At 41.6% G+C, this 144,179-nt stretch overlaps 6 protein-coding genes across 7 annotated transcripts in view; 1 reads left to right on the top strand and 5 right to left on the bottom strand.

Moving 5' to 3' along the window:
• Positions 1 to 5,072, bottom strand: part of LOC136705226 (carcinoembryonic antigen-related cell adhesion molecule 1-like) — a 19,294-nt gene extending 14,222 nt beyond the window's left edge. The window contains exons 1-3 of the mRNA XM_066678602.1: positions 5,027 to 5,072; positions 681 to 1,043; positions 1 to 141 (exon numbers count right to left, since the gene is read on the bottom strand). The exon at positions 1 to 141 is cut by the window's left edge and continues 52 nt beyond it. Coding sequence (XP_066534699.1) covers positions 1 to 141; positions 681 to 1,043; positions 5,027 to 5,072 — 550 coding nt within the window. The remainder of the gene's footprint in view (positions 142 to 680; positions 1,044 to 5,026) is intronic.
• Positions 5,073 to 25,697: 20,625 nt separating this feature from the next.
• Positions 25,698 to 33,483, bottom strand: LOC136705089 (carcinoembryonic antigen-related cell adhesion molecule 2-like). Its single transcript, XM_066678315.1, has 10 exons — positions 33,429 to 33,483; positions 32,653 to 32,901; positions 31,931 to 32,041; positions 28,755 to 29,009; positions 28,415 to 28,511; positions 28,047 to 28,098; positions 27,674 to 27,807; positions 27,262 to 27,313; positions 26,860 to 26,933; positions 25,698 to 26,580 (listed from the first exon to the last, which is right to left on the bottom strand). The coding sequence occupies exons 1-10, from the start codon at positions 33,481 to 33,483 to the stop codon at positions 26,505 to 26,507; spliced, it is 1,155 nt and encodes a 384-aa protein (XP_066534412.1). The 3' UTR covers positions 25,698 to 26,504.
• A 12,830-nt stretch (positions 33,484 to 46,313) lies between these two features.
• On the bottom strand, positions 46,314 to 55,894 carry LOC136705062 (B-cell receptor CD22-like). The gene is made up of 6 exons (XM_066678283.1): positions 55,849 to 55,894; positions 50,562 to 50,930; positions 49,893 to 50,147; positions 48,149 to 48,232; positions 47,059 to 47,307; positions 46,314 to 46,447 (listed from the first exon to the last, which is right to left on the bottom strand). Exons 1-6 carry the CDS (start codon positions 55,892 to 55,894, stop codon positions 46,314 to 46,316), a joined length of 1,137 nt encoding a protein of 378 aa, XP_066534380.1.
• Positions 55,895 to 60,833: 4,939 nt separating this feature from the next.
• Positions 60,834 to 110,095, bottom strand: LOC136705014 (carcinoembryonic antigen-related cell adhesion molecule 2-like). Its single transcript, XM_066678228.1, has 8 exons — positions 109,789 to 110,095; positions 101,472 to 101,720; positions 100,546 to 100,794; positions 99,897 to 100,011; positions 62,613 to 62,959; positions 62,244 to 62,498; positions 61,924 to 62,000; positions 60,834 to 60,848 (listed from the first exon to the last, which is right to left on the bottom strand). Exons 1-8 carry the CDS (start codon positions 110,093 to 110,095, stop codon positions 60,834 to 60,836), a joined length of 1,614 nt encoding a protein of 537 aa, XP_066534325.1.
• Positions 110,096 to 119,327: 9,232 nt separating this feature from the next.
• On the top strand, positions 119,328 to 127,586 carry LOC136710656 (uncharacterized protein C1orf232). Its single transcript, XM_066686419.1, has 4 exons — positions 119,328 to 119,408; positions 125,290 to 125,367; positions 125,572 to 125,681; positions 126,371 to 127,586. The coding sequence occupies exons 1-4, from the start codon at positions 119,328 to 119,330 to the stop codon at positions 126,735 to 126,737; spliced, it is 636 nt and encodes a 211-aa protein (XP_066542516.1). The 3' UTR covers positions 126,738 to 127,586.
• Positions 127,587 to 141,131: 13,545 nt separating this feature from the next.
• fam110d (family with sequence similarity 110 member D) overlaps positions 141,132 to 144,179 on the bottom strand; it is a 16,671-nt gene continuing 13,623 nt past the window's right edge. For both annotated transcript variants that reach the window (XM_066662417.1, XM_066662416.1), the window contains exon 3: positions 141,132 to 143,712. In XM_066662417.1, coding sequence (XP_066518514.1) covers positions 142,776 to 143,712 — 937 coding nt within the window. In that variant the 3' untranslated portion in view covers positions 141,132 to 142,775. The remainder of the gene's footprint in view (positions 143,713 to 144,179) is intronic.

Here is a 144,179-nt window from a genome sequence, read left to right as displayed (position 1 = left end):
ACTCAGGTAAACGCTTTCCGTTCTTAAACCAGACGAACTGTGGAGAGCTGGGAGTGCAGTTCACAGCACAGGTCAGATTCACAGAGTCTCCCTCCTTTAGAGTCCGGTTTCCAGAAGAACTGGACATCCACAGCTCCAGAGCTTTCAGAGAGTGGACAGGATTCACATGAGGAAACGAAGGGTAAGAGTTCATTAACACATTACAGTATTCTGTCTTTCACACACACACTGCCTGACTACTTTATCAGAAACCCCTCTCTGATTAGTGACAGTGTGTCGTCCAGTCATTAGCCCTTCATCAGAGTCCAGCTCCTGACCACAGAGCCGCTCCTGACATACTTTTGGTTTATGAACCATTCTCAACTAAAAATTACACACACACACAATCACACTCTCTCTCTCTCTCTCTCTCTCTCTCTCTCTCTCTCTCTCTCTCACACACACACACACACACACACACACACAAAGCCATGTCAGTGTCAGTATGGAGCTGAGAACTACCAAAGTATTTGTAGAATGGTCCTGTGTTCAGAAACTGATCAGTGATGAAGGGGGGTCTGGTAAACAGAGGGGGTACAGTCAGGGGGTGTTTCTAATAAAGTGGCCACTGAGTGGAAGCACAAGGCAGGGTTTTATTTTAAATTAAAAATGTAGAGCTTTATTACAATATTAATATTTACCTGTTATGTAAAATGTCGCTCCAGGGAAAGCTGTATAGTTGTTGTCATCAGTTATAAATCTGAACCTATATCCTCCAGAGTGAGAGAACTGTACATTTTTGATTAATAAAGTACAGTTGGATTTTTTGTCTCCAACAAACTCAAAGTCTCCTGAAGCAGTGGAAGAGTCACTGTCATAAACGTATGGTGGGTCTGTACAGTGTGATTTAGTGTTTGTGTTGTTTGAGCACCAGAGAAGTCTCTGTACCTCATGTACTGAACCAGGATAGAAATAAGTACAGGAGATACTGACACTGGAGCCTCTCACAGCACAGATCGGCTCAGAGTAATTCACCCCCCATTCACTGGAGTCTGAGAAAACACCTGGAGAAGAATCAGAGAGGAGAGGAGGGTGAAGATTCACAGAAGTTCAGTTCCTGTGCTGATAGAGGTTCTAAGACATTCCCTTGGACTCTGCTGAACATTAACTGGATTGAGGTATTTAACATTAAACACAGATTGAGGTAGTGAGTGTATAACTGAAAGATGTTTTGATGTATGCTTTTCTGAACCTTTCTGAACTTCTGTCCCTGTGCTGTTCTGTTCTATTTCTGGATCATTCTGCGAGTTACAAAACTCAGAGTACACATCCGGGATACAAAGGATGAGCAATCGATTCATTTGGATTTTCTATTTTGTATCCCCACAAGTTCATGTTTCCACATTCTGTCTTATCACATGCTCTGTTCACAGGGCCGTTACAAAACATCTCCACAGCAAAATTTCTTCATCTTCAGGATATCAATAGCCTGTTATATCGTGTCTTTAGTGAGACTTTCCGATTTTTGAGATACTTTGAAAATAAAGAAATAATATCCGCCGAAGGAAGGATGAAAGTTGTGTTTGTATTTCGCCATCTAGCCGCAATCGATTGCTCATCCTTGGTGTCTCGGATGTGTTTTTTGTAACTCGTACTTTGGTATCTGAATTTCGTCTACCAAATTTGAACAACTTCGAAATATATTGTTTGAATTTATGTGAGCTTGAATTTCTGAATTCATTATCCTTGAATAATAACAGTGAAAACATACGGGGGCCCTAAAGGGACTGGGGAAAAAATAAAAAAGGACACTGCAGTTTCTAGGGAAATCCAGCCACTTGAAACAGATATTATATATGTATTTATTTATCTCTACTAACACACAGTTTCGTTGCCAGTGCGAATCGTTCATACATCTGTAAGGAACTGCCTAACAACAAGTTTATATATGTTTAGTAGCATTCTGAAACTGCAAGTCAGAACGCCGTAGTTCCACGTATCTCCATAGTAACAGGTGTGTGAGACGTAGGCGGCTTCATGAAAGAAAGTAAAAGTGTTGACGGCTGGGTTTTTTTTATTGTGATGGACTGGGGTAGGGGTCAAGCTAAGAATTTTAACGAAAAATCTTTACCAAGCAAAGTCTCTCGCAAAAACCCGGTCATTCAGTAACAAGATGGAAGGTGTAAGGCAGTGGCTCAACACACAGATCTCAGGGCACATTGTGGACTGATTTTTACAGAGACGTGGCTCAGTGCGCTGACTCCAGACACAGCTGTGGAGCTAGAGCCGGTCGCTACACCATGCATTTCATTTTATTTGGGAATTCTGTTTTTTTAAGCTGCAGTAAATTCTCTCCCACTGTTTGGAAACTGTGTTCATTGTCTGTATCTCTGTACTGTTCACGTAACCTTTGTCCATGCACTTGCACTTTAAATTCTCTCTTCCTCATTTCATAGCAATTAACATTCATTCATTCATTTCCGTTTCAGGGTCGCGATGGCAGCAGGGTGAGCAAAGAAGACCAGATGTCTCTGTCCCTCGCAACATCCACCAATTCCTCCTGGGATCCCCCATGCCCCAAGGCATTCTCAGGCCAGCCGGGATATATAATCCCTCCAGCGTGTCCTGGGTCTACCCCGGGGTCTCTTCCAGTTGGACGTGCCTGGTATACCTCCAGTGGGAGGCGTCCAGGGGGCATCCTTATCAGATGCCCAAACCACCTCAACTGACTTCTCTCAACACGAAGGAGCAGCGACTCTACTCCGAGCTCCTCCCTAGTCACCAAGCTCCTCACCCAATCACGGAGAGTACGCCCAGCAACCTGTCGGAGAAAGCTCATTTCGGCCGTTTGTATCCGTGATCTTGTTTTTTCGGTCACCCAGAGCTCATGACCATAGGTGAGAGTGGGGACATAGACTGATCGGTAAATTGAGAGCTTTGCTTTATGGCTCAGCTCTCTCTTCACCACAACGGTGTGGTACAGTGACCACATTACTGCAGATGCTGCACCTATCCTACGGTCAATCTCACTATCCCTCTTCCCATTACTCGTGAACATGAACCCGAGATACTTGAACTCCTTCACTTGGGGCAGGTTCTCACCTCTTACCTGAAGGGAGCATGCCATCTGTTTTCGGGAGATAACCATGGCCTCAGACTTGGAGGTGCTGATCCGCATACCGACTGCTTCACACTCGGCTGCAAACTGCTAAAGTGAACACTGGAGGCCTCCGTGCGAAGAAACCAGAAGAACAACATCGTCCGCAAAAAGCAGAGATGCCACCTCCTGAGCTCCTCGATGGAAGTTCTCCTGCCTCAGGCTACGCCTCACCACCCTGTCCATGAATATCAGGAACAGGAGTGGAGATAAGGCACAGCCCTGACGGAGTCCAATGCCCACACTGAACAAGCTGGACTTACTACCAAGGATGCGAACACAACTGAAACTCTGAGAGTACAAGGACCGTATGGCTCGCCGGAGCGACCCTGGCACCCCATACTCCCGGAGCACCTCCCACAGAATCTCTCGGGGAACACGGTCATATGCCTTCTCCAAATCCACAAAGCATGTGTAGAGTGGAATAGCAAATTCCCACGCCCCCTCAATCATCTGTGAAAAAGTAGAGTTGGTCCATAGTTCCACGGCCCGGACAAAATCCGCATTGTTCCTCCAAAATCCTAGGTTTGACTATCGGACGGATTCTCCTTTCCAGCACCTTGGCATAGACTTTCCCCGGGAGGCTGAGAAGTGTAATGCCACGATAATTGGCACACTTTCTCCGGTCCCCTTTTTTGAAAATAGGAACCACCACCCTGGTTTGCCAATCCAAAGTCACTGTTCCTGAGGTCCATGCAATATTGTATCCCCACACCCGCCCGGCACCTCTCACCTTGTGCAACTCCTGAGTAGGAGAGAGACCAACCCCTATCGAGGAGTTTGGTTCCAGAGCCCACACTGTGTGTAGAGGTGAGCCCAACTATATCTAGCTGATATCTTTCAACCTCACGCACCAGGTCTGGCTCTTTCTCCCCCAGTGAAGTTATGTTCCACGTACCAAGAACCAGTTTCCGCTGACAAGTTCCATGATGCCAGGGGCCCCTTCGCCCCCACTCTGTGCCAGATGGGCATTGCACCGCAGCCCTACTCTGGATCTTGTTGGTGGTGAGCCCACATGATCCTCCCACGTTGCCATTTCGGGCTTAGCCAGGCCGGGTTACGTGGGCTGCCCGGCCACTAGGCGCTCGCCGTCGGACACTACCCCCAGGCCTGGCTCCAGGGATAGGTCCCAGTAACCCTCTCCCGGGCAGGGTACACTGACTTTTAATGGGTGTACTCATAGGGATGCTTTTAGATCATGTTTGTCTGGATCTTCACTCCAGACCTGTTTGCCATGGGAGATCCTACTGGGAGCTAACAGCTCCCGACGACATATCCCTAGAGGTCATGAGACCACACAAGCCCTTCCGCCACGACAAGGCCCTGATCCAGGAAGGGAGCAATAAACAACACAGCAACAAACGTTTCAGTTGGCGCTCCCCAATAACATATCCACGTTTTCTGCTGAGAAGAGATGCTATGTCTTTATATTTCAGTCCAAGATCAAAGTAAAATTCAACAAGCTGCTCCATAGTTCACCTGACACGCACAGCAAGCACATAATCAACAGTAAGCACAGTACTACGGAGCCCACAAAATATTTGCGAGGGAACACAAAATCAATAGTCTTTTTTTAATTTTTCCCCAGTCCCTTTAGGGGCTCCGTAAAAATGTGTTCTTGAAAATTCACAAGTTCAAGTCAAGAGCAATTATATTCAGATGCATAATTTCAGTGTCAAAATATTAGTGCTACAAATTCAAAGGTGGTAATTTTTCAAAGTCTGATGAGACAGATTTTCTTCCATATGACTGCGTTATCAACTGATAAACTGTACCAAAGCCATCATTATTTGATTCTTCCACTAAATACATTGATTTTAATTGATGATCTTTAGGAGACTCTAGCGGTTCCTGAAAGGTATAAACTAATAGAGCAGTAATAATTCATACCGGTCAGTGTGAGCAGGGTCAGTGCTAAAAGGTGCAGAGTTTTCATCTCTCTCTCCTCTGAAGAACCAGACAAATGCAGCGTGTGTGTGTGTGTGTGTGTGTGTGAGAGAGAGAGATACCTCAGCTCTTTTTCTGTAAATACACTGAGGCTAAAGGAGCTGTTCTTTAAATATGTGTTGAAACTACTTCTAAAAGAAGACAGTGACCAGAAACACTCAGACACTGCTGATCATCACAGAAACGGTTGGAGGTGTGAGGTAGTGTGACATCTACATTTCCACAGTGACAACAACTGATGTAGAGATATTTAGATTTGATTAAAAAACTCACACCATTATAACTATTAAAATCAGCAAAAAGTGTTTAGGAAAGTTCATTTTATGTGTTTTCTATAAAGTAAAGCTCACATGAGACGAGGAATCACAGCTTTACTGTCCCTGAATGAACCCGTTCATACTCCATAGAGTGGGTCCCATACCTGGGGGGAATCCATGTTCAGATCAGGTTTGGTAAAGTTAAACTTAAATGAGGTTTAAAATGTATTCCTACATTAAACATAATGTTTGTTTCTAAAGCAGATTCTAAACTGAAATATTAAAGTCATTGCCAGGATTATAGTAACCTTTACACTGTAAGACGGTCCTGTGCAGGTGCAGTGTGGTTTACTAAAAGTACGGACAGGGTAAATGTACCGTCACACGTACAGCAGGGGTCTTAGAGTCAAGCTGTGATCCCTAAAGATACAGCACAATCTCTCCTACAGAGGGAAGTAAATATTTGTACCTTTTTAATAACAGAACTGTGTTAAATCTAAATAAAAATCTAAATAAAAATCCTAGACTAAAATCCTAGACTAAATTCTGTATTCATTGTAGATTTAAGTTAATGTTCCCAAACTACAGCCACTGAAATATACTTGAGGGGATCACAACAGTGACAGTTTTACTGAGAATAGATCAGTGTCTATTGAGACAAAGGGTTATTTTATTAATCCCTTTGTGGGAATGCATTCTCTGCATTTTACGAATCTTTAGTAGTAAACACTAGTGAGAAATTCTTTTAGACACACACACACAAACGGGCTGCAACCACCTCTGCAGAGTTTGCTGCCTTGCCCTGAATGGTATAAACAATACACTGAAGCTAAAGGAACTAAAAAACCCCTAGAGCTAAAGAAAGAATCCGAAACCACAAGAAGCCCAACAAACCCTACACTTCTGACGATGAGAGAGATCATTTCATGAGATTTTATATTTACACTATGACCTCACCTGATATTTGGATGCTGTGTAAGGCTCTGCTGGTTAAAATAAAGGTTAAAAATAGGTAAAGTCATTAGAGTTTGGAGAGTGAACGCTGGCGCATGTACCTGCCGCTGCTCTCTGGTTATTTATTTATTTGCCTGCTATCTCCTAACTCTGATTTTTCACCACGTGGATTAATGACTTGGCTGTAAGGTTTGTCTTCACTTGGGCTGTATTTTCCACAGTACTTCATCCATCTGCAACCTTACACCAGTATTCAGCTGCTGAACTTCTCAAGCTGCAGTTCCACCTGCCCCTTGTGCTGCCAGTACTTCACATTTACCCGGACATCGCCCGGCCTCCTCGACACAGATACATCCACCGCGGATCCCGACGGAACTTCCACATTGATGACTCCTTGGCCATAAATACCATCTGGTCCATCGCCCTTGGAGAAACCCTGACAGGAAAGTGGACCGTGCTGTCTTAGTCAGGATAGCTAGGTCGGTTAACATCACTGAATCCACGGACCATTGTGAAGTTAACGTCGGGCTTCTCAACACTCGGTCCCTCACGGGTAAAAGCCTTCTCCTCTGGGACATTCTCCTTGACCGTAAGCTCGACATTCTCTGTTTTACTGAGACATGACAACAACCAGGGGACTTCTGGCTGGGTTTGTTTACATCTCTCTGTTACTGGTCGAGGAGGAGGTATCGCAATACTTTACCGTGAGTAGTTGAAAGCCACCACTCTCATTTTACCTGTCTACATCACATTTGAAATAGTAGCCATACAGCTGCATGGACCAAAACCAACTGTTCTGGCTACTCTCTATCGTCCTTCCAAGCCTAATAAGGATTTCATAAATTACTTTTCAGCATTTCTTACATTCCTCTGTTCACATTTTTCCAATATTATTCTGCTTGGTGATTTCAACATACATATGGACAATGTAAACCATAACACTACTAAGGATTTTACATCTTGCCTGGACAGTTTTGGATTACAACAACATATCAACTTCCCAACTCACTCTAAAGGACATACCTTGGACCTGGTCTGCTGTGCTGGTGTAACTCCACACAACTGTACTGCCACCGACCTCCCTATTTCATTCAAAATCAATATGGCTTTATCTAAAAATAGACCACTATGTATCATTACTTGTAATGTCATAAATGTTAATCTAACTTCACTTTTATCAGGTATTTACAGTGTTCCTAATCCTAGTAATTCAGCCACTACTGATGATTTGGTTCATCCCTATAACACTGGACTTCACTCTCTACTGGACTCACTCGCTCCTTTAAAAACCCGGACTGTCTTTTTCACCCATTCAGCTCCTTGGTTCACATCTTACCTACGTCAGCTCAAAGCTACTGGACGCCAGCTGGAGCTCCTCTTCAGGAAAACTGGACTCACAATCCACAAGGATCTGTATCATAACCATCTTCTTCTATATAAAGACAACCTTTGAACAGCAAAATCCCAGTACTTCTCCCAACTACTTAGACCCGGTGATGGAAACACACGGGCCCTGTTTTCTTTGGTCACCTCCACTCTTCACCCTCCAGACTCTTTACCTTCACATTTCTACTCTGCTGACCATTGCAACTTACTAATGTCATTCTTTAATACCAAAATAGATCTGATACAGCAACAGTTGCTTCCTGACACTCTCTGTACATTATTTTCTCCAGTTCCAGCCCCTTATATTCACCCTTTTACTACATTTCAGCTTCCAACTATCTCCAATATCTCTGATCTCAACCATAAATCTAAACCTTCCACTTCTCAATTTGACCCTTTCCCAACACCCCTGGTTAAAGCATGTTTATCTTCATTATTGCCTCTGATAACTGCCATTATTCACTCCTCCCTCACTTCTGGATCTGTCCCTTTGTCTTTAAGGTCTGCTGCAGTCACCCCTATTCTAAAGAAACCCGGTCTAGATCCTAACAACTTCAATAACCTTCGTCCCATCTCTAACCTACCTTTTCTTTAAAAATCCTAGAGAAGACAGTTGCCTCTCAGGCTCATTCCCATCTCTCTAATAACCACCTCTATGAGCAGTTTCAATCTGGGTTTCGTCCCCATCACAGTACAGAAACAGCTCTCCTCAAAATAACAAATGACCTTCTGACTGCAGCAGACTCGGGTGTCTTATCTATACTCATTCTTCTTGACCTGAGTGCAGCATTTGACACCATCTCCCATTCTATCCTCCTCCATAGACTATCAGCCATTGGTTTTTCCAACACACCACTGGACTGGTTTGCCTCATATTTTTCTCACCGCACTCAGTTTATTCAGTTAAAGACATTCACATCCCAGCCAGTACTATGACGGTGCCGTGTAGGGTTTGCCCGATTGTTTGCAGGTGTTGTTGCTGCTTGTTTAATTGGGTTTTAATGTTTGGAATTTCAGCCTACAATTCCCCTACTTGACGTTTGACAATGGCTACGTTGACGGCAGACGTTCCGACGCTCAGTAGTGATCCCACAGTTGCAGCTGCCATTAGCAATCCCCCTATGAAACGTTTAGATCTTTTGTTAAAACCACTTAATTCTGATTGCGCTACGGTAAACTTTTGTAGCTGGTGGAGCATATGAGTTACGTCAGCTTCGGCATGGCTGATAGCTTCCTCAGTCCATTCCGGCCAGTTTGCAAGCCGGTTATCGGTAGGTTTTTCCTACATGCTTCGGCGGGATTCAACCATATGAATACTCTTTGGGTATGGAGGCGACAATTAGTGATTAGCAGTCCTGGCTGGTCTTTCAGTATTATTCCGGAGTCAGGACTTGGTTCAATAACTTCAGGGAGCACGGCAGTTTCTAGGAAGCCGACGATTCGGAGAATGAGCAGCGGGGCCATCCTACCGGGAGAAATGCTCTGTTAACCAACACCCTTCTTGCCTTTGGTTCTATTGTTTATGACCTAACACAAACGTTATCCCCTACAAGTCCCATGGGGGTTTTGTGTGGTCTGATTTGGTTGCGGTGGACCCACTTGAGCTCAGCACTGCCCCGAACTTTGTTGATTTTGATCTGGTACACAACGGGGGACAGTTTGTCGGTGATCTTCTAGGGACCGGACCATCGGGGTAGGAATTTGCGGGCCAGATTCCCCCCGGGTTTTCGCAACCTTCCAACAGGTTGGACAAAGATGTAGTACCACACCTTGTCCCCTATTTGGAGTTCGTCATGGGATGCCTTGTGATCATAGTACGCTTTGCGACCTTCTGCACTTTTTTCCAGTTTCTGCTGGGCAAATGCGAAAGTGGCTTTGAGGTGTTTCTGCAGATCCTCCATATACTGATGAGGGGTGTAGGCTACTGCTATGCTAGCTTCACCTGGCTGATATAACAGATGTAGAGGCAGAGTCATCTGTCTCCCTGTCATCAACTCAAAGGGTGAGACCCCAACCGCATCATGTGGTGTCACACATATGGCCATCAGTACAAGGGGTAGCTTAACATCCCAGTCTCGCTGGTTTGCTGCTACATACTTTTTCAGTATGCTAACAACATTTCTGTTGACTCGCTCTGCCTGACCTGAGCTTTGAGGATGGTAGCTAATGTGAAGGCTGCATGACCTATGCTGTGAAATGTGTCCCTCTGTCAGAGTCGACACGGCTGGGTAGGCCAAACCGTGAGAAGACAGGGTTCATTAGTAAGTAGGCCGTGGTTAGCACTGTGTCATTCGGTGTGGAGAGGCATTCTACCCATTTAGTGAATGCACACGTGACTGTGAGGAAGTACTTGTTACCTCTCACTGTTCGGGTGAGTGGTCCAACCCAGTCTATCTGGAAGTTTGACCAAGGGAAGGATAACCCTTTCTTTTGCAAGGGGGCTCTATGAAGAGGATTTGAGGGTTGAAATTGGCAACATACCAGACAGCCTTTAATGTAATCAGCCACATCTTTTACCATGTGGGGCCAATATGCCACCTGCCGGAGCGCATGGTGTGTTGCTTCTGGCTTATGTCTATACTGTGGAATCCATATGGGATCAGGTGTTGACATTTGAAACTGGTGTCTGTTTAACATGTCCTACGTCATCTGATTCTGCTGACCACAGTGTATTAGGTAAACTACTCAGAACCTTTCCTGTGTTGGGGTGATCAACATCTTCCCTCCCATGATGTCTAGCTAAGATGTCATGAGTCAATGTAATGGTGTCAGAGCAGCAGCCCTTAATATGATAAATTTTACTAGATGGCGAGTAGATCACGTTAGGCAGTTGAGTCTGAACCCAGTCCGTGGTCTCCGCAGCTCTCTTAATCATGGGGCCCAATTGCTTAGCTGTATGTTTGAGGTGTAATGGTAATGAGATGTGCGGTACAGATGTCTCAGACATTTTAAACCACTTATACTGATCCTGGGCATCATATTACTGACTGGTGTGGGAGACATAAGTGGGGGCAATGTATTCAAATAACTCACATTGTAGGGAGGAGGAATCTCTAGTTCTAGTGTAGGATCACATTTCCTGTCTGGAATGTGTGTGGGGGGAGTCCCTACCTCTAAGCCATGCTGAGTGTTCTGCACCTCCTGGCTCTGCTCACATATATCAGTGTCAGCAGCTGGTGAATCAGTATTAGGTGTGGTATGCGTAATCATAACAAACAAATTGCCATTGTAAGCACATTTCAATCTTTTCAATTTAATCAAATCCCCGTCTGCCTGGTCACTTTTACTTTTAGCCTTTTTATGTCTTAATAAACCTGCCTTTTCCAACTTCTCTTTAGCCTCCTCGACTGCCTTATTTCTGATTGTGGTAATTTCATTTAGCATTCACTGCCTCATTCAAATCCCTGTTCACCTCATTTTCTAAATTCTCCCTTTTCTTAATATTGGGTTCCAATCCTTTCATTTTTCATTTTAGCAAGTAATTCACATTGTTCTTTTACAGATTTCCATTGCCATTTCCCTTCCCCAAATCAGGAATTTAATTCCTTTTCTAAATACCTCTTATTTGAGTCTGCCATATTGATCAAAGACTGGACTTACCCTCGAATTCTTCCAGTGGGTCTTCACTCCTACTTTCTCCACTCAACCGTGCTTCATTATCACTGTTAGGTATCCACATGGGAGGAGGTTTCAGAGAACATGGTTCCTCTTTACCTTGGTCCCAGACTCAAGGACCTCAGTCCCTGACACGAGGCTTTTCCTAGCCTTACTAAACCTCAGGCTTTTTCCTGGTCCCAGAGGCAGGCCCCAGTCCCAGACTTGGGGTTTAGGGAAGGCCACTCCCAAGGAGACCCAGTCTCCTAGTCTTTAGTCTGAGTGCTCGTCAGAGGGGTCCACCACCACCCAGCCAAAACACAAAAACATAATATTATGATTCACTCAAAACTCATTCCTTCCTCTGACTAAGTTTAAATTGTTCAAACAAAATCTCCGTGTTAGGTTTACCTACTATATTCCACCATTCATCCTTTTGGTTATAGTCAATGTGCAGAATTTATAATAATAGGTTTCTGCTTACCTTTTAAGTTGGGGCCCTGGATGAATGGAAGATCAGTTCGGTTCGTCCTCCTCAATCAATTCCCCTACGTCACCAAATTGTGGACAAAAACTGTCTTGCGTATTCGTTGATGTAGATACTATATAACTGTAGATAATATAATGATTGTCCTTCCCTCTAGTGTGTGTGCTTCACCCTGATTGGCTCCCTGATGACTGACGTCAGTTGTTGCTATGCTGTTGCTAAGGCTTTCCAATTATCTAGTGACCTCTCTGCTGGGAGTCCCTGTTGTTTACACTAAGTTCAGCCAGTTAATCACACACCCCCTTCACACACACAGTCTATCCTTTGTCCTGTTGCACAGATTTTAAAGTTAATACTGTTTCTTAAAAATAATAAAAGTATCAAGCTAGCTGAAAAATATAATGATTACTGAATCATTTTCCCCACACTCCTTAGAGTTAAATTCCTTGCCTTTAAACTTGTCTTTGACATGATTTTCTATATTTTGATACCAGTATTTTTCCTTCTTTTCTTTATGAGAATTGGAAGGCTGGTTCTGAGCGGTTCGCTCATATCCCTTATGGGGATATGCTGCTTTTCCGCGGCCCACACCGTAGTTTTCTGCAGAGTAATAGTCACGATCATACCCAGCCCTGTCCCGAGGGTTCCAGAAATATTTGCCGCGATTTCTGTGTGGCCTGCGAGGAGGGTAGCGTTTGTAGTGGTGTGAGGGCGGAGGAGATTTAGAGCCCTCACTGGACCATGGAGTGGGTGAAGGGTCCCGGGCGGATCTTTGTGGATCGGCCTGGGTAGCACCCTCCAACTCTAAATGTGGAGAGTTGGAGTCAACATTTAAGACTTGGGGTATTTCGGACCATTTGTTTGTATTTTGTTGTGATTTTAGGAAACCTCTGAGTGCTAAGTCACACAGCTGTCTGCTAGACAGGGTGCGAGGGCAAGCTAAGACTCCCAGCTGATGACTAGTGTGGGGATGGAGGTTTTGGATAAATAATAAATAATTTGGACTCTTCCTCTTCCTCCGTTCCGGAGTCATTTCTAGGGCCGAAATATGCCTGTCTGAGTCTATTATAATACTGCTGAGGGGATTCCTGGCATTGCTGTTTTACTAGGTAAAAAAAAAACTAGGTGGCACATCAGGAGTGACCTGGGGCAGTGTGTTCCCTTCAGCCATTTCGCTCTGAAATTGACTTAATTCTGCCTCCACCTTTGCCCACTGTCGCCGTGATACATCAAGTTTACGTTCACTGGCCCTGAGCTGTACTAGAGCGAGGATGGCTATTTGACCTAATGTTAAGTAACCACTTAACAGACATACTCAAGGGCAGTCTATCCACTTGGCCACCATGTGGTCACGACTGGTCTGTGAGGCTTTCCGCACTGTTTATGCAAGTCCAGGCATCACATCACTGGTGAGGCTGGTAGGGACATAGAATGCCTCATCCCACAAGCTATCTCCATATTCTTCTGGGGGAGAAGTCCCTTCTGCCATGTTAGCTGTGCCTTACTGTGAGGTGTACCTTGAATTCTATTTAATTAGGATTAATCCCGTTAATCCCTTTTAAATTAACCTGAATTAAAATTCACCTGTACCGAGTACCCTAAGAATAAATGCTAGTCTGTATGGTTTTCGAGTTTCGAATGAATCTCTAAAGGAAGACTGTTAGTAGTAGAGTGTGGAGGGAATGTTGCTATATGCAAGTGAGCAGAAAAGGGTAAAAAAATATATTTTTTTCAATAATTAAAGAATTATTCAAAAAAAAAAATTCAAGTTAAAGAATAAAAAAAAATTCAAATTAAAGAATTATTAAACTAAATAAAAATTTCAAATCAAAGAATTATAAAAGCGAAAGAAATTTTCCAAATTAAAGAATTATTAAAAATAAACGACAAATAAAGAGACTTTCCCTTTTAACTGTGTTTATGAACTGGTATCAAGTTAAAACGACAATCTCTAATTACTGCACACTATGGATTATAGCTGTATCAGCTTACTGTGTTTCCAAACCTTTAATCGCAGTTATTCAGATATGTAGAGTTTAGAGACAGCCACTAAAACTGTAATACCAAGTTTTGTGAATGGGAAATAATCAAACAATTTCAATTGCGATAGCAAGTTTCTCCACTAGAGAGCACTGAAAGGAGATCTGAATGGCAACAGCAAGCTTCAGCATTGGAGTTGAACTTAAATTGCAATACCAGACCGGGACACCAGAGGGCAACGAGCAAGTTTATAATGCAATAGTAAACAATGAAAACCAGTTGGTGCTGGTGGGAATTAAAATAAACACAGCACGATCAGACACAATGTAACACGAATGGGAATTTCCACTGTAGCGGGAAGTTTTAACACTAGAGGGCGTTAACTAAAAAAATTTAAAATGGGAACACAGATTTCGAACACTAAGGTACATTAAAAGGATTTCATTTGTAATGACAGCTTTTAAGCACCAGAGGGCTGATAAACACTTCAGGTTGCCTCAGTGGACAACCTCCCAACCACTCCCAACCAAAGGGTGTATGGGAATGAAACATCAAGGGTAACACCACACTTGACCATAAGGAGGAGCACGGGAGAACACGCTTCAATAGGCGCTAGTTATGAAGTGGTTTCCCTGCAGTCACACACTTTAACCACGAGAGGGCATTAGGCTTTCTCTGTTTTGGGGGCGTTTTGAATTTCCCTCCTTAGTTTTAGCTCCGCCCCTTCAAAGGGGTCGTTCGTTTCCTGAATTTTGCATTCAGTCCGCCAGGAAGGAGCTGAAGAGCGCAGACCGCTTTACACACAGAACACACATACCGTATTTTTCACGGCTGTGTTCTCAGTAACCTCCATCACCTAGCGCGTGATTCGTTATTAACGCTGGGAGCGACCCAGTTTTAAAATGAGTGGAGGTTTGGTGGTCCTTCGTGCTGGATTTCGCGGCCGAGGGTCGAACCGTAGCAATAACCCACCGCGGAATACGTGCAATGGGAATGCTGAGGCCTTATACAGTTTATGCATGCAAAATGGCACAGAGCCGCACACTTCAAAAAGCAACCAAGCTTATTTTCGACGGTATATACCAGAACAGATTTTCAACAGTAACACACACACAACACGAAATTGCCCACCTCAAGCTTTGAATCTCAATCGTTATTCAGCAACATAAACTGCGGAAAGTATTTTTCTAACCCTAGCTGAGATTATTTCAGTGTGTATAGTCCGTTCATAAGAGTCTTTCTCCTGCCCCACGTTGGGCGCCAAAAATGTAATTAAATGTATATTTAACATAGTAACAGTATTTAAGTTGGTTATGTTTAATGGTGATTATCACTTATAATAATTATTATTATTATTACTGAATTAAATGACAAAAATATTAATAATTTATCAGAGATCGAAATACTTTCAACGCTAGGGATGAGTTCTCAGGATTTTCAGACTCTTAAGGAACAAACTCCACACTGTATTATTTCAAATAATGGAAATACTTTATTAAAAGGAATTATAATAGGTTGATAAACATAGCAATCATCAACATCTCATGGAATCAACGCAGGTGAAACCAGTTCGAATTTAATAATTGGCTAGGCTATATGACTTGTGAATAATGTGTTGCTAAATGATTTAATTAGTGTATAAATTTATCAAGAGACTTAATTCGGCATCAGCTTCTGAAAATGAGGAATTTACTTACCCTTTGGCGCAACTCAGAACTGAGTGGATGGGTCCAGCAGATTTTCAATCTGTTGTTCCAGTGCTTGACTTGTCACAGCTGGAGGTAGAGGCTGGTTAGTGAGGGAATTCCCTCCAGGATGGGTCAGCCACATTCGGCGTCCTTTAGACGGTGTGACGTCAGTCGGGGATTCCCTTCACAGAGAGCTGCTGGCCTGGCTGGTTTTCCCGGAGTGAGGAAGAGCGTTGCAAGGAAGTGTTCTGTTTCCTCCGATCTTCAGGAGATATATTTAATAATTTAAGTTAAAAAATACGTAAAAGGTTAAAATGTGGATTTAGAATAATTACAGGAAGTTACATAGTTGACCTTTAATCACGCAAGGTGCGCAGTGCACAGGAGACATTGTGGTTAGATTGACACGGGAGAAGGAAGGTTGGTGCCTCACAGTTTTCTGACCATACGGTGCCGTGCCATGCCGTGCTGTGCCGTGGCCGTAGTCATGCTGTGGAGTGACTATAATTTACATTAGTGGAAGCTTAAGAGGCACAGTTTCGTTTGTATTCATTTTTGTTATCCTTTTTGTTTTAAATAAAAATACAAAACATGACTTTGGTTGAGGATATCATTTTTTTTGTTTCTTTTTTCCTTTTTTGATCCTGAAACACGTGTCAGCCACAAAGCTCCAACCTAAAAAGATTTTGTTTAGAATACCCTACAACTTTAGTCAGAAAACCTTTCTGTTTCGTGTGGAGAAGGAATTGGAAAGGACAATGGACTCGTGGAAACTGTGGAAACATTGGACAACGTTTTATCAAGGCGAGAAGAGTAGCTGTGAACACTGGATGGACGGTAACTAATCACGAGACGAGTGGATGATCATGCTGGTAAGCTGCAACTAGTGTGCTATTTCGGAAGTTTGCCATTATGCATGAAGTTACTGAACAGTTAACTAGTGGAAAAAGAGAATCGAAAATGACAGAGAATTGAAGACAAGCTACACCACTTAACACAGTCAAGGAAAGCTAAGCTAGGCCATCTAACTAGCCAAATTAACCGGATTGAAACGCTAATGGAATTCGATGGTAACGTGGACACAGTTAAACAGAAATTGCGCGTGGACTTTCAAGATTCATTCGGTGAGTTGTGTAAGATAAACGATGGTCTGCAACAATTAATGAATGAGGAAGAGTTTGAGAGGGACCAAAATTCGTGGTTTGACCCAAATGCGAGCCGAATGCAGGGGTTCATTGAACATGCGGAAGTGTGGATTAAAGCAGCTGTGGCTCGCGCTGAACAAGCAAGACGCTGTGATGCCGAAATTCGTCCTTCAGACAGCGCGTCTGCTGTATTGGTTGCCTCGAGCAAGAGGAGTAAAGGGCGCAAGACAATAGCTGAAAGCAGAGTATCCACCACTTCTTCAAAACTTAAGCTTAAAGCAGAGATGGAGAAAACTACATTGCTCGCAGAGGCAACAACTTTGCAACAAAAACAAGATTTACAGTTGCAAGAAGCTGAATTAAAAGCAAAAAGGGAACAATTAGAAGCTGAATTAAAACGCCAAGAAGCTGAAATAAAAGTTTAAAAGGAACAATTAGATCTGCAAACACTTCTTGCAGCAACGGATGCAAAAATAGAAGTTTTAGAAAATTATGAAAATGAACGCTTTTCACAAGTGAGCCATGCATCACGCCATTCTTTATCAATTGAGTCTGGATATATTCAACTGCCCATAAGTCGAAATCCAGTCACTGACAATACAAGTGCACATGGTCAATTCATCCCACTGCAGCCTCAGCCTATTGCTGCACAGCATATTCAGTCCATTGGTGCACAGCAGCCACAGCTTATTGGCACACGGCGGCCTACAGCTACACCTGTAGCAGATGACCATGCAGTTGAAACACTCTGCAGTGTTATGACTCGTCAGAATACAATAACTGAGTTGATGGTGAAGCAACAGAAAATGATGACCCTGCCACCATTAGACATTCCCACCTTTAGTGGTGACCCCCTTGAGTACAACACATTTGTAAGGGCATTTGAGCATGGTGTAGAATCACGCACTGAAGGCCCTAAGGATCATCTCTATTTTCTAGAGCAGTTTACGTGTGGTCAACCTAAAAAGTTGATAAAGAGCTGCCTTCATATGAAGCCAGACGAAAGCTACCAGAAAGCAAAGAGGTTACTGAAGGAGCACTTCGGCAATGATTACAAGATTGCTGTAGCCTACATGAACAAGGTAGTAAACTGGACGCCTATCAAGCCGGAGGATGCTGACTCACTGAATGCCTTTTCACTCTTTCTGACAGCATGCCTCAACACCATGACTGAAGTGAGTTACATGGAGGAGCTTGATAATGTTGCAAATTTAAAGGCCATTGTTTTGAAGCTTCCTTATAAGCTACGTGAAAGGTGGAGGGGTGTTGTATTTGGTGTGCAAGAGCAAGCTGACAAGAGAATCAAGTTCAAGGATTTGGTGGAGTTTATTAACAAACAAGCCAAGATCGCATGAACAAGGTAGTAAACTGGATGCCTATCAAGCCGGAGGATGCTGACTCACTGAATGCCTTTTCACTCTTTCTGACAGCATGCCTCAACACCATGATTGAAGTGAGTTACATGGAGGAGCTTGATAATGTTGCAAATTTAAAGGCCATTGTTTTGAAGCTTCCTTATAAGCTACGTGAAAGGTGGAGGGGTGTTGTATTTGGTGTGCAAGAGCAAGCTGACAAGAGAATCAAGTTCAAGGATTTGGTGGAGTTTATTAACAAACAAGCCAAGATCGCACTGCACCCAGTCTTCGGAGACATAAGAGATAGCAAAACATCTAAAGCACCTACACCTAAGCAAAACAATAACAAAGAGCAGAAGAAAGGCATACTTAAGAAGTCATTCACTATAAGTGAATGTATACTTATACATTAGGAAAGTGATTGGGAGTGTGTGACATGCCGCCGCTTGCATGGGAAAGTTGGACACGAACTTATGGCTGATCTTCCACAAGAGCGAGTGATCCCTGATGACCCACCTTTCACTCGAGTTGGTGTGGATTATTTTGGACCACTGGAGGTCAAGCGTGGAAGAACCATCTTGAAGAAGTATGGAGTCATATTCACTTGTTTAGCCATTCGCGCAGTGCACATTGAGTTCGCCTCGTCATTGGACACTGATTCGTGCATTAATGCGATTCCCCACTTTATAGCGTGCAGAGGACAAGTGAAAGAGATTCGCTCGGATAACGGGACAAATTTTGTTGATCAAGTGGACGTTCAGCCCTCCCACCGCATCGCATCACGGTGGAGCATGGGAGAGGTTGATACGATCAATCCGAAAAGTGCTGAATTCAACTGTGAGAGAACAGATCCTTGATGAGGAAAGCCTTCGTACGGTCCTGTGTGAGGCAGAGTCGATCATCAACAGCCGTCCGATCAACAAGGCATCCAACGATCCGAATGATTTAGAGGCTTTGACGCCTAATCATTTGCTGTTGCTGAAGACGACACCCTCATTGCCTCCAGGATTGTTTGACCAGGACAACCTCTACTCTAGGCGCAGGTGGGAACAGGTGCAATATCTGTCCAACTTGTTTTGGAAGAGATGGACTCAACTACAGGAGTGCCAGCACTGGGCCACAGCATCCAAGAACTTTGCGGAAGGAGATGTTGTACTTCTTGTGAATGACTGTGCGCCTAGAAACTCCTGGATTATGGGCAAGATCATCGAGGCAGTTCTAGATAAGAATGTTACTTTGTTATTAGAACAATTAGGGGCCGGTAATGTAGGCGCCAGATGCCTATTTTGTGCCTAGTTTTTGAATTTGCCCATATTATGTGTATTTCATATTTCATAGTATAATATCATATTTATAAGATATTTGATTTAAATTCATGCTTGATGTTTGATATGTTAATATGTTAAAAGGTTAAAATGTGGATTTAGAATAATTACAGGAAGTTACATAGTTGACGTTTAATCAGCAGTGCACAGGAGACATTGTGGTTAGATTGACACGGGAGAAGGAAGGTTGGTGCCTCACGGTTTTCTGACCGTACCGTGCCGTGCCATGCCGTGCTGTGCCGTGGCCGTAGTCATGCTGTGGAGTGACTATAATTTACATTAGTGGAAGCTTAAGAGGCACAGTTTCGTTTGTATTCGTTTTTGTTATCCTTTTTGTTTTAAATAAAAATACAAAACTTTGGTTGAGGATATCATTTTTTTTTGTTTGTTTTTTGGATCCTGAAACACGCGTCAGCCACAAAGCTCCAACCTAGAAAGATTTCGTTTAGAATACCCTACAATGCTGCACACACACACACACACACAAACACACACACAAACACACACAACCACACAAAGAAAACACTTTAAAACCTCTAATACAAGACTAATCTGTATTTAACTGAAATACACCTACTGTAGAAGTACACCTACTACCCCAAGACCTTAATTGTTTCTACCACCACCCAAGTCATACCTGCTCTGTGGTGGGCCTGACCGTTGGAAAATAAGATAACGTAACAAAGTATGTAGAGCAATAGATGGACTACAACCTATGATTGTTGAAATACTACGTGCACTTGTGTGGTCAGTGGAGCTGATAAAATGGACACACAGTGTAGAAACAAGGATGTCATAATTTTATGGCTGGTACAGAAATAAATTGTTACACGTTTGTCCAGGTTTCTCCATCAAATATAAAGTAAAATCAGGGAAAGTGCACATCAGAGCCTCTGTGAACCTGCTGCAGATAAACTGCCAATAAGAAGCTCTAGAGCCCCCATACTCCAATAGCGGCCTCCGGGCCTTTTTAGGCCCATTGGGCATCTATTTCTGGCCCGCGAGCTGTTTTGAAAAGTTTTTATTTTTTTAATTATGATTTTTTTTTTCAATCGTGCTGTCCGCTCTTATTTTGAAATTGCGCACCGCAATCTCAAGACGAGGCTGGGGATTGCCTCCATGGCAACAATAAACAGATATCAGTAAAGCCCTCGGAAACGAGACAGTCACTCTCTCGCTCAGCAGCAACACGTTTACCGACCGTAGCAATAATGACATGCCCGAAATTTGTCCCAAAAACAAAACTGGACAGCGAAAACTGCCAGTTCCAGCCAGAATGGACAGAAAGATTTGCGTTCTTTCTACCACCGTCCAGTACTCGCCCTAGGTGCTTAATATGTCAAGAAACTGTTGCGGCAATAAAAATGTGCAATGTGAAACGAGACTATGAATCAAAACACAAGCATTTTGAAGAGACATTTCCGCATAACTCAGAGATCAGAACAATAAAATTAAATGCTCTTAAAACATCATATGAAACATCCATCCGAATCCTCCACACTTCTTTGACAAAACAACAAAAGGCAATACAATGCTCCCTTAGAGTAGCATGGGTTTTGGCGAAGCACATGAAGCCATTCACGGATTCAGAGATAATGAAAGAATGCATGATTGATGTGATGGACATGTTGCTTGAAGGCAAAGAAAAAGAGGAAATAAAAGCCAAAATTCACCAATTTCCAATGTCTGAATCCACAGCATGCAGATGTACCGAAATGTTGGCTGATGATGTTGCAAAGCAGTTGTGTGATCGAATAAAAAATGCAGAGTGCATTTCCCAGGCTGTGGATGAATCCACTGACACTACTGATAATGCTCAGTTGATGGTGTTTGTGAGATACTTTGATGAGTGAAAAATGGAGTTTATTGAAGATGTGCTGGGCATGGCAAACCTTTCTGGGCAGACGAGGGGTGAAGACATTTACAATGCAATAATGGGAGTGCTGAATGAAAAAGGAATTGATGTGAAGAAAATTGTGTCAGTGACTACTGATGGAGCGCCATCTATGATGGGCAGAGAGAAGGGACTAGTTCAGCGCCTGAAGCTTCTTCACCCTCAACTCATATCATACCACTGTATAATTCACCAGTCCATCCTTTGTGCAAGTCTTGGAGAAAACTATGCTGAAGTCATGAACACAATGATGAAGCTGGCGAATTTCTTGAGAGCATCATCTGCACTACAGCATTGCTTGCTGCGGTCATTCCTGACTGAAGTCAATGCTGTATTTGATGACTTTTTTTTTTTCACAATAACGTCAGATGGCTGAGCAAGGGCAAGGTCCTGGAGCGGTTTTGGGCCATAAGGAATGAACTACAACTATTTCTGTCACAATAAAAAAGTGCAAAAGCAAAACTGTTCATGGATTTCCTGCACAATCCAGAAAAGATGGAGGCTGTGGCATTTTTGACTGACATGACATCTCACATGAATGACCTTAATCTGAAGCTCCAAGGGAAGGGCAACACTGTGTGTGAGCTGATATCAGGTAGGCTGTTTAACCTCGTCTGCCACACACACCTTTATTATATTTTTATTTTTTAAAATGTCACGCCCTTTTAAAATAACAACAATAACACTACTACTAATTACTATCACTACTACCACTACTACTAATAATACAAACTGGATTCCAAAAAAGTTGGGACACTAAACAAATTGTGAATAAAAACTGAATGCAATGATGAGGAGGTGCCAACATCTAATATTTTATTCAGAATAGAACACAAATCACAGATCAAAAGTTTAAACTGAGATAATGTATCATTTTAAGGGAAAAAAATGTTGTTTCAAAATTTCATGGCATCAACAAATCCCCAAAAAGTTGGGACAAGGCCATTTTTTCCCACTGTGTGGCATCCCCCCTTCTTCTTACAACACTCAACAGACGTCTGGGGACACAGGAGACCAGTTTCTCAAGTTTAGAAATAGGAACGCTCTCCCATTCATGTCTAATACAGGCCTCTAACTGTTCAATCGTCTTGGGCCTTCTTTGTCACACCTTCCTCTTTATGATGCGCCAAATGTTCTCTATAGGTGAAAGATCTGGACCGCAGGCTTCCATTTCAGTACCCGGATCCTTCTCCTACGTAGCCATGATGTTGTGATTGCTGCAGAATGTGGTCTGGCATTATCTTGTTGAAAAATGCAGGGTCTTCCCTAACGGAGCGTTGATAACAACTTTGGTTATCCTTGTCCTCTCTGGTCCGGATGACATGGCATCCCAGTGTTCCATAAAGAACTTCAAATCGTGACTCATCTGACCACAGAACAGTCTTCCATTTTGCCACACTCCATTTTAAAAGACCCCTGGCCCAGTGCAAAGGTCTGAGCTTGTGGAGCTTGCTTAGAAATGGCTTCCTCTTTGCACTGTAGAGTTTCAGCTGGCAACGGCGGATGGCACAGTGGATTGTGTTCACTGACAATGCTTTCTGGAAGTATTCCTGAGCCCATTCTGTTATTTCCTTGACAGTGGCATTCCTGTTTGAGGTCCAGTGACATTTAAGGGCCCGGAGATAACTAGCATCCAGTAGAGTTTTACGGCCTTGACCCTTATGCACAGCAATTGTTCCAGATTCTCTGAATCTTTTGATGATGTTATGCACGGTTGATGATGATAACTTAAAAGTCTTTGCTATTTTACGCTGGGTAACACCATTCTGGTATCGCTGCACTATCTTTCTGCGCAACAATGGTGGAATTGGTGATCCTCTTACCATCTTGGCTTCAGAGAGACACTGACACTCTGAGAAGCTCTTTTTATACCCAATCATGTTGTCAATTGACCTAATTAGTGTTAATTGGTCTTCCAGCTGTTCGTTTTAAGCTCAATTTCCTTTTTCCAGCCACTTATTGCTACTTGTCCCAACCTTTTTTGGGATTTGTTGACACTGTGAAATTTTGAATAAACATTTTTTCCTTTAAAATGTTACATTTACTCAGATTTAAACTTTTGATCTCTCATCTATGTTCTATTACGAATAAAATATTGACATTTGCCATCTCCACATCATTGCATTTAGTTCTTATTCACAATTTGTTTAGTGTCCCAACTTTTTTGGAATCCGGTTTGTAATCATAATCATAGTCCTAATAACAATCATTTGAAATGCCAATAATAATGACTATTTTTTTTTGTTATTAATAATTTAACTATTATTGTTATGTACAAGAGGAATTGCTCCATTTCCCCAAACTTTTGGAGCAGACCAAAGAAAAAGAAGCCCATCTGCAACATATTCCATTTGTGGAGAAGATGATTTGAGAATTTCAAAACAAGATTTGATGACTTCAGTCTTGGAAAACAAATCCTTCTATGCATTGGAAACCCATTTCTGGTAAGAAATGTGAGCGAGTTCTCTTCAGAGGCAAACCAGATCTTCCCATGGATGCCAGCTGCTGCATTGCAAAGTCAGCTCAATGACGGCAAGAAAACGTTGCACTGAGAGAGACTCAGTGTGACGTCATCACCTTCTGGTCAAAAATGGTAACTGCAGCCAATTTTCCTCTGCTGCAGAAGATGGCATTTCACATCCTGACAATGTTCGGGTCAACCTACCGCTGTAAATCTGCGTTCTCAACCATGAACATTGTTAAAAATCAGTACCGAAGTCGACTCACAAATGAGCATGTGCATCAGTGTGTCTGCCTGGCCATCACACCATTTCAGTCAAGGTTCCAAACATTGGCCAAAGACACAAGAGGCCATTTCTCACATTAAGCTGAGAAATGTGAAATAGTTCTTGACACAGCGATGCATAGTTTGTTAAACAAAGCACAAGAAATGTGCTGCCTGAAGGCTATTTGCTTTGGCTCTTGAACATGATTATGTTTGGTTTTATTTAGTTATTAATTTTAATTAATGCCCAAATGCAAATTATATTTTTATTTTAGGTAATATTTTTGTTTTGAATAAAAAGGAAATGTTATAAATGTTATACGTTATATTGTTATGATACGTTATCATACATGGTCCCAATAAATGGCCCCTTGAGTCATTGAAAAATAAATTGTGGCCCCTCATCATTTCTATTTACCCTTGCTCTAGAGGGTGTTTGGACCAACAGAGGGCATCTGAACTCCAAAACGGAGTCCAGCTGGTTATACAGGTTGGAATCAATCTTTGAGAAAGATGCCACTGTTGCCATAGACCAGAACATAGTCCTTCAGAATCCAATAACATTGGATTTTTGTGTGTGTCTGTCTGTGTGTGTGTGTGTGTGTGTATGTGTGTGTGTGTGTGTGTGTGTATGTGTATGGGAATGGGATGGGGATTGGGGTAGAATTGGCCCTTTATTTTTACACCAGAGGGCATCTGAACTCCAAAACTGGGTCCAGCTGGTTCTACGAGTTGGAATCAATCTTTGAGAAAGATGCCACTGTTGCCATAGACCAAAACACAGCCCTTCAGAATCCGATTACATTGAATTAATGTGTGTGTGTCTGTGTGTACATGTGTGTATGTGTATGTGTGTGTGCGTGCGCGTGTGCGTGCATGTATGTGTGAGACTATGTCACGAAAAGCTATCTCCAATTAAGTGACTTTATCTCAAATAGGAGTGAGGCGGAGTTGAATATCCAAGAAATGAATGATACTTCAAAATGAAACACTGCCCTCCTGTGGCTGGAAATAAAAGCAGTCAATCGTTCCTCTCAAATGACTGACAGTTAAATGGGGGATATACATAATCAGCTGTTTTGTTTTTAAAATACTATTCCAAAAACAATCCAAAATCATCATCATGAAAAATGAAACTAGTGGCTAATTTGGCTACAAATGAAATAAATGAAGAGTGGTATCAGTTTGAAAACACTCCTCTGTATTGTAGGAGTTGACCCAGGTGTGCACTAACAATGTGCAGAAGATATCTGTGAATTATTACTATTAGAAAAAACATTACAAATTATTCTTATTATTAAAATTAATAATATTATGGTGTCGTCCAGGACGTTTATATTTTGGGGCTAAAGTCAGTGTAGTTTATGGTGTTTATATGTATGATCTGTGTGTATTTAGGCTGTGTTGTTTTGTGTGTGTGTGTGTGTGTGTGTGTGTGTGTGTGTGTGGTGAGATGTGTGTAAAACTGCACTTTTGGCACTTTTTCTGAGACACTAATGTTAATAAATGTGAAACAATTCCAACAGAATAAAATGGTCTCAGAATGACCAACAAAAACAATAATTATAATTTCTCACCTGAAGAGTGACACCAAAAGTGTTATAGAGGAGGAGTGTTTATAAATGTACACATAAATAAAATAAATCCATCCATAAATATGCTTTGGTCATGAAAACGTAATTAATATATCCACTATATGTTAATATAAATATAATATATAAATATAATAAATAATTCGTATTCATATTCAAATAAACTCATTTGTGTTGCCACATTTTTACATTTATTCATTTAAATGAGGTAGTTTTGAATGAAGGTGACTACAATTAATAAAAATTATCTTTACATTATGTGGAGCCTAAACCATTAAAAATGAGTAAATCACTCAACTTATTAACGCTGTTTTTAAAATTAACCACTTTTACTGCTGTGTGTTATTTTATTTATTTATTTTTTTATTTTTTGGATTCTGTGCCTGCGTTGTCGCCTCGCTGTTGCCATGGCGATGATTACAGCGTGAGTATTAAAAAACCTATAAAAACGACTGTTTGTCAAGTGTAGCTCATTCTATTCACTCAGAAACAGAACTCTCTGTTCCCCAAAATCATACACACAAACATACTCCTTTTGTTACTATGTGGTTGGCAGTCTCAATGCTATAGTGCCTTTTAAATATATATATATGAAGAATTGCTCACTAGTGTGTGTTTGTGTGTTCACTACTACACCTATGGGGCAAATCCGGAGAAGCTAAGGGGATCATTAAATGTGTTTCTTCTTCTTCTACATGAATGTTTTTGTGTAAAACCAAGAAGAAGTAAGAATAGCAGATAAGAACCCCTCAGAAACACTTCAAGGGGAAGAAGAATAGTTTAACGATTACAAATACAATATATTTTAAGGCTATTTCTTTCTCAATCACACCTCATAGTAAGTAGCAAGAAAGAGGAATATATCATAAAGTTAAAAATACAGAATTAGAAGTTGTACAGAAGTTATTTAGGAATAATTCTTTCAACAAAAAAGGTTTCTAAATATAAACACACAGCTCTTTTTTTCTAAGTGAAATAACAAGCACACAGCCAGTGAAATTAGGAAACCAGGCTAAACATAATAGACTCCATTTCTTTTCTATTTAACGGATCTTGTGACCACTGCACTGTAGATCACTGAATCATCCTCTTGTTGCTGCACTGGATGGGAAGGCCTGTAATCACATAGAAATTTAATATAAAGCATAATAGTAAGAATAATTTATTAGCGTGTGTTGCTAATAATGTCTGTTACCGTGTGCTGTGAGCTAATGTGTAAACACAGACAAATGTCTTGAATGTGGATCTAAAACATGTTTCTGACTGTGTTGACAATACAGAGATTAATTTAGAGAATGAACAGAGAATAATGAAGGAAAGTCAACACTCCGCTTTATCAAACCTGCTCATTTCTATAAATGAATTTTCCAAATGTATAAAGAAGTGGTGTTTACCCTTTTTTAGGCTTTTTGTGATCAATGGTAACGGAGGCGTAAGTCACATCCCCCTCCTGCAGCAGGGTGTCACTCTGTGGAGAAACTTGGTTGGTCAGATGTTCAGTTTGTCCACAACGTGTTTCCTCCAACTTACAAAACTAAAGTCTAATCACGGTCTGATTTAGTCTGCAGTTAATGCTAAGCACTAAGTTTCCTCAGGTTAAAAGTACCTCTTCTGATGTTAACAGATAAAACACTCCTGTTCATGTTAAATCATAATTATTATTATTTTAATTTCACATATAGGGAAAATAATGATATTTTCAAACTCAACAAATGAATAGAAATCATCCATTAAAATGTGTCTGATACAAACTGGAGTTGAGAATTTGAGCTTGGAAACACACAATTAGCTCAAACCTGGTTTATCTTGTCACTTCCTCTGTTTTCTTCTTGAGCTTCTGTTTTCTTCCTGTGAGATGCAGAGGAGTTCACGGTAAAATACACAGTGGAACTAACAGTCCCTAAAATAATCATGTTATCTCATTCGTTTCATTAAAAATACACATCTGCTTCATTCACTGAAATAAGAGATATTTAAAGCCGTATATCTACTATTAGAGGAGCATTTTTGTAGCTAGCTGGGTATTTTATTTATATTGCTATGTACAAGGCTAGGCTAGTCTTGCTAATTGTTATCAGATCAGGTTATTGCTAGCCCGATTCTGATTCTGATTCCCATAATATAGATTACATTTGAGATTAAACAGCGAGTCCAATCTGCTCTTTTTTACAACTGAAATTTCCAGATATATATAGAACTGGTGCTTACCCTTTTTTAGGCTTTTTGTGATCAATGTTAATAGAGGCATAAGTCTGGTCCCTCTCCTGCGGCAGGGTTTGAGTTGGTGGAGAAACTTGGTCAGTCAGATGTTCAGTTTGTTCACCACCTGTGCTTTCTTCACCCTGCAAAACCAAAGCTGGATTAACGGTCTGATTTAAACTGCAGTAAATGATACGTCTTTACACCTCTGATCAAAAGTTATTAACACATCCTCTACAGATAAAACACTCCTGCTCTTATTAATTCATAGTTACTCTCATTAAAGTTCACACACAGGAGGAAATGATATTAAACTGAATAGAAATAAATAGAAATCATCAGTTAAAATGTGTCTGATTCAGACTGGAGTTGAGGAGTTGACCTGAGTTTTCTTGCCACTTCCTTTGTTTTCTTCTTGAGATTTTGCCTTTTTCCTGTGAGACGCAGAAGAGTTTACCGTCAGAATCACAGCAGAAAGAGTGTTCCCATACAGCTCATTAAAAAATGACTTCATTTACATAAATATGACATTTAAACACATATCGTTTTGTAGATCCATTATTAGAGGAGCTAATCATCTCAAAAAATATATTTAAATTATTTAAATGCTTCATTAATTTCAGTACAACTCTATATTTATGAAAGTGTCTCTAATCAAATCCAGTGATTAAAGTGTAACCAAAATGTTTGTGATCATTTAGAGTTTTATACGGTACACACTGTAATTTATGTGAATATGTGTAACCCCACCTTCTTTTGTAAATCACAGCTAAGACAGTCAGGGTCAGTAAGAACAGCATCAGTCCAACGATGACCAGAGCAGTGAACATCAACAACAAAGAGGAACCTGATGGAGGAGAAACACCAGATCGACCCGAAATGAAAAAATCATCCAGTTAGAACAGGAGCTGGAGTAAATTTGTGGCTAAAGAAGAGGTGGAGCTTCCCGTGTCTCAGAGGAAACCTGTTTCTGAAGCTGTTTGATGAAGGGAGTGACACAGATCTACTGCTTGGTCGAGGTGTTCTAGTGATAAATCAGTGGGAAAGTCTGAGAACCCCGATTTACTTCATTCTGAGCTGTTTGACCCACCTCCGATGTTCAGCTGGACTGGTTCTGATCGTACGGACTCGTCTGTCTTCAGAGCACAGGAATATTTCCCAGAATCCCCCACAGTCAGAGTAAGGAGGTGAAGAATGGAGCCTGACTCAGGTAAACGCTCTCCGTTCTTAAACCAGACGAACTGTGGAGAGCTGGGAGTGCAGTTCACAGCACAGGTCAGATTCACAGAGTCTCCCTCCTTTAGAGTCCGGTCTCCAGAAGAACTGGACATCCACAGCTCCAGAGCTTTCAGAGAGTGGACAGGAGTCACATGAGGAAATGAAGGGTAAGAGTTCATTAACACATTACAGTATTCTGTCTTTCACACACACACTGCCTGGCCACTTTATCAGAAACCCCTCTCTTGTATTTACAGATACGTTTATAGTACAGCAATAACACTGAAGAAGTCAGAAAGTGACGAGTGGTGAATGGGTGTCTGTTAAACAGGTGGTCATCAGTCAAAGTGTGTATTTTTGATAAAGTAGGCACTGAGTGGAAGCAGAAGGCAGGGATTAAAATTTTTTTTTTGATTTTAATATTTACCTCCCACTTCAAGAGTCACTCCTGGCTCACCTGTCCATTTGCCATTGGTGTCATTAGTTATAAATCTGAACTTATATCCTCCAGAGTGAGAGAACTGTACATTTCTTATTAATAAAGTACAGTTGGATGTTTTGTTTCCAACAAACTGAAACTCTCCTGAAGCAGTGGGAGAGTATGTTCGGTCATGACAGTTGTTTGATTTCCCTGAGCACCAGAGAACTCTCTGTACCACATGTGATTGAGGATAGGAATAAGTACAGGAGATACTGACACTGGAGCCTCTCACAGCACAGATCGGCTCAGAGTAATTCACCCCCCATTCACTGGAGTCTGAGAAAACACCTGGAGAAGAATCAGAGAGGAGAGGAGGGTGAAGATTAACAGAAGTTCAGTTCCTGTGCTGATAGAGGTTCTAAGACATTCCCCTGGACTCTGCTGAACATTAACTGGATTGAGGTATTTAACATTAAACACAGATTGAGGTAGTGAGTGTATAACTGCGTGTGTGTGTGTGCGTGTGTGTGTGTGTGTGTGTGTGTTAACTCAGCTCTGTTTCTGTAAAATACACTGAGGCTAAAGAAGACGTCCTTTTAAAAATGATGAAACTTTTTCTAAAAGAAGAAGTTTGTGACCAGAAACATGAGAAAGAGTCTCCCACTGCTGACCATCACAGAATCACATTTACATTTCCACATTGACCTCAGCTGATGAAGAGATACTTAGAAATGCTTTAAAGCCTTTTACAACAAGTTCAAATATACATTAATATTAAAAGCAGCAACAGTTTATGAGAAAATATTTTTTGTGATTTCTACAGAGAAAGTCAGAGTTGCAGAATCAGAGTTTTAATTGTCCCTAAATAAACCGGTTTATGCTCCTTACAGTGGGTCTCATATTCTTATATTATATTATACTGTCTATTATAATAGAAATTATGATACCAGACCCTGTCTTTCATCCTACGTTCTGTTCATCTCTGTGCTGTGTTATTTCATTTCTCCAGTCCCCCTTCACTGAAACCCCAGCCTCGAAAACAAAAGCGGTTTGAACGTCCTGCACAAAACGATCATCTAATTCCTGTGTTGTTGACTAGGGAGCAGTTAGCGGTACAGACCTCGCTAAAATGAAAACAAAATTAGATTAGAACATGTTAGGAGCAGAGAGAGAGAGAGAGAGAGAGAGAGAGAGAGACCAAGAGAAAGTGGAGCTAACAATCTATATTTGTATCTATATAAAAGACAAGCTCTGACGCAAAATCACAAGTATAACAGACAGCATTTGTGCTTCATAACCCAATAAAGTTCACCTCCGCTCAGAAACTAACTCATAAAATGCACAGTGTTAGTTCCAGGAGCAGCCACAGTCCCTGAGAAAAGAAGAGCAGGCACTTCTTTCTTTTCTGATGCAGTGGAACCTGCGAGACAAGGTGAGATCTCCAAAGCAGGTGATTAAAAACCTCACAAGAAACCATTTGTTGAGAATTTCAGTAACAATTACATTTAATATTTTTAAATATAATGTTACTTACTCGTGTGATGGAATTTGTTTATTGAAATGATTCATAATAAATTAAAGGGATTGTTAGTTTCATCTATATCAGCAAAAGCCATATATGCTTGTGTGACTAACGTTGTTTTCCCTTCTTGAACACTCTGTGAAGGCAGCAGGCTTATGTGTGTATGTGTGTCAGATAACGGTGTGCTGGCACATCTTGACCTTCAGTTCACTTCCTCTCCGTACTGAGTTGAGAGAACTGAAGCTAGTTGAAACGGTCTGGAAGGGGACTCTGGGAGCGAAATGGGTCAGAACATCACAGATAGTTAGAAACAGAATGAGCACCTACATAATGTAACTTTGTTCATGGCCATATGAGACAATAGAATGATAGATGTTGTATAATTAGGGAGGGGCTAGGGGTATAAAGGCTTTTTGAGAAACTGTTGCAGGGAAGAAGGAGTATAGAAGGATCTATGCATTGCATGTTCTTACTCCAATAAATTTGTTACTCACTTTGATACCCACTCAGAGACTCAGTTTTTCATTTCTGTCACAATTTTCCACCACAGACGTTACAGTGTAATATCAGGATTAATAATTAATATCAGTTTGTCTATTTATGCTTGTTAGTAAAACCAGGGTGGGAGGGTGTGTGGGGCACGGGGCCTGGACAAACACCCCTGCTCATACCTGGGGGAATCCTTTTTTGGAACTGGTTTGGTAAAGAGACTCTGCTCCACCCAGGCCTCTAGGTGTCAGTGTGATTCATTTCAACTCCAGATATTCCAACCTACTTTGTAGATAACTTTAAATGGACTCACTACTGAGTGAAATGTACCTAAAAATGTGTGTGTTTTTAGACGGTAAACACTGTAATTTATGAAAATACGTTTAGCCACACCTCCTTTTGTAAATCACAGCTAAGATGGTAAGGGTTAATAAGACCAGCACTACTCCAATGACCAGAAAAATAAACAAGATCAACAAAGTGAAACCTGATGAAGAACAAACACCTGACGCATCTGTCATCGAAAGGCCTTGAGATAGAACAAGAGCTCATCAATTAAAGTGAAGTAAAGTACTGACAGCAGCAGTAAGACATTATTCTGAGCTGTTTGACCCACCTCCGATGTTCAGCTGGACTGGTTCTGATCGTACGGACTCGTCTGTCTTCAGAGCACAGGAATATTTCCCAGAATCCCCCACAGTCAGATTACGGAGGTGAAGAACGGAGGCTGTGTAAAAAAGCTCAGTGTCAGTGTCTAACCAATCAGGATGAACTATGGGCCATATACTGACCTGCCTGATCATGAAGGTAGTGCAGGGTCAGCACTCCATTATTGGGCTACAATCTGTGCATGTTCACACACAGCTAGAAGCAGCCAGAAGCACAGTACAGACTCCTATTTCTGTCCCTTTCTCCTTAAGATAGAGTAAGTTCTCTCCATAAACCTTTATAGAATATGAATGTTAGTTAATACTTAGTAAAATATCTCTTAGTTTAAAGCATGAATATCCTGCTGTGTGTGATAACGTGTTTAATCGATGTAAAGAGACGTATCCTGAACAGCAGGGTGTTAGTTAGTCAGAGTTTGTTTTGGTCATTTGTTTGACGCTAGTAGTTTAGTGTGTATTTTTACGTGTTTGTGTTAGCTATTATCTGTTGTACATGTCGTAGTTAGTAAATACTGACGTTAGCTTGTGAAGCTACAGCAGCTAATACTTTGGGCTATTGATACTGTATAGAAACTTATAATCCTGTTTCCTTTGTGTTTTCCTCAGAATCATATCCTCACCTGTCACCTGCCTTAAACTGCACCTGTGTTTATTGCTATTCCTTACTTACCTTTGTACGTGTGTTTTATAATACAGCGTGAAAGATATTCCTCTCTGTGTCCTGACAGACACCCAGTGACAACTAGCTTTTCTGAACCAGTCTTCCTCAGAGGGCCTGACTCAGGTAAACGCTCTCCGTTCTTAAACCAGACGAACTGTGGAGAGCTGGGAGTGCAGTTCACAGCACAGGTCAGATTCACAGAGTCTCCCTCCTTTAGAGTCCGGTCTCCAGAAGAACTGGACATCCACAGCTCCAGAGCTTTCAGAGAGTGGACAGGAGTCACATGAGGAAACGAAGGGTAAGAGTTCATTACCACATTACAGTATTCTGTCTTTCACACACACACTGCCTGGCCACTTTATCAGAAACCCCTCTCTGATTAATGACAGTGTCTCGTCCAGTCATTAGCCCTTCATCAGAGTCCAGCTCCTGACAACAGAGCCGCTCCTGACTGGATATTTTTGGTTTATGAACCATTCTCAACTCCGCAGTAAAAACCACACACACACACACACACACACACACACACACACACACACACACACACACACACACACACACACACACAAAGCCATGTCAGTGTCAGTGTGGAGCTGAGAACTACCAAAGTATTTGTAGAGAATGGTCCTGTGTTCAGAAACTGATCAGTGATGAAGGGGGGTCTGGTAAACAGAGGGGGTACAGTCAGGGGGTGTTTCTAATAAAGTGGCCACTGAGTGGAAGCACAAGGTAGGGTTTTATTTTAGATTAATAATGTAAAGCTTTATTACAATATTAATATTTACCTGTTACGTTAAGAGTCGCTCCAGGGAGACCTGTATAGTTGTTGTCTTTAGTCATGAATCTGAACTTATATCCTCCAGAGTGAGTGAACTGTACATTTCTGATTAATAAAGTACAGTTGGATGTTTTGTCTCCAACAAACTCAAAGCCTTCTGAAGCAGTGGAAGAGTCACTGTCATAAACATACGGTGGGTCTTTACAGTATGGTTCAGTGTTGTTCGTTGAGCACCAGAGAACTCTCTGTACCTCACGTACTGAACCAGGATAGGAATAAGTACAGGAGATACTGACACTGGAGCCTCTCACAGCACAGATCGGCTCAGAGTAATTCACCCCCCATCCACTGGAGTCTGAGAAAACACCTGGAGAAGAATCAGAGAGGAGAGGAGGGTGAAGATTAACAGAAGTTCAGTTCCTGTGCTGATAGAGGTTCTAAGACATTCCCCTGGACTCTGCTGAACATTAACTGGATTGAGGTATTTAACATTAAACACAGATGGAGGTAGTGAGTGTATAACTGAAAGATGTTTTGATGTATGCTTTTCAGAACCTTTCTGAACTTCTGTTCCTGTGCTGTTCTGTTCTATTTCTGGATCATTCTGCTCTACAGTAAAAAGCTGAAGCTCCAGAGTCAGTGGTGTGACCTGATCCCAAAGCAGCACGGTGTAAAGTGTGAGGCAGGTCGGCAGAATACATGTGCTGAGTAGTTTTAATGGAGTTAAGATCAGAAGCACAGTCAGGACCAGCAGGGGTCAGAAAACAGAGAGTCACAGGTAACACAGGCGTTTCCACAGTAAACAACTAGCAACAAAACCACAGCAACAAACACACTCTAGAAATCTGAAGCTGGGGTTACACTACACGACTTTTAGCTTGATTTCAGTCCCGTTTTCCAGTCGGTTTGAGTTGGCTCTAGTCTGCAGACTCTGGTGCAGTCAGGGGAGAAAGTCGTGTAGTGTGTGAGGGGCTCAGAGATAGATTTAATCATGTTTCAGACCAGTCACAGCAACATAAAACAGTTACTTAGCAGCACCAAACTTTTCTCAGTTACTACTGATCATAAGTGCTCTCTGCTGCTGAAACATTTAACCTGTAACTCCAACAGAAAGTAAAACAAAATACGTTAAGCTTTTTCTTCCCATTTAAACCCATTATAAGGAAACAGCTTCACGTAGCTTAATGAACTAAAACAATGACCCAGGAACACTACACTTTTCTAAATCACCACTGATCGTAAGTAAGCTGAAATGGTGCATGAATAAATAACAGTACACACACACGCCACATTAAGCTGTTTCCTCATAAAGGGTTTAAATGAGAAGGAAAAAAGCTTAACTTCTTTTTTTTTCACTTGCAGTTTGAGTTAGAGGTTGTTCTGCAGTAGAGGGCACTTATTATTATTAGCAATTGAGAAAAATGTGGTCGTTGCTTCAGTGCATTAAGCCACGTTCATCATTTTAGACTCTCCCCGTTATCCCCAGTTGTGTAGTGTGTGCCTGACTTTTTAATCTGAACGTAGTCTGTTTATAATCTGCCCCAATTTTAAAAGTTGTGTAGTGTTTCCAAGATGGCTGAAACAAAGGGATCTTAACATAGTTTAGGTTTGAGTAGCTGCAGGTGTGTGTAATTGACGAATGGTCGAGCCAGCCAGCTCCGAACTGTGAAACCATGACACACAGCAACAACAAACCACCACACGACAGACAGGAAAGAGGATTAGAGAGGGAATCTGAACAGAGGAGATAGAGCTGAGGAGAAAGGAGACACTCACTAATGTTCTGCAGCAGACAGAAAAGTGTTAACAACTGACTCTCAGTGTGAGGAACATTATTCAGTAACTACACGGAGAACAAGGCAAACTACAGCATTATTTTATCTTACAGTCACGTGAAATGGAGGCCTGAGGCAATTTAAAGTGTTAAATATATTCTTTGTACAGTTACATTGTTCTTTAGAGGAACCATCTTTGGAAATTATCTTTAAAGAAACACAAATGTAATATTCTTAAAACCCAACAGTGTTTAAATACATTGATTTTAATTGATGATCTTTAGGACACTCTACTCGTTCCTGAAAGGTATAAACTAATAGAGCAGTAATAATTCATACCGATCAGTGTGAGCAGGGTCAGTGCTGAAAGGTGCAGAGTTTTCATCTCTCTCTCCTCTGAAGAACCAGACTAATGCAGTGTCTCTGTGTGTGTTATACCTCAGTTCTGTTTCTGTAAATACACTGAGGCTAGGAGTTGTTCTTTAAATATGTGATGAAACTACTTCTAAAAGAAGAAGACAGTGACCTCTGAAGAACCAGACTAATGTAGCTACACGATCTACACTTTACTTAAAGAAGCTGTGCTTTGAAACATCAGGAAACTACTTCTAAAACAGGAAGTTTGAAACCAGAAACATCGTAAACTGTCTCCCACTGCTGATTATCAGAGAAACTTCTGGAGGTGTGAGATCACAGCACATTTAAACACTAACCTCAGTGAAAGATGGAATCTAATTCCAATGTTAAGTTTTGAGTCTCGAATTGAATCTATAAAAACAAATATTTTACCTTGAATACTATATTTATTCCAGACTCTTCCAGTTGAAATAAATGATAAACAATTTTATGACTGGGATAAATTAATATCACGGTATCTTTGGCAAGGCAAAAAAACTAAGAATAAAATTGCAAACTCTTCAATTAACAAAACACAAGGGAGGGGTGGCACTTCCCTGTCTCAAAGTCTATTACATATCTTCCCAACTGAGGTATTTATTCTGTTGGTGTAAACCAGACTATCAAGCAAGATGGAAAGAAATTGAAAAGAAAATATCAGAGGAAGTTCCAATTGAAGCACGATTAGGGGATAAAAGACTAATCAGTATATTAATGGATACAGGTAATAAGTGGATAAATGTAAATCTGAGAACTTTAAACTTTATCACCAGGATGTGATTAATCAAAGTGATAAAGATATTGAGATGGTGTGCCCACGACTTGGATTTTACCCCAAACCAATCTGATGTGACTTATAACGGGTGGGCCGAGAGAGGCTTAACTTCTTACTGTACTTTCTTTAATAAAGATACTGAATAATTTCCAGAATTTAAAAGATAATTTTGGGTCAAAAATAGTGATCTTTTCAGGTTTGTACAGGTACGTCACTATATAAACACATCCATGAAAGAGAATCAAAAAGCTTTCGACAATCATCTACTTAAAGTGTTTATAAGTGCCTACAGAGCAGATTCTGGGCTTAAAGTGATCTCTAGAATATATCAGGGCCTCCAAGAGGAAAAAAATACAAGTACCACATATATAAGACAAAAATGGGAAACTAATTCTAACAGTAATATTCAAGAGGAAATCTGGATAAAATATTGTGAATTTCAATGGAAAATAACAAGTTCAGCTTCATGGAGAGTATTTGGATGGAAGAGCCTTATTAGATATTTTATTACACCTGTTCAGGGATCTAGGTTTACCGGCTCTTCTAGTTGTTGGAGGTCATGTGTCTCACATGAAGCCAACCACTTCCACTTGTTTTGGTCTTGTCCAAACATAAATATTTTTTGGAGGGAGGTTTATTCAGAATTAGTGAACATATTCGGTACAGAGATTACATTTAATTGGGAAGAATTTTTTTGGGGGGCTTCTTCATTCAACATTAATAAACACTAAATCAAATCATTTATTTGGAATACTGAGTATAGCTGCTAGAAAAGCAGTTACAAGAAAATGGCTCAAGCCAAATACTCCCTCTATTGCAAATAGGTACGATATAATTTAGGACATTTTTTTAGAATAACTTTTTCAATTAGGCTTCAAGATAATACATTTGAGGAAATTTGGGAGAAGTGTAAAAAGTATATCTCTCTGAAACGGCCTTCCTTTATATGAAGATGCCTTAATGCATATTTATTTTCTTATTTTAATGCATTGTTTTTGTTTTAAAGAAGAAAGAAGAGAAATAAGAAAATAAGGAACTTAACAACACCCCAAATTCTGTTTGAGTTCTTTTGAAAAAAGAAAATTAATTAATTAATTGATTTGTAAAAGAATCTAAATGATTTTCTCATGTATAAACTGTTATATGTTTGGAGATGTGATTCTTAATAAAGAAAAAATGTTATTAAAAAAAAAAACTAACCTCAGTGGATGTAGAGATTCTTAGATGAGGTTAAACACCACACCACATCTTTTTCTATGAAGTAAAGCTCAGATGAGATGAAGAATTTAACAGTTGTTTTTGTCTCTGAATAAAGTTTATAGTCCATAGAGTGGGTGGTTTGGTAAAGAGCCTCTGCTACACCCAGGCCTCTAGGTGTCAGTGTGATTCATTTCAACCACAATCAGTTTGATTGCAGTAGGCCTTCACCCTCTTGTTCTTATTAAGTCCGTTTTCTCAAAACGTTGTCTATGAACTATTTTAAATTAAAATATAGGCTTTGAATGATTGCACATCATTGCATTTTTCCAACATTTTTGGAAATGTGGTTTTAGAAAAATAGATTGCAGCTCTTTCCAAATGTTCCCTCTGATTTGGCTCCTGCCTTTATCCAGCCTCTTGTTTTTGAAGTCTTCTATACCTCCGTCTTTCTTGGTTTAGCTGTGCAAGTGGGGGTATATTTCTCAGCCGTGTTTTGTCTGTGTTGATTCTCAGCACAAGTTTGACAGACAGGTAAGCCTATTATTTTATGCAGATTTTAATTGTAAACTCTGTTGCCTAAACAGAAAAGGAGTTTTAATGCATGTATTTATGTCATCAGAGAATTTAATCTGCTATCAGGATGTAAAGAGTACTTCAAAATATATAACAAATATAGATAAGACAGATCAACTTATTCAGCTTTAAAACAGTTACATTTTTAAAAACAAACAGTTTATCATTTGGTGCTAGGTAAAATTATGCAATTATTCTGTGCAAATCAATGATCTCACAAAGATGGCACTTAATGATCTCTTTAATGTGTGGCCCTTGAAGTCTCTTGTACTTTTAATTGATTTGGCTGCCTTTATTTGTGTTCATTTCCTATAACAGAAAAATCTTGATCCTGATTCATAATAAAAAAAAAAAAGTGTGACTATGTTAGAGAAAAGCTGTCTCCCATTAACGTGACTATATCACTAATAGGAATTGATCTGATAATCGCTTCACTGGAGTCTGAGAAAACATCTGGAAAACAAGAATGAAAATACAGAAAGCAAGAAATCTGTCACGGTATGCACTCGGGGAGGCAGAGGTAAACACAGGGAGGATACTTTATTATAATGAAAAGGACATAAAGGAAACAAAAAGAACACTACAACTAGAAAACAAGTAATCAACAGACAGAAAAACCTAAAGAAAAAACACTAGACATTAACCTGAACAGACCTCCACACAAAGACCCAGAAAACTAAACAGAAAGCTAAGGCTAAACCTAATCACAGAGCTAAGGCTAAACCTAATCACAGAGCTAAGGCTAAACCTGAACACAGAGCTACAAAGAAACAGCGGGACCTGGAATGCTAGCAATAACAATACACAGAGGAATACGTGGAAGGCAAATAGTCAATAAACACTGAGACTCAAGACAGGGCTTTTAACCTAGAGGACAATACAAAACACCTGGGAACAACAATCAAAAGAGGAGACACTGATGAGGGGGTGGAGCTAATGTGTAAGCACATTGTGGGAACAACAGACAGGACAGGGCCAGGACCTGACAACATCAAACAGAAAAGAGTGGAAAAGTGCATTTTTTACATATCACATAGTATCTTCTTAAGTTGTTCTCTTAATGGACATGTTTCAGACTTCTCCACCCTCCTCTATATGGAATGTGAGAAACTGAAACTGAATTCACACCGCTCTGTGTGTGTGTGTGTGTGTGTGTGTGTGTGTGTGTGAGAGAGAGAGAGAGAGGATGATGCCTCAGCTCTGTTTCTGTAAAATACACTGATGCTAATGGAGTTGTTCTTTAAATATCTCATGAAACTACTTCTAAACGAAGGAGACAGTGACCAGAAACACCTTGAACACTCTCTCACTGCTGATCATCACAGGAACGGCTGGAGGTGTGAGGTAGTGTGACATTTCCATTTCCACAGTGACCACAGCTGATGTAGAGATATTTAGATAAGATTAAAAAACTCACACCATTATAACTATTAAAATCAGCAAAAAGTCTTTAAGAAAGTGACTTTTATGTGTTTTCTATAAAGTAAGGCTCACATGAGACGAGGAATCACAGCTTTACTGTCCCTGAATGAACCCTAGACTTTAAATGAGATTTCTGAAATAGATTTACTAAATTCTGTATTCAGTGTAGAGTTAAGTTAATGTTCCCAAACTACAGGCACTGAAATGTACTTGAGGGGATCACACCAGTGACAGTTTGATCAGTGTCTATTGAGACAAAGGGTTATTTTATTAATCCCTTTGTGGAAATGCATTCTCTGCATTTTATAAATCTTTAGTAGTAAACACTAGTGAGACATTACTTTAGCCACACACACAAAAACACACACACAGACACACACGTACGCACACACACACACACACACACAACCTGAATAGCGGGCTGCAACCACCTCTGCGGCTGAGAAGCAAGTTTGCTGCATTGCCCTGAATGGTGTAAACAATACACTGAAGCTAAAAAAAGAATCGGAAACCACAAGAAGCCCAACAAACCCTACACTTCTGTCGATGAGAGAGATTATTTCATGAGATTTTATATTTACACTATGGCCTCAGCTGATATTTAGATGCTGTGTAAGGCTCTACCTATTTTTAACCTTTATTTTAACCAGGAAAGTCATTAAGAACAAGTTCTTATTTACGATGGCAGCCTGGTGAACAGCAGATGACACTCAAAGGCAACCTTCACAATCATAATAATATAAAAACACTGTGTATAAAACTCTGAGTGTGTCTCCTCTCCATGTGCTGCTCTGCAGTCGGTTTGCGCTGGAAAACGCAAACCCCAGTGCTTTTTACGAAGCCCCAGTGTCTGTAAATGGGTAAAAAAACAAAGTGTACTGTGTGCTAGGCTTTCTCTCTCTTTGCTCACAGCAGAGAAAAGGCAGTTTGGAAAATTTTAGACAATGAAGAGACCGACAAATGTTGAAAAGCATGAATTGAGATGAGAATGTTGTTCTAGTCCTGCTCTGTAGGTGGGTAATATTGATTTATTTTTGCTGTAGATGGAACTGACTCTAAATTCAGGAGAGTACTAACTGCATGAAAGTAAACACAGAGCAAAAGTGCTACAAAACTAAACAGCTCGAGTTACACATGAGTTTCTGTGGGAATTCAAACAGTGAATAAAACAATTTACCTTTCAGCCGCGTACAAACAACTGTTGTGTTTTTCTCTCAAACTCACCAATCCCCCTTAAAGGACACAGAGCGTTTGAATGTAAACAACCAGGATATTAGCATTTCCCCACAATCTTAGACGTCTCCTTTAAAGGAAAGGATCATTAAATAAATTACAAAAACGACTGTTCAAAGACAGAGAGTAGTTAATTGAACAAGTAAAATCAGGTGAACTTCTGCTTTATTGGAATGAAAACCTGTGACTACCCCTGTGTGGATAAGATTAGTGACCTCTGTTCTAAAGTCACTGTGTGTGTGGAGTCTGCTCATGTCCAAAGACATGTATAATATGAGCAGTGTGTGTGTGTGTGTGTGATGTGGACAGTATCCTGTAGGTAAACCATTCAATCATTTTGTTTGGTATCATTTAAATGATTGGGCAGAGTTTCACAGTCCTGTAGCTTTTATAAAAATGGAATATTTTAATTTATCGTCAGAGCTTTAATTTATTGACTACTATCAGGATGTAAAAAGTGCTTCAAGAAATATTACACAAATATAAAGACAATTCACCACCTCCAGCTTTAAAAATGAAATTATTAAGAATTAGCAAACAATATTTATGAAATTATCACATGGGATGAAGCTTTATGAACCAGACTGTGCTCCATAGAGAGGGTCCCTTCAGAATCTCTAATACATGCAGACCACTAGGTGTCAGTAGTCATTAACACAGTTGAATATTCATGTTCAATTTTCCTCAGAGGAACAAGGGATGAATGCAGACGGCAGGACTTGAATGAATGATACTTCAAAAAGAAACACTGCCCTCCTGTGGCTCGAAATAAAAGCAGTCAATCGTTCCTCTCAAATGACTGACAGTTGAATGGGGGATATACGTCATCAGCTGTTTTGTTTTTAAAATACTATTCAAAAACAATCCAAAATCATCATGAAAAATGAAACTAGTGGCTAATTTGGCTAAAAATAAAATAAATGAAGAGTGGTATCAGTTTGAAAACACTCCTCTGTATTGTAGGAGTTGACCCAGGTGTGCACTAACAATGTGCAGAAGATATCTGTGAATTATTACTATTAGAAAAAAACATTACAAATTATGCTTATTATTAAAATTAATAATATTATGGTGTTGTCCAGGACGTTTATATTTTGGGGCTAAAGTCAGTGTAGTTTATGGTGTTTATATGTATGATCTGTGTGTATTTAGGCTGTGTTGTGTGTGTGTGTGCGTGTGTGTGTGGTGAGATGTGTGTAAAACTGCACCCTTTAGCCCCTGTCTTTTGGCACTTTTTCTGAGACACTAATGTTAATAAATGTGAAACAATTCCAACAGAATAAAATGGTCTCAGAATGACCAACAAAAACAATAATTATAATTTCTCACCTGAAGAGTGACACCAAAAATTTTATAGAGGAGGAGTATTTATAAATGTACAAATAAATTAAATAAATCCATCCATAAATATGTTTTGGTCATGAAAGCATAATTAATATATCCACTATATGTTAATATAAATATAATATATAAATATAATAAATAATTCGTATTCATATTCAAATAAACGCATTTGTGTTGCCACATTTTTATATTTATTCATGTAAATGAGGTAGTTTTGAATGAAGGTGACTACAATTAATAAAAATTATCTTTACATTATGTGGAGCCTAAACCATTAAAAATGAGTAAATCACTCAAATTATTAACACTTTTTTTTTTAAATTAATCTCTTTTACTGCTGTGTGTTAATTATTTGTTTATTAATTTTTTATTATGCACCTGTGTTGTCACCTCGCTGTTGCCATGGTGACTGTTACAGCAAGAGTATTATAAAAGCTATGAAAACGACTGTTTGTCAAGTGTAGCTCATTCTATTCACTCAGAAGCAGAACTCTCTGGTCCCCAAAATCATACACACAAACATACTCCTTTTGTTACTATGTGGTTGGCAGTCTCAATGCTACAGTGGCTCTTAAATATATATATGAAGAACTGCTCACTAGTGTGTGTTTGTTTGTTCACTATGTGATGGGAAAAATTCAGATTAACACTAATGAGTAATGGTTAATGATTACTAATGGTTTATATTAATGATACAATATATTCAGGGAGTAATGGTATTGATTGATCTTGATTAATTCTTACTAAATTAAGTGTGCAGCTTAGTGTGCTTGTGACCTGAAAGGACTTGTTACATTGTGTTGTGTTACTGTGACCCAGGAGATAGAGGAGACTGAGGGAAAGTGCTGAAAAGAGCAATTCTGAGAGTAGTAGGGGAGACTAAATAGAGTGAATGAATGGAGTCAACAAACTGAAAGACACCCCTCACCTGCAACCATTTCTCCTGACAGTAATCAACTAAGATCCACCAATAAGGGAATGTTTGGGTTGATGTAATAACGCATGATGGTGTACGTGACTGGGGTCATATATATACTGCATGATTTTGTTCAATAAATGAGAGATAAGAGAGAATTCTTGACTGCGTGTTTTTATTCCTCTGGTCTCCCCCAAAGAATTATTTGAGCATCGATCTTCCTTCCTGGTGATACTTAGAGATTCATTTTAGATTTGCTACCACACACTACTACACCTATGGGGCAAATCCAGAGAAGCTAAGGGGATCATTAGATGTGTTTCTTCTTCTTCTACATGAATGTTTTTGTGTAAAACCAAGAAGAAATAAGAATAGCAGATAAGACCCCCTCAGAAATACTTCAAGTGGAAGAAGGATACTTTAATGATTACAAATGCAATATATTTTAAGGCTATTTCTTTCTCAATCACACCTCATAGTAAGTAGCAAGAAAGAGGAATATATCATAAAGTTAAAAATACAGAATTAGAAGTTGTACAGAAGTTGTTTAGGAATAATTCTTTCAACAAAACAGGTTTCTAAATATAAACACACAGCTCTTTTTTTCTAAGTGAAATAGCAAGCACACAGCCAGTGAAATTAGGAAACCAGGCTAAACATAACAGACTCCATTTCTTTTCTATTTAACGGGTCTTGTGACCACTGCACTGTAGATAACTGAATCATCCTCTTGTTGCTGCACTGGATGGGAAGGCCTGTAATCACATATAAGTTTAATATTCAGCAAAACAGTAAGTATAATTTATTAGTGTGTGTTGCTAATAATGTCTGTTACCGTGTGCTGTGAGCTAATGTGTAAACACAGACAAATGCCTTGAATGTGGAACTAAAACATGTTTCTGACTGTGTTGACAATACAGAGATTAATTTAGAGAATGAACAGAGAATAATGAAGGAAAGTCAACACTCCTCTTTATCAAACCTGCTCATTTCTATAAATGAATTTTCCAAATGTATAAAGAAGTGGTGTTTACCCTTTTTTAGGCTTTTTGTGATCAATGGTAACGGAGGCGTAAGTCACATCCCCCTCCTGCAGCAGGGTGTCACTCTGTGGAGAAACTTGGTTGGTCAGATGTTCAGTTTGTCCACAACGTGTTTCCTCCAACTTACAAAACTAAAGTCTAATCACGGTCTGATTTAGTCTGCAGTTAATGCTAAGCACTAAGTTTCCTCAGGTTAAAAGTACCTCTTCTGATGTTAACAGATAAAACACTCCTGTTCATGTTAAATCATAATTATTATTATTTTAATTTCACATATAGGGAAAATAATGATATTTTTAAACTCAACAAATGAATAGAAATCATCCATTAAAATGTGTCTGATACAAACTGGAGTTGAGAGTTTGGGTTTAGAAACACTTAATTAGCTCAAACCTGGTTAATCTTGGCACTTCCTCTGTTTTCTTCTTGAGCTTCTGTTTTCTTCCTGTGAGATGCAGAGGAGTTCATGGTAAAATACACAGTGGAACTAACAGTCCCTAAAATAATCATTTTATTTCATTCGTTTCGTTAAAAATACACATCTGCTCCATTCACTGAAATAAGAGATATTTAAAGCCATATATCTACTATTAGAGGAGCAGTTTTGTAGCTAGGAGGGCATTTTAGTTCTATTGCTATGTACAAGGCTAGGCTAGTCTTGCTAATTGTTATCAGGTCATGTTATAGCAATGTCTGAAGGGTATTTTAAGTCTTCTTCTTTTTTATTTGAGAACTAAAAAGAAAGCTGCATGTTCCTTCAAAACATGTAAGACCTTGAGAAACATTTCAGGGCGATGAAAAATAGTTTAGTGGTTATAATAGCACTTCAGTAAATGTTACGACTATTTTATTCTCAATAATATCTCACTGCAGAAAGTAAGGAATAGGAATATATCAAAGTTAAAAATTAAGAGTTAGGATTTGTAAACTAAGCATAATGTTTGTCATAAATAAGGTTTATAAATATAAATCCATAGCTCATATTTCTAAGTAAATTAGCGACCACATGAGGAAACAGATGCTAAATATAAAACAGTGCACTTCATTTCTATTTAATGCGTCTTGTGACCACTGCGCTGTAGAAAACGGAATCATCTTGTTGAGTCCAAGCTGCTCTTTTTTTACAACTGAAATTTCCAGATATATATAGAACTGGTGCTTACCCTTTTTTAGGCTTTTTGTGATCAATGTTAATAGAGGCATAAGTCAGGTCCCCCTCCTGCGGCAGGGTTTGAGTTGGTGGAGAAACTTGGTCAGTCAGATGTTCAGTTTGTTCACCACCTGTACTTTCTTCACCCTGTAAAACCAAAGCTGGATTAACGGTCTGATTTAAACTGCAGTAAATGATACGTCTTTACACCTCTGATCAAAAGTTATTAACACATCCTCTACAGATAAAACACTCCTGCTCTAATTAATTCATAATTACTCTCATTAAAGTTCACACACAGGGGGAAATGATATTAAACTAAATAGAAATAAATAGAAATCATCAGTTAAAATGTGTCTGATTCAAACTGGAGTTGAGGAGTTGACCTGAGTTTTCTTGCCACTTCCTTTGTTTTCTTCTTGAGATTTTGCCTTTTTCCTGTGAGACGCAGAAGAGTTTACCGTCAGAATCACAGCAGAAAGAGTGTTCCCATACAGCTCATTAAAAAATGACTTCATTTACATAAATATGACATTTGAACACATATCGTTTTGTAGATCCATTATTAGAGGAGCTAATCATCTCAAAAAATATATTTAAATTATTTAAATGCTTCATTAATTTCAGTACAACTCTATATTTATGAAAGTGTCTTTAATCAAATCCTGTGATTAAAGTGTAACCAAAATGTTTGTGATCATTTAGAGTTTTATACGGTACACACTGTAATTTATGTAAATATGTGTAACCCCACCTTCTTTTGTAAATCACAGCTAAGATAGTCAGGGTCAGTAAGAACAGCATCAGTCCAACGATGACCAGAGCAGTGAACATCATCAACGAAGAGGAACCTGATGGAGGAGAAACACCAGATCGACCTGAAATTAAAAAATCATCCAGTTAGAACAGGAGTAAATTTGTGGCTAAAGAAGAGTTGGAGCTTTCCGTGTCTCAGAGGAAACCTGTTTCTGCGGCTGTTTGATGAAGGGAGTGACACAGATCTACTGCTTGGTCGAGGTGTTCTAGTGATAAATCAGTGGGAAAGTCTGAGAACCCTGATTTACTTTATTCTGAGCTGTTTGACCCACCTCCGATGTTCAGCTGGACTGGTTCTGATCGTACGGACTCGTCTGTCTTCAGAGCACAGGAATATTTCCCAGAATCCCCCACAGTCAGATTACGGAGGTGAAGAACGGAGGCTGTGTAAAAAAGCTCAGTGTCAGTGTCTAACCAATCAGGATGAACTATGGGCCATATACTGACCTGCCTGATCATGAAGGTAGTGCAGGGTCAGCACTCCCTTATTGGGCTACAATCTGTGCATGTTCACACACAGCTAGAAGCAGCCAGAAGCACAGTACAGACTCCTATTTCTGTCCCTTTCTCCTTAAGATAGAGTAAGTTCTCTCCATAAACCTTTATAGAATATGAATGTTAGTTAAAACTTAGTAAAATATCTCTTAGTTTAAAGCATGAATATCCTGCTGCGTGTGATAACGTGTTTAATCGATGTAAAGAGACGTGTCCTGAACAGCAGGGTGTTAGTTAGTCAGAGTTTGTTTTGGTCATTTGTTTGACGCTAGTAGTTTAGTGTGTATTTTTACGTGTTTGTGTTAGCTATTATCTGTTGTACATGTCGTAGTTAGTAAATACTGACGTTAGCTTGTGAAGCTACAGCAGCTAATACTTTGGGCTATTGATACTGTATAGAAACTTATAATCCTGTTTCCTTTGTGTTTTCCTCAGAATCATATCCTCACCTGTCACCTGCCTTAAACTGCACCTGTGTTTATTGCTATTCCTTACTTACCTTTGTACGTGTGTTTTATAATACAGGATGAAAGATATTCCTCTCTGTGTCCTGACAGACACCCAGTGACAACTAGCTTTTCTGAACCAGTCTTCCTCAGAGGGTCTGACTCAGATAAACGCACTCCGTTCTTAAACCAGACGAACTGTGGAGAGCTGGGAGTGCAGTTCACAGCACAGGTCAGATTCACAGAGTCTCCCTCCTTTAGAGTCCGGTCTCCAGAAGAACTGGACATCCACAGCTCCAGAGCTTTCAGAGAGTGGACAGGAGTCACATGAGGAAACGAAGGGTAAGAGTTCATTACCACATTACAGTATTCTGTCTTTAACACACACAAACTGCCTGGCCACTTTATCAGAAACCCCTCTCTGATTAATGACAGTGTGTCGTCCAGTCATTAGCCCTTCATCAGAGTCCAGCTCCTGACCACAGAGCTGCTCCTGACTGGATATTTTTGGTTTATGAACCATTCTCAACTCCGCAGTAAAAACCATACACACACACACACACACACACACACACACACACACACACACACACACATCCACACACACAAAGCCATGTCAGTGTCAGTGTGGAGCTGAGAACTACCAAAGTATTTGTAGAGAATGGTCCTGTGTTCAGAAACTGATCAGTGATGAAGGGGGGTCTGGTAAACAGAGGGGGTGCAGTCAGGGGGTGTTTCTAATAAAGTGGCCACTGAGTGGAAGCACAAGGCAGGGTTTTATTTTAGATAAAAAATCTAGAGCTTTATTACAATATTAATATTTACCTCCCACTTCGAGAGTTGCACCATGGACACCTATCCCTCTGCCCTGATCAGTTATAAATCTGAACCTATATCCTCCAGAGTGAGAGAACTGTACATTTCTGATTAATAAAGTACAGTTGGATGTTTTGTCTCCAACAAACTCAAAGCCTCCTGAAGTAGTGTGACAGTTACTGTCATAAACGTACAGTGGGTCTGGACATTTTTTCTGAGTGTTATAGTCCTTTGGTGGGTCTCTACAGTGTGAGTCAGTGTTTGTGTTGTTTGAGCACCAGAGAGTTCTCTGTACCTCACGTACTGAACCAGGATAGAAATAAGTACAGGAGATACTGACACTGGAGCCTCTCACAGCACAGATCGGCTCAGAGTAATTCACCCTCCATTCACTGGAGTCTGAGAAAACACCTGGAGAAGAATCAGAGAGGAGAGGAGGGTGAAGATTAACAGAAGTTCAGTTCCTGTGCTGATAGAGGTTCTAAGACATTCCCCTGGACTCTGCTGAACATTAACTGGATTGAGGTATTTAACATTAAACACAGATGGAGGTAGTGAGTGTATAACTGAAAGATGTTTTGATGTATGCTTTTCTGAACCTTTCTGAACTTCTGTTCCTGTGCTGTTCTGTTCTATTTCTGGATCATTCTGCTCTACAGTAAAAAGCTGAAGCTCCAGAGTCAGTGGTGTGACCTGATCCCAAAGCAGCACAGTGTCGTGTGTGTGTGTGAGAGAGTTAACTCAGCTCTGTTTCTGTAAAATACACTGAGGCTAAAGGAGCCATTGTTTTAAAAATGATGAAATTACTTGTAAAAGAAGAAGTTTGTGACCAGAAACTTTAGAAACAGTCTCCCACTGCTGACCATCACAGAAACGTCTGGAGTTCTCATCACATTTACATTTCCACAGTGACCTCAGCTGATGAAGAGATACTTAGAAATGCTTTAAAGCCTTTTACAACAAGTTCAAATATAAATTAATATTAAAAGCAGCAACAGTTTGTAAGAAAATCATTTTTGTGATTTCTACAGAAAAAAGCCAGAGTTGCAGAATCAGAGTTTTAATTGACCCTAAATAAACCGGTTTACGCTCCTTACAGTGGGTCCCATATCCCAGGGCATCACACGGTGAGAGAGAGAGAGAGAGAGAGGGGGAGAGAGAGAGAGAGAGAGAGAGAGAGAAAGAGAGAAAGTGGAGCTAACAATCTATTTGTATCTATATAAAGGACAAGCTCTGACCCAAAATCACAAGTATAACAGACAGCATTTGTGCTTCATAACCCAATAAAGTTCACCTCCACTCAGAAACTAACTCATAAAATGCACAGTGTTAGTTCCAGGAGCAGCCACAGTCCCTGAGAAAGGAAGAGCAGGCACTTCTTTCTTTTCTGACGCAGTGGAACCTGCGAGACAAGGTGAGATCTCCAAAGCAGGTGATTAAAAACCTCACAAGAAACCATTTGTTGAGAATTTCAGTAACAATTACATTTAATATTTTTAAAAATAATGTTACTTACACGTTACAGTGTAATATCTGGATTAATAATTAATATCAGTTTGTCTATTTATGCTTGTTAGTAAAACCAGGGTGGGAGGGTGTGTGGGGCACGGTTCCTGGACAAACACCCCTGCTCATACCTGGGGGAATCTTTATTTGGAACTGGTTTGGTAAAGAGACTCTGCTACATCCAGGCCTCTAGGTGTCAGTGTGATTCATTTCAACTCCAGATATTCCAACCTACTTTGTAGATTACTTTAAATGGACTCACTACTGAGTGAAATGTACCTAAAAATTTGTGTGTTTTTCGGTGGTAAACACTGCAATTTATGAAAATACGTTTAGCCACACCTCCTTTTGTAAATCACAGCTAAGATGGTAAGGGTTAATAAGACCAGCACTACTCCAATGACCAGAAAAATAAACATGATCAACAAAGTGAAACCTGATGAAGAACAAACACCTGACTCATCTGTCATCGAAAGGCCTTGAGATAAAACAAGAGCTCATCAATTAAAGTGAAGTAAAGTACTGACAGCAGCAGTAAGACATTATTCTGAGCTGTTTGACCCACCTCTGATGTTCAGTTGGACTGGTTCTGATCGTACGGACTCGTCTGTCTTCAGAGCACAGGAATAATTCCCAGAATCCCCCACAGTCAGAGTAAGGAGGTGAAGAATGGAGCCTGACTCAGGTAAACGCTCTCTATTCTTAAACCAGATGAACTGTGGAGAGCTGGGAGTGCAGTTCACAGCACAGGTCAGATTCACAGAGTCTCCCTCCTTTAGAGTCCGGTTTCCAGAAGAACTGGACATCCACAGCTCCAGAGCTTTCAGAGAGTGGACAGGAGTCACATGAGGAAATAAAGGGTAAGAGTTCATTACCACATTACAGTATTCTGTCTTTCACACACACTGCCTGGCCACTTTATCAGAAACCCCTCTCTGATTAATGACAATGTGTGTCATTAATAATTTCACACACCATTGTACCTGTCTGTCACACACAGACACACACACACACACAAATCCATGTCAGTGTCAGTGTGGAGCTGAGAACTACCAAAGTATTTGTAGAGAATGGTCCTGTGTTCAGAAACTGATCAGTGATGAAGGGGGGTCTGGTAAACAGAGGGGGTACAGTCAGGGGGTGTTTCTAATAAAGTGGCCACTGAGTGGAAGCACAAGGCAGGGTTTTATTTTAGATTAATAATGTAGAGCTTTATTACAATATTAATATTTACCTCCCACTTCAAGGGTCACTCCAGGGAGACCCGTCCATTTACCAGTGGTGTCATCAGTTAAAAATCTGAACTTATATCCTCCAGAGTGAGAGAACTGTACATTTCTGATTAATAAAGTACAGTTGGAAGGTTTGTTTCCTACAAACTCAAAGCCTCCTGAAGCAGTGGATGAGTTACTGTCATAAACGTACGGTCGGTCTGCACAGTGTGAGTCAGTGTTTGTGTTGTTTGAGCACCAGAGAACTCTCTGTACCTCACGTACTGAACCAGGATAGAAATAAGTACAGGAGATACTGACACTGGAGCCTCTCACAGCACAGATCGGCTCAGAGTAAATCACCCCCCATTCACTGGAGGCTGAGAAAACACCTGGAGAAGAATCAGAGAGGAGAGGAGGGTGAAGATTAACAGAAGTTCAGTTCCTGTGCTGATAGAGGTTCTAAGACATTCCCCTGGACTCTGCTGAACATTAACTGGATTGAGGTATTTAACATTAAACACAGATTGAGGTAGTGAGTGTATAACTGAAAGATGTTTTGATGTATGCTTTTCTGAACCTTTCTGAACTTCTGTTCCTGTGCTGTTCTGTTCTATTTCTGGATCATTCTGCTCTACAGTAAAAAGCTGAAGCTCCAGAGTCAGAGGTGTGACCTGATCCCAAAGCAGCACGGTGTAAAGTGTGAGGCAGGTCGGCAGAATATATGTGCTGAGTAGTTTTAATGGGGTTAAGATCAGAAGCACAGTCAGGACCAGCAGGGTTCAGAAAACAGAGAGTCACAGGTAACACAGGCGTTTCCACAGTAAACAACTAACAACAAAACCACAGCAACAAACACACTCTAGAAATCCTAAGCTGGGGTTACACTACACGCGTTTTAGCTTGATTTCAGTCCTGTTTTCCAGTCGGTTTGAGTTGGCTCTAGTCTGTAGATTCTGGTGCAGTTGAGGACGAAAGTCGTGTAGTGTGTGAGGGGCTCAGAGATAGATTTAATCATGATTCAGACCAGTCACAGCAACATAAAACAGTTACTTAGCAGCACAAACTTTTCTCAGTTACTACTGATCATAAGTGCTCTCTGCTGCTGAAACATTTAACCTGTAACTCCAACAGAAAGTAAAACAAAATACGTTAAGCTTTTTCTTTCCATTTAAACCCATTATAAGGAAACAGCTTCACGTAGCTTAATGTACTAAAACAACGACCCAGGAACACTAAACCTTTCTAAATCACCACTGATCGTAAGTAAGCTGAAATGGTGCATGAATAAATAACAGTACACACACACGCCACATTAAGCTGTTTCCTCATAAAGGCTTTAAATGAGAAGGAAAAAAGCTTAACTTCTTTTTTTTTTCACTTGTAGTTTGAGTTAGAGGTTGTTCTGCAGTAGAGGGCACTTATGATTAGTAGCAATTGAGAAAAATGTGGTCGTTACTTCAGTGCATTAAGCCACGTTCATCATTTTAGACTCTCCCCGTTATCCCCAGTTGTGTAGTGTGTGTCTGACTTTTTAATCTGAATGTAGTCTGTTTATAATCGGCCCCAACTTTAAAAGTTGTGTAGTGTTTCCAAGATGGCTGAAACAAAGGGATCTTAACATAGTTTAGGTTTGAGTAGCTGCAGGTGTGTGTAATTGACGAATGGTCGAGCCAGCCAGCTCCGAACTGTGAAACCATGACACACAGCAACAACAAACCATCACACGACAGACAGGAAAGAGGATTAGAGAGGGAATCTGAACAGAGGAGATAGAGCTGAGGAGAAAGGAGACACTCACTAATGTCCTGCAGCAGACGGAAAAGTGTTAACAACTGACTAGGTGTGACCTAGTAGTGGCTTAACCCTAAGAACCCTATTTATATAGCTATTTTGCTATTCCATTTTTTTTCAGTGCCTCTTTCAGTTGCATTTAAACAGTAATTATGTTACATAGCCATATTCAATATGTTGTTTTATTTTCTAAAGACCCTTTGCTACTCAAATATGTAATAACTTGAGGTTTTTATGCTGACCAATAAATCAATTTTTCTATAAATTGGTCATGTTTTGACCAAAATTTTACCTAGCGCCTGCTTTTTTTTTTTTTCATATTTCTCAATGTACAGCCTTGAAATCATACTCCCACATCAAATATGTTGACACAGATTGTTAGTGTGAGGTGTCTGTTAGTTGAAAACATAAGCATTTTTTTATTGCTAATTTATTACATCTCATATTACTGTGACAAAATAAATTTGTAGCATCAGACGGACATGTTTTTCTTGATATTCTAAGCTCTGGGATGTATGACTGATAAAGCTCTGACAATCACAGCAGGCCCAGACTTTCAGGAATTTAGTTTCAGGGCAAATATGGACAACAATATCTCAACAAATAAAAAACAATTTGGTACTTTGGCAGTTTTCTCAATTTTCTCAAAAACAATTATTATTATTATAATATTTTAAAAATATGATGAAATAATACTTGTTTATTTAGAATACACACAATAAAGAATTATTTAAGCATTTTAGATTATATTTCTTGATCTAATGCAATATTATTTGATGTGAAACCTTCAAAAACCTTGAAAAATATAAATAAAAAAATCAGTTAATAAGTAAAAATTGCTCAAAAATAGTATTTTATCTTAATTTGAGCCATATTTACTTGTCAAGAAAAAAATGTTTGACTATATATTTTGACTTAAAACAAGACAAAATGTCCTGATAAGATTCTTTTACTTTGGGTTTTTAAAAAAGTAAAAAAAAAAAAAAAGTAAAAATGTCCTTTTTACAAGCAGCAGAGGGTTGTTTTTTTGTATAAATTTATGTAAAAATATCTTTACCTATTGGCAGTTTTTCAAAAGACAAAATTACTTAAATTAATGTTTAAAAAATCTGAACTTTAGCTATTTTGACCAATCATCAGTGAGAAAAATATCCAAAATTAGTACTAAGGAGGCAGACTTGAGATGTTTTGGAATTATAGTTCAAATAATGTCTTTGTGTCAGTTTTAGAATAAAGAGAAAGATGACTGCAGACATAGGAAAACTAGTTAATAAAGTGTATAAACTTTATATAATAAACTGCACCAAAGTAAATAGCCTATCGGGATTCATGCTGAGTGAAATAAATTAGAATAAACATTTCTCACTATAGTACAATATTACAAATATACACGATGGAGGTAACTGAGATGGGTTCTATATTTATTTTAAAAATGTTGTTGTTGCAGCCATTAGATGGAAATATGCCAGTACCAGGTAACAGTGAACAGGGACGGGTGTGATGGGTGATAGCGTGAACGATGATGATAACGATTATGTGTATATCCACCTCCATGTGGATAAAAAGCCACGTCACCACACATATTTCACTTACTCTGTTGACTGAGAAGCAAAGATGGCAAAGGTTTACAGTACAGAGCAGGCTTTGGACATGATACTCTACCATGTCAACCCTTGTGACTCATGGGTTGACTCATGGGCTCATTTACAAACTGGATTCCAAAAAAGTTGGGACACTAAACAAATTGTGAATAAAAACGGAATGCAATAATGTGGAGATGACAAATGTCAATATTTTATTCATAATAGAACATAGATGACAGATCAAAAGTTTAATCTGAGTAAATGTAACATTTTAAAGGAAAAATATATTGATTCATAATTTCACAGTGTCAACAAATCCCCAAAAAAGTTGGGACAAGTAGCAATAAGTGGCTGGAAAAAGGAAATTGAGCATATAACAAACAGCTGGAAGACCAATTAACACTAATTAGGTCAATTGACAACATGATTGGGTATAAAAAGAGCTTCTCAGAGTGTCAGTGTCTCTCTGAAGCCAAGATGGTAAGAGGATCACCAATTCCACCATTGTTGTGCAGAAAGATAGTGCAGCGATACCAGAATGGTGTTACCCAGCGTAAAATAGCAAAGACTTTTAAGTTATCATCATCAACCGTGCATAACATCATCAAAAGATTCAGAGAGTCTGGGACAATTGCTGTGCGTAAGGGTCAAGGCCGTAAAACTCTACTGGATGCTCGTGATCTCCGGGCCCTTAAACGTCACTGCACCTCAAACAGGAACGCCACTGTCAAGGAAATAACAGAATGGGCTCAGGAATCTTTCCTGAAAGCATTGTCAGTGAACACAATCCACCGTGCCATCCGCCGTTGCCAGCTGAAACTCTACAGTGCAAAGAGGAAGCCATTTCTAAGCAAGCTCCACAAGCTCAGACGTTGGCACTGGGCCAGGGGTCTTTTAAAATGGAGTGTGGCAAAATGGAAGACTGTTCTGTGGTCAGATGAGTCACGATTTGAAGTTCTTTATGGAACACTGGGACGCCATGTCATCCGGACCAGAGAGGACAAGGATAACCCAAGTTGTTATCAACGCTCCTTTCAGAAGCCTGCATCACTGATGGTATGGGGTTGCATGAGTGCTTGTGGCATGGGCAGCTTGCATGTCTGGAAAGGCACCATTAATGCAATGTTCAGGTTCTAGAACAACATATGCTCCCATTTAGACATCATCTCTTTCAGGAAAGACCCTGCATTTTTCAACAAGATAATGCCAGACCACATTCTGCAGCAATCACAACATCATGGCTACGTAGGAGAAGGATCCAGGTACTGAAATGGCAGCCTGCAGTCCAGATCTTTCACCTATAGAGAACATTTGGCGCATCATAAAGAGGAAGGTGCGACAAAGAAGGCCCAAGACGATTGAACAGTTAGAGGCCTGTATTAGACATGAATGGGAGAGCATTCCTATTTCTAAACTTGAGAAACTGGTCTCCTCTGTCCCCAGACGTCTGTTGAGTGTTGTAAGAAGGGGGGATGCCACACAGTGGTAAAAAATGGCCTTGTCCCAACTTTTTTGGGATTTGTTGACGCCATGAAATTTTGAAACAACATATTTTTCCTTTAAAATGTTACATTTACTCAGGTAAACTTTTGATTTGTGATCTATTATGAATAAAATACTGACATTTGCCACCTCCACATCATTGCATTCAGTTTGTATTCACAATTTGTTTAATGTCCCAACTTTTTTGGAATCCGGTTTGTACATAACAGTGGAGGCAAGAAGAACTATTCACACCTGCCAAATGGCAGTTCTTTGGGATTTAACGGTATAACTGCCAAATGGCAGCAGTTTGGTAGTTCTAGTGTTAAACTGTATCAAAACCATCATTATTTGATTCTTCCACTAAATACATTGATTTTAATTGATGATCTTTAGGACGCTCTACCCGTTCCTGAAAGGTATAAACTAATAGAGCAGTAATAATTCATACCGGTCAGTGTGAGCAGGGTCAGTGCTGAAAGCTGCAGAGTTTTCATCTCTCTCTCCTCTGAAGAACCAGACTAATGCAGCATCTCTCTCTCTCTCTCTCTCTCTGTGTGTGTGTGTGTGTAATACCTCGGCTCTGTTTCTGTAAAATACACTGAGGCTAAAGGAGCTGTTCTTTTAAAAATGATGAAACTTTATCTAAAAGAAGAAGTTGGTGACCAGAAACAGTCTCCCACTGCTGACCATCACAGAAACGTCTGGAGGTGTGAGTTCTCATCACATTTACACATCCACAGTGACCTCAGCTGATGAAGAGATACTTAGAAATGCTTTAAAGCCTTTTACAAGTGTTTTCTCCCACGCTCCAAAACACACGCTGGTAGGTGGATTGGAGACTCAGAATTGTCGGTGGGTGTGAGTGTATGAGTGAGTGTGTGAGTGTGTGTCACCCTGCGAAGGACTGGCGCCCCCTCCAGGGTGTGTTCCCACTGTGCACCCAATGATTCCAGGTAGGCTCTGGACCCACCGTGACCCTGACCCTGTTACAGACAATGAATGAAGGAATGAATGTCACATGAGTTCAAAAATCAAACTGGTTAATGCTCCTTACAGTGGGCCCCAGTGGGGCATCAGACAGAGGGCAATAGTGGCCCTAACTACCCAGGGTCCTCCAAAAGCCTTGGAAATAAATTTATTTTGGGTTCTAATTTTTATACTCCCTCTTTCAATAGAAATAAATGACACCAGACTGTGAAGAAAGTTATACAGCACAGTTCTGCCTCTGAGGTACCCTCCTGAGCCCCTGGTTTTTAAGTGCTGCCTCTGAAGAAGCTGCAGAATCACAATGTACAGCTGCCTCTAAGGCAGCAGAGTATTATTTTATAACATTCTGCAGCTTCCTCAGAGGCAGTAAGTCACATTATCCTCCGTTATAATAAAACAAATACTGACAGAAATCTACAGTGACAAATAAAAATTAGATTGTACTCTAATACCAGCCTTACACCAAATGAATAAGAAAATTGCTTAGATTTGGACAATCTACCAACGTGCACATATTGCTCTGCACTCTGGGTTAGACCTGTAATATTTCAGAGCGCCACATTCAGATACAACACTGAGGGGGCCCCACAGCGTCAGTAAATGCCACAGAGGGCTCCTGACCCAGCAGCTCTATTAAAGGGGAATGAGAATGTGGATGTAGCGGTCAGTAATAAGTGTCGATGGTGTGGAGGGTGAAGTGGTTCCCCCGTCACTCGGAGCATAGAGCTAACCCCTACTAAAGAATGCAGATTTTTGATTAGTGACGCTGCAAGATTCTGAGCTTTTGCACAATAGTTTGCTACTAAAACTCTGTAACATTGTCTTTAGATGTGACAGAGAGTCAGAGTTTAGTCTTTTCACAGTCTTCTAGTCTATGGTTAGCATTATTTGTTCCTAAGACATTTCTGTAAGTCAGAGCAGGCAAACCACAGGGGCCTAGACAGGGCTTTACTGGTTTAAGGTGCGGTATTTGAATATCCATGCTCAATGTGTGTTAACCAATCAGGTTCATCCCTGCCGGTAACCGATCAGATTATTAGGTTCTCCAAAGCAGCACTGCTTCAGAGTTGTTTTAAGTAGTGATTTTGCACAAAAGCGAAGATCAAAACCGTCTAAAAACACAGAGAGTCCCAGAAAACACAGGTGTTCGATACTGAAAATGAGCAAGAAATGAAGAGGTCTGCAACAAATGGTTAAGATTAGAGAGGGAATATGGAGCTGAGGAGAAAGGAGTATCTTTCACTCTCTGAAGTTCTGCAGCTGAAGGGAAAGTGTTTCCATTTGAAAACACTCAGGACATTACAGATCCATCAGTGTGTCACTGAAGGACATGGGACTATCAGCGTGAGGCTCATTATTCAATAACTACAGCAAAAGCAGTAAGCTCAGGTCTTTTCTTGAGCTTGTACATTCGACAGACATGAAACTATCAGCGTGAGGATTATTATTAATAACGACACTGAAAACAAGGCAATCAGCAGCATTACTTGGATTAGTTAATGTCATGTGAAAAGGAGGTCTGGGTAGTGTAAATGTTTAAAAGTGTTCTTTACACTCGCTGAATACAAAAAATTATTCTTTAAACAAGTATTCTTTAAAAAAATCTACACCGATTTATTTTTTCATGAAACCAACAGCTTTTTTTTTTAACAGATACTTCTTTATTTCTGCTCAGGAAAAGTTATTTCCTCAAAAGAGAGTTATACACAAGTCTTTATTGATGTTTTCCTGCTGATTTCAGACGTCTCCACCCTCCTCTATAAGGAACATGTGAGAAACTGAAAGAGCAGCAATAATTCACACTGCTCAGTGTGGACTTTACACTTTTACTCCAGTGGTCTTTTGATAAACTGCGTTATCAACTGATAAACTGTATCAAAGCCATCATTATTTGATTCTTCCACTAAATGCATTGATTTTAATTGATGATCTTTAGGACACTCTACCCGTTCCTGAATGGTATAAACTAATAGAGCAGTAATAATTCATACCGGTCAGTGTGAGCAGGGTCAGTGCTGAAAGGTTCAGAGTTTTCATCTCTCTCTCCTCTGAAGAACCAGACTAATGCAGCGTCTCTGTGTGTGATGCCGCAGTTCAGTTTCTGTAAATACACTGAGGCTAGGAGTTCTTCTTTAAATATGTGATGAAACTACTTCTAAAAGAAGAAGACAGTGACATCTCCTCTGAAAAACCAGACTATTGCGTGTGTGTGTGTGTGTGTGTGTGTGTGTGTGTGTGTGTGTGAGATGCCTCGGCTCTGTTTCTGTAAATACACTGAGGCTAAAAACCGTTCATTACAAATATGAATATGAACATTTTTCTGAAAGAAGCAGCAACCACACAAACCATTAAAAGTCTTGCGCTGCTGATCCTCACAGAAACGGCTGGAGGTTCAATTTCACATCATTTTACACTTACACTGTGAACACAGCTGATGTACTGATAACTAGAGAGACTTTAAAAGTCTCACATCAACATTACTGTTAATAAGCTGCAAACAATTTGAGAAGGGACTATTTTATGTGTTTTCTATGAAGTTTAAGTCAAATGAGAGGAAGAATCAAACAGCTTTTTTGTGCCTGAATAAACCACTTCATCCTCCATAGAGTGGGTCCCATACTTGGGGGAACACATTGTCCAGTATGAAGCCTTAGATTGATGCTTTGACCCTCTTTCAAATCCACATCCACAGGAAAAGTGAGAAAAAATATCCACAGAAACATTCTTAAACTTTTAAACTGTTCATCTCTCTCAAAAGCAAATTGTTACAAAGGAGAAACCCATTCCAAGGTTCTCCAGATTCTCAAACTCTTTTCATCAATGAAAACGATCCAAAAAGAGCCCAAGAGATCAAAATAATTCATTCATTCATTGTCTGTAACCCTTATCCAGTTCAGGGCGGCAATGGGTCCGGAGCCTACCTGGAATCATTGGGTGCAACGTGGGAATACAACCTGGAGGGGGCACCAGTCCTTCACAGGCGACACACACTCACACATTCACTCACACACTCACACCTACGTACACTTTTGAGTCACCAATCCACCTACCAACGTGTGTTTTTGGACTGTGGGTGGAAATCGGAGCACCTGGAGGAAACCCACGCAGACACAGGGAGAACACACCACACTCCTCACAGACAGTCACCCGGAGGAAACCTAAGCAGAAACAGGGACAACACACCTCACTCCTCAAAGACAGTCACCCGGAGGAAACCCATGCAGACACAGGGAGAACACACCAAACAGTCACCCGGAGCGGGACTCGAACCCACAACCTCCAGGACCCTGGAGCTGTGTGACTGCGACACCTACCTGCTATAACACAATGCTGTTCAAAATTACAAAAATAAAATAAATGATCTATTAACATCAATGTAAATTAACTGTTAATATTTTAAATTGTAAATAATTTATACTTCCACTTAAATAACAATGTTAAACCTATTGTAACACACAACAGAAATACCCATTTAATCAATGAACTGCATTTAGGCTCCTGTTCATGGGTCGCAGCTGTTGTCACAGTACAGAGTAGCAGCCATATTGGGGACCTACTCATTACAACACTTAGACCTCATGTTATAGATTCTGAAAGATTATGCTCCATAGAGTGTGTCCCATACCTGTGGGAATCCATGTTCAGAACTGGTTTTGGTAAAGAATCTTTGTTACATCCAGACCTCTAGGTGTCAGTGTGATTTATTTTAACACTAATTATTCTAATGAGTTTTATAGATGCAGTATAGTAAACAGTGTTTAATGGAAATACAGAAATAGTCAACATTAGATTTACTAAATATAAACATTCATATTTGAACTTAAATGACACATTTAATATAACTTTGGTGAAGATAAAATCTTTAAGAAACTGTTTTATTTACACTGCTATGTGCTATGCTAGGCTAGCCTTGCTAACACTTATCAGTCAGATGCTAGCATTGTTCACTGTAATATGGACTTTTTCCTTTTAAGGGCTTTGACAGAGCAGAAAATAGAGGGATTTCTTTAAAAACAATTGATTAGACTTGTGCAGTTAATTTAAAACGGATAAGATTTAATTTATCAACAAGTTTCTATGGTGCTTTAAAAATATCCTCAGGCATGGTATAGGGAGAATACACTTTAATGATTATGATATCAATGGAATAATGTTAATTTTCAAAGCAAAATTCAAGGAAATGTAATAAATATTTCCTACATTAAGTTAAAATTGCAGAGGTTTAGAATATTTTTATTTGCACATTATACAGTGTTTATTTCTAAAGCAATTTCTGAACAGAAATCATAGACAATTAATAATTAATAATAAAAAATTTTATTTAATAAAATTAATCAATAATAATAATAATAACAATAATAATAATAATAATAATAACAGTAATAATATTCATTAATTTATTTAGAGTCCACTACACTGTAGATCACTGTAACCATCTCTTGATCGTCACTTTGGGAAAGGCTGCAAACACAGAGAAATATAATAGTGAGTAAATATTATGTGCACATTCAGTAAAAACATAAAAAATTAACAGAGGAAATATAACAAATTCAACATTAATCCAGTCTTAATTTCTATAGTAAACTGACGTGTGACATTACAGGAAATGCCTTGTCACGCCCTTGTCCTGTCATGTCTGTTTTCCCCGCCATGTGCTCACTTAGCACATGGCTGTTTGTTGTTGTTCATGTCTCCGCCCTAGTTCCACCTTTGTTCCTCCTCCTCGACAGTGTCTCATTTGTAATCCTGCCCTTCGTTATCTGTTCCAGGTGTCTCTTGTCTGCGTTATGTATTTAAGTTTCCTTGTCTCAATTCCTTTTGTCGGTCATTTGTTTACTTTGTCATCGTTTCTCGTTTCCCATGTCATATTGCTCAGTCCAGTCTGTCTGTCACTTCAGTTTCATCATGTTGCCCAGGCTAGTCTGTCTCTACTGATCCTCGTTTAGGTTTGTTCTCTGTTTAGATCTCTCTGTTTAAGATTCTGTTTAGCTCTCTGTCCAGTGTTAGTCTATTTGGCTCTTTAGTCATTCTGTCCCTTTTGCTTTAGCTCTCCATGTTTAATTTTCACCTCTTTAACTCTGTCTGTCTGTTTAGCTCTTTCTGTCTAGCTCCCTGTCTGTCCAGTTCCCTATTGTTCCTAGTCTCTCTGACCGGTATCCTGTCTTGTTATCCAAGTCTCTCTGTTTTGTTATCTATTGTTTAAATAAAAAGTTCCTGTGTTTTAGCAAGTGTGTCCACCTCCGTCAGTCCGCCTCGCGATCCTGACATGCCTAGAAATGTGATGATGCCTAGAGAGTTAGTGGTTATTCACTCAGTGCTAAAACAGGCATCCATTAAAACAATAATTATATAAAACTGTCTCTTCAGATAAACACAGAAGTTTCTGAAGTGATGAGTGTCTCAGGACAAGGCTCTTTGTATCATCCAGTGCATTTATGAATGACAATTCTATTCTCAAACTTTGACATTGGTTATAATCCACTCTACACACTGTAATTTATGAAAAAAATATTTATCCCCACCTCCAGCAACTCACAGCTAAGATGATCAGTGTTAGTGACACCACCAGTCCAACGATGACCAGAGCAGTGAACATCAACAACGAAGAGGAACCTGATGGAGGAGAAACACATGATCGACCCGAAATAAAAAAATCATCCAGTTAGAACAGGAGCTGGAGTAAATTTGTGGCTAAAGCAGAGTTGGAGCTTCCCGTGTCTCAGAGGAAACCTGTTTCTGAGGCTGTTTGATGAAGGGAGTGACACAGATCTACCGCTTGGTCGAGGTGTTCTAGTGATAAATCAGTGGGAAAGTCTGAGAACCCTGATTTACTTTATTCTGAGCTGTTTGACCCACCTCCGATGTTCAGCTGGACTGGTTCTGATCGTACGGACTCGTCTGTCTTCAGAACACAGGAATAATTCCCAGAATCCCCCACAGTCAGAGTAAGGAGGTGAAGAATGGAGCCTGATTCAGGTAAACGCTCTTCGTTCTTAAACCAGACGAATTGTGGAGAGCTTAGAGTGCAGTTCACAGCACAGGTCAGATTCACAGAGTCTCCCTCCTTTAGAGTCCGGTCTCCAGAAGAACTGGACATCCACAGCTCCAGAGCTTTCAGAGAGTGGACAGGAGTCACATGAGGAAACGAAGGGTAAGAGTTCATTACCACATTACAGTATTCTGTCTTTCAAAAATTTGGAGCTTTATTACAATATTAATATTTACCTGTTACGTCAAGAGTCGCTCCAGGGAGACCTGTATATTTACCATTGGTGACATTAGTTATAAATCTGAACCTATATCCTCCAGAGTGAGAGAACTGTACATTTCTGATTAATAAAGTACAGTTGGATGTTTTGTCTCCAACAAACTGAAAGCCTCCTGAAGCAGTGGAAGAGTTACTGTCATAAACGTACGGCGGGACTGTACAGTGTGATTCAGTGTTTTTGTTTGAGCACCAGAGAACTCTCTGTACCTCACGTACTGAACCAGGATAGGAATAAGTACAGGAGATACTGACACTGGAGCCTCTCACAGCACAGATCGGCTCAGAATAATTCACCCCCCACTCACTGGAGTCTGAGAAAACACCTGGAGAAGAATCAGAGAGGAGAGGAGGGTGAAGATTAACAGAAGTTCAGTTCCTGTGCTGATAGAGGTTCTAAGACATTCCCCTGGACTCTGCTGAACATTAACTGGATTGAGGTATTTAACATTAAACACAGATTGAGGTAGTGAGTGTATAACTGAAAGAGGTTGTAGCATTGTAACAGTATTTGTATTATTTCTGCTTAATTGTGGTCATCAATTATAAATTATTATTATTATTGCTAATTTTAGATAATAATACTAATAATTTATCAGAAATTTGGATACTATTCACGCTAGTGTTTTCAGGATCTTCAGACTTTATGGACAAACTCTCTAAACAGTATTATTTCAAATTAAAGAACACTTTATTGGAAAGGAATAATAATCAGTTAATAAACATAGCACAATCATCAATCTCACAAACGGTATCAATGCAGATGAAACCCTTATGAGTCTAATAAGTGGCTAGGCTTTCAGGCTTGTGAATAATGTGTTGCTAAATGAAATATAACTAATGATTAATATGTAAATTTATCAAGAGACTTAGAGAATTAGACATCAGCTCTGAAAATTCTATTTTTTATTGAGCTTTACGGTGGCAGCAGAGTCTCCAAGCCCTGGCTCATCCGGGGGTCTTGGGTCTCCTCACGTGGTGAGATTTATGAGTCAGTTCTCAGGCTCTGGTGAGTTCTCTTTGTCTAATGGCGTTTCTGGTCATCATAAAGTTTGAAGAAAACATCTCAGTGTCATTATGAACCCTTCTGTGTTAATCTCAGGATCACTGGAAAGGGGGACTTGCGGCCTTCTAATCTCCAACAGACTATGTGTGTGTGTGTGTGTGTGTTTCATAGGTCCCCACAGCTCACTGCTGTGGAATGAGAGGTTTAAAAAAAAAAAAAAAAAAAAAAAAAAGGTCAAAGGCTGAATCTTAATTTCTCCATTTCTTGATCTAGATCCAGAGTTTTAAGAAAAAGGTTCAGCATACCCGAGCCTTCCTCCACTACAATGTTTTGATGTATGCTTTTCTGAACTTCTGTTCCTATGCTGTTCTGTTCTATTTCTGGATCATTCTGCTCTACAGTAAAAAGCTGAAGCTCCAGAGTCAGTGGTGTGACCTGATCCCAAAGCAGCACGGTGTAAAGTGTGAGGCAGGTCGGCAGAATACACGTGCTGAGTAGTTTTAATGGGGTTAAGATCAGAAGCACAGTCAGGACCAGCAGGGGTCAGAAAACAGAGAGTCACAGGTAACACAGGCGTTTCCACAGTAAACAACTAGCAACAAAACCACAGCAACAAACACACTCTAGAAATCTGAAGCTGAGGTTACACTACACGACTTTTAGCTTGATTTCAGTACTGTTTTCCAGTCAGTTTGAGTTGGCTCTAGTCTGTAGACTCTGGTGCAGTCGGGGGAGACAGTCGTGTAGTGTGTGAGGGGCTCAGAGTCAGGTTTATTTTGTCTCCAAATCATGTTTCAGACCAGTCACAGCAACAAAAAACATTACTTAGCAGCACCAAACTTTTCTCAGTTACTACTGATCATAAGTGCTCTCTGCTGCTGAAACATTTAACCTGTGACTCCAACAGAAAGTAAAACAAAATACGCTAAGCTTTTTCTTCCCATTTAAACCCATTATAAGGAAACAGCTTCACGTAGCTTAATGTACTAAAACAACGACCCAGGAACACTACACTTTTCTAAATCACCACTGATCGTAAGTAAGCTGAAATGGTGCATGAAAAAATTTACACATACACGCCACATTAAGCTGTTTCCTCATAAAGGGTTTAAATGAGAAGGAAAAAAGCTTAACTTCTTTTTTTTCACTTGCAGTTTGAGTTAGAGGTTGTTCTGCAGAAAAATGTAATCGTTGCTTCAGTGCATTAAGCCACGTTAATCATTTTAGACTCTCCCCGTTATCCCCAGTTGTGTAGTGTGTGCCTGACTTTTTAATCTGAATGTAGTCTGTTTATAATCGGCCCCCACTTTAAAAGTTGTGTAGTGTTTCCAAGATGGCTGAAACAAAGGGATCTTAAAATAGTTTAGGTTTGAGTAGCTGCAGGTGTGTGTAATTGATGAATGGTCGAGCCAGCCAGCTCCAAACTGTGAAACCATGACACACAGCAACAACAAACCACCACACGACAGACAGGAAAGAGGATTAGAGAGGGAATCTGAACAGAGGAGATAGAGCTGAGGAGAAAGGAGACACTCACTAATGTTCTGCAGCAGACGGAAAAGTGTTAACAACTGACTCTCAGTGTGAGGAACATTATTCAGTAACTACACGGAGAACAAGGCAAACTACAGCATTATTTTATCCTACAGTTGAGTGAAATGGAGGCCTGAGGCAATTTAAAGTGTTAAATATATTCTTTGTACAGTTACATTGTTCTTTAGAGGAACCATCTTTGGAAATTGTCTTTAAAGAAACACAAATGTGTTATTGTTAAAACCCAACAGTGTTTAAACACATTGATTTTAACTGATGATCTTTAGGACACTCTACCCGTTCCTGAAAGGTATAAACTAATAGAGCAGTAATAATTCATACCGGTCAGTGTGAGCAGGGTCAGTGCTGAAAGGTGCAGAGTTTTCATGTCTCTCTCCTCTGAAGAACCAGACTAATGCAGCGTTTCTCTCTCTCTCTCTCTCTGTGTGTGTGTGTGTGTGTGTGTGTGATGCCTCAGCTGTGTTTCTGTAAATACATTGAGGCTAAAGGAGCTGTTCTTTATATGTGTCATGAAACTACTTCTAAAAGAAGAAGACAGGGACCAGAAACACTCCGACACTGCTGACCATCACAGGAACAGCTGGAGGTGTGAGCTCTCATCATATTTACATTTCCACAGTGACCTCAGATGATGTATACATTTTTATATAAGATTAAATAACTCACACCATTATAACTATTAAAATCAGCAAACAGTGTTTAAGAAAGTGACTTTTATGTGTTTTCTATAATGTAAAGCTCACATGAGATGAGGAATCACATGTCCAGATCAAGTTTGGTAAAGTTTAATGAGACACAGGGTGGGTCTTTTTTCAGCCTTCGTTAAGGCCCCTGTTCAAATATAAAGCTGCTCCAATCATCAGCTTCACCTCCGCTTCACCGTCAGAGTCTGGTTTATAAAGTTAGTGTTGACCAGCTCTGGGCTGAGGTCAGTAACAAGAGCACAACAGATAACAGACAGATAATTACAGTTATGAAAGAGGCCTGTATTTAACTGTTAGGGAAACAGAGGACGATCTGAGAGTTAGTGAACGTTAATATTAGGTGTGTTCAGGTCGTGAGAAAGAGCTCTAAACATGCAGCAAGTTAACGTTAGTCTCTGGCCGTGTCCCAAACCACACACTGCTGCACTGAATAGTGTGATACTAATATATATATATAGTTCTTTTAGTTTGCGGATGACACGACTGTGTGTCGTCCGCTGTGCACGTCACAGAGGACCTCTCCTGGACCATCAACACAGCATTACTGGCCAAGAAGGCTCACCAGCGGCTCTATTTTCTCCGCAAGCTAAAAAGAGCAAGAGCTCCCACCCCCATCATGATCACCTTCTACAGTGGGGCCATCGAGAGTATCCTGACTAGCCGTTTCACTGCGTGGTACAGGGCCTGCACAGCATCCTGCCGCAGAACCCTCCAGCGTATTGTGAGAACTTCTGAGAAGATTATTGGTACCTCTCTCCCCTGCCTTCAGGACTTATACAGCTCCTGCCTCCTACGAAAAGCCCTCTGCTTGACAGGTGATCCCACCCACCTGCTACACAGCTTCTTCAGCATGCTGCCATCATAGCTCCATCCATCAGGCTGTGAGAATGCTGAACTCTCCCCCTGCTCTGAAAAGTGAGAAACTGAAGCACAGTTTAATTATTAGCCAGATTTCTGTGTTTTTGAATTTTTGAACATTTGTGTTAGTGTTGTATCTGGTGTTATAATGTTAAGCTACTGATTTAGAGATTGTAAATTTGCATGTGTATTTTATTACAAATTTTTATGCGGCAACATGGCACAGGTGGAGCTCGGAAATTTCCCTTCATCTGAGGTGAGGAATGATAGAAAAAGTTTGAGAACCACTGTCCTACATTAAACATAATGATTGTTTCTAAAGCAGATTCTAAAGTGAAATATTAAAGTCATTGCCAGGGTTATAGTCAGGGGTGCACATAACATTTTTGGTCTAGTTCTCAAAGGAGCACCTAAAGATGTTGCTTGGTGCTCACCTTTTACAATTCAGGAAATACTACAAGCATTCATCATCACTGCCCTCCTGACTGCTCTCATCACCCTCTTCCTCCCTTTCAAACATGGTGGATGATGATGAGGGCTGACTTCTTTCCCCCTGATTTAGCCTATGATGAGCTGTGTGCATCCATAAATCAACAGCTGCCTTTGGGTCAAATGTCTCTGTTGTGATCCTAGACAAGAGGATGTGCATCAGTGATGAGAGTCGCAAGTCTTATAGGCGGGATCTGTACTTATTTTTTATCATATGGAGATGTGAAAATCCCCTCTCACATGCCGCACTGCTCAAGGGCAGTGTAAGGGACAACAGAATTACTTTGTGAATGTTGGAGTAACAATCTAGATTGCTCATCGTCACTATGTTGACCAAGTCATACACAGAGGAGGCTGCCAAACGCTTCCCTGACTGCTTTAAACGCAGCCATTCTCTTAGTGGCATCTCTGTCAACAGACAAGCTGGCCTCATATTTCTGGAGCATGTTACTCAGTGTTCTGTTACCAAAACTATGGAGGTGCTGCATTTCTTGAGGCCAAGTTGAAGGATCAAATACTAAAAATTGATCGCATGATTTGAGTGATTCATATCTGCTTTCAAACTCTTGAATTAAACCTCTCAATACATCAGTCTTGTCCCTGTCAGCATCAGCATTTGAAACAGCTTCTTTCCTGTACTCACCTTCACTGTCAAGCAGTAGTGTCAGCTGTCCAATAGCTACCATGAGCTTATCTTTGCATTCACCAATAGTCAGCTTCTCTTGCTGGAACCTGAGAGATGTGAAGTGCAAAATCTTTCCAGTGTCAAGCATGTTGGCTAGAAAACACTGGACATGCTCTGTGCCTATATGTTTTAGGTCACTGTCATCACTTGTAGCCACATGAATTTGAATGGCAGGTAATAGCCTCCATATTTTCAACAAAGTCTCTTGTCTCCATGCAGACCATCTATGTTTTAATTCATATGTTCTTCAGTTTATCTGTCCTTTTTGCACCCCCTTTCTGCAAATAAAAGCTTAACAACTTTACAATGGACTGTGTAAATGTCTCACAGTATGGAACCGTGCGATCAGCTGACTTAGCGCAGTTTTCGAGTGTGTGGGCAGTACACAGGATATGTATAAGTGAATCCCCGATCGCAACCATTTGACGCAATTTGGGAAGGACCCCGTTGTAAACTCCAACGTTCACTGCAGCTCCATCTGTGCATACGGAAACCAGCTTCGTCTTCCACTCATCCCCTAAACCACAAGCATGGAAGAGCTGCATAAGTCCATTCACTATGTCCTGTGCTGTTCGGTTCACACCCAGATTAATTAATCCAAGGAAATCTGAGGTAATCTCTCCGTTGTTAGACACAGACACAATGTACACAATTTCCTGCTTCAGTATTGTTGTCTTCTGATCCATCAAAAAGCACACCCCAGAATTCGGCCGCTTTCAGTTTTTCATTCAGTTCTGAACTGATTGACTGTGCGATGCACTGAAGGATGTGGGCTCCCCCTTCTCGTGAATGATATGCGCTGCCGACATTCACTCCAAGCCTTTTAAAAAGCACAATATCCTCCTCATATGAACGCATGGGTCGTGCATGTGTAACAGGCCCCTAGTGAGTGGGCTGCCAACAGATTATATCCTGAAAAGAAACAGGAAAATCGTGAGACGGACGACAGTAGTGTGTTTCCTTCTCCAGCTTCTGCCGAGTCTTTATTTTTACACATTCATGTGTTTCAAATCCTTTACAACACATCCAGTCTTTCTGTATTACCAAAACCAAAATAGCATGGAATATAATTCATTATAAACTCAAATAATATAACCAAAATGTACACAGTCAAAACAAATGCTATCTTCAAATCAATTAAATATATGCTTGTTGCAATGCATACTTGGTTACAAAAAATAAGTGCAATATTATTTTCACATAGGCTTACAGGACAAACATTCCTGGGTTGTACCATAGTAAAGGCACATCAGTGTGGTGGTACACTTCAATGGACTCAACAGCGCAAAGACAAAAACATTCACTCTCATCATTAACAATCATTTAACCCAGAACAATCACAAAACAACTTTCCTCAACTTTGATATAGCCACAGGAGCCGTGCTATTTAATTATTACAAAAGGGAGACCTTAAGTCCAGAAAAATAACACAATCATGGCTACCACACACAGCTACAATGTGTGTGCGCGGCAAGCTAAGCTAAAATTCATTCACTCTCCAGAAGCTGGTGCCTAATCAATTCCCTTGATAAATTTATACATTAAGTAAAACCTCAGTTAGCAACACATTAGTCACAAGTCTTAGCACCTAGCTTATCTTTAAATTCGAATCGGCTTCACCTGCGTTGATGCCGTGAGATTTTGAGATTATGCTATGTTAAGTAAATATTCTTTTTGTTAATAAATATTTCCATTATTTGAAATCACAGTGTTTGGAGTCTGTTCATTAAAAGTCTGAAGATCCTGAAGAACTCACTTAGCTTGGCTATTTTTCATTCTCAAACTAATTGTTAACGTTTTAATTACTTAAGCCAATTATAAAATTTTAATTACTATGATAAGTCAAATATCAGTAATCATAAGAGTTTGAATAAGGTCAACGCTACAAACACAATATATAAATATATATAATATATATATTTATATATATATATATCAGTGTATATACAACATACACTACATATACCATTTATTATTTTTGGCGCCCACGTGGGGCCAGGAAAAAGTCTTTTAATGAACAAACTGTAAACACTGATAAATAATCTCAGCTTGGATTTATGAAATGCTTTCCGCTGTTTATGTTGCTGAATAACGATTGAGATTCAAAGCTTGATGTGGGCAATTTCGTGTTGTGTATGTTACTGTTGAAAATCTGTTCTGTGGTATATACCGTTGAAAAAAAATAAGCTTGGTTGTTTTTGAAGTGCGCGGCTCTGCGCCATTTTGCATGCATTAAATAGAGGCCTTGGCACGTCCATTGCGCGGATTCCGCTTTAGGACATTGCCGCGGTTCGACCCTCAGCCGCGAAATTCCGGCGAGAAGGACAACCGAACCGAATTCCTCCGTTCGTTTTAAAACTGGGTCGCTACCAGCGTTAATAACGAGATTGCGTGCTAGGCGATTGGGAGGTTATTAAAAGAAACTGCCGAAAATACGGCTTGTGTTAAGAGCGGTCTGCTCTCATCAGCTCTTCCTGTTAGACTGAACGCGAATTCAGAAAAGGGATGACCCCTTTGAAGGGGCGGAACTGAAACTAAGGAGGGAAATTCAAAACTCCCCCAAAACAGAGGAAGACTAATTCCCTCTTTTGGTTTAAGTGCGTAATTGCAGGGAAATCACTTCATAACTAGCGTCTATTGAAGCGTGTCCTCCCATGCTCCTCCTTGTGGTCAAGTGTGGTGCTACCCTTGACGTTTGATTCCCGTACACCCTTTAATGGTTGGGAGGTTGTCCGCCGAGGCAACCTTAAGTGTTTAGCAGCCCTCTGGTGCTTAAAAGCTGTCATTACAGATGAAATTCGTTTAAAGTACCTTAGTGTAAAAATCTCTGTTCTCTTTTAAATTTTAATTTTGATAAAGTACCTGAGCGTTTAAAATCTTTATCCCATTTTAGATTTCAATTTGATAACGCCCTCTAGAGTTAAAACTTCCCGCTACAGTGGAAATTCCCATTTGTGTTACATTGTGTCTGCTCGTGCCGTGTTTATTAGAATTTCCACCAGCGCCGACTGGTGTTCATTGCTGCTATTGCATTATAAACTTGCTTGTCAGCAAGTTACCCAGTCTGGTATTACAATTTAAGTTCAACTTTAATACTGAAGCTTGCTGTTGCCATTCAGATTTACCTTCAGTACCCTCTAGTGGAGAAACTTGCTATCGCAATTGAAATTGTTGACTAGCTCGCACTAACAAGACCTGGTATTACAGCTCTGGTGGCTGTCTCTAAACTCTGCACATCTGAATAATTACGATTAAAGGCGTGGAAGCATAGTAAGCTGATACAGCTATAGCAGACAGTGTGCAATAATTAGAGATTGACACTTTAACTTGTTACCAGATCATAAACGCAGTTAAAAGAGAAAGTCTTTTAATTTTGTTATTCTTAATAATTCTTCAATTTGGAAAATTCTTTCACTTTCATAATTCTTTAATCAGAAATTTTATTTAGTTTAATAAAATTTACTTTACATTTTTTTAAAATTCTTTAATCCGAATTTTTCTTTTTCAGCAATTCTTTAATTCAAATTTTTTTTTATAATTTTGATTATTGAAAATAAAAATTCTTTCTTCTTTTGCTCACTTGCGTATAGCAACTTTCACTACACCCTCTACTACTAACAGACTTCCTTTAGAGATTCACAAGTGAACTTCAACACCATACTGACTAGCACGGACTCTTAGAGCACTCGGTGCAGGTGAATTAAGTTCAGTTTAGTTAGAAAGGGATTTACGGAATTAATCCTAACTAAATAGAAGTAAGCTACACCTCGCAGCTAGACACAGCTAACATGGCAGAAGGGACTTCTCCCTCGGAAGTATATGTAGAAGGCTTGTGGGATGAGGCATTCTCTGTTCTGACCAGCATCACCAGTGATCATAACCTTTAGAGCTGCTGCAGCACCTCCTCTGGTATCAACAGGTATTTCACCTTACCCTGTGTCTCCTGTCAGCCGGCCCTTACAACGCCCTGCTAGACCCAGAGCACTGCAACCCAGTGCCTGGCCCCCTCAACCTGTACCCTCTCCCGCTCCCTCATACAAGGACCTAGATAAAATCGCACGTAATATAACCCGCTTTGATCCCAAACCTGACGGTTCTAATGATATCTTTTCTTACCTAAAAGATATTGATTTCTACCTCCAACGGTTCCCCGGAATCACAATAGATGACAGACTATATGTGATTAAACTGACCTCCAACCGAGACGTCAGTAACTTCATTGAACGTCAGCCAGACTATGTAAAAGCGCGATATGATGTGCTGTGCCAAGCATTGGAGGAAGAATTCTCCAATGACCTGTCACAGACAGGACTGGCCGCTGCTTTGAACGTAAAACAGCAACGCCAGGAATCCCCTCTGCAATATTATAACCGACTCAGACAGGCGTATTTCGGACCTAGAAATGACTACGGAATAGAGGAAGAGTTAAATTTCAAATCACTATTTATCCAAAACCTCCATCCCCACACCAGTCATCAGCTGGGAGTCTCAGCTTGCCCTCGCACCCTGTCTAGCAGACAGCTGCGTGATTTAGCACTCAGAGGTTTCCTAAAATCCCAACAAATTCCCAACAGATGGTCCGAAACACCCCAAGTCTTTAATGTCGACTCCAGCTCCCCACATTTAGAGTTGGAGGGTGCCACCCAGGCCGATCCACAAAGATCCGCCCGAGACCCTTCCCTCACTCCGTGGGCCAGTGAGGGCCCGAAACCTCCTCCGCCCTCACACCAATACAAGCGCCACCCTCCTCGCAGGCCAGTCAGAAATCGCGACAAAGATTTCTGGAACCCTCAGGACAGGGCTGGGTATGATCATGACTATTACCTTGCATAAAACCACGGTGCGGACCGCAGAAAACCAGCACATCCCCATAAGGGATATGAGCGAACAGCTCAGAACCAGCTTTCTGATTATAATAGAGAAAAGAAAGAGAAATACTGGTATCAAAATAAAGAAAATCACCCCAAAGACAAGCTTAAAGGCAAGGAATTCAGCTCTAAGGAGTTAGAGGACATCCGCCGAATGCTTGCAATGATTTGTAAAGAGAAAAAGAAAAAACCTGACGTTCTTTCTATCACCTCTGTGCGGTCTAACCCAGAGCCATCCTCTAACACCCCAGAAATGTTAGAGAGTTATGTAGGAGAAGTGACAAGCGAAGCTCCGTCTTCTAGCGCACCGTGCAATCTCCTCGTGACCCAAACAAACGCTGAAGACCAAATGATACAGGGGGGTGACTCACAAACACCCTCCAGTGCTGTTTTGGTTGTTCAGTTAGACGGTAAGGAAGGTTTAACGCCAAACAACCCTTCAGTCATTGAAGGCGACACACCCGTCCAACAATTCATGGGACACTTAACTGAGAAAGGGGTTGCACGCAAATTCTATTTGTCCACCATTGTGGAGAGAAGGCTAGTACATGAGGCCCTGCTGGACACTGCATCAGATGTCACCCTCATGTCTTCCACCTTGTTCCACCAGGTTCGAGCCATTGCGCGGCATGAAAATCACGAGATACAGCTCCAAAACTGTTCTCTTAAAATTCAGCCGTATTCACATGCAGGCCTCACGATCCAATCTATGGCACTAATACACTTAGCCATTGGACCAATGACTTTAGTGCATCCAGTTCATGTGTCTCCTCTTGAAACAATTCCCTTCCTCATCGGCGAAGATCTCCTTAATCGCTTCGAACCACTGATTGACTTCAAAAGGTCAAAAATCTGGGCACAAGTGCGTGAGCCTTTGCCCATCTGCACCCCACACCACCGGGAAGCTCAGTGTTGCCGCCTTGAAATCTGGCCTGAATCAATAGGAGATCCACCAAGGCAGATCCCTCACTTTCAGGAAGAGGAAACCGAGCCCATGGCGGCTACACCAGAGACTGCAGTCTCTTCCTGGCCCCCTAATGCCATGTTAGAACAGCGGAACACATTCCTGTGCACTTTCACTAAGCCGTCCACAACAGACACTCCCGGCCTTCCCATCATGAATGGTCTCATAATGCAGGACTATCATGTGGACAATGTAGTTCTGGCTCTGTGGACCGACAAGTCCGCCATAAGCCAAACCCTCTTTGACACCCTGCGCCTCACTCAACCAAATATTCCTTTGGTGAGCAGTCCTTGTCTCTTTCCTCTCGACCCGAAATCAAAGGTAATGTCACCCACTGATGGAATCTGTGCTCTAACCATCCAGTGGAACAAAAGTGTACTCACCCATTATTTCTTGGTCGTCCCTAACTTGCCGCATGACGCTTACATTGGAAGTGACTTCTTGGTGCGCCTTGATGTCCACGTAGACACCCTCAATAGTGTGCTGTGGTCCTTGATTGATGTTTCAATGGAAACCTGGTCCTCAGATCCCAGCAACCTAGGCTCAGGACAAACTATTCCCGAGGTATGTCAGGTCACTAACCAAGGTTCACTTGTGGTACCTGCGAACACCGCAAACGTACCCATCCGTTTAGTCATGCGACCTGGCCAACACTTAAGCCACGCACATGCACTTTTCCAACCATCACCTCATTTCTTTGAACTAGGCCTCACCGTCGAAGCCACCCCTTTGGTGGAAACACGAGCAAGATCCACCTAGGTGTTCGTACGAAACGAAACCACTCAACCCTTGACAATTCCTCATTCATCTCCTTTGGGTTGGTTGGTCAGTACAAAATTCCATGACTTCGAGTTGCGAGTCCCGATTATAGGACCAATGCCTGAATGAACGAGCTGTTGCTCTCTTCTCAGCTCTGGACATGGGTAAAGACGCCATTTGCAGAATAGATCTCGCTGATGATGATCAAATGAGGGTCAAGGTTCTTTCTTTAGATTCATCCCCGGAATCCTCCTGTGAACCATCTCTACTTCCCGAATCGGGAGAAGACACTTCAAATTCACGCAATTCGAAAGAACTATCTGACTCCGAATTTCGTATCCAAGCCGAACAAGTTCTAAAGGAGGCCGATGCCCTCCAAAGCGGAGAAGAACGTGAGAAACTCCGTGAAGTGCTTCTTAAATACCAAAAATCTTTTGCCAAAGATTCAACGGACTGTGGTCTCACTGACATTCATTCAGTGCGCATTCCCACTCGTCCAGGAGCACCACCCACATTTGTCCACCAATACAAAATTCCGTTGGCATCCTATGAACCGGTACAAGAAATCATTGATGATTTGCTGGAAAAGGGCATAATTCGACCCTGCAACAGCACGTACTCAGCACCATTATGGCCCGTCATAAAACCCAATGGTAAATGGCACCTGACCATCGACTACCGGAAACTAAAACAACAGGTTCCCTTATCTCGGTGGCCGATGACACAATTAGAGCAAGAACTCCCCTCGGTCCGAAACGCTAAATACTTTTCCACCATCAATGTAGCCTCTGGCTTCTGGACCATCCCGGTGCAAGCAGAAGACCAACACAAGCTCGCTTTCACCTTTGCAAACCGACAGTACACATTCACTCGGTGCCCCTTTGGATATGCCAGCTCACCCACGGAGTTCAACATTTTCTTAAACAAAGCATGCCCTGATGCCCGCGAGCGAGGCACCCTCATATATGTGGACGACATACTCATGCGTAACCACTCTCTACAGGCACATATTGATGAGATTGATCATGTTCTTGACCAGCTCACAACAGCAGGTGCTAAAATATCACTCTCCAAATGTCAGTGGTGCAGAACAAAGGTGAATTACATCGGTCTGCTCGTAAGTACTGATGGTGTTGAACCACAAGTGAGTCGAGTACAAGGAGTAACAAACCTCGCTGCACCCACCAATCTTAAGGAACTCCGCAGTTTCTTAGGAGTATGCAACTACTCACGCCAGTTCATAGAAATCTATGCGGACCTAGCTAGTCCACTTTACGACCTACTAAAAAAGGATACTCCATTCACCTGGGACGAAGCCCAGGAACAAGCCATGCAGGCACTGAAATCGAAACTGTGCACGGCCCCATGCCTCGCCTACCCTGACAGTAGCAAAGAATTCTACCTAGAAGTAGGGTTTTTGGACCACTGTCTCAGCTCTGGTCTGTATCAATTACATGACAGAGACAAACGTGTCATAGCCTACGCTAGTAAAACTATGCTGGCTGCTGAAAACAAATACAGTGACTGCGAAAAAGCACTACTAGCAACAGTGTGGGCAGTCAAACATTTCTCCAACTACCTAGGTGGTCAGAAGGTGATGGTTGAAACTCATCATCAGCCAGTCACTTTCATGAATAGCCAACGAATTCGAGAGGGTATAGTAACTAACGCTTGAGTAGCCTCCTGGCTAATGGCTCTCCAAAGCTTTGATTTGGAGGTACGTTACGCACAAAACTACAAGAGCCCCCTAGGCACAGGCCTTGCTTCCTGCAGGCGATGCGAAGGAGACATTCCTTCCCCAGTGCCACAAGCTCCAGAAACCCTCTTACCTACCGTGGCTAACCACCACTATTTCGATCCTAACACATGCAAAGACTTTGTCACTGCGTATGTAGATAGTTGTTCGTTCCGCCGAGAACACACCCTGATGGCAGGGGTGGGTATTATCGGAATAAATGGGTGGCCTCACGAACCCCTAAGTTTCAAATTGGGTGGTCAGTCCTCCCAATATGCTGAAATAGCAGGAATTCTCATCACAATTCAGTCTGCGGTCCAGGAAAGCGTAAAAACGTTGGTGATCTGCACAGACTCCAACTACGCGCGCCTAAGCTTCACATGCCACTTGAAACTGTGGAAAACCAACAACTACACCACGTCAAACAAAAAGCCAGTCAAACACAAAGAGCTTTTCGCGGCGTGTGAACACTTGGTAGACACACATGACCTGCAGATCTACTGGAAGAAAGTGAAGGGTCACTCCCGAGTCCCGGGAGATGACAAAGAATTCAATGACCGAGCAGATAGCTTAGCCAAACAAGGGGCCCGCGAAGGCACATCGTGGACATTCGATCCCTTCCTTTATCCAAACCCACCCGACATCGAAGTCCTAGCTATTACACGGTCTCGAACTGTAACGAAGGCATCGCCTGACAACTGATGGTGTTGAACCACAAGTGAGTCGAGTACAAGGAGTAACAAACTTTGCAGCACCCACCAATCTTAAGGAACTCCGCAGTTTCTTAGGAGTATGCAACTACTCACGCCAGTTCATAGAAATCTATGCGGACCTAGCTAGTCCACTTTACGACCTACTAAAAAAGGATACTCCATTCACCTGGGACGAAGCCCAGGAACAAGCCATGCAGGCACTGAAATCGAAACTGTGCACGGCCCCATGCCTCGCCTACCCTGACAGTAGCAAAGAATTCTACCTAGAAGTAGGGTTTTTGGACCACTGTCTCAGCTCTGGTCTGTATCAATTACATGACAGAGACAAACGTGTCATAGCCTACGCTAGTAAAACTATGCTGGCTGCTGAAAACAAATACAGTGACTGCGAAAAAGCACTACTAGCAACAGTGTGGGCAGTCAAACATTTCTCCAACTACCTAGGTGGTCAGAAGGTGATGGTTGAAACTCATCATCAGCCAGTCACTTTCATGAATAGCCAACGAATTCGAGAGGGTATAGTAACTAACGCTTGAGTAGCCTCCTGGCTAATGGCTCTCCAAAGCTTTGATTTGGAGGTACGTTACGCACAAAACTACAAGAGCCCCCTAGGCACAGGCCTTGCTTCCTGCAGGCGATGCGAAGGAGACATTCCTTCCCCAGTGCCACAAGCTCCAGAAACCCTCTTACCTACCATGGCTAACCACCACTATTTCGATCCTAACACATGCAAAGACTTTGTCACTGCGTATGTAGATAGTTGTTCGTTCCGCCGAGAACACACCCTGATGGCAGGGGTGGGTATTATCGGAATAAACGGGTGGCCTCACGAACCCCTAAGTTTCAAATTGGGTGGTCAGTCCTCCCAATATGCTGAAATAGCAGGAATTCTCATCACAATTCAGTCTGCGGTCCAGGAAAGCGTAAAAACGTTGGTGATCTGCACAGACTCCAACTACGCGCGCCTAAGCTTCACATGCCACTTGAAACTGTGGAAAACCAACAACTACACCACGTCAAACAAAAAGCCAGTCAAACACAAAGAGCTTTTCGCGGCGTGTGAACACTTGGTAGACACACATGACCTGCAGATCTACTGGAAGAAAGTGAAGGGTCACTCCCGAGTCCCGGGAGATGACAAAGAATTCAATGACCGAGCAGATAGCTTAGCCAAACAAGGGGCCCGCGAAGGCACATCGTGGACATTCGATCCCTCCCTTTATCCAAACCCACCCGACATCGAAGTCCTAGCTATTACACGGTCTCGAACTGTAACGAAGGCATCGCCTGACAATGCTAAAACTACTATTGTCTCCATTAACCCTGCTTTTTCTGACGCTGACTTAGTTACTCTCCAAGCTCGAGACCCATCTATTTCTAAAATGCTTAGCCATGTCTCTGACCCATCTACATGTCCCATCTCAGCCCAAGATCTTGACACCATACCAGGTTTTAAAGACCTATACGGCGCCAGAACATCCTTCCAAGTCGTCAAAGGCTTACTTGTTCATGCCACTGACTCGCACATTTCAACCCTCAAATCCTCTTCATAGAGCCCCCTTGCAAAAGAAAAGATTATCCTTCCCTTGGTCAAACCTCCAGATAGACTGGTTTGGACCACTCACTTGAACAGTAAGAGGTAACAAGTACTTCCTCACAGTCACGTGTGCATTCACTAAATGGTTAGAATGCCTCCCCGCACCGAATGACACAGCGCTAACCAATGCATACTTACTGATGAACCATGTCTTCTCGTGGTTTGGCCTACCCAGCCGTGTCGACTCTGACAGAGGAACACATTTCACAGCTGAGGTCATGCAGCAGCTCTGGCAACTCTTAGGAGTAAAAGCCAGCCTTCACATTAGCTACCATCCTCAAAGCTCAGGTCAGGTAGAGCGAGCCAACCGAACTGTTGTTAGCATACTGAAAAAGTACGTAGCAGCAAACCAACGAGACTGGGATGTCAAGCTACCCCTTGTACTGATGGCCATACGGGCGACCCCACACGATGCGGTCGGGTTCTCACCCTTTGAGTTGATGACAGGGAGACAGATGACTCTGCCTCTACATCTGTTATATCAGCCAGGTGAAGCTAGCATAGCAGTAGCCTACACCACTCATCAGTATATGGAGGATCTGCAGAAAAACCTCCAAGCCACTTTTGCCTTTGCCTAGCAGAAACTGGAAAAAAGTGCAGAAGGTCGCAAAGCATACTATGATCACAAGGCATCCCACGACGAACTCCAAATAGGGGACAAGGTATGGTACTACATCTTTGTCCAACCTGTTGGAAGGTCGTGAAAAACAGGGGAATCTGGCCCGCAAATTCCTACCCCGATGGTCCAGTCCCTATAAGATCACAGACAAACTGTCCCCCGTTGTTTACAGGATCAAGATAAACAAAGGTCGGGGCAGTACTGAACTCAAGTGGGTCCACCGCAACCAAATCAGACCACACACAACCCCCATGGGACTTGTAGGGGATACTAACACTTGTGTTAGGTCATAAACAACAGAACCAAAGGCAGGAAGGGTGCTGGTTAACAAACAACTACAACCTTCTACTCACACCTTAGTTATTCTATCCCTTTTTCCCCTTTTCCTCTCACTCTTTAGCAGGCAACAAGCTTCTAACCAGACTGAGGACACTCAGGGTGCAAGACCCTAGTCCCTCATCGTCAATTATTGTAGAGTGTTTACCCTAGGAATTTTTTTTTTCAAAAGGGGGGTATAGTGAAAAACTTTATAACTTATCTAAAACGACTTGCCGTAAATACCCTAAATCTAACCATGAGCATCTCTCCCGGTAGGATGGCCCCGCTACTCATTCTCCTGATCGTCGGCTCCCTAGGAACCGCCGTGCTCCCTAGGAACCGCCGTGCTCCCTGAAGTGATTGAACCGGGTCCTGACTCAGGAATAATACTGAAAGACCAGCCGGGACTGCTAATCACTAATTGCCGCCTCCATACCCAGAAAGTATTTGTACGGATGAATCCCGCCGAAGCATGTAGCAAAAACCTACCGATAACCACTTTGCAGACTGGCCGGAATGGAGTTAGATGGACTGAGGAAGCTATCAGCCATGCTGAAGCTGACGTAACTCATATGCTCCGCCAGCTACAAAAGTTTACCGTGACGCAATCAGAACTAAATGGTTTTAACAAATGGCCTAAACGCTTCATAGGCATAGATTCATAGATTGCTAATGGCAGCTGCAACTGTGGGATCACTACTGAGTCTCGGAACGTCCGCCATCAACGCCGTCAATGTAGCCACTGTCAAATGTCAAGTAGGGGAATTGCAAGCTGAAATTCCAAACATTAAAACCCAACTAGACAAACAGCAGCAGCACCTGCAAACAATTGGGCAAACCCTACGTGGCACCATTGTAGTGCTCAATGCTCACAGTGTCGCTTTGAACAAAACGCTCCAGACGGTTAACTCTATGCTTTCAGTAGTGCAACTTGACCTTGCCCACATCCAGCTTGTGAATATGCTATTGTCTGATATGCTACAAGAAATCAGCTCCTCTGTGGATAGCCTAGCCATGGGGAGAATTCCTCCCTACCTGGTGCCTCTATCCTTAGTACAGGAGATTTTGTCTACAGCAACTCGAGAAGTAGTTACTGATCTCCAGGCCCACCTAGCCTATACCTTAGGTAGCGTCATCCCAATTTATGTTAATCCTCAAGACCAAGAATTAGCATTCATCAATAACCTTCCCATAATGGCGCCTGAAAACATCTACCGTTTGAAAGATGTTGTCAACGTTGGCTTCTGGTAAGATAAAGCCTACTTTCGTGTAAAGACAACATCACTTGTAGCATATCAAGACAATAACCCTGACCCATATCTGGTACCCAACTTGCTTATGTGCACACTCACTAAAGACATCCACTACTTGTGCCCTAGCAAACCTTTTATTCGTGACAGCGCAAATGGGATCTGTGGTCTTAAGCCTATGATGAGTAATACTCAATGTCCGGTAGTAGTCACACCTTGACGTTTGGTAACTGGTACTCAAGCTGAGATTGTTGGAAACCGTTGGTTGGTTAACACCCCCTTCAGAGAGGCCCTACTAACCTATGATCAACATGACACCTCAGAAAGGGTACTCCTTCCTAGCCAATCTTTCTGGGTAGACGTCCCCGTAAACGCAATCCTACATGTAGGAGACCTGGCCCTGTATCACCTAAACCCTGACCAATATGAGAGCAACATAGAAATCTCAGAGTTCTTCTCCAAACACACCATCGAGCTAGATCCTAAAACACTAACTCGCCTAGAATATGAGGGAACCCAAGTCATTGATCTAACCCCCATAGATAACACTCTTAGACAGCTGTCGTCTCAACCCCTATGGCCAGTTCAGCCTGTCACCTATGCATGGTCCACTCCAGACACCTTACTAGTTACACTGGTAGGATTAGGATATCTTTTGACCTTTGGTATAGCTTGGTTCTATTTCAAACGCACTCGAGCCCTCCAGAGCAGGTTAGAAACTTGGTCTAATAAAATGGTCAAATTCGTTAGACATAAGAGAGCCCAGAGAGGCGAACCCCCAAGTTTTAGATATGAAGCCGAAGACCAGCTCTCGAGGTTGCGTTTGAACAAGACCTACGCCTAAATAATTAGAATCCCTTCAGCATGCAAACATCAACACCCCATATGCACCCATACACTGATAGGAAGACATCAGCTCTGGAAATGTGTTTGGATATGCTTGCTGATCTCACCTTCCTCCACAGCAAAAATTCTTTTCAGCTCCATGCTCCCTGCTGGACCATAAAACTGAAAAAAGGGGGGAATGTAGTGGAGTATGGATCAAATCGAGAAATGACAAAGTTCTGAGTGAGGAACTCTCCACTTTAACAAGGATTTTTGTTTGGAACAGAACCCACATTCCACAAAATTTTGTGTGTGCGTACAAACTCTCATCAAAGACTGAGCAGGACACTTTCCAGTGACCCCTCCCTCATCTCCACCATGGATGAAAGATAACAGGCCAGTTATTATGCTTTTAGGCAGAGGGGAGAACAAACAAAGTGGGGAATAACTGTGGGTGACAATTCGGCTTTATGGCCGTGGCGCCTAAAAGGCGAAACTTATCTCGTGTGAAAACTAAACAGATGGCCCCAGAATTGACCTTGCACTGAACTCCTGAAAACTCATCCACAAAGGAAAAACAGCATGGACTAACAGCGACCCCAAGTGGACGTTTGCAAAATCACGTCTCGCCTGAGGTCGCCTAGATACATAACGGAAATAATCAAATTCTAATAATTATGTGTATGCGATATGTATGAATGTCACTCTTTGTTGTCCTCAGATGAGAAACAAATTAATATCTTCTAACATAATATTGTAGTGGGACGTAATCATAACGTACCCAAGATATATACACGTAGATGTTTGATATTAATAATCCAGGACACATATTATGCTATACCATAAGTATGTATAAGTAATTTCTATGTTATTCAATTTTGTGTATACGTGTAACCTTTCTCTCTCTCTCTCTGAAACGTGAAACAAGTCACGTGAGCCTCAGACACAGGATCCAATCAAAGGAAGGATACCTCCCAGTTGGGCGTGACCGCGCCACCTCTGAAAAGAGTGCGCCCGGACCACGCCGCTCTCTCTTTCTTCTGAACGCTCTTACTCTTTCTCCGAACTCTACTTTTACGCGCTCTTACACGTTCTCTTTGTTTTACACTCTCTCTCTAATTTTCAACCTCTCCAAGCGAGACGTTTTTCTCTTCTTTACACCAACGAACAAAGACTTTAAAAGGACCTCACTCAGCTCCCCAGGAGACATCTTGCACTAGCTAGAGTGTGAAAGAAATTTTACCAGTCACGTCGCGTAATTCCGAATAATCCTTTGTTCTTTTCATTGTGTTTATGTTTTATCGCCCAACCTAAGTTAAATCTCACGAGTGATCAAAGCAGGTGAAACTTGTTCGTGGCCAGAATAAGATATCACCCCTGTAGATTAGTTGATAGTGGATATATTAGCGTTATAAGCCGACTTCTGAGGGCACTACTTCTGGAGACTCGAGTGACGAGCTAACTACTCTGAAGACGCCTCCCCTTTCTCAGTGGAAAGACCAGCCAGGCCTGCAATCCTCCGCGAAAAGGGAAACTCCCGACCGACGTCGCCCCATCTAAGGCCAAGAGTGTCTGACTCAACCTGGAAGGAATCCCCTTCCCAACGAGCCTACCTTTAACGACACAGGGAGGACAAGAAGCAACCCCTAGAGCATGGAGGTTAAAACAGCTGGGTGAAAACGGCAAAAAGAGTAAGCAAGCCAAAATTCATTCACTCTCCAGAAGCTGGTGCCTACTTAAGTCCCTTGATAAATTTATACATTAAGTAAAACATCAGTTAGCAACACATTAGTCACAAGTCGTAGCGCCTAGCTTATCTTTAAATTCGAATCGGCTTCACCTGCGTTGATGCCGTGAGATTTTGAGATTATGTTATGTTAAGTAAATATTCTTTTTGTTAATAAATATTTCCATTATTTGACATCACAGTGTGTGGAGTCTGTTCATTAAAAGTCTGAAGATCCTGAAAAACTCACTTAGCTTGGCCATTATTCATTCTCAAACTAATTGTTAACATTTTAATTACTTAAGCCAATTATAAAATTTTAATTACTACCATTAGTCAAATATCAGTAATAATAAGAGTTTGAATAAGGTCAACGCTACAAACAAATTATATAAATATATATAATATATATATTTATATATATATATATATATATATATATATATATCACGGTGTATACACAACATACACTACAGTGTCTATTGAGATAAAGGGTTATTTTATTAATCCCTTTGTGGAAATGCATTCTCTGCATTTTACACATCTTTAGTAGTAAACACTAGTGAGAAATTCTTTTACACACACACACACACACACACACTGTGTACACACTGTGTTAAATGCTGTTTACGGCTCTACCCATTTTTAACCTTTATTTTAACCAGCAAAGTCATCAAGAACAAGTTCTTATTTATGATGGCAGCCTGGTGAACAGCAGATGACACTTAAAGGCAACATTCACAATCATAATAATATAAAAACACTGTGTATAAAACTCTGTTGTGTGTCTCCTCCCCATGTGCTGCTCTGCAGTCGGTTTGCGCTGGAAAACACAGTAATGTGTTTACGAAACCCCAGTGTCTGTAAATGGGTAAAAAAACAAAGTGTCTCAGTACTGTATGCTAGGCTCTCTCTCTGCTCACAGCAGAGAAATTGCAGTTTGGAAAATTTTAAACAATGAATGCTCTATTCCTGCTCTGTAGGTGGATAATATTGATTTATTTTTGCTGTAGATGGCACTGATTCTAAATTCAGGAGAGCGCTAACTGCATGAAAGTAAACACAGAGCAAAAGTGCTACAAAACTAAACAGCTCGAGTTACATATGAGTTTCTGTGTGAATTCAAACAGTGAATAAAACAATTTACACTTCAGCTGTGTACAAACAACTGTTGTTTTTTTTTTTCTCTCAAACTCACCAATCCCCCTTAAAGGACACAGAGCTTTTGAATGTAAACAATCAGGATATTAGCATTTCCCCACAATCTTAGACATCTCCTTTAAAGGAAAGGATCAGTAAATAAATTACAAAAACAACTGTTCAAAGATGGAGAGTAGGTGATTGAACAAGTAAAATCAGGTAAACTTCTGCTTTATTGGAATGAAAACCTGTGACTACCCCTGCGTGGATAAGATGTGACCCCTGTTCTAAAGCCACTGTGTGTGTGGAGTCTGCTCATGTCAAAAGACATGTAGAATATGAGCAGTGTGTGTGTGTGTGTGTGTGATGTGGACAGTATCCTGTAGGTAAACCATTCAATCATTTTGTTTGGTATCATTTAAATGATTGGGCAGAGTTTCACAGTCCTGTAGCTTTTATAAAAATGGAATATTTTAATTTATGTCGTCAGAGCTTTATTTTATTGACTACTATCAGGATGTAAAAAGTGCTTCAAGAAATATTACAAAAATATAAAGACAATTCACCACCTCCAGCTTTAAAAATGAAATGATTAAGAATTAGCAAACAATATTTATGAAATTATCACATGGGATAAAGCTTTATGAACCAGACTGTGCTCCATAGAGAAGGTCCCTTCAGAATCTCTAATACATGCAGACCACTAGGTGTCAGTAGTCATTAACACAGTTGAATATTCATGTTGGAACAAAGGATGAATGCAGTCGGCAGAACTTGAATGAATGATACTTCAAAAAGAAACACTGCCCTCCTGTGGCTGGAAATAAAAGCAGTCAATCGTTCCTCTCAAATGACTGACAGTTGAATGGGGGATATACATCATCAGCCGTTTTGTTTTTAAAATACTATTCCAAAAACAATCCAAAATCATCATCATGAAAAATGAAACTAGTGGCTAATTTGGCTAAAAATGAAATGAATGAAGAGTGGTATCAGTTTGAAAACACTCCTCTGTATTGTAGGAGTTGACCCAGGTGTGCACTAACAATGTGCAGAAGATATCTGTGAATTATTACTATTAGAAAAAAACATTACAAATTATGCTTATTATTAAAATTAATAATATTATGGTGTCGTCCAGGACGTTTATATTTTGGGGCTAAAGTCAGTGTAGTTTATGGTGTTTATATGTATGATCTGTGTGTATTTAGGCTGTGTGTGTGAGTGTATTTAGGCTGAGGGTGTGTGTGTGTGTGTGCGTGTGTGTGTGCGTGTGTGTGTGTGTGGTGAGATGTGTGTAAAACTGCACCCTTTAGCCCCTGTCTTTTGGCACTTTTTCTGAGACACTAATGTTAATAAATGTGAAACAATTCCAACAGAATAAAATGGTCTCAGAATGACCAACAAAAACAATAATTATAATTTCTCACCTGAAGAGTGACACCAAAAATGTTATAGAGGAGGAGTATTTATAAATGTACAAATAAATTAAATAAATCCATCCATAAATATGTTTTGGTCATGAAAGCATAATTAATATATCCACTATATGTTAATATAAATATAATATATAAATATAATAAATAATTCGTATTCATATTCAAATAAACGCATTTGTGTTGCCACATTTTTATATTTATTCATTTAAATGAGGTAGTTTTGAATGAAGATGACTACAATTAATAAAAATTATCTTTACATTATGTGGAGCCTAAACCATTAAAAATGAGTAAATCACTCAAATTATTAACGCTGTTTTTAAAATTAACCACTTTTACTGCTGTGTGTTATTTATTTGTTTATTAATTTTTTATTATGCACCTGTGTTGTCACCTCGCTGTTGCCATGGTGACTGTTACAGCAAGAGTATTATAAAAGCTATGAAAACGGCTGTTTGTCAAGTGTAGCTCATTCTATTCACTCAGAAGCAGAACTCTCTGGTCCCCAAAATCATACACACAAACATACTCCTTTTGTTACTATGTGGTTGGCAGTCTCAATGCTACAGTGGCTCTTAAATATATATATGAAGAATTGCTGACTAGTGTGTGTTTGTTTGTTCACTATGTGATGGGAAAAATGCAGATTAACACTAATGAGTAATGGTTAATCATAAATAATGATTTATTTTAATGATACAATATATTCAGGGAGTAATGGTATTGATTAAACTTGATTAATTCTTACTAAATTAAGTGTGCAGCTTAGTGTGCTTGTGACCTGAAAGGACTTGTTACATTGTGTTGTGTTACTGTGACCCAGGAGATAGAGGAGACTGGGAAAGTGTTGAAAAGAGCAATTCTGAAAGTAGTAGGGGAGACTAAATAGAGTGGAAGAAGGGAGTCAACAAACTGAAAGACACCCCTCACCTGCAACCATTTCTCCTGACAGTAATCAACTAAGATCCACCAATAAGGTTGATGTAATAACGCATGATGGTGTACGTGACTGGGGTCATATATATACTGCATGATTTTGTTCAATAAATGAGAGATAAGAGAGAATTCTTGACTGCGTGTCTTTATTCCTCTGGTCTCCCCAAAGAATTCTTTGAGCATCGATCTTCCTTCCTGGTAATACTTAGAGATTAATTTTAGATTTGCCACAACACACTACTACACCTATGGGGCAAATCCAGAGAAGCTAAGGGAATCATTAGATGTGTTTCTTCTTCTTCTACATGAATGTTTTTGTGTAAAACCAAGAAGAAATAAGAATAGCAGATAAGACCCCCTCAGAAAAATTTCAAAGGGAAGAAGAATACTTTAATGATTACAAATGCAATATATTTTAAGGCTATTTCTGTCTCAATCACACCTCATAGTAAGTAGCAAGGAAGAGGAATATATCATAAAGTTAAAAATACAGAATTAGAAGTTGTACAGAAGTTGTTTAGGAATAATGCTTTCAACAGAAAAGGTTTCTAAATATAAACACACAGCTCTTTTTTTCTTAGTGAAATAACAAGCACACAGCCAGTGAAATTAGGAAACCAGGCTAAACATAATAGATTCCATTTCTTTTCTATTTAATGGGTCTTGTGACCACTGCACTGTAGATAACTGAATCATCCTCTTGTTGCTGCATTGGATGGGAAGGCCTGTAATCACATAGAAATTTAACATTCAGCAAAATAGTAAGCATAATTCATTAGTGTGTGTTTCTAATAATGTCTGTTACCGTGTGCTGTGAGCTAATGTGTAAACACAGACAAATGCCTTTAATGTGGAACCTAATCATGTTTCTGACTGTGTTGACAATACAGAGATTAATTTAGAGAATGAACAGAGAATAATGAAGGAAAGTCAACACTCCTCTTTATCAAACCTGCTCATTTCTTTAAATGAATGTTCCAAATGTATAAAGAAGTGGTGTTTACCCTTTTTCAGGCTTTTTGTGATCAATGGTAACGGAGGCGTAAGTCACATCCCCCTCCTGCAGCAGGGTGTCACTCTGTGGAGAAACTTGGTTGGTCAGATGTTCAGTTTGTCCCCAACGTGTTTCCTCCAACTTACAAAACTAAAGTCTAATCACGGTCTGATTTAGTCTGCAGTTAATGCTAAGCACTAAGTTTCCTCAGGTTAAAAGAACCTCTTCTGATTTTAACAGATAAAACACTCCTGTTCATGTTAAATCATAATAATTATTATTTTAATTTCACATATAGGGAAAATAATGATATTTTTAAACTCAACAAATGAATAGAAATCATCCATTAAAATGTGTCTGATACAAACTGGAGTTGAGAATTTGGGTTTGGAAACACTTAATTAGCTCAAACCTGGTTAATCTTGTCACTTCCTCTGTTTTCTTTTTGAGCTTCTGTTTTCTTCCTGTGAGATGCAGAGGAGTTCACGATAAAATACAGAGTGGAACTAACAGTCCCTAAAATAATCATGTTATTTCATTCGTTTCGTTAAAAATACACATCTGATTCATTCACTGAAATAAGAGATATTTAAAGCCGTATATCTACTATTAGAGGAGCATTTTTGTAGCTAGGAGGGTATTTTAGTTATATTGCTATGTACAAGGCTAGGCTAGTCTTGCTAATTGTTATCAGGTCATGTTATAGCAATGTCTGAAGGGTATTATAAGTCTTTTTTTAAATATTTGAGAACTAAAAAGAAAGTGACATGTTCCTTCAAAACATGTAAGAGAAACATTTCAGGGGGATGAAAAATATTTTAGTGGTTATAATAGCATTTCAGTAAATGTTACGACTATTTTATTCTCAATAATATCTCACAGCAGAAAGTAACGAATAGGAATATATCAAAGTTAAAAGTTAAGAGTTAGGATTTGTAAACTAAGCATAATGTTTGTCATGAATAAGGTTTATAAATATTAATCCATAGCTCATATTTCTAAGTGAATTAGCGACCACATGAGGAAACAGATGCTAAATATAAAACAGTGCACTTCATTTCTATTTAATGCGTTTTGTGACCACTGCGCTGTAGAAAACGGAATCATCTTGTTTTTGGACTCTGACGGAAACGATCTGCAATTACATCAAGCAAATATTGTGTGTACATTTTATTTGTGTGTAGTGCTAATATTATGTCGGTTACTGTGCAACAAGTGTAAATAAAGCCTGATTCTGATTCTGATGCCCATAATATAGATTACATTTGAGATTAAACAGGGAGTCCAATCTGCTCTTTTTTTACAACTGAAATTTCCAGATAAATATAGAACTGGTGCTTACCCTTTTTTAGGCTTTTTGTGATCAATGTTAATAGAGGCATATGTCAGGTCCCCCTCCTGCGGCAGGGTTTGAGTTGGTGGAGAAACTTGGTCAGTCAGATGTTCAGTTTGTTCACCACCTGTGCTTTCTTCACCCTGTAAAACCAAAGCTGGATTAACGGTCTGATTTAAACTGCAGTATATGATACGTCTTTACACCTCTGATCAAAAGTTATTAACACATCCTCTACAGATAAAACACTCCTGCTCTTATTAATTCATAATTACTCTCATTAAAGTTCACACCAGAGACTGCAAGGGAAGCTCAGTTTCCCCTAAAATGTCAAAAAATAAATCATCAAATATATACTGTTGTGTGTATATGTCATTGAATAAATATGCACTACAATGCACTCAACTTTTGTTCAGAATCAGCTTCTTATCACTGGTAAAGACGTTGCTTTCCTCTCAATCATTGCCGCAGTGCTTTAAAGAGTTCAATAGCGAAGCAGCAAAGTGCAGCGAAACAAGACGATTGGATAAATGCAGGGTTTTGTCCTGCCCATCGGACGCTCAGCGTCTCTGGGGGTCTATGGGGCAGTGGGCTGGCCTGGGCTGACCCAAACGCTCAGCTTCTGCATGGTGATTGGATGATCTGTCTGAGGCTGAATCCCTTTTTGATTGATAGCGAAATGAGCGAATCAGCGATCCTTTGGTTTAAAGATCCATGGGAGCATTACATTTTCATTCTGTTTTGAGTTGAACCGGAGACTTCCTAATTTTTTTAGCGGCATTTTCTTTGTTAAAAACAACTAGCGACAAATTGAGCTTCCATTTCTGGTCGTTTTTTTGTAGCTGCTTGTGTTTGGAGACTGTCTTCTATCACTCTTTCTGACTTCTATCGCAGTTTCTGTCCAGCGGGTGCAGCGGGTGCACTCACAGGCAGACACACATGGGCCAAGGCCGTTTAAGCAGCGTAGCTCTGTTGGCCATTGAGAGGACACTAGTCAAGTCCCTGGAAAAGACACTTTGTTGGTACGGGTCATAGATCATTTTCTTGAAAAGAAACAGAGGGTAGAATTTACGTATAAATAAACCGACACATTTTATGATGTAGGCCGAAATTGAGCTTCCCCTCCTTGAAAGACCTGCATCCACCACTGGTTCACACACAGGGGGAAATGATATTAAACTAAATAGAAATAAATAGATATCATCAGTTAAAATGTGCCTGATTTCAAACTGGAGTTGAGGAGTTAACCTGAGTTTTCTTGCCACTTCCTTTGCTTTCTTCTTGAGATTTTGCCTTTTTCCTGTGAGACGCAGAAGAGTTCACTGTCAGAATCACAGCGGAAAGAGTGTTCCCATGCAGCTCATTAAAAAATGACTGAATTTACATAAATATGACATTTTAACACATATCATTTTGTAGATCCATTATTAGAAGAGTTAAGCATCTCAAATAATATACTGAAATTATTTAAATGCTTCATTAATTTCAGTACAACCCTATATTTATGAAAGTGTCTCTAATCAAATCCAGTGATTAAACTGTAACCAAAATGTTTGTGATCATTTAGAGTTTTATTGTCACGCCCTCGTCCTGTCAGGTCTGTTTTCCCCGCCATGTGCTTTATCTGCACATGGCTTTGTCTGTTATTGTTCTTGTCTCCCGCCCTAGTCCCGCCTTTGTTCCGCCTCCTCGTCTGTGTCTCATTTGTTACCCTGGCCTCTCTTTAACTGTCTCAGGTGCGTCTTGTCTGTGTTTAGTATTTAAGTCCCCTTGTATTACTTCCTGTTATCGGTCATTTGTATTGTTTGTTTCCTAGTCAGGTCGTTTTGTGTCGTTCTCTCTCTCGTTTCACTCCCTAAGTCATGTCGTGTTGTTTTGCTTTATTCCAAGTCCAAGTCGTGTCATGACGTGTCGTGATCTTTTCAAGTCATGTTGTTTTGTTTCCTGTTCAAATCATGTTGTTTCTTTGTGTTGTAAACAAAAGTAAGTGTTTTAGCAAGTGCAAGTTTTTAGCTAATACGGACATTTTACCAGAGAAGAACATAAAAATGGCAGAGGATATACTGGCTGTAAGCGTGGGTGATCAACCTGCCATTTTACAATCTTTTCTGGGAGTTCCAGCGGAATATGAAAGAGGTCCAAACTGGAAAGGATTCATATTCCAATGTCAAAATTATTTTGAATATTTAACCTGTCCTCCTCCTCCTGCGTTAATACAAGTCATGTTCATGAAATCTCTCCTTACAGGAGAAGCGTTACGGTGGGTGGAGACCATAATTAAGTAGCTCGACTGTAAGCAGCAGCGCCATCTTGCAGCAGTATACAGATTAAGAAAGTGACTGTGTGGACGTGTTTGTTGGCTCCTGAAAGACTGAACTCTAAAAACATTGCTCTAGCTGGTCAGATTGTCTCCACAGGAATATTTATTACAGAGGCACTAAAACTGCCACCGGACCCTGGAGGAACGTATTTGGTGCAAGTTACTAAAATCAACTAAAAGCGGTAAGTACCTGCAATTCCATGCTACTACTGGCTGTTTTGCCTGCTCAGAGTGTGGCATGTTTAGTTTAACCCCCTTTTCCACCTCTAGCGACAATGACAGTGCTTGTGTTTGTGCTAAGTGTCAGGTAGTTAGCTCTCTGGTGGATAAAGTGGACCAGCTAGAAGTGCGCATCCGGAGCTTATTATTGTCAAGGGATAAACAGCAAGATTCAGTGCTAGCAACTCCGGGTGCCTTAGGGAGAGTTAGCACCCCCTTGACTCTGGCATTCACAGCGGGGTGAATGGGTGACGTCTTGGTGTCATAGCTGGAAAGCTAAGGCTGATGCTAACACTGAGGCCAAAGCTAGCCCACCGGGACACCACGCTCCTCCGATTTGCGTGTCAAACAGCTTTGCCCCGCTCAGCGAAGCACCCATTAAGGAGCCTGATAAGAGTGCTCTGGTTATAGGAGACACGTGAAATTAGCTACTCCTTTAGGGGCGCCAGCAGTAACAGTTAGCTGTTTATCGGGAGCCAGAGTGCCTGATATTAGTGGCAACTTTAGACTGTTAGCTAATAGGAGATATTCGAGGATAGTCATTCATGTAGGGGCCAATGATATTCATCTGCGGCAGTCTGAGGTAACTAAGGGTAATATTACAGAGGTGATTAAACTGGCCCAGATGATGTCCGATGCCGTAATCTGCTATGGTCCCATACCAATGCAGCATGGCGCTGAAGCCTACAGCAGACTTTCGGCGTTAAACTGCTGGATGTCCAAGTGGTGTTCCGAACATCAAGTGGGCTTTATAGACAATTGGTTACGTTTTGAGGGCAAGCCTGATCTTATAGGTAGGGATGGTATCCACCCCACGCGGGAGGGTGCTGCCTTACTTTCTTGCAGCATAGCACAGTCTTTTAATTAGTCAGCAGAGTAGTGTAGACAGCTGCTGACAATCCAGAAACGGGACCAGGCCACAGACAGACAGGCTAAACCAACCGTCTGCGAACTGCCTTGAGGCGTCACCTAGGTTCAACTGTATTGAGACTGAGTCTTTCCCCTGAACTAAATGTAAAAGTAGAAAAACAAAATCAGCCTGTTTCAGCAACCTAATCAATAATAAATCATACACAAAACCTAGCAGCAACACCTCAGAACTAAAATTTGGGTTACTCAACATAAGATCACTAAACTCAAAAGCAGTCATCGTAAATGATATCATAAGTGATCATAAATTCAATGTTTTCTGTCTCACGGAAACGTGGGTTAGACCAAATGAATATTCAGCACTAAATGAAGCCACCTCCATAGGCTATAATTATATACATAGCCAAAGATTATCAGGCAAAGGAGGTGGAGTATGTGTAATTTACCAAAATACCCTAGAAATTAGTCTTAAACAATGTGACACCTTCACTTCTTTTGAGGTTCTCTCCACCATTATTACAAATCCGGTCACAAAAAAGGACACATTTTTATTATGCAACATTTACAGACCACCAGGGCCTTACTTAGAACTTCTGAAAGAATTCAGCGATTTTGCTGCAAACCTAGCGGTTTGCAATCATAAAGTTATAATTGTAGGAGATTTCAATATCCATTTTGAGAAGGAAAGTGACCCACTAAAAAAGGCATTTACCTCAATCTTAGACTCTATTGGTATTACTCAAAATGTAACAGGACCTACACACTACTGCAGTCACACTTTAGACTTAGTTCTGACACTAGGTCTTAACATTGACAAAATTAATATCTTACCGCAATCCTCAGCAATCTCCGACCATTACCTAATTTCATATGAGCTACATATTAGCCATAATATATGTAAGACCCCTCGCTATTCTACAAAGTGTATAATAAAACCATCTACCGCCCTACAATTTATAGAAAACCTCCCAGAAATATCAACACCAGTTCCCACTCTGTCAGACCCAATGGACCTAGATATACTAACTGACTACTTAGAAAATACCTGTCGATCAACTTTAGAAAAGGAAGCACCACTTAAACATAAAAGTATAAGATAGAAAAAGCTCGCACCATGGTATAATGATAAAACCCGTACATTAAAACAAACATCACGGAAACTAGAGCGGAAATGGCGATCAACCAAGCTGGAAGTGTTCCATTCTGCCTGGAAGGGCAGCCTTATAGAGTATAGAAATGTCCTCACTAAAGCTCGCTCAGCATATCTGGCCTCAATGATCTCCAATGATAAAAATAATCCGAGAGCACTGTTTAGTGTTTCCAGAACTACAAAAAATCAAGCAGGTTCCGAACAACTAACTCCAGCAACTCTCACCAGTAAAGATTTTATGGACTTTTTTAATAATAAAATTGAGAATATTAGACAACAAACTCAAGCCACAGGATTAAATCCGACCTGGCTGCCACCCGATGTGACTGATATAAAACATAAAGTAATTGTAAAAGAAAGACTTGAAACCTTTTACCCACTCCCACAGTTAGAAGTAGAGAAGATTATCACCTCCGCAAACTGTAAAACTTGCACACTTGATGCAATTCCCAAAAAATTGCTCAAAGAAGTACTACCAGCTATTATCAATCCTCTTTTAACTATAGTAAACTCATCCCTTAGCCTGGGCCATGTACCCAAAGCTTTTAAACTAGCAGTTATTAAACCTATGATCAAGAAACCAAATCTTGATGCTAGTACACTGTCTAATTACAGGCCTGTTTCAAATCTGCCATTTCTGTCCAAGATCTTAGAAAGAGCCGTGGCCCAACAACTTAGTTCATATCTACATAAGAATCATATATATGAAAAATTCCAATCTGGATTCAGGCCACATCATAGTCTGAATGATCTAGTCTAGATAACAAATGATCTTCTTCTTGCCTCTGATCAAGGCCACATATCCCTGTTGGTGCGTCTTGACCTAAGCGCAGCCTTCGATACAATAGACCACAATATTCTCCTAGAAAGTTTAGAAAACATGGTTGGAATTACAGGGACAGCCCTATTATGGTTCAAATCTTACTTAACGGAACGTTACCAATTCATAAAAGTAAACAATCTAAATTCAAATTGTTCTAAAGTAAGATTTGGAATTCCACAAGGCTCTATTTTAGGACCATTATTATTTACATTATACATGTTACCGCTAGGCACAGTTATAAGAAACCATGACATTAACTTTCACTGTTACGCAGATGACATGCAATTGTATATTTCAGCCAAGCCCGATGACAAACACAGATTAAAGAAAATAGAGGACTGTGTAAAAGACGTGAAAGGCTGGATGTTGCGTAACTTCCTCCTTCTAAACAACAACAAAACAGAGGTCCTGCTTTTGCATCCGAAGGTGGCAGGAAATAAATTATCAGATTTAATTTTAAATCTCGCTGACTTTCCAGTTAAACCTGGTTCAGCAGCAAAAAATCTTGGTGTCATAATTGACCCGGATTTATCATTTGATCAACACATAGGCAGTACCACTAGGACAGCTTTTTTACATCTTCACAATATTGCTAAGATTAGAAATGCTTTATCCCTGCAGGACGCAGAAACATTAGTACATGCCTTTATTACTTCAAGGCTTGACTAGTGTAACGCACTACTGTCAGGATGCACCAGCAGTAATTTAAGAAAACTTCAACTAGTTCAAAATGCTGCAGCCAGGGTCCTCACTAAAACTAGAAAATTTGAACATATTAGCCCAGTTCTATCATCACTTCATTGGCTGCCTGTTAAATTCCGCATCGATTTCAAAATTCTGTTATTAACATATAAAGCTCTACATGGACTTGCTCCTGAATACCTTCAAGATACAGTTTCCTATTATGAGCCTCCATGTTTACTCTTATCACAGAATACTGGATTTTTAATCAGAATTCAGAAGAGCCTTTTCTTATAAAGCCCCCAAACTCTGGAATGATCTTCCAGAAAATGTTCGGGACTCAGACACAGTCGCAATCTTCAAATCTTGGCTAAAAACTAATTTGTTTAGTTTATCTTTTGGTAGCTAATGCTCCCCCATAGATAAAGGTGGCAGATCCGAGGGGTCCATGGACACAAGGAATTATAGTAAACTGAGACACTGGTGCTGTTGTCCCGCCGCTTCACGCGATCACTCAGGTTTGTTGATGGTGGAGCGGAGGGATGCCAGTGTTTCAGGATGCTCCCGTGTCTGTGTGTCCTTCTGGTTCTCTCCTTTTAGTTAAAGCTGTCGTAGTCAGATCTGCCGGAGTCACACTCTGGAAATGTTCACATTTTCTGCTGTACAAATACAAAACAGTTCAAAACTAATTGAATACCTTTACCTTTTTCCGAGAAAACGACTGCCCACCTGTCTGTCTGGACACTGATGGATGACTGTCGAGATCCTCCTCCATGCTTCAGACCAGCTGCTCACGCTCCAGCAACCACCAAGTGCCTTGAAGCTGCCCCTACACTGAAGTTCTCATGGACTACTAACTATTATTACCAGTAGATTGACCAGAAGAGGATGGGTCACCCCTTGTGAGCCTTGGTTCCTCCCAAGGTTTCTTCCTCAGCTGGGGGAGTTTTTCCTTGCCACTGTCGCCCCTGGCTTGCTCATTGAGGTTTTTTACATTTTTTTACATTTCGTGTCAAATCTTTCCCTTACTGGAATTCTGTGAAGCTGCTTTGTGACAACATCAGTTGTGAAAAGTGCTATACAAATAAAATTTGATTTGATTTGATTTAAGGAGAGATCTCATGATATTAATGTAGAGACATTTTTTTAACTCTTTACTAAGAGATTCTCCAGTTTTGCTCCTGAGGATTACCCCCTCAGGTCCGGGGAAATGTTTTTTTTTTGGGGGGGGAGTTGTGGGTTGGGGCTGTTAGCCTCAAATCACTGGATACGGGAGGTGAGGCTAACAGGGGCGCATCTACAGGGGAACCACGGTTGAAGAAGTCCCTCAAGAGTGCGCCCATCAGTCCCCCTAAACCCGAAAAAACACCAACACGTGCCCAGCGAGCAGCACAAACCCCTGCCTCTTCTGTCACCGTAAACGCGGCTTCCACTGTTGCTCCTGTCTCCGTGAACGCGCCATTTGCCGCTCCTGTCTCCGTGAATGCACTATTTGCCGCTCCTGTCTCCGTGAAGACGGCTCCTGTCTCCGTGAAAGCAGCACCCGCCGATCCTGTCTCCGTGAACGAGGCGCCCGCCACTCCTGTCTCCGTGAACGCGGCGCCCACCGCTCCTGTCTCCGTGAAGGCGGCGCCAGCTGCTCCTATCTCCGTGAAGGCGGCACCAGCCGATCCTGTCACCGTGAACGTGGCGCTCGCCGCTCCTGTCTCCGTGAAGGCGGCTTCCTCAGCCGCTCCTGTCCCTGCGAAGGCGGCTTCCTCAGCCACTCCTGTCCCTGCGAAGGCGGCTTCCTCAGCCGCTCCTGTCCCTGCGAAGGCGGCATCCCCCACTGCGTCTGTTCATGCGAAGGCGGCGTCCCCCGCCGCCTCTGCACCAGTGACTGTGGCCCCGGCCGCTTCTGCACCTGTGACTATGGCTCCGGCTGTTTCTGCTACAGTGACTGTGGCCCTGGCCACTTCTGCACCCGTGACTGTGGCTTTGGCCATTTCTGCACCTGTGACTGTGGCCCCAGCCGCTCCTGCACTGGTGACTGTGACTCCGGCCGCTCCTGTACCAGTGACTGCGGCTCCGGCTGCATCAGGTTGTGTCCATAGGTCGGCCCCTAGGACTTCAAGGCCGATCCCTAGAGCTGTGCCCAGGCTGGCTTCTTGGACAGCCCCACAGACTTTGACCAGTCCTGGGTACCCCCTGTTATTTTGGTTCCCCTGTCTATTCCTGTCCTGTTTCCTGTCTCTGTCCTCGTCCCTGTACCTGTGTCTGTCTTTATCTCAGTTCCCGTCCCTGTCACTGTGTTTGTGTCTGTCCCTGTAAATGTCCTGGTCCCTGTTCCCCTGCCTAGTCCTGTCCAGTCCCCTGTTAATAATCCAGTCCAGTCCCCGTTTCAGTCTAGTGTCATGTCACCTGTCTCTTCTCTTGTCTTGTCTCCAGTCCACTCCCTGTTTCATCCCTCTGACCAGTCTACAGTCCAGTCCCCTTTTCAACCCTCTGTCCAGTCTCCTATCCAGTTCCATTACCCAGTCCTGTCACCTGTCCTGTTGTCTGTCCAGTCACCGGAACCCAACCTCTGTCCAGTCTCATACCCCTGTCCAGTCTTCCATCTCGGGTCCTGTCCTGTTCTCAGTCTCGTCTCAGTTCCTGTCCAATGTGCAACCCCAGTCTCCTGTTAAGTCTTGTGTTTCCACTCCTGTCCTGTCTAGTCCATTCCAGTACCTAGTTCCATCTCCTGTTTCATTTTGTAAGTTACCTGTCCAGTCTCTTGTTTAGTCTCCTGTCCTGTCCTGAGTCCTGTCTCCTAATGTTCCTTTTCTTGTCTTCGTCTGTTTTGTTTTCTGCGCCAGCACCTGGGGGGTCTAGGTGTACGCGCCCCGAGAGTTTCGCGTTCAGGAGGGGGCATCTGTCACGCCCTCGTCCTGTCAGGTCTGTTTTCCCTGACATGTGCTTTATCTGCACATAACTTTGTCTATTATTGTCCTTTTCTCTGCCCTAGTGCCGCCTTTGTTCCGCCTCCTCGTCTGTGTCTCATTTGTTACCCTGCCCTCTCATTAACTGTCTCAGGTGCATCTTGTCTGTGTTAATATTTAAGTCCCCTTGTATTACTTCCTGTTATCGGTCATTTGTATTGTTTGTTTCCTAGTCAGGTTGTTTTGTGTTGTTCTCACACTTGTTTCACTCACTAAGTCATGTCGTGTTGTTTTGCTTTATTCCAAGTCCAAGTAGTGTCATGTCGTATCGTGATCTTTTCAAGTCATGTCGTTTTGTTTCCAGTTCAAATCGTGTTGTTTCTTTGTGTTGTAAATAAAAGTAAGTGTTTTAGCAAGTGTGTCCGCCTCCGTCAGTCCACCCCATGATTCCTGACATTTATACGGTACCCACTGTAATTTATGTAAATATGTGTAACCCCACCTTCTTTTGTAAATCACAGCTAAGATGGTCAGGGTCAGTAAGAACAGCATCAGTCCAACGATGATCAGAGCAGTGAACATTAACGAAGAGGAACCTGATGGAGGAGAAACACCAGATCGACCTGAAATAAAACAATCATCCAGTTAGAACAGGAGCTGGAGTAAATTTGTGGCTAAAGAAGAGTTGGAGCTTCCCGTGTCTCAGAGGAAACCTGTTTCTGAGGCTGTTGATGAAGGGAGTGACACAGATCTACTGCTTGGTCGAGGTGTTCTAGTGATAAATCAGTGGAAAAGTCAGAGAACCCTGGTTTACTTTATTAGTAAATTATTTTAATTTAATTAACTTAATTATTATATATTTACTTTATTTTTTTTTAAAGCTTTCAGAGAGTGGACAGGAATCACACGAGGAAACGAAGAGTTAAGAGTTCATTACCACATTACAGTATTCTGTCTTTCACACACACACACACACTGCCTGGCCACTTTATCAGAAACCCCTCTCTGATTAAGGACAGTGTGTCGTCCAGTCATTAGCCCTTCATCAGAGTCCAGCTCCTGACCACAGAGCCACTCCTGACTGGATATTTTTGGTTTATGAACCTGCGAGACGAGGTGAGATCTCCAAAGGTGATGATTAAAAAGCTCACAAGAAACCATTTGTTGAGAATTTCAGTAACAATTACATTTAATATTTTTAAATATAATGTTACTTACACGTTACAGTGTAATACCTGGATTAACAATTAATATCAGTTTGTCTATTTATGCTCGTTAGTAAAACCAGGGTGGGAGGGTGTGTGGGGCACGGGGCCTGGACAAACACCCCTGCTCATACCTGGGGGAATCTTTATTTGGAACTGGTTTGGTAAAGAAACTCTGCTACATCCAGGCCTCTAGGTGTCAGTGTGATTCATTCCAACTCCAGATATTCCAACCTACTTTGTAGATTACTTTAAATGGACTCACTACTGAGTGAAATGTACCTAAAAATTTGTGTGTTTTTAGATGGTAAACACTGTAATTTATGAAAATACGTTTAGCCACACGTCCTTTTGTAAATCACAGCTAAGATGGTAAGGGTTAATAAGACCAGCACTACTCCAATGACCAGAAAAATAAACATGATCAACAAAGTGAAACCTGATGAAGAAGAAACACCTGACTCATCTGTCATCGAAAGGCCTTGAGATAGAACAAGAGCTCATCAATTAAAGAGAAGTAAAGTACTGACAGCAGCAGTAAGACATTATTCTGAGCTGTTTGACCCACCTCTGATGTTCAGCTGGACTGGTTCTGATCGTACGGACTCGTCTGTCTTCAGAGCACAGGAATAATTCCCAGAATCCCCCACAGTCAGGTTACGGAGGTGAAAAACGGAGGCTGTGTAAAAAAGCTCAGTGTCAGTGTCTAACCAATCAGGATGAACTATGGGCCATATACTGACCTGCCTGATCATGAAGGTAGTGCAGGGTCAGCACTCCCTTATTGGGCTACAATCTGTGCATTTTCACACACAGCTAGAAGCAGCCAGAAGCACAGTACAGACTCCTATTTCTGTCCCTTTCTCCTTAAGATAGAGTAAGTTCTCTCCATAAACCTTTATAGAATATGAATGTTAGTTAATACTTAGTAAAATATCTCTTAGTTTAAAGCATGAATATCCTGCTGAGTGTGATAACGTGTTTAATCGGTGTAAAGAGACGTGTCCTGAACAGCAGGGTGTTAGTTAGTCAGAGTTTGTTTTGGTCATTTGTTTGACGCTAGTAGTTTAGTGTGTATTTTTACGTGTTTGTGTTAGCTATTATCTGTTGTATATGTCGTAGTTAGTAAATACTGACGTTAGCTTGTGAAGCTACAGCAGCTAATACTTTGGGCTATTGATACTGTATAGAAACTTACTTACTCCTTACTTACCTTTGTACGTGTGTTGTATAATACAGGGTGAAAGATATTCCTCTCTGTGTCCTGACAGACACCCAGTGACAACTAGCTTGTCTGAACCAGTCTTCCCCAAAGGTTCTGACTCAGGTAAACGCTCTCCGTTCTTAAACCAGACGAACTGTGGAGAGCTGGGAGTGCAGTTCACAGCACAGGTCAGATTCACAGAGTCTCCCTCCTTTAGAGTCCGGTCTCCAGAAGAACTGGACATCCACAGCTCCAGAGCTTTCAAAGAGTGGACAGGAGTCACATGAGGAAATAAAGGGTAAGAATTAATTACCACATTACAGTATTCTGTTTTCACACACACACTGCCTGGCCACTTTATCAGAAACCCCTCTCTGATTAATGACAGTGTGTCGTCCAATCTTTAGCCCTTCATCAGAGTCCAGCTCCTGACCATAGAGCCACTCTTGACTGGATAATTTTGGCTTAAGAACCATTCTCAACTCCGCAGTAAAAACCACACACACACACACACACTCTCTCTCTCTCTCTCTCTCTCTCTATCTCTCTCTCTCACACACACACACACACACACACGCACACACACACACACACGCACACAAAGCCATGTCAGTGTCACTGTGGAGCTGAGAACTACCAAAGTATTTGTAGAGAATGGTCCTGTGTTCAGAAACTGATCAGTGATGAAGGGGGGTCTGGTAAACAGAGGGGGTACAATTAGGGGTTTCTAATAAAGTGGCCACTGAGTGTAAGCACAAAGTAGGGTTTTATTTTAGATTAAAAATGTAGAGTTTTATTATGTTATTAATATTTACCTGTTACGTTAAGAGTCGCTCCAGGGAGACCTGTCCATTGACCATTGGTGACATTAGTTATAAATCTGAACCTATATCCTCCAGAGTGAGAGAACTGTACATTTCTGATTAATAAAGTACAGATGGATGTTTTGTCTCCAACAAACTCAAAGCCGTCTGAATCAGTGGAAGTGTTACTGTCATAAATGTACGGTGGGACTGTACAGTGTGAGTCAGTGTTTGTGTTGTTTGAGCACCAGCGAACTCTCTGTAGCTCACGTACTGGACCAGGATAGAAATAAGTACAGGAGATACTGACACTGGAGCCTCTCACAGCACAGATCGGCTCAGAGTAATTCACCCCCCATTCACTGGAGGCTGAGAAAACACCTGGAGAAGAATCAGAGAGGAGAGGAGGGTGAAGATTAACAGAAGTTCAGTTCCTGTGCTGATAGAGGTTTTAAGACATTCCCCTGGACTCTGCTGAACATTAACTGGATTGAGGTATTTAACATTAAACACAGATTGAGGTAGTGAGTGTATAACTGAAAGATGTTTTGATGTATGCTTTTCTGAACCTTTCTGAACTTCTGTTCCTGTGCTGTTCTGTTCTATTTCTGGATCATTCTGCTCTACAGTAAAAAGCTGAAGCTCCAGAGTCAGAGGTGTGGCCTGATCCCAAAGCAGCACGGTGTAAAGTGTAAGGCAGGTCGGCAGAATACATGTGCTGAGTAGTTTTAATGGGGTTAAGATCAGAAGCACAGTCAGGACCAGCAGGGGTCAGAAAACAGAGAGTCACAGGTAACACAGGCGTTTCCACAGTAAACAACTAGCAACAAAACCACAGCAACAAACACACTCTAGAAATCTCACACAAGTAGCATCACAACACAGCGCTGAACCAAAGGACCGTCAGTGAGAGTTTGAGTAGCTGCAGGTGTGTGTAATAGAATAGTAATTCATACCGGTCAGTGTGAGCAGAGTCAGTGCTGAAAGGTGCAGAGTTTTCATCTCCCTCTCCTCTGAAGAACCAGACTAATGCAGCGTCTGTGTGTGTGTGTGTGTGTGTGTGTGATACCTCAGCTCTGTTTTTGTAAAACACATTGAGGCTAAAAGAGCTACTTTAAAAATTATGAAATTACTTCTAAAAGAAGAAGTTTGTGACCAGAAACTCCCTGACACTGCTGACCATCACAGAAACGTCTGGAGGTGTGAGTTCTCATCATATTTACATATCCACAGTGACCACAGCTGATGAAGAGATACTTAGAAATGCTTTAAAACCTTTTTCAACAAGTTCAGATATACAGATGTTGGTCATAAAATTAGAATATCATGAAAAAGTTGATTTATTTCAGTAATTCCATTCAAAAAGTGAAACTTGTATATTATACTCATTCATTACACACCGACTGATATATTTCAAGTGTTTTGTTTCTTTTAATTTGATGATTATAACTGACAACTAATGAAACCCCAAATTCAGTTTCTCAGAAAATAGAATATTGTGAAAAGGTTCAATATTGAAGACACCTGGTGTCACAATATATTCAGCGAATTAACTCATAACACCAGCTAAGGCCTTTAAATGATCTCTCAGTCTAGTTCTGTAGGCTTCACAATCATGGGGAAGACTGCTGACTTGACAGTTGTCCAAAAGACGACCAATGACACCTTACACAAGCAGAGCAAGACACTAAAGGTCATTGCTAAAGAGGCTGGCTGTTCACAGAGCTCTGTGTCATTAAAAAAGAGGTGAAGGGAACGAAAAGATGTGGTAGATAAAAGTGTACAGGCAAATAGGGATAACCACACCCTGGAGAGGATTGTGAAACAAAACCCATTCAAAAATGTGGGGGAGATTCACAAAGACTGGACTGCAGCTGGAGTCAGTGCTTCAAGAAACACCACGCACAGACATATATAAGACATGGATTTCAGCGTCGCATTCCTTGTGTCAAGCCACTCTTGAACAAGAGACTGTGTCAGAAGTGTCTCGCTTCCAAAAAGGACTGGACTGCTGCTGAGGGGTCCACAGTTATGTTCTCTGAGGAAAGTAAATTTTGCATTTCCTTTGGAAATCAAGGTCCCAGAGTCTGGAGGAAGAGAGGAGAGACATCCATGTTAACTGAGGTCCAGTGTAAAGTTTACACAGTCAGTGATGGTTTCGGGTGCCATGTCATCTGCTGGTGTCGGACCACTGTGTTTTTTGAGGTCCAAGGTCAAAGCAGCCGTCTACCAGGAAGTTTTTGAGCACTTCATGCTTCCTGCTGCTGACCAACTTTATGGAGATGCAGATTTAATTTTCCAACAGGACATGGCACCTGCACACAGTGCCAAAGCTGACATTACCTGGTTTAAAGACCATGGTATCCCTCTTCTTAATTGGCCAGCAAACTCACCTGACCTTAACCCCATAGAAAATCATAGAAACTCTTCTCCAGAAGGCTCTCTGTGAACTTTCTTTATATTTGCTCTTTTTCACTGTGGGAAAGATTGAAAACACAGAGAAACATAACAGTGAATAATTTGTATATGCACATATGTGTGTGTGGGTGGGGGGGAGGGGGGTTATTAATAGGTGTAAATGAATTACCAAAGAAAATATTGCACCAGAAATTCAAAGCTCGTATTAATCTTGTTAGATTTATTAGTCCTTCATTAGCCCTTCATCAGAGTCCAGCTTCTGACCACAGAGACGCTCCTGATTATAACAAAGCATCTGGAGAACAGTTGTCCTGTGTTCAGAACCTGAGCGGTGATGACTCGAAGTCTCGTAAACAGATGGGGTACAGTCGAGGTGGGTGTTTCACTGACAGGAAAGTGGAAGCACATGTGAGATAAAGTTTGTAGCTTTATTTTAATATTTACCTCCCACTTTAAGCATCACTCCAGGGAAACCTGGTTAATATCCGCTATAGCTCTGAACTGATACTCTCCAGAGTGAGAGAACTGTACCTATCTGAGTAGTAAAATACAGTGGGAGAGTTACTGTCGTAAATGTACAGTGGGGCATAACATATATTCTTAGTATTTGAGTTATTTTAGCACCAAAGAACTCTCTGTACCTCACGCTCTGGACCAGTACATGATACTGACACTGGAGCCTCTCACAGCACAGATCGGCTCAGAGCAATTCACCCTTCATCCACTAGAGTCTGAGAAAACACCTGGAGAAGAATCAGAGAGGAGAGGAGGGTGAAGATTAAAAGAAGGTGAATAACTTTAGCTCCTGTGCAGATAGATGTTTTAAAAACACCTGAAAATAAGTGAGTCTTTACCCCTTTCACACGTGCACAGTGACCCTGAACTTTTCTGAATTTTATCCAGAGGAGCTGTGTGTGAACACAAATGTTTGTAACATCCTGCTGCATCCTGTCTGAGTGACCCCCTGTGTGAACAGAGCTGGGAATGTTCCGAAGGATCGCACTGTATCTCCTGCACGTGCTGCACAGGCTCCACCCCCTCCTCCTGGAACCATACAGGACCTTTCCAGCTGTGAGAACAGGTCTGACACAGAATATCTCCAGCTGTGTGCTACGTGAGAGGACAACTCTAACTAACTTTATTTGAAGTTGTATTTGACAGTGGCTTTGAGCAGCTGCAGATGTGTGTCGTTGCCTAGGGGCGGAGCCAGGAGGGATTTAGCCACTGTCCAGGAGGAATGCTTAAGTCCAGGCAGCTTAGAACTGTGACACCATGAACACACCACCACACTACAGACAGGAAAGAGGATTAGAGAGGGAGTATGAACGGAGGAGATGGAGCTGAGGAGAAAGGAGACTCCTTCACTCTCTGATGTTCTGCAGCAGAAGGAAAAGTACTAACAACTATTATATTATTAAAATATTATTCAGTAACTACACGGAGAACAAGGCAAACTTTTAAGTGACAGCTGTGTGAAACCACTCGTGCGTGTGAAAAGAGAACTGACCACAAAGAAAAACTCTTGTGTGCTCAGGCTGTGAGAACTTCCACTGAACGTTAAGCAACTGTTAAAGGTTAAAGTTTATATTTTTACCAATTCTTTATTTGGCTGTTATTAATGCAACAATTACTGTTTCTGAAAGTCAGGGGGAATGCCCCAGAGAGACTGAGTGACTGAACTAGATGGAGATGTGTTCATTTAATTGTCTCTGTTCAAAGACTGTGGGACTCTTCTAATCAAACCATGCACGTTTTTTGCAGCCCCTGTCTCACTCCAGACTCACCTTCTAATGTCTGCCCTGATTAAAACTGTCCTTCTCACTTGTATATTTACAAAACTGGTTCTTCAAGGGAACAATCTTTGGAAACTGTCCGTAAAGAAAAACAAACTGATTATTTGTTTTAACAGATACTCCATCAAATCTCTTCGAGTTATTTCCTGAAAAGACACTTTTACCCGAGTCTTTATTGATGTTTTCCTGCTGATTTGAGACTTCTCCACCCTCCTCTATAAGGAACATGTGAGAAACTGGAAGAGCAGGAATAATTCATACCGCTCAGTGTGGACTTTACACTTTTACTCCAGTGGTCTTTTGGTACAGTGTATGGAATCAGGGCGGCATGGTGGTGCAGCAGGTTAGTGTCGCAGTCACACAGCTCCAGGGGCCTGGAGGTTGTGGGTTCGATTCCCGCTCCGGGTGACTGTCTGTGAGGAGTTGGTGTGTTCTCCCTGTGTCCGCGTGGGTTTCCTCCCACAGTCCAAAAAAAACACACATTGCAGGTGGATTGGCAAGTCGAAAGTGTCCATATGTGTGAGTGTGTGTGTTGCCCTGTGAAGGACTGGCGTCCCCTCCAGGGTGTATTCCCGCCTTGCGCCCAATGATTCCAGGTAGGCTCTGGACCCCCCGCGACCCTAAATTGGATAAGTGGTTACAGATAATGGATGGATGTATGGAATCAAATCTGTCTCATCAGACTCAGATGAGAGTAAAATTTCTTCATCTTCAGGACATCAATAGTCTGTTATATTGTGTCTTTAGTGAGACTTTCAGATTTTTGGGACACTTTGAAAATAAAGAGATAATATCCGCGGAAAGAAGCTAAAAGTACAGTTTTTCCACGGTGTGGAAGTTGTGTTCGTATTTCTCCATCTAGCGGCGACAGAATGCAACTAGTGCAGAATTTAAGATGAAAGAGAAAATCCAAATGAATCGATTGCTTATCTATTGTATCCCGGATGTGTTCTCTGAATTTTGTAACTCGTATTTTGGCATCTGAAATTGGTCTATCGAATTTGAGCAACTTGGAAATATATTGTTTGAATTTTTAAAGCTTTATTTTTTTTATCTGAATTTATTAACCTTAAATAATAACTATGAAAACGTGTTCTTGAAAATTCACGAGTTCTATGGTCAGAATCGCGGATCGGACTGACGGAGGCGGACGCACTTGCTAAAACACAATAAACATTTATTTAAACAAAAGATAACAAAACAGAGACTTCAACAGAAAGGCAACACACCGGGAGCTAATAGAGACAGACAAAGGGAGCTAAGCAGACTAGACATACATACAGAGAGCTGGACAGACTAAACTTAAACACAGAGAGCTAAAGCAAACGGGACAGACAGACTAGAGCAATATGATAACAGTGGAAACAGTGACAGGGGAAATGAAACAAAACTACAACGGTGAAACATGGGAGAACTGTGGAGACAGACTAGACTGAGTAACAAGATAACTGAGAAACAGCAGAGACAGACAGACTTAATAACATGACATAGGAAACGACAGAGACAGACAGACAGACCGGACTGAGTAAATTGACATGGCAACAATGGAAGAGAAACAACATGACTAGGAAGTGAAACGAATGACCGACAAACATACAGAGATAAAGGGACTTATATTCACACAAGGACACCTGAGACTCATAACGAGGGGGCAGGACTACAAATGAGACACGGACGAGGAGGAGGAGCCAAGGCGGGACATGGACAATAACAAACAGAGCCATGTGCTAAGAAAGCACATGGCGGGGAAAACGGACACGACAAGACAAGGGCGTGACATCTATTCAAGAGCAATTATGTTCAGATGCATAATTGCGAAGCAAATTATTCAGAGGTGGAAGTCTGAAGATTTAAATTCAAAAGCAACAAAATTCAGATGTATAATTTCAGTGCAAAAAAAAATCAGTGCTATAAATTCAAAGGCGGTAATATTTCAAAGTCTGATGAGACAGATTTGCTTCCATAAAATTGCGTTATCAACTGATAAACTGTATCAAAGCCATCATTTTTTGATTCTTCCACTAAATACATTGATTTTAATTGATGATCTTTAGGACACTCTATCCGTTCCTGAAAGGTATAAACTAATAGAGCAGTAATAATTCATACCGGTCAGTGTGAGCAGGGTCAGTGCTGAAAGGTGCAGAGTTTTCATCTCTCTCTCCTCTGAAGAACCAAACTAATGCAGCGTTGTTTAATGACAATCCGGTCTCACAATTACTCGTGATATTGTCACATAGAGACTGCAATTCGTGATATAGTCGCATGTTTCTGATATTTTATGCGACAATATCACTATTATTAGTGTATGGGTAATTACCATAGAAACACTATGTGACAGTAACACGAAAACTCCTCCTCATTAAGGAGTCATTACCCATAACATAGAAAAAGGCATAATGCGAATTACACAACAAAGGTTCTTATTCCAACAAAGGCATAAAGTATTTTATTATAATATTTCTTCTAAGCAATGCTTATTATTGGTGTCCTACTTTAGCTTTAACTCTAACGAGAACATTTATTTCACTAAACGTTATTTTGACTAATTTTCAAAAGGTAAATACTGAAAAGGACATTTCTCTAGCCATTATTTGCTTCGATATTTTAACAAATAATGAATTAGTAACGTTATATTTTCCGTAAATAAAAATAAGACGGTGGTGTTAACGGATGGTAATGACTCCTTAATGAGGAGGAGATTTCGTGTTACTGTCACAGTGTTTTTATGGTAATTACCCATAAACTTACGATCGTGATATTGTTGCATAAAATGTCAAAAATATGCAACTATGTCACAAATTGTAGTCTCCTTTATATGTGACTTTATCATGAGTAGCTGTGAGACTGGGTTGTTACAGAAAATACAGAAATATTCAACATTAGATTTACTACATATAAACATTTATATTTGAACTTAAATTACACATTTAATAAAACTTTGTTGAAGAATTTAAGAAATTGTTTTATTTACACTGCTGTGAGCTATACTAGGCTAGCCTTGCTAACACTTATCAGTCAGATGCTAGCATTGTTGTTCACTGTAATATGGACTTTTTCCTTTTAAGGGCTTTGACAGAGCAGAAAATAGAGGGATTTCTTTAAAAACAATTGATTAGACTTGTGCAGTTTGTTTAAAATAGTGCTTTAAAAATATCCTCAGGCATGGTTTAGGGAGAATACACTTTAATGATTATGATATCAATGGAATAATGTTAATTTTCAAACATAAATCAAAGCAAAATTCAAGGAAATGTAATAAATATTTCCTACATTAAGTTAAAATTGCAGAGGTTTAGAATATTTTTATTTGCACATTATACAGTGTTTATTTCTAAAGCAGTTTCTGAACATAAATCATAGACAGGACACTTATAGACAGTTATAGATTAATAATAATAATAATAACAGTATTAATATTCATTAATTTATTTAGAGTCCACTACACTGTAGATCACTGTAACCATCTCTTGATCGTCACTTTGGGAAAGGCTGCAAACACAGAGAAATATAATAGTCAGTAAATATTATTTGCACATTCAGTAAAAACATAAAAAATGAACAGAGGAAATGCAGCACCGCAAATTCAACATTAATCCAGTCTTAATTTCTATAATAAACTGTCATGTGACATTTCAGGAAATGCCTAGAAATGTGATGATGCCTATAGAATTAGTGGTTATTCACTCAGTGCTAAAACAGGCATCCATTAAAACAATAATTATAAATAAAACTGTCTCTTCAGATAAACACAGAGGTTTCTGAAGTGATGAGTGTCTCAGGACAAGGCTCTTTGTATCATCCAGTGCATTTATGAATCACAATTCTATTCTCAAACTATGACATTGGTTATAATCCACTCTACACACTGTAATTTATGAAAAAATATTTATCCCCACCTCCAGCAGCTCACAGCTAAGATGATCAGTGTTAGTGACACCACCATCAGTCCAACGATGACCAGAGCAGTGAACATCAACAACGAAGAGGAACCTGATGGAGGAGAAACACCAGATCGACCCAAAATAAAAAAAAATCATCCAGTTAGAACAGGAGCTGGAGTAAATTTGTGGCTAAAGAAGAGTTGGAGCTTCCCGTGTCTCAGAGGAAACCTGTTTCTGAGGCTGTTTGATGAAGGGAGTGACACAGATCTACTGCTTGGTCGAGGTGTTCTAGTGATAAATCAGTGGGAAAGTCTGAGAACCCTGATTTACTTTATTCTGAGCTGTTTGACCCACCTCCGATGTTCAGCTGGACTGGTTCTGATCGTACGGACTCGTCTGTCTTCAGAGCACAGGAATAATTCCCAGAATCCCCCACAGTCAGAGTAAGGAGGTGAAGAATGGAGCCTGACTCAGGTAAACGCTCTCCGTTCTTAAACCAGACAAACTGTGGAGAGCTGGGTGTGCAGTTCACAGCACAGGTCAGATTCACAGAGTCTCCCTCCTTTAGAGTCCGGTCTCCAGAAGAACTGGACATCCACAGCTCCAGAGCTTTCAGAGAGTGGACAGGAGTCACATGAGGAAACGAAGGGTAAGAGTTCATTACCACATTACAGTATTCTGTCTTTCACACACACACTGCCTGTCCACTTTATCAGAAACCCCTCTCTGATTAATGACAGTGTGTCGTCCAGTCATTAACCCTTCATCAGAGTCCAGCTCCTGACCACAGAGCCACTCCTGACTGGATATTTTTGGTTTATGAACCATTCTCAGCTCCGCAGTAAGAACCACACACACACACACACACACACACACACAAAGCCATGTCAGTGTCAGTGTGGAGTTGAGAACTACCAAAGTATTTGTAGAGAATGGTCCTGTGTTCAGAAACTGATCAGTGATGAAGGGGGGTCTGGTAAACAGAGGGGGTACCGTCAGGGGGTGTTTCTAATAAAGTGGCCACTGAGTGGAAGCACAAGGCAGCGTTTTATTTTAGATTAACAATGTAGAGGTTTATTACAATTTTAATATTTACCTGTTACGTTAAGAGTCGCTCCAGGGAGACCTGTATAGTTGTTGTATTTAGTTATAAATCTGAACTTATATCCTCCAGAGTGAGAGAACTGTACATTTCTGATTAATAAAGTACAGTTGGATGTTTTGTCTCCAACAAACTCAAAGCCTCCTGAAGCAGTGGAAGAGTCACTGTCATAAACATACGGTGGGTCTGTACACCAGACTAAGCACCAGAGAACTCTTTGTACCACAAGTGATTGAGGATAGGAATAAGTACAGGAGATACTGACACTGGAGCCTCTCACAGCACAGATCGGCTCAGAGTAAATCACCCTCCATTTACTGGAGTCTGAGAAAACACCTGGAGAAGAATCAGAGAGGAGAGGAGGGTGAAGATTAACAGAAGTTCAGTTCCTGTGCTGATAGAGGTTCTAAGACATTCCCCTGGACTCTGCTGAACATTAACTGGATTGAGGTATTTAACATTAAACACAGATTGAGGTAGTGAGTGTATAACTGAAAGATGTTTTGATGTATGCTTTTCTGAACCTTTCTGAACTTCTGTTCCTGTGCTGTTCTGTTCTATTTCTGGAACATTCCGCTCTACAGTAAAAAGCTGAAGCTCCAGAGTCAGTGGTGGGACCTGATCCCAAAGCAGCACGGTGTAAAGTGTGAGGCAGGTCGGCAGAATACATGTGCTGAGTAGTTTTAATGGGGTTAAGATCAGAAGCACAGTGAGGACCAGCAGGGGTCAGAAAACAGAGAGTCACAGGTAACACAGGCGTTTCCACAGTAAACCACTAGCAACAAAACCACAGCAACAAACACATTCTAGAAATCACACACAAGTAGCATCACAACACAGCGCTGAACCAAAGGACCGTCAGTGAGAGTTTGAGTAGCTGCAGGTGTGTGTAATAGAATAGTAATTCATACCGGTCAGTGTGAGCAGGGTCAGTGCTGAAAGGTGCAGAGTTTTCATCTCTCTCTCCTCTGAAGAACCAGACTAAGGCAGCGTCTCTGCGTGTGTGTGTGTGTGTGTGTGTGTGAGTGTGTGAGTTAACTCATCTCTGTTTCCATAAAATACACTGAGGCTAAAGGAGCTTTTCTTTTAAAAAGGATGAAATTACTTCTAAAAGAAGAAATTTGTGACCAGAAACGCTCTGACACTGCTGACCATCACATAGAGATACTTAGAAATGCTTCAAAGCCTTTTACAACAAGTTGAAATATACATTACTAAGTTCTGTTTATCTGTGTGTTGTGCTCTTTCACTTCTCCAGTCGCCCTTCACCCAAGCCCTAGCCTCAAAAACTATCATCTAAGTTCTGTGTTGTTGATCAGGGAGCAGGTAGCGGTACAGACCTGGCCAAAATGAAAACAAAATTAAGCTTTTAAACATGTTAGGAACAGAGAGGGAGAGAGAGAGATAGACAGAGAGAGAGAGAGAGAGAGAGAGAGAGAAAGAGAAAGTGGAGCTAACCATCTATATTTGTATCTATATAAAGCACAAGCTCTGACCCAAAATCACAAGTATAACAGACAGCATTTGTGCTTCATAACCCAATAAAGTTCACCTCCGCTCAGAAACTAACTCATAAAATGCACAGTGTTAGTTCCAGGAGCAGCCACAGTCCCTGAGAAAGGAAGAGCAGGCACTTCTTTCTTTTCTGACGCAGTGGAACCTGCGAGACAAGGTGAGATCTCCAAAGCAGGTGATTAAAAACCTCACAAGAAACCATTTGTTGAGAATTTCAGTAACAATTACATTTAATATTTTTAAATATAATGTTACTTACACGTTACAGTGTAATACCTGGATTAATAATTAATATCAGTTTGTCTATTTATGCTTGTTAGTAAAACCAGGGTGGGAGGGTATGTGGGGCACGGGGCCTGGACAAACACCCCTGCTCATACCTGGGGGAATCTTTATTTGGAACTGGTTTGGTAAAGAGACTCTGCTACATCCAGGCCTCTAGGTGTCAGTGTGATTCATTTCAACTCCAGATATTCCAACCTACTTTGTAGCTTACTTTAATTGGACTCACTACTGAGTGAAATGTACCTAAAATGTGTGTGTTTTTAGACGGTAAACACTGTAACTTATGAAAATACTTTTAGCCACACCTCCTTTTGTAAATCACAGCTAAGATGGTAAGGGTTAATAAAACCAGCACTACTCCAATGACCAGAAAAATAAACATGATCAACAAAGTGAAACCTGATGAAGAACAAACACCTGACTCATCTGTCATCGAAAGGCCTTGAGATAGAACAAGAGCTCATCAATTAAAGAGAAGTAAATTACTGACAGCAGCAGTAAGACATTATTCTGAGCTGTTTGACCCACCTCCGATGTTCAGCTGGACTGGTTCTGATCGTACGGACTCGTCTGTCTTCAGAGCACAGGAATATCTCCCAGAATCCCCCACAGTCAGATTACGGAGGTGAAGAACGGAGGCTGTGTAAAAAAGCTCAGTGTCAGTGTCTAACCAATCAGGATGAACTATGGGCCATATACTGACCTGCCTGATCATGAAGGTAGTGCAGGGTCAGCACTCCCTTATTGGGCTACAATCTGTGCATGTTCACACACAGCTAGAAGCAGCCAGAAGCACAGTACAGACTCCTATTTCTGTCCCTTTCTCCTTAAGATAGAGTAAGTTCTCTCCATAAACCTTTATAGAATATGAATGTTAGTTAATACTTAGTAAAATATCTCTTAGTTTAAAGCATGAATATCCTGCTGCGTGTGATAACGTGTTTAATCGGTGTAAAGAGACGTGTCCTGAACAGCAGGGTGTTAGTTAGTCAGAGTTTGTTTTGGTCATTTGTTTGACGCTAGTAGTTTAGTGTGTATTTTTACGTGTTTGTGTTAGCTATTATCTGTTGTACATGTCGTAGTTAGTAAATACTGACGTTAGCTTGTGAAGCTACAGCAGCTAATACTTTGGGCTATTGATACTGTATAGAAACTAATAATCCTGTTTCCTTTGTGTTTTCCTCAGAATCATACCCTCACCTGTCACCTGCCTTAAACTGCACCTGTGTTTATTGCTATTCCTTACTTACCTTTGTACGTGTGTTTTATAATACAGGATGAAAGATATTCCTCTCTGTGTCCTGACAGACACCCAGTGACAACTAGCTTTTCTGAACCAGTCTTCCTCAGAGGGTCTGACTCAGGTAAACGCTCTCCGTTCTTAAACCAGACGAACTGTGGAGAGCTGGGAGTGCAGTTCACAGCACAGGTCAGATTCACAGTGTCTCCCTCCTTTAGAGTCCGGTCTCCAGAAGAACTGAACATCCACAGCTCCAGAGCTTTCAGAGAGTGGACAGGAGTCACATGAGGAAACGAAGGGTAAGAGTTCATTACCACATTACAGTATTCTGTCTTTCACACACACACACTGCCTGGCCACTTTATCAGAAACCCCTCTCTGATTAATGACAGTGTGTCGTCCAGTCATTGGCCCTTCATCAGAGTTCAGCTCCTGACCACAGAGCCACTCATGACTGGATATTTTTGGTTTATTAACCATTCTCAACTCCAAAGTAAAAATTGCACACACACAATCACACACACACACACAAAGCCATGTCAGTGTCAGTGTGGAGCTGAGAATTTCCAAAGTATTTGTAGAGAATGGTCCTGTGTTCAGAAACTGATCAGTGATGAAGGGGGCTCTGGTAAACAGAGGGGGTACAGTCAGGGGGTGTTTCTAATAAAGTGGAGTTTTTTTAGATTAAAAATGTAGAGGTTTATTACAATTTTAATATTTACCTGTTACGTCAAGACAAGGCAAGGTCTTAATTTTAGATAAAAAATGTAGAGCTTTATTATGTTATTAATATTTACCTGTTACACTAAGAGTTGCTCCATGGACACCTGTCCCTCTGCTGTGATCAGTTATAAATCTGAACCTATATCCTCCAGAGTGAGAGAACTGTACATTTCTGATTAATAAAGTACAGTTGGATGTTTTGTCTCCAACAAACTCAAAGCCTCCTGTAGCAGTGGGAGAGTTACTGTCATAAACGTACGGTGAGACTGTACAGAGTGATTCAGTGTTTGTGTTGTTTGAGCACCAGCGAACTCTCTGTACCTCACGTACTGAACCAGGATATGAATAAGTACAGGAGATACTGACACTGGAGCCTCTCACAGCACAGATCGGCTCAGAGTAAATCACCCCCCATTCACTGGAGTCTGAGAAAACACCTGGAGAAGAATCAGAGAGGAGAGGAGGGTGAAGATTAACAGAAATTTGAGATCAAATCCAGTGTTGATAGTGTAAGCGGCCGCCCACGCTGTGGTCCTCCCGGTTTTCGGTGCAGAATCCTGATTATTATTATTTCTGAAGTATTCCTATATTCTCCTATTCTTCCTATAGTCTTTAAATAAAGTGTGTGTGTGTGTGTGTGTGTGTGTGTGTGTGTGTGTGTGAGTGTGTGTGTGTAAATAAAATAATAATAATTTATTTTGTTTTGAGATATTGTTTCTTCATTTATTACTTATTTCTTTTGAGAATTTACTTCCACTTTCAGTGTTATATACCTTTATAGTCACAAGCTGTTACCTCTCACCACATCAGACCTGGTTCAAGCCCCACTACTTAAACATAGAACAAAAAGTAAGAAAATCTGTGTTTGGTAAATTATTTCTTTGTTGTAACAATGCTTCTTGGCAAATTGTTCAGGGGTGCAACCCACACACTCAGCTCTACTGCTCCTCCCACACACTCAGCTCTACTGCTCCTCCCACACACTCAGCTCTACTGCTCCTCCCACACACTCAGCTCCACTGCTCCTCCCACAAATGCATGTTCCTTACAAACGTGGCACCATTGAAAAGGGAAATTAACAGGTTTTCAACGGTATAAGATTTATTGCCAAGAAGCTCTGTTACAACAAAGAAATAATCTACTAAACACACATTTCCTTACATTTTGTGCTATGTTTATACGGTTAATCTATTTGTCTTTGGGTTTATTACCATCTGAGTTACAACTCTGTATCCGGATAGCTGACCCATTACAGATAGAAAATCTAAGAGGTTCCTTAAAAGTAGAAATAAACATGTGTCCTGAGCCCGTCCTCACATTGGTGTTCCTGTAAAATAACTACTGTAAAATTACTCCTGTAAACAACTGCTTAAGTTGAAGAACAAATATCACAATATTCAGCTTCTCTCAGCACGGGAACTGAAGCATGTACAGCTCTGTTCTGTTCTATTTCTGGATCATTCTGCTCTACAGTAAAAAGCTGAAGCTCCAGAGTCAGAGGTGTGACCTGATCCCAAAGCAGCACGGTGTAAAGTGTGAGGCAGGTCGGCAGAATACATGTGCTGAGTAGTTTTAATGGGTTAACCATCTTTGAAACTGTCTATAAAAAATATTAATTGGTTAAAAATCAACATTATTGATTTCCTGAAAAGAGACTTCTCCACCCTCCTCTATAAGGAACATGTGAGAAACTGAAAGAGCAGCAATAATTCACACCGCTCAGTGTGGACTTTACACTTTTACTCCAGTGGACTTTTGGTAAACTGCGTTATCAACTGATAAACTGTATCAAAGCCGTCATTATTTGATTCTTCCACTAAATACATTGATTTTAATTGATGACCTTTAGGACGCTCTACCTGTTCCTGAAAGCTATAAACTAATAGAGCAGTAATAATTCATACCGGTCAGTGTGAGCAGGGTCAGTGCTGAAAGGTGCAGAGTTTTCATCTCTCTCTCCTCTGAAGAACCAGACTAATGCAGCTACACGATCTACGCTTTACTTAAAGAAGCTGTGCTTTGAAACATCAGGAAACTGCTTCTGAAAGAAGAAGTTTGAAACCAGAAACATGGTAAACTGTCTCTCACTGCTGACCATCACAGAAACAGCTGGAGGTGTGAGTTCACATCACATTTACATTTTCACAGTGACCTCAGCTGATGTAGAGATATTTATTGAAGCTTAAACACAGAGCAACATAAGTATCATAAGTGAGCAACAAAGAACAGTTAAGAAAGTCATTTTTAAGTTTTCTATAAAGTAAAGCTCACATGAGATATAGAATCAAACAGCTGTATTGTCCCTGAATGAACCAGGTTATGCTCCATAGAGTGGGTCCCATACCTGGGAGAATCTATGTTCAGAACTGGTTTGGTAAAGAACCTCTGACACATCCAGGCCTCTAGGTGTCAGTGTGATTCACCTCAACCCTAGTGATCGTGACTGCTGTAAGTTTTCACTCTCTTGCGGCGCGTCTGAAACTGTGCCCTAAATTTCAGTGCACTCAAACAATCCCACAATGCACCACACTGACTAGTGTACAACTGATGTCCCCTAGCGGACAGTGGATACCCAAACCTAATTTCTCCTCCTTCTCTGTGATTGGCTGGATGTAAATAAGGGGTCAGATTTTAGGAGTCTGAACAGCGAGGCCAGGGCCGTGTGAATAATGCAGAGGGTTTGTTGAACCGAGACGAAACCTGACGCTCCACCCGTCAGAGCGAGGAATGCAGGAGTGGGCACTGTGTCCAGAGTCTGTTCAAAACGAACCCGGTCCAGATCTTACATTCCTACAACATGTTTACAAAGCTCAGGTCAAACCGATTACTCAGAGGACTGTTAACCCTTACACCTCGGTTATTAATCTGGAGCTGTGGATGTCTTGCTCTGATCAATCTTCCTGTAAAGATGATTAATATGTGACATCTTCAGTGGTAAAATATGCTCAGAGTGCATGAAGGGAAGGAGCAGAAAAAAAATAAGCAGAGCACTTAGTGCACCACAATGGGCCCCAGTAGTGCGCCAAAACCTATGATGTAATGATATAAGAACACATCTTAAAACACGTTATTGAATTTTCTTGCTCTAAAGGCACATCATCATAATTAATCGCAAGAAACAGCACCCAAGAGGGCACTCAGTTATTTATTTGCCTTATGAATGGCAGCCAATAGGGCACTTTGTCTTGTTTTTGCCACCCTAGAGGGCACTTTAGCTACGTTTTTTCAACCATGGGACCACAACCTCACCATGTACCCACTGTTATTATTTCTTCCTAATTACCATGAGTTCAGACCTGACAATGTGCTTTAAAATGCACATAGATGTGCGAGAAGAGCTTGGAATAGTTAAGAATTTAGCAAAAAGCTTATTGAAATTACATTAATCTGTGGAAATGAATATTAATCTTCATCTAGCAGGCCACAGCCCCTTATAATACGCAGTGTAACAGAGGGGAGACTATCAGTGCGGTTGCTAACGCCCTCTGGGTAAAAGAATCCCTACAGGTTTCTGCATTTTTAATGAGCTCTATTTTCCATCGTCAGGAGACGGCTTGTCCCTGATCAGGTGACTCCTCACAAGCTGCAGGAAACTAATGTGTTGGAAAATATTGAATTACTAATATTTGTAGATAACTTTGCAGTTTTTGAATGATATTTTACAACCAGGTGTTAGCTGATGCTAACGCTAATGCTAACACTGATGCTAACACTAATCCTAATCCCAAAGCTAACCCTAACCCTAAAACTTAACCTAAATCTTAAACTTGACACTAATCTCACTCTGTGACGACAGAAGTGATCCAGGTTACAGATAATGGATGAATTAATGAATGAAGTAAGTACGCAAATAGTACGCACACCCCCCCACACCATCACATCAGTGGCTAAATAGCACCAAAATGGTCTTGTTAATGCTGTGTTTGTGCAAATAAAAGAAATATTTGTGCTCTTATACTTATCAACAAGCAACATTTATTTGAGTCAGTGAAGTCACCCAGCCCGACATCAAGCTACAATTCACACCTATTCATTAGTGCTGTGTTAAACGTGAACCGTGGTTTGTTCTTTCACTGAAGCACAAATGCAGCACTAAATATTGAAACCACTTTGGTGTGATTTGGCCACTGGGTCAAACTTTGAGGCTGGGTGATGTCACTGACTCATGAATTTTGCTGACCCTATATTCTCATGAATTAAAAAATATTTCTTTCTATTCCTGTATATAACAAATATTTCTTTACAAAGTACAAATGAGCACAAACGCAGCACTAATGAAAGGTTTTTATTCAACTCCTGAGCATATGAAGAGGCCAGCTGTAACAGCATTTAATCCCAGGGGGGTTTATCCACTCTAGCCTGGGTTTGGCCTCAGTTATGGTGACATTAGAATGTGTAGATCTTCCAAAGACACAGAGTGTCTGTGTGTGTGTGTGTGTGTGTGTGTGTGTGTGTGTGTGTAAACGTTAAAGAAGCAAGATTCATGAAATAAAGGGGTGTCTGTAAACCCCTCAAAATCCTGACAGAACTGAGGGCCACACCAGGGTTGAGTTGCACGAGTCGTTCTCCCGCGTCCGAACAATAACGCCAGCTCCGCTCTCCACTGCGGCTGCTTAAGTATTCATGAGGTAATCCACACCTATTTCCAGGTAACCGATGCTGAGGTCCTGAACCATGACTGTGTGTGTGTGTGTGTGTGTGTTTGTGTGGGGGTGGGTGTTTGTGATCAGCAGTGTAACTGTTGCTCTCTTTCTCCAGTTCAGTTACCAGGCAGCGTTTTCTGAACACATATGATGCCATGAAGTAGCTCTAAGCTGCAGCTGGACTTTAAACACCAATATTTCCCAGAATTTACCATTGAGTGATGTTTGGACACTTTTACACATGGACCTCTGACACTTCTGAGACCCTCAGAGTCTTAAACTAGAGCAGGATCCTGTTGATGGTGGCTTGAGGAAACTCCTATTTTTTTTTTTAACAGGACTCTTACCACTTCTCTTTTTGGCGCAGACTTCAGAAGGAATCATCATGAATCCACTGTTTAAGGTGTACAAGAGCAAGGTCATGAAAACCTTTAACCCAGACGCAGAGGAAGACCCAGTTGAAGAGGTAAGTTGGCCTTAAATGTGATGTTCACAACTGTAATTAAAAAAAAAAAAACCTGTGTATAAAGCTCTGAGTGTGTGTCCTCTCCATGTGCTGCTCTGGAAACCGCTCTAATGTGTTTACGAAGCCCCAGTGTCTGTAAATGGGTAAAAAAACAAAGTGTCTGGGTCCGGTGCTAGGCTTTATCTCTCTCTGCTGGTTTTTAGACAACGGAGAGACTCCAAACACTGAAAAGCACCAACCGAGATGAGGATGTTGCTCTATTCCTGCTCCATAGAGGGATAACACTGACTTATTTTTGGTGTTTTGGATCATTTAAGGTTTAAATGTCTTTGAATTCAGGAGAACACTAACTGCATGAAAGCAACACAGAGCAAAACTGCTTCAAAACAAAACAACTAAAGTTACAAATGAGTTTCTATGGTAATTCAAACATTGAATAAAAGACTGAACTTCTGAACATAAACAAACCAGAGAGAACTGCAGTTCCACACAATCGTAGATGTACTTTTAAGCATCAGGAGTCGCTGGTTAAGCCTGTGTGATCAAACAGCGAGACAGCGAGAAAATGAAGTCATGTTCAGCATTGCTTCAGTACTCTGCTCTGTGTTTGTTTTGTTTTATGAGAACAGACAAAGTAGAAAAGGAGATACCATTATTTAAATGTGATTTGAAAAATCCGGCTCCCGAGAGTGAACGTGGATGTAAAAAGAGGATGTATGGTCATCCTTTAAGAAGTGCCCAGTGTTGTGGTCAGACAGATTGCTGCTGGTTTGAGTCGCAACTGTTTGAGGGCATAGTTCTTCAAGGCCTCTTGGAACTTGATGCCAAACTGTATCCTCAGTACCATCCCAAATTTTATCCAGGACAACGGAGAGTGGACAGTGCAGTTCATTTCACGCAGACACTGGAGCAGTCGGCCTCGTCTCTGAAACCGAGACAGCTGCAGATTAGCAGGCAGCGAAGTTTCCACAAACTGTCCATATGTTTATGGATGTCAACGTGTAGAAGACGAGAACAGGGTTTAGGGCCTGATTTGTAAATATACATCTATTATAAGTTACATGCAGCTATTTTATTCCGTTATTAATCTAAATATATTTAGTTATGATTATTAATTACTGAGAAGTAACTAAGGATTGGGAAAGTGAAGATATCGAGGGTGAACTACGGGTTATTGTGTTCTCTCTGTGGTGTAAAAATAAAAACACTGCTTCTGTAGAGGCCGACATAAATTATTAATAATGTTAGTGTTAGCCACTGACAACCTTATGTCACCTTACCTTTCTAAAACCTTCATTGTCTTCTCTGTGGCTGCTGTTCTTTTGGGTTGTGTTTGTTGGTTTGACTTTAAAACACTCTGGACATTTACGTTTTTATTTCACTTTGTCTGCCCGGGCTCGATGTAGTTCAGTTTTTGTTGGTCACAAACAGAGGAGGGAAGAGTAGACAAAAATTGTACTCAGGTAAGAATACTGTTACTTTAGAACAATATAACTCAAGTTAAAATAAAAAGTAGCCACCCAATTAATTACTTGAGTAAGAGTAAAAACTACTAAATGAAAAAAAAAAATACTCAAGTACTGAGTAACTGCTGAGTAACCTCTTTGTTTAATAATCAGGACGTCAAATAATACACACGAGTGCACACAAATATTAAACAGCAACAAACAAATTCAGAGCCAGAGAATAGCTCTTAAACGATTAACAATGATAAATTAAATCTTTACAAACTAACAAATAAAATTCAGCCAAAATAACTTTGTTAACAAAACAACTGGCTCAATAGTTACAGGTTACAAGGAATGAGAACAAGAGGGAAAAAGGCCGTCTGTACTAGTGATGTGTCGGTCGCGAACGAACCGGTTCAAAGAGCCGGCTCTTGTAAGTGAATCTTGTAAGGCCAATCTGCCTTCCAAAAAATAGTTGAAGAAAATGTTAAATCAGTTAAATGTTTGTTGACAGTTGTGGTTGTTTTAATCACTACCGTTGAATGCTGCTGTTTTGCACTTTGCATAGTATTTGTTTATTTTATTTCCCAGAAATGGATGAATATTTAATTTAATAAGCTGTAATATCTACCTTCTGGGTTCCATTGGCTGTATTTCAGATTTTACAAGTGATTTTTTATTAAGGTGTTTAAATAAAAATACAGTTATTTATACAATTGAATGTGTGAGTGCAATCAGTGAGTTATTACAAGACAGCCATAAAAACAATTGGCCGTTGCAACACTATTTATCCATCCATCCATCCATCCATTATCTGTAACCGCTTATCCAATTTAGGGTCGCGGGGGGTCCAGAGCCTACCTGGAATCATCGGGCGCAAGGCGGGAATACACCCTGGAGGGGACGCCAGTCCTTCACAGGGCAACACATTCACTCACACCTACGGACACTTTCGAATCGCCAATCCACCTGCAACGTGTGTTTTTGGACTGTGGGAGGAAACCGGAGCACCCGGAGGAAACCCACGCGGACACGGGGAGAACACACCAACTCCTCACAGACAGTCACCCGGAGCGGGAATCGAACCCACAACCTCCAGGTTCCTGGAGCTGTGTGACTGCGACACTACCTGCTGCACCACCGTGTCGCCCCAACACTATTTATTATTTTTAATATTGAAAAATAATATTGTGTCCATATCGTCATGTAAAATGTAGGTAATATTGTTCTGTACCAGTGGAAATAAGTGGTAAAACAAAGAGCCATTTAGGAGCCGAAAGAGCCGGCTCCCCAAAAAGAGCCGAAATTCCCATCACGAGAATGTACATATGTTCATATAAACCATTTTAAACCTGTGTGTTTGCAGCGGGGATTTTGTGTGCGGTCACGTGACGGCTCGGCTCTGTTTGATTAGTGAAACCGAGTCAAACGGCGATAGTGGCTACCAAGCAAAACAATGAGTTGGTGCATAGGACAGATATCTAGATAAATATAAGTAGAGAGTAGCGAGAAGAATGTACCTCAATGTAACGGAGTAAAAGTACCGCTTCTCCTTCACAAATTTACTCAAGTAAAAAATATCTTGCCTGAAAACTACTCTCATAAGCACAAATTACTCAAGTAAATGTAACAGAGTAAATGTAGTGCGTTACTGCTCACCTCTGGTCACCAGTTACCAGTGTAAAAAAGCCTTAAGCCTGGCCTCAACTCAAACCCTAGCTTTAACTCTAGCTCTGTGAGTTATTAAAGGTCAGAAATAGGATATTTTTCACATGGGACAAGTGGATTTACTGGAACAATGCCACAGCGTCTTCTAACAACTATTATGAAATTTAGTCCGTGCACAACATTTCAAGTGTTGCAAATATCTGTGGTGCCAATTTCCTTCCTCTGGGCACTGGTTTTCTTAGACTTTTTAATCCTTGGATCTATTTTGCGAAGACTATCTTGACGTGGAAGTGGAAAGAATTTGATTTGACTTCAGCAGCAAGTTTTAAAAAACTACTACTAAACTCTAAACCGAACCTAAACTACACTCTTAACGACAGAAAATAAGGAAAAGTGTGGTTTAGCTTCTGGTGCTAATGATGTAGAGAGCCAGGCGATGCCATATGCCACCAGTAGGGGGCAATTGCCAGCTCTCAGAACTCCATTTCCCAGACTCCCCTGCACCAATCAGTACCGACTGGGGACACCTGCTTGATTCCTGTATAAAAGACCATCCAATACAGAGGGCTGCAGTGTTTAACCTTATTTAGTTGTTTGTTTGTTTGTTTGTTTTTTTTAGGGGTTGTTGGTGTGGTGCTTTGTAAAAGAAAAAGTGATCAGAAGTAAATGAAAGAGATAAATATAAAAAATCAAGAGAGCCAAAAGAGATGGCTGTAAAGGATTAAATATCTTTCAAAACAGGAGCCGATTTATGTTTGCTCTGTTCAACAGTGTGACATATCACACAAAAAAAATAAAAATAAAATAATACCTTCAACAAATATTTATTCCATCCCCACACTGTATCCATGATTATAAATATTTAATGTATGTATAATGTATATAATTGGGCACTTCTGCTCTTTTCTCACTTGTAATGGGTTCGCTCTGCACTTTGACCTGCCAACAATTACTGTAAAAAAACACGCTTCTAGTTTAAATGGTTTAAATTTAATTTACTGAGACTTTTATTTTGTCGTGACCTAGCATGGGCTCTTAGCGCATTTCACAATCAGGGAAAAGTGGCCCAAATCCTGTGTGAACTGCACAAATTGCTTTGAATCTGACTTTTTAAAATCATATTTGGGTCACTTTCATGTGTGGTACATCCTAACAATATCAGAGGTGTAAAATGGTGGTTCTGGTTGGGGTTTGTTACTGTGGCTGTTTCAGTCTGAATGGCTGATATATGCCGATTACATAAAAGAGCCACTAGATGGAGACATAGTATCAGGAGATTAGCGGCCGAACTTCTCCTCAGCCTTCCATTTCAGGGGGTAGAAATCCCAAGGGGGATGGGGTGAACGTATCCCCGCATCCTGGGAAAAACAGAGATTTGTCCCTCCAGTAATCATTGTATATTTAAGTATATAGAATTATATAATAATTAGCAATATAAATTAAAATATTAGTGCTAATTATAGACATAATTTTCATTTTTAGGTTTTGAAGGACTTCGTTACCCCTTCATCGGCCTCACAGTGGTTTGCTCCACTGCCTCCACTACCATCAAGATGGTTGCCAGTTGCGCGTGTTTTAAGTAATATGGGCTTTTGTCCTCGAGTTGTTTTGACACTTTGAATTGTTGGCCTCCTACACGCTGAACGATTCGATTCTTAGGAGTCGACTCCTCATGGAAAATAAGTTTAAACATTTATTTAAGACTTTACAGTAATAAAAAAAAAAAAATAGCTTTTCTAGTTGAAGATGACAAACAGAGAGTCTGTCTGTAACCATTATCCAGTTCAGGGCGGTGGAGGCTACTCAGAATCACCGGGTGCAAGGCAGGAACACATCCAGGAGGGGGCAGAGTTGACTCCATTATAGATAAAAAATCTCCTCACACTTCTAAAAGAAAACACTTTTTTTCTAGAATCAAGTGACAGCGGCAGATATTTTAATTTGCTTTTGTTTTATGTCTCTGTCGTTCTTCATTTTTCTTTTGCAGGATTAGAAACACACAAACAAAACATAACCAATGACACACCAATATATCTCATCCCCCTCAGGAATTGCTCTTGAGAAATGTTACTGTTTATTGCCAGTGTTGAAATGAAACGTGTGACTTGATCTGGGACTAAACTAACAAAAGTAAGTTCCCATCAGTTAAAGGGAACATCTATAATTGTTCCCACAACCAGACGCTGTTCTCTGGTTTGTTTACGTTCAGAAAAGTTATATTTCAGGGGGAAACGACTGTCTGTACGCGGCTGAAGTGTAAATTGTCTCTAAGTGTTTATTCACTGTTTGAATTCCCACAGAAACTCATTTGTGACTTGAGTTGTAGCCTTTCTCTCTGCGTTTACTTTCATGCAGTTAGCGCTCTCCTGAATTTAGAGTCAGTTCCACCTTAAGTAATGTAACTGTAACAGCAAAAATAAGTCAGTGTTACCCCCCATGGAGCAGGAATAGAGCAACATCCTCATCTCGGTTGGTGCTTTTCAGCGTTTGGAGTCTCTCCGTTGTCTAAAAACCTCCAGATGGTGTTTCTCTGCCGTGAGCAGAGAGAGAGAAAGCCTAGCACTGGACCTTTGTTTTTTACCCATTTACAGACACTGGGGCTTCGTAAACACTTTTTTAAAATTATACTTCACCTTCATTCAGACACATTCAGTGATAACTGAAGTTAGTCTGGTCTCAGTAAGGACAGTTCTCACATCACCTTCACTGTGCTCTCGGACCCTAGCCGTGAACCTCTATTGTAACTGCACCTTTCCTTGTCGCAGGTGTGTGAGGTGGCTGAAGACCTGACGCCAGTGCAGCCGGACGAAGGGCCAGTAACGGTCACTCAGCTCGCTAAAAGAGTAAGACAGTTCACACCAACCACTATTACACCCATAGACATCACCCTGTCTCCCTCTCTGTCTCTCTCTCTCTCTCTGGGTGAGTACGCTAGTCCTTCCTCTACCCCATAATGCAGCGAGGCATCTGTGAGCCAACATAAGGCAGTTAGTGTTCTCCTCTAAGCGTGCTGAGCTGTGCAGTGACAGCGGGTGCCTTTCTTTCAGATGCAGGGAGTCGGGGCCAAAGGCTGGAAAAATGTGACCTCTTTCTTCAACAAAGATGATGAGCATCAGCTTCTGGAGGCAGAGCCTGACCCCCAACCTGTACCTGACCAGTGAGTGACGTTAATTTCAACACATTCACCACAATTCATTCACTTCACACAGAGGTAGGAGGGGCACAAACAGAGCGGGGGCCCTCCATATGACAATCGGTCACAGGGCAGAACTGTTTAACACTAAGGGGTGGTTTCCCAGGCCATAATTAATCTTAGTCCTGGACCATATCCTGCTTTGAATGGAAGAACTCTATTCTAAATGTTTTGTGTAGTGAAGGACTAGGCTTAATCCCTTAATCTAATAGTTGAATAAATACTATATATATTTCTAGTAACTGCAATTCATACAGTTTATGTGCATTTTCTTGAGCAAATCAAAACAGGAACAGTTTAAACCTCCTCAGTTGTGCACCATTTGCCAAAGCTGCCTCCACCTTTCTTCCTCTGAGACACACACACACACACACACACACACAAACACATAATTATAAGTGATCATAACTAAATGATGTCACTATGAGCTGTCATTATCTTTCTGTTGTGTGGCTGACTTACTTTTAAACAGTTACTGCTGTGATTTTAGTGGGGCAAGGCAACATTCTCCTAGGGCACATGCTCCAGAAACTTGGGCTATTTACGTCCCTGGGGCACATGGTTCTGCACAGTGGAATTAAAGATAAAAGATGTGTTTCCTTTAAATCGGCCAGTGTAATTGTTTGTTTCTTGTTATTGTTATCTCTCCGCAGTCCGCTGGCCATGAAGCCAGAGGAGCCACCACGACCCAACAAACGAGGCACAGGATTCTGGGATAATTTTGCCACCAAGTGGCACCAGGCAGCCGCTATGAAACAGGCCGAGGAAGCATCTGCCTCAGGGACCGATGCAGGAGACGAGGGAGGGGCACAGCCTGGGCCGGAGGGGCAGGGCAGAGAGGAAGGGGATGAGGGAGGGATAGAGAACGAGGCAGGAGGAGAAGGAGGGGGGCGTGGCAACAGCTTCTCTAAGTACGCCTCTCTGGGAGGAGCTAACAATGACACTCCTTCCTTCAAGTGGAACTTTGTGACCGGAAAACTGGCCGAGCTCAAAGGCAAAAGCATGGCTAAGAGCAACTAGAGCCTCTGGCCTTTTTCACTCACCGTCCTGCTGCGTCCTCACACACTGCTCAGGGGTCCTTCTCCACACGCTCTGATCAGAGACGCTCGCTCTGAAGGCGGGTCGTTAACACAAATATCAAATGAAAAGGTTTAAAGAATGAATTTGTCCCAAAGTTATTTAAAGGTGATGTTTAATTTTAATCCTAAACACTTTTTATAAAATTCAGAGAATGTTTCCTCTCGGCTCTGTTTGTGCTGGAAAAAGCTCCAGTGTTTGTATGCAGCCCTGGCTCTGTAAATGGGAAACAAAGTAAGTGTCTTGGTACGAAATGCCTCAGGCCTCTCTCTCTCTCTCTCTCTCTGACACGGACATTTGGATGGTGGAGAGGCTCAGAATTTTGAAAAACATGAAAAGAGATGAGGACGTTGCTCTATTCTTGCTCTCTAAGTGAGTGACGGCTACAAATTACTTAAGGTGGAACTGACTCTAAATTTGTGAGAATGCTAACTCCATTACTGAAAGTGTTACAAAACTAAACAGCTCGAGTTACGAGTTTCTGTGGTAATTCACACAGTGAATAAAAGCCTACACTTCAGCTGCGTACAAATGACAGTCATTTTTCTCCTCAAACACACCGTTCCACCTTAAAATGGTTGACGTCAATGTCTTCCTCCCATGTACCAGTTAAAACTAGTGGAGAAAAAAAAAGCCCAAACAAACCTCAGCTAGAAAATATCAGCCAGCACCTGTATGTTCTGGAATATTATTCTGAGATTATTCGTCTGTTTATTCGTCAGATGTTTCTTACTAATCCGCTTTCTGTAAAAGTGTCTTAGAACATCCCCCAGCGCTCTCAGACCCAGAAATAACCCCTACGTCCACTAGATTTAACATGCCTTTATGTTTCATAGTGAATTCAAAGCAACCCCAAAGTAAACAAACGGCAGAGACATGTTCTGGAACTTTCTCTCTGAGCTGAACACCACAAAAAGATTCTTCTTTGTTTTTTGTCTGACATTTTATGAAGAAATAAAGCACTGTTGCAATACGGAACGGACAATATCATTTTTTCTATCTGTATCTTTACTGTTTACAGAATCTTTGGCTGCATCCGAAATCACATACTTGTACAGTGCGACCAATCGTGCAGTATCCACGCAACCTCAAACGCACTACGTCCGCCATCTTACCAATGTCCTTTGACCTATGACATCACAGCACCAACGACAAAAGTCCCACTAGTCGCTAAAAGCCCGGTTCGCCAACTCTATGGTTTTAATTTAGTATTTTTTGCTAAATTTACCGGGGCTCTTCCCCCATGGATTCTAACTCCACACTGAAACATCATCGTGCAGCAGCTCTGGAAAAACACACTCTGAAGAATGTATTAATTTTTTACCTCAGGAGAAATGTAAGTATCACTAGCCTTCACTTATAACAGCTTTAAAAATGCGCAAGTTACGTTAATATCACTTTAAACAACAAGCAAAATGGGTTTGTTGTTTTCCACAGAGTTACTCATAAAGTTTTTTTTATTTGTATTGTTCTATCATACACCTGTAAAATGCCAGCTCCCTGTTTCCCGCCATTTTTCTTTCTAAGCGCCGCAGCTCCAGTGGAATCATGGGATAGGACTGGAGTGTGCTGGGGCTGCATACTTCAACATCTCTCCCGATGAAGTACGTCACCCGGGGACTTTTCAGTCTTTTATGTATTCAGACGCCCTGGTCATTCTCGCGTACTGCTGTTGCGTACTGTTCAGTGTGAAGCACGCGATTTCGTACGCAGCCTTTGTCTCTCATTCTCAGCTCTGAGGGAGTAATGCATTAATCAAAGTGTGTTTTTATCACAGACATCATCAGCTCCACTGCATTTCTCCTTAAAGTCCTTCAGAAAGTTTGAACAGTCATTAATTAACGGCTCCTTTTTCCATATTACCACAAAAATACGATTCTTATTAAAACAACACAGAGGCACATTTCTCGGACTGGTGCAGCATCGCCGTTGCTCAAAAGGGGGCGCCATTACTTTTAAAGTAGATCAGCTTTATAGACATTTTCTCTCTCTCTCTCTCTCTCTCTCTCTCTCTCTCTCTCTCTCTCTGACACATGGCATTGAGCTCGGTGAATGTAGGTTCAATGGGACACATATACAGCTGGTGTCTACAGACTTTCATCTGTACATTCTCTTCCCTCCCTCTTTTCACCTGGAAACCAGTTACTTACAAGACAACCGCCACACAACACACAGACGCACATATAATCCGCAGACAGATATGCCCCGCAGCACTTGTGTGTGAAGTCGCGGCGTCTCTGACTCACACTGAAGTCCATCTGGAGGAAAGCTGTGTGAACCACACACACACACACACACTAACAATAACAGACCTCCTTAGACCAGGTGTGGCTCTCACAATGCTGCAGATGTTGCTGTTGTTGACCACTGACCTCTTCGACCGTTATTACACACACCTTCAGCTGCTTTAAAGTGAAGCCCCAAGACACAGCTTTAATCTCCACAGAGAAGCACTTTTCACTGCCAAGGGTCAGCTACAGCGTCGTAAACCCTCAAAGGTATTAAACGGGTTTTTAAAAATGGTATTTTTACATTTAAATCTCACTTTCAAAACTATTCCGAAGGATAGAGACACACTTTCCTTTATTTACTGTTCCTCCAAAATGAAGAAATGAAGCAGGTGCTGTGTCCACGCAAACGATAGCCTCAGATATCTCTAATGGCGTCTATAAGAGTAGTGCTACATGCTAACGCTGCTCTATTAAGGAGAATGCCATCAGATCCTCACAGCCATGTCTCAGCATCTAGTGGAGATTCGTTCAGAGACTGTTCTTGCAGTGAAAGGGGGAGAAAATCCCTGTCTAACTCCCTTCAGTTCAGTTCTTTAAATCTGTGAACGCTCCCCTATGTACAGGTATTTAAGTTCAGTAGGAGTTCAGTGCTCTTTCCGAAGGTCTTCCCCCACCCCCCTGAGCTCCAGGACTGTGGTTATGTTCATAATCTGTGCCTCAATCTCTGATGATAATCTTCAAGGTGGATTTTCACCTCCGCATTGGGCTGCTGCTGCCCCAAAGGGCTAATCACCACATTAACCCCCCTCCAAACCCCTTTAGAAGACCACCTCAGTCAGTCCCAGATTTGCCCCCCAGCTGCTCCAACCCCACCCCCCCCCCCCACCCCCCAATGCTGTTTCCCACTGAAACCTGACCCTCGTTCCTCCTGGGAACTCCTGTCCAAACACACTGGTTTGTGGGCAATCGCTAGCGTAACGAGTGCTGTGTTAAAAGCCATTTGCTGCTTTAAGTGAAGGACTCCCTCGAGGCCATTTTCCACCAGTCAATATTCAGCAGTGGTTCCTGACCACAGTTACTGACCTCTCTGTGTTTTCAAGCCTCTTATGAGACACTAAAGGCCTTGGGATTAGCATTAAATAGCCCATTATCTATTGTATATTCCTGTCCTTTACCAGGTTAGAAACACATTAGGGGTTACTTAGTCTTATTTTTTCAATCAATCGATCTATTAAAATGTATTTATGAACACATTCCACAACAGAAAGTCGTCACAACGCAACTTTACAGAGATCAGAGTCCAAGACTCCTATGAGTCGAGGGCCACAGTGTCAGGAAAAAGTCCCTCAGCGAAGAAGGTACCCACCCGTCCTCCTCGGGTCAACACCGGAGACACAACACATGCTGAGTTTAGTCACGTGAAGGTGAAATAAATGTTATGAAAATGTGAGAGGGTGCAGGATATGGCCATTGAGGCATTGGGTTTGAGAAATAGTGCAAAGCCCATTTGGGCTGAAACAACATCCCTGCATGACATTTCAGGGCACTATAGGAGAAACAAGGCCAAGCTCTATAACACGTGTTGGGTGTGTTCTCCCTGTGGCCACGTGGGTTTCCTCCGGGTGACTGTCTGTGAGGAGTGTGGTGTGTTCTCCCTGTGTCTGCGTGGGTTTCCTCCGGGTGACTGTCTGTGAGGAGTGTGGTGTGTTCTCCCTGTGTCTGCGTGGGTTTCCTCCAGGTGACTGTCTGTGAGGAGTGTGGTGTGTTCTCCCTGTGTCTGCGTGGGTTTCCTCCGGGTGACTGTCTGTGAGGAGTGTGGTGTGTTCTCCCTGTGTCTGCGTGGGTTTCCTCCGGGTGACTGTCTGTGAGGAGTGTGGTGTGTTCTCTCTGTGTCTGTGTGGGTTTCCTCCGGGTGACTGTCTGTGAGGAGTGCGATGTGTTCTCTCTGTGTCTGCGTGGGTTTCCTCCGGGTGACTGTCTGTGAGGAGTGTGGTGTGTTCTCCCTGTGTCTGCGTGGGTTTCCTCCGGGTGACGGTCTGTGAGGAGTGTGGTGTGTTCTCCCTGTGTCTGTGTGGGTTTCCTCCGGGTGACTTTCTGTGAGGAGTGTGGTGTGTTCTCTCTGTGTCTGCGTGGGTTTCCTCCGGGTGCTCCAGTTTCCTCCCACGCTCCAAAAACACACGTTGGTAGGTGGATTGGAGACTTAAAGGTGTCCGTAGGTGTGAGTGAATGTGTGAGTGTGTGTCGCTCTGTGAAGAACTGGCGCCCCCTCCAGGGTGTGTTCCTGCCTTGTGCCCAGTGATTCTGGGTAGGCTCCGGACCCACCGCGACCCTGAAGTGGAAAAAGGCTACAGACAATGAATGAATGAGTGTGGATTATTAAAACATATTTTAAACATGACTAAGTTTGTGAGTGTAGTGTGTTGGTGTTGGTGCTTGTTGGTATATTTTGGGCTGGGAATTTTGGGGGGTTAGGATATGACCCTCAACACACACACACACACATACGGACAAACAAACACACACACACACACACACAGTTTGTGTGTCAGTGTCCAATTACTGTTTCTACAGCTGTTGGGAATGTTGACTCTTCAGTCTCTAAGTGTCTTTCTGTTGTTCTTTTCTTCCCTCTGTTACGTTTCTCTCCTTGTTCCTTCTCTCTTCATTTCTTCTTGCACTTTGCTATTTTTTTGCTCTGTGTTTAAAGAAGGAAAAGGCTCTTTATGATGATAATAGACCCCTGTCAAAAACACGGCAATTAAAGTCTGCTCCTGAATGAAGCAAGTGATGACAGAGTCTTGCTCGGTTTCTAAAGTCAATGAAGTTTTATTAGGTCCCAGTGTTGTTTATTTAAAGAGCAAAATTAGTGGCCTTTTAGCCCCGCCTCTTTTCTTCTCACTCCTTTAGGTTCTCAAGAAACGTCTGCTGTCTGCCCCCTGAAGGGTGCACCAGTCCTTTGTAGGATGACAAACACTCACAGTAACACTTTTGAGTCTCCAATCCACCTATGGTTTTTGGAGCATGAGAGGAAACCGGAGCACCCAGAGGAAACCCACGCAGACACAGGGAGAACACACCACACTCCTCACAGACAGTCACCCGGAGGAAACCCACGCAGACACAGGGAGAACACACCACACTCCTCACAGACAGTCACCCGGAGGAAACCCACGCAGACACAGGGAGAACACACCACACTCCTCACAGACAGTCACCCGGAGGAAACCCACGCAGACACAGGGAGAACACACCACACTCCTCACAGACAGTCACCCGGAGGAAACCCATGCAGACACAGGGAGAACACACCACACTCCTCACAGACAGTCACCCGGAGGAAACCCACGCAGACACAGGGAGAACACACCACACTCCTCACAGACAGTCACCCGGAGGAAACCCACGCAGACACAGGGAGAAAACACCACACTCCTCACAGACAGTCACCCGGAGGAAACCCACGCAGACACAGAGAGAACACACCACACTCCTCACAGACAGTCACCCGGAGGAAACCCACGCAGACACAGGGAGAACACACCACACTCCTCACAGACAGTCACCTGTAGGAAACCCACGCAGACACAGAGAGAACACACCACACTCCTCACAGACAGTCACCCGGAGGAAACCCATGCAGACACAGAGAGAACACACCACACCCCTCACAGACAGTCACCTGTAGGAAACCCACGCAGACACAGGGAGAAAACACCACACTCCTCACAGACAGTCACCCGGAGGAAACCCACGCAGACACAGGGAGAACACACCACACTCCTCACAGACAGTCACCCGGAGGAAACCCACGCAGACACAGGGAGAACACACCACACTCCTCACAGACAGTCACCCGGAGGAAACCCACGCAGACACAGAGAGAACACACCACACTCCTCACAGACAGTCACCCGGAGGAAACCAACGCAGACACAGGGAGAACACACCACACTCCTCACAGACAGTCACCCGGAGGAAACCCATGCAGACACAGAGAGAACACACCACACTCCTCACAGACAGTCACCCGGAGGAAACCCACACAGACACAGAAAGGACACACCACACTCCTCACAGAATCACCCGGAGGAAACCCACGCAGACACGGATAAAACACCACACTCCTCACAGTCACCTGGAGGAAAGCCATGCAGACACAGGGAGAACACACCACACTCCTCACAGACAGTCACTCAAACCCACAACTTCTAGGACCCTGGAGCTGTGTGACTACAACACCTACCTGCTGCAACACCATGCCGACCCAACATTTTTCCAACCGTGTTTTACTTTGGGCTCCAGGAGTTCGGGTCCAGCTCAGAAACAACTGGATCAGATCGATTAAGGACAGGGAGGTGTTTTGTGAGACATATTTGTTAGATCTTTTTACATTTCATCTTACACACACACACACACACACTCCTCATGTCTCCTCAGACTAATCAGGAAATTAGCAGGGTGTGTAATGAGAGCTCACTGTGATTAGTGGGTGGTGTAATGAGAGACTGTGTGTTACTTCGTCTCTTAGATGGAGTTGATTTCTTTTAGGACACTGTGGACCCTGTGGACCCCTCATAGGACGCTCCAGCTTCACTGAAGCACCACACTTAAGAGAAATGCAGTATGTTATAAAACAAAGTGCTAAATATCTAGGAATCCAGTGGAATTTCCAGAAAATACAGCACTGAGTAAATGACCTGGTTCTGTAATTGGATCGGATCCAATAACTGATCGTCTGAAGCACAGACCTGATCATCTTAAACGGAGACCTGGAGCTACACTCTTGTAGATGGACTTGGGCGGGGCTACACTCTTGTAGATGGATTTGGGCAGGACTACACTGTTCTAGATGGACTTGGGCAGGGCTACACTGCTCTAGATGGACTTGGGTGGGGCTACACTACTCTAGATGTACTTGGGCGGGACTACAATGTTCTCGATGGAGTTGGGCGGGGCTACACTGCTCTAGATGGACTTGGGCAGGGCTACACTGCTCTAGATGGAGTTGGGCTGGGCTACACTGCTCTAGATGGACTTGGGCGGGGCTACACTGCCCTTGGGTGGAGCTACACTGCACTAGATTAGACTTGGGCGGGGCTACACGGCTCTAGATGGACTTGGGCGGGGCTACGCTGCTCTAGATGGACTTGGGCGGAGCTACGCTGCTCTAGATGGACTTGGGCGGAGCTAAACTGTTCTAGATGGACTTGGGCGGGGCTACACTGCTCTAGATGGACTTGGACGGGGCTACACTGCTCTAGATTGACTTGGGCGGGGCTACACTGCTGTAGATGGACTTGGGCGGGGCTACACTGCTGTAGATGGACTTGGACGGGGCTACACTGCTCTAGATGGACTTGGACGGGGCTACACTGCTCTAGATTGACTTGGGCGGGGCTACACTGCTCTAGATTGACTTGGGCGGGGCTACACTGCTGTAGATGGACTTGGGCGGGGCTACACTGCCCTAGATGGACTTGGACGGGGCTACACTGCTCTAGATGGACTTGGGCGGGGCTACACTGCTCTAGATGGACTTGGACGGGGCTACACTGCTCTAGATGGACTTGGACGGGGCTACACTGCTCTAGATGGACTTGGGCTGGGCTACTGCTCTAGATGGACTTGGGCGAGGCTATACAGCTCTAGATGGACTTGGGCGGGGCTACACTGCACTAGATGGACTTGGGCGGGGCTATACTGCTCTAGATGTACTTGGGCTGGGCTACACTGCACTAGATGGACTTAGGTGGAGCTACACTGCTCTTGGGCGGAGCTACACTGCACTAGATAGACTTGGGCGGGGCTACACTGCCCTTGGGCGGAGCTAAACTGTTCTAGATGGACTTGGGCAGGGCTACGCTCCTCTAGATGGACTTGGGCGGGGCTACACTGTTCTAGATGGACTTGGGCGGGGCTACATTGCTATAAGCTTAATTTTACACTGTGTGTCTCCATCAAAGTTATTGTCAGAAATAAGGAGGCAGAGTGGGAGTGGCTTAACTGCTGTAAGGTGGTCACATACAAATGTTTTCATGGTTGTGACATCACTCATAATAACTCTAATCACATTTACACAGCTTAATGCCATTCGCTCCCAGGTCTTTCATGGAAAGTATTTTAAATGTATTATTTCAACAGGATTTCGGTGGTTCCACTGCTGTTTACCAGGAGCTGAGCATCTGGACGCTGGACTCCCACTCTCCAGACAGACTTTCTTCAGCTGTTATTATGGGGGGAGGGGGAGGGGGAGGAGGTTGAAGGCAGCTTTGATGAAGATGCTCAGAGTTAAAAATGGAAGAACTGCAGCCCAGATCTGTGGGTTAGGACACACCCCAAAGTGGCTTTGATCTGCAGGAGACGCACATGCAGCAGATGCTAGCGGAAGGACACATTTAATAAAACGCCATATTTTCATGAAGACGTTTGGTATTCAAAAATGTTTACACACACCTGTGTGTTTTTAATGATCCTGTTAGAGCCTGTTAAACACTTCTCACACAAACTCAAACCTAGTAAAAGAGAGTGGTCTCTCCTCTCTCTTCTCTCTCCTGTCCCGTCTACTTCCTCCTTTCCTCTCTCCTCTCTCCTCTCTCCTGTCCTGTCTCCTTCCTCCTTTCCTCTCTCCTCTCTCCTGTCCCGTCTCCTTCCTCCTTTCCCCTCTCTTCTCCATCCTGTGTCCTCTCTACTGCCCCCTCTCCACTCACCCCTGATCTTTGCAGAGAGACTGGCGAGAGTCTGTTCACAGAGACTTTTCCCACTGAGAGCCCCCTCTCAATACACACACACACATACACACACACACACATACACACACACACACACACAAACTGACCCCTGAGGTCATGCATGAAAGCACATTAAAAGCCTGAACTCTGATTTATGGCCTTTTGGTGCCATCTGATCCAAGCGAGAGAGAGAGAGAGAGAGAGAGAGAGAGAGAGAGAGAGAGAGAGAGAGAGAGAGAGAGAAAGAGAGAGAGACAGAGAGAGAGAGAAAGAGACAGAGAGAGAGAGAAAGAGAGAGAGACAGAGAGAGAGAGACAGAGAGAGAGAGAGAGAGAGAGAAAGACAGAGAGACAGAGAGAGAGAGACAGAGAGAGAGACAGAGACAGAGAGACAGAGAGAGCGAGAAAGAGAGAGACAGAGAGAGAGAGAGAGAGACAGAGAGAGAGAGAAAGAGAGAGAGAGAGAGAGACAGAGAGAGAGAGAGATCTGTCCATTCTAAGGTAGTTTCGGTAGTTCTGAAACTGACCCCGAGAGAGAGTCACATATCCAAAGTCCACCGACACGTCACGGTCAAAAGTATCTGCACATCTGTTCCTCCAGATCTTCTCCTGCCCTGTGGGGGTTCATAAGGTTCCTGTGCACTGCAGGGACACAGCCTGGGAACTTTTACTCTGGATGTTGGAACATTGCTATGAGGAATTGATGGCATTTATCTACAAAACCAGTCAATGCTGGGTGATTAATTCTGAACTCCGGCTCCACCGCTCATCTCTGGGGGCTTTACACACTTCTAGCTGACAGTTGTCATTGGGCATGGGGACCTTTGGGCTGAGTTCACATTTCCAGGCAGAAGTGACTCAGATCTGTTGTTTTTTTCAGGGCTGTGTGGACATGTCTAATCAGGTTTGAGTCACTTTCTCTTAGATCAGACACGTTCAAATCGCATGGGCTTAGTGCGGTGGTCCACAAACCAGTGCAGGAGAGTATCGAGCTGTGTCCCAAATAACACCATAGTCCCTACATAGTGCACTTCACAGATTATAAAGAACTACTACTTCACACACAGGACAGTTGTGAAGCTTAAAGCTGATTATAAATGGGAATGCTAAAAATGCTAATTCAACATACAGCACACTCTGAGTGCAGTGTTATTTTATTTGACCTACACTCTGCACCACGTAGGGTGGAGGTAGACATCTCGTGGTGCAACAGTGAAGTCCAGCAGGCTTTAATTTTCTCCTTCTCATCTCATGTCAACGAGCTGTTTGCTATCGTCCCAAGCAAGATCTGAAGCACGTACGTTACTAACACATCGGTTTTCCCAGATTTAAAGCAAGATCTTCTCACAAGTTTGGTTTTGGTTTTTGATGATGGAGGTGAGGTGTATAAATATATCAGTGTTTATATGTAAATATATCAGAAAGATATTAAATCACTTTACAAACAGATACAGGACACTCACATTTATGAATGTGAACCGCCAAGATCCACCAAATCCCAGAGCAAAATAAAAACAGAGCTGATACTGTATTAAGAGCCTTGGTCTCATGTGCAGCTGCTTCAGAGCGTCTCATTTCGTATCACAGTGACCGTTTCAGTGGCTGAATTCACACAGTGTAAGGAGTGTCTACAAACATCTAGGCGTGTGTGTGTGTGTGTGTGTGTGTGTGTGTGTTTCCTGCGGGGGTCGCAGGTCCTCAGGACATTTCGCTGTGGGATAGAGACAGAGAAAGAGGGATTGCTCACAGGTGTGTGTCTGTGCTGCTTCCTGCTCTAATGCTATGATTGTACAGCGTTGCCCCCTCACGCCACACAAACACACACTTTGGTTCTGATCTACTTGTGAGGACCTTCCATTGACATAATGATCACTGCAGCTAATTAACACTAAACCTAACTTTAAAATAAAATAATGAAAAAAAAAAACATTAGAAAATGTGAGGGCCATCAATATACCCCAAGGATACAAGAAACTGTGAGATACTCCTCTCCTTATAAAGTCATGGTCCTCACAAAGATATAAAAACAACGCACCCCCAACAAAAATGATCTGCTACAACAGTTAACACTGAAATGTAAACACAGAGTGGTTACCCAAGCTGGGAACTGATCCCCTTCTGTGCGCAGAAGGTGGTAGTGTTTCTGTTCACTGCTCCTGGAGTTCCTCGGGGTTCTTCAGATCCTCAGCTCAGAGCTCGGACTCTAAGTGTCTAAGTGTTTTAATGCAGCACAAACGGCACCGCCATGATTTTCTCTCCGTCTCTCTCTCTCTCTCTCTCTGACTCATGTATCTCTCCTCTCAGGCGTGGATGGCAGTGGTGTGTTGGAGCTGCTGGCCCAGAAGAATTAGGACAGATTTGCCACACTCCACAAACCCGGGCAGACTGGCCATGCCTTCCTCTGCACGCACAAACACACAGAACTAACGCAGACTCATACAGCCTTAAAACCAGGCTTTAAAACTCATACTGTGGATTGATACTGGATTCATACCGCTCCACCGTAATTACTGTTACACTGTAAACACCACACACACTGCTCATTCATACTGGATTAACCCATCAGAGCCCAGACCCTGCACCCTAAAGCCGGTTTATATGAGAAATATAAAACAGACCAATGAAACGACATGGAACACACTTCTTTTTTTCACATTTCTGTAATTATTTTGGGTTAAAATCCCACTGTAACATAAACATCACAACTTGTAATTGGATCGGAGTGGGTCCTACGTAAAAGAACAGGTCACTGAGGCATTTGAATCATTAAAAATGCTGGAACACACCTTTGAGAAACAAAATTCTGCTTTTAAAATAAGTGCTTCTATGATCTCCATGTCCTCACCAAGCACACTGTCATTCTGTAAATGAGGTCACACATACACACACTCACACACACGGTCACATGACTGCATCCAGGACGTTCAGTAAATGTCACTTTGGGACGTTGTGATTTAAAGTGAAGGGTAAAGCTGTGTAGGGAACTTTCCAGACCTCAGAAAGGGTTTGTGACACATATAGCACCATGGGCTCTTATGGACAACACTACTACTATTAGACTGTAAACAATACACTACAGACTCACACTGGATTAAATAAAGGATCTTTTTTGATCGTTTGGTCTGGTCTGGTCTTTTTCTTAAACCAGGGCCAGAAATAGCTGCGTCTCCGCCTGGAGCTGCTGCAGACACACACACACTCACACACACACACACACACCCACACACACACAAAAGTAACAGTCAGTGCTGGATGTGTGTTATGAATTTGAATGCACACCTCATTAAGTCCTCACATGGCTCAACAGGAAGTTAGCCAGAAGGGCGCTAAGTCCTGAGCCAGATCCTGTGATGATTCTCCGAAGCTGCTCAGGGAATATTTATGCTTTGAGGATGAATTCAGAGCTTTTATTAAACATATTTTAAAGCTATACTACATTTTACCGCAGTAGTACACCACATGACCAAAACATTATTATTATTTTTTTTTATAATTAGCAACTGCTACTTTAAAGCTATCCCTCTTCTCCACAGTGGAGCACAGTTTCACTTAATGAAACATCTGTGACCAGCAGTGTTCTCCCCCTGTGTAAACAGCCCCTGTTCAGAACGCCCGCTTTCAGCACCTGTTCCTTTAAATGATAATGAGCCGCTCGCTGTTCACCCCGACCCCGAGCGCACAGCAGTGAGGAGCGAGGAGCGGAAGCTCTGGTTTTAGCTGTTTTCACTCTGTTCTCTTTCTTCTCCGTTTTTACTCAGTGCTCTTATTTCTCCGCGCTCGTTGTGTCTGTTTTGATAAACGTGGGTCCAGCGCTGTGATTGGACAGACTCAGATAAGGGGGCGTGGCAATTTAAAAGTCTCTGCTCTTGTTGTCAGAAGCAGAGCAGAATTAGTACGACTCGTTTTATGCTGTGTTTTCTGATTTAGGTAGCACACTGAAAACTGATTGAGGGGTTGGTCTTGTTTCACAGTGTGTGTGTTGGTGGGCTCCTGATTCACACATTACCTCAAAGTGATGTTCTCACGTTAGGTGTAAAACTTTCTCAGAATCCAGATGGATTTATGTCTGAGGAAATTCCAGATAAAGCAGGTGAGCACAAACTCTGAAACAGATTGAAAGTTCACCACAAGAAACTAAAGAGCATCTGTCCTTTTCATTTTTCATTCTTCATTCGCTGGGCATCATGCACCAAACTTTTCAGCTGCGGTGGCTGTTTCAGTGCTCTGTGCTGCAGATGGACAGCGGCATCAATAATGAATCTCATCTTTATTCTGCGCTCAGAGAACCATTAACTCTGTCTGGAATCCTCCTGGTAAAAATACCTCACTGTAAAACGGCTTCAGATGCAGTTAAGATGAACATCGATTTAAAAAGTAACACAAAGTTCCTGAGCATCTACAGTGGACATCAAAATGATGAACATCTGTGTACATCTGTTTAAAGTGGGTGGGTGTAGTTGTGGTGGTTGGTGAAAGGAGACTTCATTCCTCCCTTTTCCCTTATTTTATTTGTATGATATATGCCAGGGGTTGGGTCAGGGTCAGGGTTACAGTAAAAGTTAGAGTTAGTGTAAGGGTTAGAATCACGGAGAGGGTTAGGATTAGAGCTAAGGTTGAGTTTTAGTGTCTGGGGTTGGGTTTAGGATTAAGATTATCATTAAAGGAAGTGTTTAATGGCTAGTGTTAAGGGTTTGGGGTTATATTAGGGATTAAGAGTTAGGGGCTGGGGTTAAAGGTGTGGGGTTTTATTAGGGATTAAGAATTAGGGGCTGGGGTTAAGGGTTTGGGATTATATTCGGGATTAAGAGTTAGGGGCTAGGGTTAAGGGTTTGGGATTATATTCGGGATTAAGAGTTAGGGGCTGGGATTAAGGCTGTGGGGTTATATTAGGGATTAAGAGTTAGGGTCTAGGGTTAAGGGTTTGGGTTTTTATTAGGGATTAAGAGTTAGGGGCTGGGATTAAGGGTTTGGGATTATATTCGGGATTAAGAGTTAGGGGCTGGAGTTAAGGGTTTAGGATTATATTCGGGATTAAGAGTTAGGGGCTGGAGTTAAGGGTTTAGGATTATATTCGGGATTAAGAGTTAGGGGCTGGGGTTAATGGTGTGGGTTTTATTAGGGATTAAGAGTTAGGGGCTGGGGTTAAGGGTTTGGGGTTTTATTAGGGATTAAGAGTTAGGGGCTGGGGTTAAGGGGTTGGGGTTAAGTTTAGAGGTTGGTTGAAGTGTTAAGGACTAGGGGTATGTCAAGGGTTTGGGTTTTAGGGGTTTGTGTCAGGGTTAGGGTTAGATTTGTACCACAATGGGTTTTCAAAAAAACAACAACAGCCAAACAAAACATGCACTTCATTTATTCATTAAAAATGTTTATTTTCACTTTTCTGTGCAGATGTTTACACTTCAGGCTTTGGAAACAGAATCTAAATCCCTTTCAGGTTGAAAGAAAGGACTCTGCTCTGTAAACATGCGGGAGAGAGAGATGCCTCGGCAGGTGAGATTATGAGGTTATTTCTGGAGATTTCTGGAGATTTGGGTTGTCATGCCACAGGGGAACGTCTGCGTTTTTGAAGGAATCTCATCTCCACCTCTCTCTTTCTCTCTCTCTCTCTTTCTCTCTCTCTGTACTGACCCCAGTGAACTCTGGATTCCACGGCAGGCCTTGGATTCATTTTTCAAATACGTTTTTTTTGTCTTAAATACTAGCCCCAGCCCTGTGACCGGCAGGGTGGACCTTCACTGTGAAAGAGAAGAAGCAGTGACTGATGATCTCAGTGGGGCGGGTCAAAAGGAGACTGTGTCCTTTTCTCATTTCTGACCATGAGAAATCAGCTTTCTTACACAAAACTGTCAGTGTCCACAGTCGTGGTTATGTCAGTATAAGGTCAGCACTGTCTCGGGTTAGTGGTGGGTGGGTAACTCTGCAGCTGCTTTCTACACAGAAGGCCAGGGTTTGATTCCCCGTACGGGTAACCACACCACGCTGCACTAACCAAAGTCCTTTGCTCTGACACTAGCGCACTGCGCAAACATATGCTGTCCCTTGTTGTTTTTCATCCTGTTTAAGGATGCTAATGCTAGCATCATTTTGTCACATATCAGCATCAGAAACTACATAAACAAGTCGAGTTTAAATTACTGAACCCCTCAGAACAGTTTCCTGACTGCTCCCGGGGTCATTCTTGGGTAGATGTTTATTTGCTGGTTTATCTCTTTGGCAAACTGTGTGCAATTAGCTTTACCAACGCTAGAGCATATGCTAAAATATATATCTCTCATTTCTCTTTCTCTCAAGTTCAGTGCATCAGTTTTTTAATAGATCTCCCAAGTTGGGGTCCGTCTGCTGTTTGTCCAACGCCTCCGTTTTAAAGAGGAATAACAGTGAGACAAAGACTGGGCCTGTTGAGGATGGAGGTACACACGGTTCACTTCACACTCACACATTAAGACCATCCAGGAAGGAAAAAAGCTGAGTTACTCTCCACTTTCAATTATTCATTTGTGCATTCAAAAGCAAACAGTATTGTTGTTCTTTCTCAAACAATAACATCACTGAACCCGTAATCGCTGCACAAACGCTAGTCAAAATATGTCCCAGATTAAATAAATACACAACTTTAGCTTCTCAGAAACACGACAACCCTGCGCCATGCGTTTAGTCTTTGCCCCCGTTCACACCTGGCATTAACATGCGTCTCGGGTGGTCTGATCATAAGGCTGTTCACACCTGCTGCGTAAAATGCGTCTCCTGTGATCGGTTTTCCACATCGTTCCCCTGGAGGAGGCCCCCGGAGGAATCACGCCACCACAGGTGGAATTAAACAGAAGCTTCACAAAAACACTGGGCAGTGATGCAGTTAACGCTTTGGCATTCACACTACAATTAGTGTGTCCTCGATACGCACTGCACCCCATTTACACCTGTACCTTGTGCTGACCAATTACGATCTGATCACCCAGGACGCAGGTTAATGCTGGTGTGAACTGGGTCTTTGAATAAGAGTCTGACGTCTGTCTCTCTTTGTGGCTACACGGTCGACTCTTTCGGACCTTTGGGAGCTTCCCTCGCTGCGTTCTTGCAGCTGTAGAGCCACTTGATCACTCGTGCGTTCCTCTCGATGATGGACACACCTGTGGGTGTCTGCTCAGCCACTTCTTCCTGCACCAAGCCATCCCTCGAGTGAAGGGAGAATTCGCTGGGTTCAGATCCTCCTCCTACGCTTCGGAAAGCCAGTGACAGAGTGTCGACTGAACTGCCTCCTGACAGAAAGTTCTCAGGCCCAAGATGATCCACCATGTCCCGGTCCAGGCCACAGAAGTCAAAGAAGCGTTCGTGCTCAGAGAGAGCTATGGAGAGGCGAAGGTGAAGGTCGGATTCGGATCGCCGCAGGCTTGCCCTAAGCCAGGGATCTACGTTATTCCCGTTGCCGTCGTCCTGGAATTCACACAGATTTGTAATTGTTGGTTTTGGAGGCTCCAGAAATGCAGTGTTGCCATTAATAGACTCTGCTGTCCTGCTAGACCTTCTGGTCTCTGTCCCGTTGGTATCATTGGACCAAGACATACGTGAGTCACCATCCCTGGACGAACCCTTTTCTTCACTGATGGTCATCTTTGAGCTCTTGTCGCGCATGGATCCGTGGAAAAACCGCCGGACAAAACTGTATCCCTTCACCTCCGAGCTCACGTTCTCTCCAGGTTCACCACTGCTGGGACTCTTGCACTCTTTCTTCTGTCTATAGATGAGCAGAGAGTCTGGTCTCAGCATTCGCTTCCCTGTGCTCCTACGCAGCACTGGAGCACTATGGGGTGCCACCAGCTGGGTCCGGATAGGGGTCCTGATGGGGCTCCTGGGGGTTGGTGGAAGGAGAAAGGTGGAGTTGTTCTGGTTCTGCACCTTGGGGTCTTGCAGGTTCTCCTTCCTGGAGTCCTCATTATCATCATGAGACAAGGAGACTGGGACCCTGTAGAAAAGTGGACAGATAGAGAAGGGTCAGATTTCTACCTGTGCTACATTCACTGTGTGCTGTTTTGTTTTGTTCTAAAGTCCCAAACTCCCATTTTCAGAAAAGCCAACTGCAGGAAAAGCAAGAATCTGCGCTGTGTTCATTCTCCTGAAGCTTTATATTAACAACAAAAGCACAAAGAAAAGATTTCCAAACTTTATTTAGTAACTGACACCTGCAACTCCAAAAACGTAAAGACAGAGGTGAGGTTCACCTTTCCTTTACTGACAGTATTTAAGTGTTTGGGAACTGAGGAGACAAATCGTCCTCATCCCGATGACAATAAGAGACAGATCTGGACCCCAGGCTGGTCAAGCTGTCCTACTGAAATAACCAGGGACTTCCTCTGATAATTTCTCCTGCAGAGCAGTCTGAGGGTTGGAAGGTCAGGCTCAGTTGTGGATAGTAGACATCGGTAAAGCTTT

The sequence above is a fragment of the Hoplias malabaricus genome, chromosome 1, assembly GCF_029633855.1.
Source record: "Hoplias malabaricus isolate fHopMal1 chromosome 1, fHopMal1.hap1, whole genome shotgun sequence".
Lineage (NCBI taxonomy): Eukaryota > Metazoa > Chordata > Actinopteri > Characiformes > Erythrinidae > Hoplias > Hoplias malabaricus.
The sequence above is the reverse complement of the archived record's forward strand: the minus strand, read 5'-3'. Positions and strand labels throughout refer to the sequence as shown.

What these genes read in the sequence shown, in the direction of transcription:
- LOC136710656 (XM_066686419.1), top strand. Translation starts at nt 119,328, where the DNA reads ATGAATCCACTGTTTAAGGTGTACAAGAGCAAGGTCATGAAAACCTTT. An exon ending in AGGAAGACCCAGTTGAAGAG is followed by an intron (nt 119,409 to 125,289) that starts GTAAGTTGGCCT and finishes TCCTTGTCGCAG; the next exon opens with GTGTGTGAGGTGGCTGAAGA. An exon ending in CCCCAACCTGTACCTGACCA is followed by an intron (nt 125,682 to 126,370) that starts GTGAGTGACGTT and finishes ATCTCTCCGCAG; the next exon opens with TCCGCTGGCCATGAAGCCAG.
- LOC136705014 (XM_066678228.1), bottom strand. Translation starts at nt 110,095, where the DNA reads ATGAACTCTTACCCTTCGTTTCCTCATGTGACTCCTGTCCACTCTCTG. An exon ending in TGGAGACAAAACATCCATCT is followed by an intron (nt 100,795 to 101,471) that starts GTACTTTATTAA and finishes ACTCTTTGAAAG; the next exon opens with CTCTGGAGCTGTGGATGTCC. An exon ending in AGCGACTCTTGACGTAACAG is followed by an intron (nt 62,499 to 62,612) that starts GTAAATATTAAT and finishes ACTCTCTGAAAG; the next exon opens with CTCTGGAGCTGTGGATGTCC.
- LOC136705062 (XM_066678283.1), bottom strand. Translation starts at nt 55,894, where the DNA reads ATGAAAACTCTGCAGCTTTCAGCACTGACCCTGCTCACACTGACCG. An exon ending in AGTCCAACTGAACATCAGAG is followed by an intron (nt 48,233 to 49,892) that starts GTGGGTCAAACA and finishes ATTCTTCTCCAG; the next exon opens with GTGTTTTCTCAGACTCCAGT. An exon ending in CTCCAGTGTCAGTATCTCCT is followed by an intron (nt 47,308 to 48,148) that starts GTACTTATTTCT and finishes ACTCTCTGAAAG; the next exon opens with CTCTGGAGCTGTGGATGTCC.
- LOC136705089 (XM_066678315.1), bottom strand. Translation starts at nt 33,483, where the DNA reads ATGACTAAAGACAACAACTATACAGGTCTCCCTGGAGCGACTCTTAAC. An exon ending in GAAGTGACAAGATAAACCAG is followed by an intron (nt 26,934 to 27,261) that starts GTTTGAGCTAAT and finishes GTTTCTCCACAG; the next exon opens with AGTGACACCCTGCTGCAGGA. An exon ending in CACAAAAAGCCTAAAAAAGG is followed by an intron (nt 26,581 to 26,859) that starts GTAAACACCACT and finishes ATGTGATTACAG; the next exon opens with GCCTTCCCATCCAGTGCAGC.